The sequence below is a fragment of the Beta vulgaris genome, chromosome 5, assembly GCF_026745355.1.
Source record: "Beta vulgaris subsp. vulgaris cultivar EL10 chromosome 5, EL10.2, whole genome shotgun sequence".
Classification (NCBI taxonomy): Eukaryota; Viridiplantae; Streptophyta; class Magnoliopsida; order Caryophyllales; family Amaranthaceae; genus Beta; species Beta vulgaris.
Genome location: NC_079206.1, coordinates 13,424,357 through 13,568,535, shown reverse-complemented (window position 1 = coordinate 13,568,535; position 144,179 = coordinate 13,424,357). Strand labels below are relative to the sequence as shown.

At 35.7% G+C, this 144,179-nt stretch overlaps 4 protein-coding genes and 2 long non-coding RNA genes across 6 annotated transcripts in view; 3 read left to right on the top strand and 3 right to left on the bottom strand.

The window, feature by feature from the left end:
* Positions 1–2,320: 2,320 nt before the first annotated feature.
* Positions 2,321–4,653, top strand: LOC130591572 (uncharacterized). The gene is made up of 3 exons (XR_008969365.1): positions 2,321–2,652; positions 3,581–3,654; positions 4,338–4,653. It is a non-coding gene; the product is annotated as an uncharacterized LOC130591572 (long non-coding RNA).
* Positions 4,654–11,612: 6,959 nt separating this feature from the next.
* On the bottom strand, positions 11,613–13,721 carry LOC130591679 (uncharacterized). Its single transcript, XM_057395354.1, has 2 exons — positions 13,014–13,721; positions 11,613–12,362 (listed from the first exon to the last, which is right to left on the bottom strand). Exon 2 carries the CDS (start codon positions 12,312–12,314, stop codon positions 11,814–11,816), a length of 501 nt encoding a protein of 166 aa, XP_057251337.1. The 5' UTR covers positions 12,315–12,362; positions 13,014–13,721; the 3' UTR covers positions 11,613–11,813.
* Positions 13,722–38,367: 24,646 nt separating this feature from the next.
* LOC125497889 (glutathione S-transferase T3-like) lies at positions 38,368–39,603 on the bottom strand. Its single transcript, XM_048645599.1, has one exon. It carries the CDS (start codon positions 39,601–39,603, stop codon positions 38,368–38,370), a length of 1,236 nt encoding a protein of 411 aa, XP_048501556.1.
* Positions 39,604–40,521: 918 nt separating this feature from the next.
* LOC104892877 (FCS-Like Zinc finger 1) lies at positions 40,522–41,931 on the top strand. The gene is made up of 2 exons (XM_010678897.4): positions 40,522–41,012; positions 41,236–41,931. The coding sequence occupies exons 1-2, from the start codon at positions 40,615–40,617 to the stop codon at positions 41,432–41,434; spliced, it is 597 nt and encodes a 198-aa protein (XP_010677199.2). The 5' UTR covers positions 40,522–40,614; the 3' UTR covers positions 41,435–41,931.
* Positions 41,932–49,049: 7,118 nt separating this feature from the next.
* LOC104892878 (hypothetical protein) lies at positions 49,050–112,650 on the top strand. Its single transcript, XM_019249516.3, is given in 65 exon segments — positions 49,050–49,419; positions 51,991–52,094; positions 53,756–53,890; positions 53,977–54,030; positions 55,626–55,720; positions 55,794–55,911; positions 56,066–56,167; positions 56,250–56,438; positions 56,527–56,687; positions 57,245–57,415; positions 59,071–59,157; positions 59,258–59,573; positions 59,660–59,764; positions 59,856–59,948; positions 60,346–60,360; positions 60,362–60,414; positions 62,458–62,578; positions 62,653–62,859; positions 63,090–63,290; positions 63,527–63,636; positions 65,252–65,354; positions 71,059–71,157; positions 72,254–72,418; positions 72,502–72,576; positions 72,662–73,087; positions 73,165–73,509; positions 73,602–73,733; positions 74,548–74,661; positions 74,731–74,915; positions 75,032–75,140; positions 75,766–75,909; positions 76,041–76,331; positions 76,811–77,416; positions 77,503–77,688; positions 79,679–79,782; positions 82,203–82,492; positions 82,600–82,684; positions 82,764–83,093; positions 83,386–83,739; positions 83,819–84,305; positions 86,271–86,434; positions 90,040–90,202; positions 90,631–90,897; positions 92,487–92,687; positions 93,368–93,410; positions 96,160–96,278; positions 96,556–97,068; positions 99,273–100,061; positions 100,164–100,231; positions 100,347–100,692; positions 100,770–100,868; positions 100,942–101,097; positions 102,140–102,318; positions 102,540–103,046; positions 104,611–104,785; positions 104,867–105,003; positions 105,275–105,401; positions 106,914–107,135; positions 107,223–107,582; positions 109,149–109,307; positions 109,393–109,677; positions 109,755–109,967; positions 110,050–110,102; positions 111,015–111,123; positions 112,061–112,650. Coding segments are annotated over 65 exon segments (12,966 nt in total). The 5' UTR covers positions 49,050–49,322; the 3' UTR covers positions 112,409–112,650.
* A 30,215-nt stretch (positions 112,651–142,865) lies between these two features.
* LOC130591571 (uncharacterized) overlaps positions 142,866–144,179 on the bottom strand; it is a 1,545-nt gene continuing 231 nt past the window's right edge. The window contains exons 1-2 of the long non-coding RNA XR_008969364.1: positions 143,479–144,179; positions 142,866–143,346 (exon numbers count right to left, since the gene is read on the bottom strand). The exon at positions 143,479–144,179 is cut by the window's right edge and continues 231 nt beyond it. This is a non-coding gene — a long non-coding RNA (uncharacterized LOC130591571). The remainder of the gene's footprint in view (positions 143,347–143,478) is intronic.

The window sequence follows — 144,179 nt, the reverse complement described above, 5'->3', positions numbered from 1 at the left end:
AAAAAGGGTGTTGTTTGAATGCAATGGAGGTAAGGCCGTGCTTAATGGATGAAATAAAGGGAGCTCAGGAAAGGATTCACAACTGGAACGAATAAAGGTGGATGTGAAGAATGGGAAGTCACCTGGTTTTGTGATCCAAGAAGATGGAACTTTGAGGTTTCAAGGGAGATTATGTGTTCCAAATGATAAAAATTTGAAGAAAAGAATTTTGAATGAGTCTCACAATGCACCATATTCAATTCATCCTGGAGGAAATAAGTTGTACAAGGATTTAAGGCAGGTGTACTGGTGGAGCAATATGAAACAGGAAGTAGCAGACTTTGTGGCTAAATGCTTAACATGCCAGAGGATTAAAATAGAACACCAGAGGCCAGCTGGTTTGTTGCAGCCTTTGGATGTGCCAGAGTGGAAATGGGATTCCATATCGATGGATTTCATCTTGGGTTTGCCTATGTCAACCAAGGGAATGAATTCCATTTGGGTTATTGTGGATCGGTTGACAAAGTCGGCACATTTCCTAGCAGTGAAGAGTAACTGGAGTTTGGATCGATTGGCTGAATTATAATGAACACGATAGTAGTTACATGGAGTGCCTAGCTCGATTGTTTCTGATCGTGATTCAAGATTTCAGCAAAATTCTGGAAAGAGTTACAGAAAGCTCTAGGAACAAGGCTTAACTTTAGTACTGCTTTTCATCCGACAACAGACGGACAGACAGAAAGGACAAATCAGATTGTGGAAGATATGCTTAGAGCTTGTGTTTTGGATTTTCAAGGAACTTGGGAGAAATTCTTACCTATGGTGGAGTTTTCGTACAATAACAGTTATCAAGCCACTATTGGGATGGCTCCCTATGAAGCACTTTATGGAAGGAAATGTCGCACGCCTCTGTGCTGGAGCGATATTGATGAAGCACGTGTCATAGGTCCAGAATTGATTCAGGAAACCACAGATAAGATCCGATTGATACAATCAAGAATGAAAGCAGCTCAGAGTAGACAAAAGAGTTATGCAGATCACGGAGAAGACCATTGGAGTTTATGGTAGGAGATCACGTATTCTTGAAATATCACCCACGAAAAGGAATCATGAGATTTGGCCAATCAGGGAAGCTGAGTCCAAGGTATATTGGACCATATGAGATCTTAGAACGGGTTAATGAGGTAGCATATCGGTTAGCATTACCGACTGACCTGGACAAGGTCCATAATGTATTCCATGTGTCGATGTTGCGCAAATACATCCCAGATCCGAGCCACATTATTAGACACGAGCCTTTACAGCTACGAAATGACTTGACCTATGAGGAGAACCAATTGAAATACTTGACCGAAGAGAAAAGCAACTGAGAAGTAAGGTGATCCAAATGGTGAAAGTTCTATGGGGCTAACCACTTGACTTCTGAAGCTACTTGGAAGTAGAAGAACAAATGAGAGCAAAATATCCCACCTTTTCTCTTAGGGTGATATGATCTTTATGTAATGAATGCTTAATTGAAATTTATATGATACTACATGATCTGAATGTTTGACGAAATGATTTATGACATTGCTTATTTCGCATATATCATATGGATTGAATTTTTTTATGAATGAAATATGTTATCAATGATATAGGTTCTAACTGAGCTCAAGTTTCGAGGACGAAACTTTTTCTAAGAGGGAAGGATGTAATATCCCCAAGTTCTAATTTTATTTAATTTGATAACTAATCTTAGTTAATAAACTAAAAGCGAACCAATCTTAGTAAATAAAAATTAGTAAGTCAATTTCTAAGATATATGTTTAGTAATTTTGGATAATGAGGTTCATAAATTAAAATTCTAAAGTCTCTAGTCAACCTTGTAAGTAATTTGGAAATTGAATGTAATACATAAGGTGAGTAATAAAATTAGCAAAGAAACTCCAACTCATAAATGAGCCCAACCAAACATCAGTAAATAAGAAATAAAAGAAAAAGAGGAAAATCATCTTCCTCCTTTGTCAATGGCGTGTAAGACTACAACTCTCAAGCCATGGAATTCCTCTTCTTCCCTTGTTTTACAAAACCAGCAAACATTTTATAATTATACTTTTTCCCTCACAAACTCATTAAACCCACTGAAATTCACTCAAAAACAATGGTTAAGCTTCTTGTTTTTCTTGAAAAACCATGGATGTTCATGGTTTGGTGAATTTTTAATTTCTGAAATTCATCTTGTGAGATAGCAATTCCTCTATAAATAGGGAGATTGAGTTTGAAATTTTCCACACAAAATCAACAACAATTCATAAAAATTAAATCAACTAAAAGAAAGTAAAAACAGAATTTCAACTCCTCTGTTCTTTTATTTTCGACCACCACCACAACCGCCACACAGCCACCACCTCCCCACTTTCCGACCACCTTTGGCGAACCCACACCCAGCCGACCAACCGCCGACCGTCGCCCTCCTCTCTCGCTGCACCTTCGTCTCCTTCGACCCCCCCTGCACACTCGTCTCTCTCTCTCTCCTCCGCGACACCGCCGCACCACCGCGCACCCCCCTTACCTTTCTGCCCGTCACTATTACCCCGCCTGTCGCCGTCGCCGCCGCGAACTGACGCCACCAGCAGGCCTCCGTCGGTGACCCACATTCTTTCTCTCGCTCCTGCGTGTGTGTGTCTGGTGCAGGTAATACTAAATTCCCCTTTTTGTGTTAACTTTATAGTTTAGTTTACAATTCCTAATTGAGTTAAACAATAAACATATCTGTACTTCTAAAAAGTTTAGCCAAGTGATAACAATAAGATTAGTACAAGCTTATAACAAATTAAGAAAATTTCTCACCAATAATAGCTCACCTAAGTTTAGCAAATGTTATTATAGTAGTATAAAATCTATGTTATCAAGTTTTAGATTATTTAAGTTATAGCCTATACCCTTGAATTAGTCCAAAAGTTATAATAATATATTACATGTAATTTTAATAAGTAGCTCACTTATATGAATGCAATTATTAATTTATAAAACCATGACATGATAATATGACTAATTGAAGGATAATCTAGAGGTGATCATGGGCCGGGCCGGGTTCGGGCCGGGCCGCGGCCAAAAAAATTTGCCCATTGGCCGGGCCGGGCCTAAATTCGGGCCGAATTTTTGTGTCCAAAGCCCACTAGTTCGGGCCGGGCTTAGCGGGCTTTTGCGGGCCAAAACGGTCCGGGCCAAAAAATAGACTAAAAAGTCGTTTTTAGCTTGCCCAAAGCCCGCCCAAAAACAAAAAAAAAATGACCGGGCCGGGCCCGGCCCGCGGGCCGAAAAATTCTGCACAAAACCCGGCCCAAAAACGGACCGGGCCGGGCCGGGCCAGCGGGCCGGACCAAAATGATCACCTCTAGGATAATCCTTTTAATTCGATTTTTAAGTAATATCTATAGAATTAAGTATAAAGGTTTGGATAAACTATTATAACTTCAGTTTATTACGTAATCACTAAATAAGTAGACTTTATAACTTATATAAACCATATTATAAACTAAGAATCATACTTAAGGAGCACTTATGTTAATATTTTCCATTAATTTCTAACTTATAAAATACTCGTTTTGAAACTTAAAAGAACTCGTTCCTCGGAGCTCAGTAAGGACGATATCAAGGACATAAGAAGAGGATTATTATTATTCTGCAATCAAGGTAACATCTACTGCTAGTACCCGCAATTCCCTTTAAATGTTTTTATGAACATGAGAACAATGTGATTTAGTGAAAGTTTATCAAAATGTTTATTCTTGAGTTGCGGGATGATTACTATGATTTATTTGTAAGTACATTCTATGAGTTTTATGAACTGGATGGATTAGCATGGCCTATGATTTATGAAAAGTTAATATGAGATGAAATGACTTTGCTACCTTAATCATTGAGGTAGAGCTGAGATAAATGACTGATGTTTATCACCTATGAATATTAAAAGTAACGAAACATGATAACGTAAAGTGAAAGAACTGGTTTGCTGAGCTGATTGGCGGTCGTATACGCACCGAGCTGTTTACTGGGGCACTGGCCCGTTACTGTTTATTAGGGCACTGGCCCGTTATTGGTGTAGGGTAATGCCCGGGACACAGGTCCTTGCACAGTGGTGCATACACATGGCTGGGAGACGTCCCAGAGCTGACTGATTTTGCAGCAACCAGAGTAAGAAAAATGGATAAAAGGATTAATGGCTTATAAAGGTAAAGCTGAATGAATGGTATTTCGACAAATGTTTGAGTTATTCTTTCCCCCTGTTTGCAAATAAAATGAGTTGAAATGAATTTACGTTGCTGGAGTAGCTTGTTACTGGGCCTCGGCTCTTAACGTTTGTATTTATGTTTTAGGTACTGCTGGGGACGATGGTACTGCGTAGTGGCAAGGATTACCACCTTATTAAATCATCTAGTAATAGTGCTACTAACTTGTAAGGTTAACTTAACTAGAATGTAAGACCATATTCTTTAATATAAATTATCATTGTCATGTCATGTAACGTTAACGTTGTTTACTTTATTATATCATAACATGTTTAAGTTATCACTATTATCTCATAATGTTTAAATATGTTATATGATTGTAGCCTTGCACCTTCCTAACCGAAGGTGCGGCAGTAATGCCTCGACTAAATAGGTATTCCGCTGCTAATTAGATTATCTTAAATAGTGAATTAGTAGTCGGGGCGTTACACCTTATTCCCTGTTGCTACCTGAAATTACCATCATTTCGATGATATATTGTATCATACCTTATTCTCCGTTCCATCTGACGTAACGAGTATCATACGGGGTTTCCCACTTTACTTTTTTGCCTAAATACCTTATTCCCCGTTGCTACTTGAAATAATCCTTACTCATTAGTTTCTTCCTAAAAACAATTTTAGAATATATTAAGCCACCACAATTTTAATATTAAGAATAATTTAGAAAATGATAATTTTGTATAGTAAACAAATATAAATACACAATACTTGTGTAATGTCTGTGTGTCATATAAGTTCTCCATATGATTTCCATTTCAATATTATCTTTTACATCAAAGAAAAAAGAAGCTGTCAAAACATAGTGCATAGGCAAATTAACAACTTTTCTAATTCGATAACTTCTAATCTTTCAACAACAGTTTTACAGTCTTATAGACCAACTAAAATTGAATACTTATAAATCCCTCTTTTGATATATAAGCTTGATATATAATTAACTCATTTTGTTGATTCACCTTCTCAATTAGTGTCTCGAAGCTCATTAAAGAAAGCTATATTTATAATTTAAGCACATGGGCCATGTTGCACTCTCTCTGCTAATCCTTTATTTTAGAATTTTAATATAAAATGGGCCAAATTCAAAGTGTACATTTCTTTAAAAATGATATTAATATCAAGCATAAGTTCATAAGTGGATGTATTTATATTTTTTGTTTCATTTGAATGTAAGAGCGTGGAAAAATTTTGAGTGATCCTAAGGTTATATATATATATATATATATATATATATATATAATATATATATATATAAAATAAATTGGAGAGAAAACAATCATAAAATTAATGTCTGAATGTACTCTTGGCCAAGGAAATTTCAATAATTAGAGGGTTGGCAACCCGTTGGATCACCTAATCATCTAAATTTTTTCGAACTTATATCGTCATAGTTTTGTCAAAATAAGTTGAAGTGAACCGACCCTTATATGTTGGTTTTCACTTTTTTACCTAATTTAATTTCTTGTTTCATATATTTTCTCTTGTCTTACTTCTCTCACTTTAAGGGACTGTTCTCCCTAGCTTATTTTCAGTTCAGTTCAATTCCTAAATTGTTATCATTACTATTAGTTATAATTTAATTCAGTTCAGTTCAATTCAGTTCAGTTGTTTTATGGTAAAGAGAACATGCCCTATCTCAGTTTTTTTTTTAAAAAATAAATTAGTATGTATTGGTCGTGGATATGATTTGTTATGATGATTCATATTAGCCCACCTTAGACCACTTTGGGACTAAAGATTGAGCTATTATTGTTTTTGTTATATGTAACCTCTGATCATAGTCATGGTGTGACTATTATTATTGCATTTGCATTTCCTCCTGAACGGGCTAGCATCTCATTATATTCATTACCAATAGTGAATAAGAAAAAAGAAAATTAATTAGCTGGCTAACATATTATCAGGATATCATATACTACTTGCTTCACATTTGCAATTTTTTCATTCAACCCATCACCCATGAGTTGTTTTATAATTCTTTCATAAAGTATGATATATAATAGGATGATTATGTCATATAGGAACACCGCGAAAAAGGTAAAAGAGTAAACAGAGGAAGGAATGAAGAAAGAAAAAAAAAACACCACACTCAAACTCAAACCCCCTGCATAAACCATTTTTTCTTTTTTCTCTCGCTCTCCTCCAAAACCTTCGATCTCCCCATTAAAAAGAATACTTGAATACCATCTCTTCTTCCTGTCTCTATCTCATTTCTAGAGAAGTGAAAAAATTGTTAGTCACATCAAATTATTCTCATTGGCAAAATTTAATTGTTAGGGTTTTTCGTTTCTCTCTCATCTAATGGCGGTTTTGGGGTTGGAGTTTTTCTCTTTCTTCTCTGTTGGTTGGTTCCCAGTTGCTACTGCCGTTTTGTTGTGCAGGTTGTATATATTGTTGTTTTGTAGGAGTTTTTCTCTCTCTCTTTTTTTTCTTACTCCAATTGATCGAATTGATACTCATTTTTGGATGAATTACAGCAAAAATGAGCTGACTCACTCGCTCTCAACTTACTGATTGCTCATGTCCATGGCCGACTCATTTATTTTGCTTTTGGTTCGATCTTCTCCGACCTTTGATTATTCACCTTTTTTTTATCATAATTTTCTCTATTTGAGGATTCTCAATTTGGTGAGATGTTTTGAAATTGTGGGTATGTAATATTTAATGGGTTTAACATAATGTTTGTGAATACTTATGGTTATAGAGTTGGTATTAGTCCTTTCTTTGCCTAAATTATAGCAATTATAAAACAATCAATTTCCTAATTAGTGGATATAAAACCGGTAACTATTGGATAAAAAAACTTCTCATAAATGATCTAGAAAAATTGTTGAACATCCTTCAGCACAGGCATGTATCTCAAAGAAAAAAAAAAGAGAGAAAAAGAGTAAAACATCTTTGCATGCTTTGTATATACTTGCACGGATTTATAATACAATCATTCAATTGTGTGTAACTAAATTTCCTTAAAGAATTTTAAAAAAAATCAATGAAATCATTTTAATAGGATTGACACGTGGCTTTGAATTGTGTATATATTCTTGCACGGATTTATAATACGGTCATTCAATTGTGTGTAACTAAATTTTCTTAAACAATTTCAGTATCAAATCTAAAATCATCCTGCAAATATTTTTCAACTTCAAAAAGAGTAGCTGAATGGAATATTTGACAGGAAAGGAAAAACCTTGGAAGATTTGCTTAAGTGGAGATTTCCTTCCAGTGAGGAATCTTACTTTTACAGCCCAAAATCACGGATATATCTTCAACTTAAGGAAATTGGAGGTTTCCTAAAGCATTCAATGACTGATTTTCAAAATTTGGGAAACTAATAATAAAGGAATCAAACATAATCATTTTAATGGAATGTGACACGTGGCATCTATTTCATTGCTCTATGAATGTGGGGTGAATTGTGAGAGCAGAATTTCTATGAGGCTGCCACGTAAGCTAATTTTTTCTTGTTTTAATATTATATATGATGATGATTAGTAGCAGGGAAAAGTGGGTCAATTATACTTTTTTTTCTCATTTCTTAAAGTTTGTGCAAAAAGGTAAATATTGCACCTAAATAAAACCAGAGGTAGTATATGCCAAAATCGATCCTTCAATTCTCTCAGTTAGGAAATTAATCAACTCACATCTGACAAAAAATGACAGGGTGAAAAGGGAGTAATGTAGGACAAAGGACTAATTTATTTATAATTAACAAACCGCAAAAAATGAAGGGTAAAGAATTAATCTGAGTCGGTGTGGGGTGTGTGATCAGAAGATCAGCAACGCCCATAGAATCCCATTGATGAGGATGATTGATTAATCTAAGTTCTTCTTCTTTCTCCAAAGAATTCATTTTCTGTCACACTCACAGACAATTCACACAACAGACACTCCCATCAACGGGTTACGTGGCAAGCAGAGGGATATATTCGGTGCACCGCTGGTGCAAAGGGTTATGGTACACGTGTTGTGGTGATGAATCAGGAGTTTATATTCATTGCGGGCAGTCGGGCAGAGGTCAGTGAGGTCTGGCTACTTGCCCGCGATTCTAGGGTAGAGCTGGGGGTAAGGAAACAAAAACTTTGGAACTCGTGCCCCCTTAACTCCCACTCTCTCCCTCCGCTTTCGACAAATCCGCTGCCTTTTTATTTTTGGGCCCGTTCTTTTTCTATTTTTGGGGTGTGTGAGTGGCTCCGGGACATAATAGGAGTACTTGTTACGTTTCACAGTTTAAGACACATGTTGAGGACTTGAGTCTTGAGGTTGTGGAGACTGGAGACGTCAAGTAGTGATTTTGCTTCTCAAAGGTTTGGAGATCAACTAGGAGTATTATAAGACATTAAACTTCCTTTATTCTTCTTGAGCGAGTCAGCGAACCCTCTTGATCTTACTCCATCCGCTTTTATTTATTTGCTATATTTTGATTTATACAAAAATTTAGGAGATGTCATTTTTATTTTTTTTAGTGTACTTATTGACAACTTTAGCATTAGATAGGATGGAAAAAGGGAAAAAAAATAGTACTTTTTGGTGGAAAAAGAGGAGAAACAAATATAATACTATTACTTTTTGGTGGGTCAAGTCTCCTAATAAGAAAATGTAGCAAATAAATAAAAGCAGAGGGAGTATTGTTAAAAAAAATTGAGACACAAGTTTTTTTTTATTATTATGGACACTTAAATTGTTAAATATTCTCAAGGTATACGATTTGTTTTGTTCATCTTATTTTTACTATTTATAAAAAAATAGTTTATATAAGTTCTAACATATATTAATAAGGTCTAATAAATTTAGTTTTTTAAAATTAAGAAGAAATAAGATTTAACACTCTTAATAAGTTCATATATATTCACATAAGGACTAATAATAAATTCACTTTAGTTCATAAGTTGAACAAAAAACACCCATAATGACAAAAAATTTAAGCCAATAACAAAGATTTAGACCTTGTTTTTTTGGATTTATTTTTAGTTAATTTCAATTTTTTTTGATAAGTTTCTCTCAGTTAAATTTGGTTCAATTAAATCAGTTTTTTAAAGTTCAAAAAAATAGGAGTTTAGTAATTTACGTTTGAGATAACTTGTGCAAAAAAATATTTTTCTTTTAAATCCTTTGGTATACATGTCAAAAAACTTGCATTGGAATTAGGAGCATAAAGAGGGATATAGATTCTAGCCACCATATATATAATATATTAGCTTGAGGAGCTAAAAATTCATTGTCAATTGGTATTATAAAGGATTTTCCTTTGAGTGTGTAGCCTCTATGTCATCCAAACTTTCTTCCTGTTTTGTTGGTAACTCATAGCTTAGAGGCGACGTTGAGCATGTGGATTATATTACAAATTTAAGTATTATATTACAAATTTTCACCATTGGTGTTATATTCCTAAATCTATATGTATACTTTTTATTGTATATTGTTAATGTGTGAGTCGATTGTTATTTGAAAACTTTGCATATTTCATTCTTTATATTATAACTTATAAGTACTAATTAGTGGTCCAATTTATCTTCCTTGCTTAGAGTATTAACAAAAAAATTGATCTGCCTCTAGACTAGACTCAATTTTCATTATTATTTAAACTTTGACATATTTGTTATTTGTGACTTGAAATCTTGTGAAAATAGCATACGACTGACTTTTAATGCACATATCACTCAATCTATAAATGGTTTTGATGTGATTCAAATTAGAGTTGATAGCTTGTTCAAAGAATTTTTCAATAACTGGTCATATGCCCAATTCTGTTGAGAAACGAGAAAGTTATGGTTGTTTTACGAGTCACTGTCGAACTAAAATTTTCCCCGATCGGGCACCCTAAGCGAACTACGACCGGGCTTACAACTCCCAATCGGACCAGAGACATCAGCCAGTTTGAATTTGATGACCGCCCAATCTAGCGGATGTCACCCGACCTGATCGAGGGACTGGGATTTTGACGCGGGAGGCGCGGTTTCTTATATGGTATTGTGCGGAGTATATTATAGGGTTTGTTAGGGTTTCTTATATTATAAAATGAACCCTTTGGTAGTCATTATTTGACACAAAACTTTTAGCCTCTAGTATTTCAGAACTCCTTGTATTATTCTCTCTGTTTTTCTCCATCATAATGAAGAAGCTCGAATCCCCCCACCTGTGGACACTACAAGGAAATAGGTTTTGGGCAACAAAATATTTGTCGCCCAATGGGACAATTTCGTTGCACAAAGGTTTGGGCAACGAGATTTTGCGCGCCAATTTCGTCGTCTAAGGCTCGACGCCCTTTCCATTTTAGGCGTCGAATATCATGTTCGTTGCACAAACTATAGTTTGGGAGTCGAAATGCTTTCGTTGCTCATAATGCTATTTTGTGCTACGAGTTTTTTATATCGTTGCCTAAACTTGACACAATTTTGGCAACGACAACTTAACTTTTGTTGCCCATATTATGGAACTTTGTGCAACAATCACTATTTGTCGTCGCCCATTGTGTGTTATAATCTTATCATAATGCTATCTTGGGCAACAACAATTTTGTTGCCCAAAGTAATTTGGGCAACGAAATGTTTTACATAATTTTAAATCTCACGCTTTATCCAAATAATAATGTGTAATACTTAATTAGTTGCCCAAAATTTCATATATAAGTATATAAACTTATAAAAATAAAAGTATGATATAATAAAAGAAGTATTTATGGAATAGCAAATTGTAAACACCCGGTGGGAGTAAAAATAATCTTCAAATTCAACATCCGACGTAACTTGAATATCTTACAAAATTCAAAGTAAATCTAAAAAAAACTAATTAACACTACCCATTATTTACAAAGAAATTCACATAATTCAAGCCTTGTCATACTTCATATAGCTTTCCTTTGCTAATTTGGGAAGATAGTCACGACCCATTGTTCATGATAAAAGCGAAAACGTTAAAATTAGACACCCATGTGATAAAAAAATGGAAGGGGGGGGGGGAATGACCTTTTTACTCTTCCGTCCTAAAAAAAAAAAATATGTCCAGATGCACCCATCACTACATCACTAAAAGTGAAGATTTCCTTTCTTATCTAATGGACAGTTGTGGAGTCTGTAAATAGACAAGCCACAACTTACATAATCAATCCTAAAAAATTTACAAATATTTCAATGTTCTATTATGCATCATAAGTTCAGAATAGTAGCACAAGGTTCAATATCTAGAATTTTCAGACATTACTTATTCATTCTCAAGACCCCAAGTTGTTGCACTAAGACATAATAGTGGAAAAGTGTTAATTTTATAACTAACACACTAGATAATTCTTGTACTAACTCACTCAAGAGCTAGTTGGTTCAGCCAATGATCTTCACTTATGTGAATCTTATCTGGAGTTTACGGAGCTAGTAGTGGGGCTAGATTTGAGTTTTTTTAATTGCATGACATACTTTCCATCTTTCTACCTCCCGAGTTCATTTTCCATAGTGTCTAAAAGAATCCTCACCCAGAAGAAACATCATCTTTCCAGTTGAGCAAATGCAATACAAAAAAGTAATTTACTCTTACCCTTGATTGCTCGAACACCATCCTTTTTAAGTTGATTGTTCTAACTGTCCTCTCCAAGTCCAACTCTATTTGACGAGGTTGCTTCATCTTTGCCTTCAAGATTCATCTCTAAGTTCTCTTCTTTAAGCATGCTGGGAACTGAATCTGCTGATAATTTATTTTCCAAACAGACACCATCTCTAAGGTCATTAGGGTGTACATCTGTAGAAAGACCAGTACTATCATCCTTGACTATCATCTCATTTAACATCCCATTATGTAAGATGTCTTGGTGCTTAGTAGCAGTGGAAAAAGGTCGTTCCTTCTGATCTCCATCCTCTTCGTTGTTGGAGTTAATTGAAAGATGCTCTAAAGCTTCTTCAAGACCAAAGCCATTTGAGGGACTGACTTCACCAGAAACACTGCCCCCATCAGAGCTGCTACTGTATATGCTATCTGGAAGAGATAACCATCCTTTATCTTCCGCAGACAAAATGTTCGCACCCATTAAAGTTTCATCCTTTTCTCCATCAGGTTCTTCTTCCAATATATCTCCATCCATGTCATCATACTCAGAGTAGCTGTTAATGAGGTCCTAAAAGCTCAAGAGCTAAGAGAAATTTACCCAGAAAAGATGAGACTCATTATCATTTTTTCACATTTAGGTTCAACGCCAAATATCTTTCCTTCCCCAATGGCATTTATGTTATGAATCACATTTCATAGATATCTAAAGGTATCAACAACGCAATAATGAAACCCCTATAATGCTGTAATGTTGGTTGGAACAGATAATGCAACAACCCAAACTCCCAGATTAATGTTCTCCTTACAGTTTGCTGTTTAAGCACATAATATCCTGCATTTTCTCATGTTGTCATGCTGTTGCTTATTATACCGAGGGAGTAGAATCATTTTGTCTTTTGAATTATATGTTGTTTCATACTTCTGAAATGAGTAACAAACTCACATAGTGTTAATAACCTACATGAATGATTATCACCAAAGAACTAAATCGAAACACACGGTTCGCTGAAATTCAATTACTTCCACCATTAATCGGCCAAAACTCACATCTAAATCCATCATTATTGCGTAAACAATCAAAATAGGCAAGAATTCGGCATTTTTCTCAGTGAAGATATTGCTAACAACATATTTGACACTTTAATCTACAATAATTCAACCAAATCATCCACAAAATGATATAATCATCCACAAAATTAAAAATTTACCAGAAAAAAATGGAGTAGAAAATTACCTATACCAAGATCTGGATGTATAATTGTTATCTTCAACTTTGGGTTTTCCTTGTTCTACATCTTCGTCGACCACAGACAACACTGAAAACCAATAAACGAGAGGAGAGAGAGCACCGGTGGTTCTGCTTCGCCGCAAAGAAACGAGAGGGAAATGGATATTCGCCGGACAACAGAGAAATCGGAGCGAGAATGAAGTCGACGGACAGCAGCAGATTTGCCGGCGACAGGAAGTGCCGGAAAAGTCGTCGGACATCAGCACATTCGCAGGAGACGCGCGAGTGTTACGGCGGACCGGAGAGGGTGTCAGTAGAGGAGGAGATGAGCAGTTGAATTTTTTAATTTTTTGACAAGTGAGCAGTTGGAGTCTTGAAGGAGTGAAATACGTGATTTCGTGGGAAAATATTAGAGTGGGTTTCTTTTCAGCTATTTTTGTTGGGTTTGTGCAACGAGACATAATTTGAATTGGGCCACTTATTATACAAGGGCAATGAAATATATAATTTCGTCGCCTAATCAAGATAACAAGCAACCCAAAACTTATTTCGTCGCCCAAATATGAATTTGGGCAACAACAACGATTTTTGTCGCCCATAATCTACATTATGGGCTACAAAATCAGCTTGTCGCCCTTGTTTTCAACAATGGGCCACGACATTCTTTTTTGTCGCCTTTAAATTTCAATTCCGTCGCCCAAAACCTATTTTCTTGTAGTGGGACGTTGGTCTATTTAGATCAAACCACGTAAATCCTTGTGTTCTCTTGTTTATCTTCTTTATTGCTTTTCTCGTTCTTATTATTTCATTGATTTCTTCCGCATTAATCAAACACTACAACATCGTTTCCTGACAATATTGTTTGGAGAATACTTTGAAAGGAAATCTGTACTAATATATTAAAAGTGATCCTAAGAAAGTTTGGGTGCCATGTGACACTTTCTTCTAATGCTCTAATGAAGATGCTTTATTTCCAAGTCAAATCCTCAATTAAAAAATAATAATGTTGTGTAACTACAAGGTATCAAACACGTGACCTTCGAAATAAAAAGTAAAAGGTTAAACATGAATCTGACATAACACAATTGTTTAGTTTTTCAAATAAAATATCATAAGTTCATATGACTATATTTCATTAAAAGATTTACGCAAGCAGTTAGATACCTAACCTTTTCTTAATAATAACAAGAGACTATTGTAGCATGTATACATAAACTCTTACTCTAATTCCTTGTAGAAAGTTCAACTATTGCTTTCATCCCCGAATTTTTAAGGGTTTTTTCTTCAAAATATCATGTAATTAATTATCATGTCATTACGTTAAATTTTTCTCATTAGACAAAAAAATACGAAAAGTATCATTCACTAGTTATCATTATTAAGAAAGTAGTTTTTTAGTTGCAACATATTTAATTTTGCATTTTTTCTACATTATTAAATTGACCTGAATTTTTTATAAACATAATTCAATACTTCCTTTATATCTTATACATGTAGCATGTTAGCTTTTTATTCATGTTGATGCACTACTTTGAGAATTAAAAATATATATAATTATTAACTTTCATGCCTGTATTTACCGTATATCAATCGTATTTATACAAATTTTTTTCTCCCTCCTTTACTTCTTCTTCCTCTATAACTACCACCACCTAGCCACCATTATCACCACCCCCATCCAGCTCCCCCAACCAAACCTCCAACCTCCTCATCGCCTCCCTCACCCCTTTCCTCTCCCTTTATCCATCCACCCCTCCCTTTGGTCGCCGCCCACCCTCCTAGCCCCGACCCCCCTTCCGCATCCCCCCACAACGCGTAGTCCAAACCCTCGCAATCCCTCGGCACGCGCTTCCACCTACATACCCCTTTTTCTTCTTCGTCTTTCTCCCTTCCTCCTCCCCTACTTTAAAATTTCAAAAAAAAAAAAAAATATTATTGTTGATGGAACTGAACGATTCTTTAGGTTATACCATGGTAGGATTGATAAAAATTCGGTTCCTCCATGATGAAACCGGAAAAATGGTCTATATATCATGGTGGAGATGAAAATTTGTTCTATTTCTGCTAAAAAAATTTAAAATTTTTAAGATCTTGAAACTACAAAATACAAAATACGTATAAAAATAATATGATTGGTGTTTAGTAAATACGGTATGCCTCGTTAATAATTAGTAAAACTTAGAAAAATAAATGACAATTTGAAAATATATGTTTTCCAATAACATATTACCCCCTCCAATTTGAGAACTTAAAGTGATTTTAATTAGACTCGAAGTAGGGGTGGCAATTAAACAATATGACTCGGTCCAAACTCGACCACAGCTCGACTCGAGTGAACTCGAATCGAACTCGAGATGTTGGTGAGTTGAGTTGAGCAACTCGATACTCGATTTGAAAACTCGTCAGAAACTCGAATATCCAATTATCAATAGCAAAATATCTAAATTTAACATTCTTCTACCTTATTGTTACTTTTAACATGAGACACTTGCAAGCTACTAGAAATTTACTTGGTCAAATCTCAACTCGGTCAAAGCTCGAATAAAACTCATTCAAAACTCGACATGAGTTAGCTCGACTCAACTCAAACTCGACTTAACTCCATGTGTCTGAAACTCAAACAATATTTTGCATTGATGCACAACCAAGTAATAATAAGTACGCTTACCTTATTCATCTCCTATCTATACTAATTATATAAGTATTAAATAGCGTTTTTAAACAAGTTCACACGTGACGTAATACTCTCCCTTTAGTTATTTCATTCCATGTGGAAAGATGTTGTCATTGAATTTGGTGTTATCCTTTAACTTAACAAAAATTTAGCTTTTTCCCCTTGCTCTAATATTGTTCGTTCTGCTGTACAAAACTATAATACTACGTATTTTTGGAGTTAATTATTTATAATTAAAAAAATATAAAAAATATAATTAAAATATATTTTAGTATTATTTACAGAATAATAATAGGATAATAATTATATGGTTCGGTTTAGTTAATTTCGGAATCTTAAAAGATTAAACCGAGTTTAGTTAGACCTAAATATGCCACACTATAAATAGAGAGAAATAGAATAAAAAAATCAGAAAAATATACAAACCCTAAGTTTCTCTCTCCTCCCTAAACCATTTTCTCTCTTTCTCAATCTCTCTCTCTCTCAGCCGTCTCTCTTTCGAACTCTCTCTCCACTCTCTCCTTCTCCCTCATCGCCTCATCGAAATCTCGTTGCCCTCGACGAGCGAGGTTGTGTGCTGCTTGTGCAAGAAGGTTGGGCATGAGTGCTCGAGTCTGTGCGAGCGAGGGTGCAGGTTGTGCGAGACGAGCGACGGATGGTGCGAGTGTGTGTGCAAAGTGACGGATTGTGCGAGGTTGGTTGTGTGAGTGTGTGCGTCGGGATGTGCGAACGTGGGTGATACGATCGAGGTTTTTGTGTGAGCAAAGCGGTTCGAGTCGGGCGAGTGCTATGCGAACGAACGTCGAGTCGTCGCTGCTGGGTGCTGTGCGAGCACGCGACGAGTCGGCGAGGGTGTGTGCGACGCGGTTTTGGCGAACGAACAAGTTGTTCGAAGGGTGTGCGAAGAGGGCTGCGCGAGGCTTACTGTTGTTGTTGTTTTGGCGTGCGCGAGGGTCGGTTGTGCGAAGTCGTGGTCGCGCGAATACACGAAGGTGGTTACACCGTTACCGGAAGTCAGTCGCCGGAGTTCGGTTGCCGGCGCGATTTAGCGGTATTAAAACCTAATATGTATATGATATTATATTAGTTTAATATTATATTCTGTTTTTATAATTATGTTAAGTTGTAAAATTAAATTGTAATTCGAGTTAAATAGTAACTAATTAAGCTGTATAATTAGTTTAAACTATTAATTTGATTTATGTTGTGAATCTGGTTTTAGGATTGTAATTAAGTAAAGGTGGGAAGAAAAGAAATTAGGTTGTTGTTATTAGTTGGAAGTATAATCTCGTTATGCGAACTTGATTTTGGACATAAGACTGGATTAGACATAAAACCTGATTGGACATAAGACTTGGTTGGACATAAGACTTGGTTGGACATAAGATTAGGTTATAAGTATGACTTGATTGGATTTGGTAAAGGTAGTGGACTATTACACGAACTAAAACCAGTTTGCTCACTAACATTGACTCCTAAAAGACGCTAAACTCATTAGAATAGAAAAGAAAAGGAAGTTCATAAGCAATGAGTCTAGTTATCGTTATATTTCGAATTACTAAGTCGTTAGAGTTTGTTACGTATTAGTTGATAATATTATCAAGGACGTAGCACTAAAGTATTTACTTAATCGTTTAGGTCCCAATTTCATAAGCGGCACGTTCGGTTAATACAGCGAAAATTCTCCATTACAAGGTATGTAAGCGTACGAGTTTAGTTGCAAGTACTAGTATCATAATTAGGTTGCGATTTATTCTATTGGAACCTAGAATCATGATAGAGAACATTTTGTTTGCTGAGATTGTTTGGTGGCATGTTTATGATTGGAAGTCGATATGTTACATTGGAATGCGTAATTCTATCGTATTATGAACATGAGAATTGTATTTATATTAATCTGATCCATAGTATAACAAGAGTGTTACAAGAGAAAAGATTTGAATATTGTAACTAAGAAAACATGTGAAATGATTCTATGTTGTTATGAAAGGAATGGACAATATTAAAAAGTGAATTATGGCAATAATTTGTAGTGTGGGACTTATCCTACACTCCTACGCAGGCCTATTGTGACGACAGTAGTGTCCTTATAATTTTGATAACTCAAGTAGGCGGAAGGTTCCGTACGATCTTGGGGGTATGCATACTAAGGTGATGGGTGTGAGACGGAACGAAACCGTATTTGCATTTCATCTAATAGACCAAGTTGTCTATTAATGATTAAGTAGCCCGTATGATTATAGTAAGATGACTGTGCCCGTTCGATGCCAACTAAATAAAGAGTAAATGATGTAACGTATTGTAGTATCATGCTTAGGATTGTTCATTATTGCGTTGTTTAGGTTTATATGCATTCAATGGTTCATTATGTACTCAGTATAGCTGATTGTGTGTTATTATGTGTTTGTTGACCTGTGATGAACTGTTGATGCTACAATGGGGAGCAGACTAGGTGTACTGGTACTGCTGCATGATACCGAGCATACGGGGGATAGTCTTTAGTATTTGAATTTAAAGCATTTTAATTAGGTACTATAAGATTACTATGATTTACGTATTGGTTTGTGGTTTGAATAAAAGGGGTCGTTGATGATTCCCGAGTTGTAGTAACATTTTTATTTCCGCTGCATTTCAGTTTTCGATACAATGATTTGAGTTAACGTTCTTTCTTATTATGCGTTGCGTTTCATCGCGGCGGTAACACTCCCAAAGTTGTGTTGCGTTGATATCTCAATCAGTTTAAGAAAATGGGTCAACCCGAACCCAACCAAGATCGACCCATTACCAGCCCTACCTTTTTGGCTGACTTATTGTTCTCCAAGCTAAGGGAACTTTGATATTTTAAAAAATCGTGAATTGATACCTCGCCAAATATGAAATCCTTGATGTCCATCTGCATTTGACCATACTATTTTACTAATATCAGTAACAAAAAAATCATTACGAAACCTTTTACATGATTACTCTTACTATATAGTTTTGAAATAATAACTTTATTTTAAAAAACAAATCCTATCTAAAAATTAAACATATTAAATGGTAAAGATTACGCATTGGTTACGAGTCAAATTATATAAACTAAGATGAGAAAAATATATATGTCATGTGTATATATATCTACCCAACTTAGATATGTCACAACTCACTATCTTTATTAGAAAAAAGAAAATAAGATAAGATCTGGCGTCGCACAATACACAAGCCTCATGCGCGACACGCATTAACGTTGCACAACGCACAACAACGATGCATCATGCGCACAGCTAGGCACTAACACGTCTTGTTGCGCGTTTCCAAATTTTGATGATTCAAGCAACAGGTTGCACCAGAAGGGTAGAGGCGTACGAAGCGCATTCGCAGATCTGGACGAGTTTTACTTTTTCTCCAATCTTAAAAGGATCTATTATATCTTCATTAAATATTATCTTTTAACATACGAAAATCAATTATTTAAGAGGATAAAATCTGATTTTCATACAATGCTTTATCTTAGAATATATTTACTATAATAATAATAACAATAATAATAATAATAATTATTATTATTATTATTAGTATTATTATTATTATTATTACTACTACTATTATTATTATTATTATTATTATTATTATTATCATCAAGAAAAAATATAAATTATAACTAATTGGACTTATCAAAAAATTATCAAATACATTTAATAATCAGAAATGTTAATTGGGCCTTTAGAACTATGTTTGGAATCTTTTAAAATAATTAAATAGACTTTGGATTTTTAAAACGATTTTGGGACTAACTCTTCCGTTTACTCCCATTTGGATCATACATTTAAAATGATATATATATATATATATATATATATAATTATATATATATATATATATATATAATAATTATATATATATATATATATATATATATATATATATATATATATATCATCGGTTACTTAAAAAGGGGAGCAACAATGTGTCTACAGTTATAAACATGACAGGTATAACATCGTTGTGCATCCTCGCCAATTGCGCATAGATAGAGATTTTTAATAGACTGACTCGTAGTAAGTAATGTGCCATGCGATATTACTAGTTATGTTTAACAACAATAAATGTAAAGAAGGTGAAACAGATAAGTTGACTGGAATATCATAAAAGATGAAATCTATAATTTAGTTGATTAGCTTAACTATTAGGCAAAACTAGTTTGTTAAGTTTATGAATTATTTTGGCAAAATTAGTTATGAAAATATAAAAATATTCAAAATTTCAGTTACCTGGTTTAAAACGTTAAAATTTTATTTTACCAATTTTAGTCATTTTAACTCTTTCCCCTACTACTGCTGAGGTGTCAAGATTTCTTGAAAATAATATATAAATCATATTTGTATATCTGGGTTCTAGAGTGCAAGTGAGTTTTTTGTAACTTTAGCCTTAATTTTTCGACCAACTCAAATTGAGTTTATCTAGTTAAGCTGAAGTTTGTCATCGATTTTGTGATCGATATTTCTTTAGTGTCTTTCTTCATTCGCGGGTCAATTAGTGAGAATTTGGAGGAGATGGAAGAGTAGGAAAGGGAGGGAGACGGGGAATTGATAACTTTGCTTGGTTAATTTTTTTTTTCATTTCACATGTGTGGAGGGTTTGTTACACCGTAATTTTGTGCAATTGAAATTTTATCTTAAATACTTTTCAAAAACTACTAATTATTTTAACACCATATTATTTAAAAAAATAACTAAAATACTTTCCTCAATATAGCCATAGTCTAAAATTATGTTCAACACCTTACAAGAAGTTGTAATGCGCCTAAATTTTATGATAAAACTAACGAGGCTAATGGGAGCTTGGCTAGGCGTCCAACCGTTTGAGTCTCTTAGGGGACTCAAACGGGGGCAATTTGGTCATTTTATGTGTTGAAAATTTCACGCGCGTGTGGCAAGCTTTTGCTTGGTACCAATGCTAGGTTATAATGGTACCGTTGTCCGAAAATATTGATACCAAAGTAAGCTTTGCTTGGTACCGGTCCTGATAACAATTTGATACCAATGCCAGGTTATAATGGTACCATTGTATTTTATTTTTTTTAGGTGTTTGAGTCTCTTTTGGACTCAAACAGTTGGTTACCAAGGCTTTCTCGGCCAATGGAGCATAGATGTATACTTGAACATTTTAATCAAAACACATATGTATAGACATAAGTAGGTATAGACACTAATAAAACAAAACACTTATCAAGTAATAGTACAATCGAATCATCCTATACACTTTGCATTAAATAGTAAGGACATACTGCAAGGCTCGGATCACAAATAAATAGCATTCAAAGAAAATGGGGTTATTTCAACTAACATCATAGGCAGCTATTGAGATATTAGTCCAATTAGTTAACCTATTTTAAATTAAAACAGCGAATTTTCATTTTTCTAATGCCAACCACTCTAAGTCTTTAACCTCTATTTTAATTTTATATTTTACCCTCTTACTTTTTACATATGTTAATACAAAACTTTAAATAAATATATCTATAATTTTATATATGTAAAAATTATAAAAGTATGTATTCAAAAAACACATATTAAGACGAATTTAATAATATTTAACATGAGTATATTTTTATTTATGTGTAAATTAAAAATTATGATCAAAATAAATTTGTTACTAATATAAAATCTCTTAGCGTAACTTGTAAAAGGAGAAAAAGGGGAAGTATAGTGAAATTATGAATGAAAAGCTTTGTTACCTCACTTTTGTAATACTACTGTTGACCGGAGTAAAAAGAGATTTTAGAAGTATAATTTTGGTTTAGTTTTGGGTTCTTTGCTGAAAGGGTGAAAAAGTACGGCCCACGTTATGATGAAGGGAAAGGTGGGGCCCATTAGAGATCAATGAGAGGGGGGTTTTCGAGAGATGGGTCCCACGCAAGTGGGAGAGTGGAGGAAAAACGACAAAAGAATCTGGCAAAAAGTGAGGGGATATGACGTAACATGTTTGTACTATGGAGTAAAAAGAAGTGAGAAAAAGTAGAAAATTAAAATACTTAACGGAGTTTGAGGGGAAATCATTTTTTGTCCAGTTTATTTATAAACAAGAACCTGGGTCATAAGGATGAGGAGCTAGCTCATGTGGTAGAGCACTCCCCTCTGATCCTTGAGGTCAGGGGTTCGATCCTTACCCCCAGCATTATGTTGGGGTATTTCCTTAGCATGCTTTACCAGCCAATGTGTTGGTAGTGCTACAAGGCTAGTAGCCTTGGTAGGGGTTAGTCCTTGGGCTAACTTAATTTCCCAATAAAAAAAAAAGAACCTGGGTCATTGTGCGACTTACACGTACTGGATGCCTTCTCACTTAATTTTCGAGGCACGTCCAACTATGTGATGTGGCGATACGCGCTTTTTCTTTTCTTTTTTTTAACCTTGACCGTATGGAAGTATGTATTATTTTAACTTATTTTTTGTCCTTATTAAAAAAATAAATATAATTCAACAAAAATAAAGTATAATAGATTCATAAATTACATAAATTTCAATAAGTTTACATAAGAACTAATAAATTTAAATAAAGATAAATATGTTTAGATAAGCTTAGTTAAGTTCAGACAAAGTAAAATAAGTTCAAATAAACAAAAAATACGTTCAAAAGAACAGGGTCATGTTACTAATAAGTAGTAAGTTAAATATTATTACGACGCATATGATATAACACAAATTTTTAGAATAATCGGTTTGATTTTAACACAAATTCAAGATTGGATTTTTCCAACAAGCCCATTCCATTTCACTCTAACCCAATACTATCCTAGTCATCCCTTCTCTTCTCCATCATTTTTTCTTGATTGTCGAACTACAACAGATAATTTCAAAAAAGTAACTCGGTAGATTTACCGAACGGATTAAACTAGTTACTAAATGGATTAAATTAGTCACTAAATGGATTAAATTAGTCACTAAATGGATTAAAGAATGTCATTATAGTATAGATTAAACTGGTCATAAAATAGATTAACCTGGTCCATAAATAAATCAAACTAGTCACTATATTAAAAAAGATGGTATGTTCTCTGCAACCCTCCGATAATTCTCTCTTTTCCTAAATATTTTTCAATTATAAAACTTAGAGAATCATTAAAACATTATCGTCCGTGTGATAACGTATCGGCTTATTCCGAATTTTACAGCGGAAAATAATATAAATAACTTTAGAATTGAAATTTAATTAACAACAAAGTCAACTTCAAAAGTCAACCAACAACGTCAACGTTAACTTAAACCAACCCAACTATATAGTATATAAAACTAATGTACGATAATTAAATTTAAACTACACAAGCTCTCCAATCTCGAACCCAGTGATGCATCGTTTTCAAACATGTAGATGACAATGCACTATTGATCTAGAGAGTATGTTCACCAATGTTGGATCATCATAGGATCAATAACGCATAGCCATGATCAACATACACAAACAAAAGCACATAGTCATCAAAGCTAAGTACTACGTAATAAATAAACAAATAAACCTAACATGATACTACTTCATAATAATATAAATAAATAATAAAATAATAACTTGCAGATAACTCTTAGTGAACTCAAATTCACAACCAATAATTTAATTATTCTAAATGGAATAGACAATGGAACGAGTTGTCAGACTAAAAAACCAATTTCCCTTTAGAAGACGAAATATGGGAGCGACTTCATATTCCCATGACCTATGATATCGAGGAACCTTTAAAATAAAAAGGGGAACGGTGATCAAATCCGATTCCAAGAAAGTCAAGGGCTACCACCATGTACTCCAACTCTCTACTAGTCCAACACTTCAAACGTGCACAAGTCTAAAGTTATTGTTATCCACGTTTCACTTTATGTTTATTATTTGTTATGGCACACAAGCAATACAAATAATACAATATTCAAACAATACACTTCTATTTTTATCTTAGGATTAGATAAGTGATCACATAATTTAAAAACCCAAGATTAATTCCTTCTTCAATCCAATATTTCTTTTTTGTTGAACCTAGCCAACAACCAAATTACCTTTCAAAGGTATAAAAGATAACAACTTACTAAATAAGGTCATCGGTCCTCATAGAGTATTGAAATAATAATAAAAAAGTAATAACATGATTCAATCATGATCCATAACAATATATATATATATATATATTCCTCCACGTGAATTAATAAAATAAAGTTCTCAACTATATGCTTGCATCAATTTTCCATACAAACATAATATAATCTTATAAATAACATCTTTCACACAACGGCACAAAACATGCAAATCTTAACATAATATGAATCACATATGAACTCAAAATAGTTCCTATACATGATAGTACATGATTTTCATCCTTAAAATGATGATACTAAGCACATCAACATATGGGTGTGTATGTACCTTGCACTAGTGAAAAAACCTTATATGACATAGGACGATTGGCGGATAAGTTCGATAAGGAAGCGCGACAAAAAGCCTGAAATGATTTGCACTAATCGGGCCGACGGAGTCCGATTGCCTATTGTGATACCTTTTCGGAAGCGGAACGGGCCAACGAGTCAAACTCACCCCTATGCTGTGACGTATAGGCTTTTTAAGCCATCCGAGTTCGTTTAAGGCCGGAAATAGGCATTTTAATTATTTTCGAATTTTATTATTTCCTTAATTACGTATTAGGGTTTTGTTTTACGTATTTAAACATTATTAGGTCAATGTTTGGAGGCAGTTTTTTGACTTTTAATAATATCACATAGTTCATACTCTTTCTGGTGGATTCCGGAGTTTAACAGATTTATCGCTTGTAAATCTATCTGTTCTTGATTGAGATTAGCGTTCGCTTTTCTCCATACTTTCCGACTGCGTCATTATATGTCACCGAGTAACAGACGCGGTTTTTGTAAAAACACATCCGAAAATCAACCAAAAAATGGGAGGGAAAATTGCTAGAACTATATGATGCATGCGGTCCTCTTATGGACCGCGTCAGATAAAATAATCCGCTGCGGCTTTTTAAAAATCTGAAGCGGTTGGTGGACCGCGTCAAAAAATTTGTTATATTTTGCTCACCCAAACGAAGAACCCAAAAAATATGCGCCTCTTTTTAATAGCTCAAGCCCAAAACGCGCGCCTTCTTTCCTCTCATAAATCTGAACTCTCTCTCCTCTCTTTCCTCATAAATTTGAAACCCTAATCTCCCTCATTCCTCTCTCTCTCTCCTCTCTACTCCTCCCTCACACACACGGCTAAAACCCTAATCTATCTCCTTTCCTCTCTCTCCTCTCTCCTAAACCCCCTCCTCTTGCCTCTGTCATCCGCCAACCCCCGATGAATCACGCAACATCAAGGCGAGCACAAACATCTCTCACTTTGATACCTTGGAAAGCGGTGAAAATCGAGGCCCACCCAACCACCATGAAGTAGCATCGAATAAAACAACACGAACACGACGCAAGTAAAGCGGTTTTTGAAGCTACGAGAAGACAGACCCCTCATTCGCACCCAACCTCCATGTACCAAAAAAATCCAGTTCCAAACCCTAATTCGCAAAAAATAAAAAACAATTCGCAATTTTTTTTATTTTCGTGAGTAATTTTGTTAGTATTTTCGTTTTAATTTCTTATTTATTTTCATATTGGTTTCCTTTTCCCGTAATTTAGTTTATTCGTTATTTTTATTTTCGTTTTGTTGTTATTTTTTATATATAATTTACGGTATTTGACCCCTTTTGGATTAGTTTGTTCTTATAATTTCGTTATGTATTTATTCGTCTTTTGTTGGTAACACGAACATCTCTCTCTTTGATCTCTTCGTCTTTGTATTTATTCTTGTTTTGTTGATATTTTTTCAATTATAATTTCGTTATGTGATTGTTGAATGTTGGTGGATTTGAATGGGGCTGGAATGTTGAATGTTGTTGGATTTTATTTTTGTTTTTCAAACCTTGAATTCGTTGAATTGAATTGCTGGACGCCTGGACCCCGATTGTCTGCAGTCTAGACAATAGGCTGGCGTTTTTTTAAAATGTAAAAGAACCTTTACTGATGCGGTTCTATTACAAAACCGATCAGTTTTTTCGCCAAGTTTGTGCGATTTTGTGATGCAACCGCACCAGATAATGCCTAATTGATGCGGTTTGCAACCGCATCAGTTATTTTTTTAATAATTGTTGCTATGTTACCCGATGCAGACCAAAATCACATCAGTAAGCCCGATTTTGACCGCATCAGATGAACTTTTTTCACTTGTATTGTGTAGATGAATTGGGTGGCCACTTTCACAACCTTAAAAGTCGCCTACAATGAATTTCCCGTCTAATAATTAACAATCAACATAACCAAAAATCAACATTCAAATAATGTCCAGCAACTTTAAAATATTTTAAACTTCCTTTAAAAATATTTAAAAGTCTTTTCCATCATTAAAACTTCAATTACTAACACTTCCTATCATAGTTTTACTATACTAGTTATTAAAATCTTTAAAAATCCATCAATAATATCCTTTTAAAATTTCAGCAACATATAAACTCCCTTTTAACATGCTTAAGCATACTTAAACTTATATGGATAATTAATTCCATAGTTTATAACATACTTCCTCCGTGTTTTTATTCTTGCTACATAGAGAAAGTGGGGGTTTTTAAGAAAGGTAGAGAGAGAAAGTAGGGGACCACCACTTTTTGAATAAAAAACCATTTGTTAAGGAAAAAGTATGAGTATTTTAAAAGAGAAGGTGGGGACCACCAACTTTTTAATAGTATTTTAAGATTTTTATGGTGAAAAGGAATCCATTTATGGTATGTAGCATCTATTATGACATTTTCATTTAAGGGAAATGTAGCATCTATAAAAAAACGGAGGAAGTACTACTATAATTTTTCAATCTTTAACACCCTAAAAATTCATCCATTGATAAAAATCCAATCTAAACATAATAAATAAATCTGAATTTTATTACTTCAATACATAAATTATATAATCTTAGATTCATAATCAAACCATCAAATTAAAGCTTTTAAACATAATCAAACTAAAAACAAATCTTAAAAATACAATCTTTAAATAAAACTTGAGGAGGAAAAAAGATAAGAAAACCAAAACACTGAAGAAAGACTAAAGGGGAGCTTATCAAGGGTGACGTGGCCATAGGCTGGAGCACGGTGGTTGGATGAGGAGGTAAGGTTACTTGTTGAAGAAGAAATTGTTGCTTGGGAAAGAAGCAAGGAAAATTGTGAGAGAGAAAGGAAGATGACAGAGGCGCCGGTTTCTTTGAGTCAGGAGAGAGAAAATATTATGCGTGAAAAAATATGGGTTTAATGAATTTATATATGTGTTTTTCTTGTAGACTTAGGAAAATATAATTGAGGTTAAATAGAGTTTAATGATAAGTAAAATTGATGTTTGGATGTCCCTACACATCTAGAAGTCCTTTTCCTAATCTAAATAGTGTTTGGGTTCCTCATTCCCATTTAGACTCCTTTTTCAAATCTAAAAAGTATTTCAAATGTTTTTCAAAGCATGCCTAAACATAATATTTTAACTTCTTTAAATCCTTAAATTAATTTTTTTGACTTCAAATAGTCAATATTTTAAAGAAATAAATTATCTTAATACAAAATTATATATAAATACAAATACATATATATATATATATATATATAATATATATATATATATAATAATAATATATATATATATATATATATATATATATATATATAGTGTTGGGATCCGGTGAGAATAGGTCCCTATGTGAAAACACTTTTTATGTGAGAATGAATCTCATCCGTGGGTTATATATATTATATTGCCAAGAGAATCAAGAAAACGACATTGAGCAACTAAGCCTGCAAAATTATGAGAAAATATCATAGTGACCATGTATTATATCATAATAACCCATCTATCACATGTTTAAAGAAATTAGTCAAGAAAAAATATTATTTACTATTTTCATATCATGGTGACCCTCTGCTATATCATAGTGACCCTCTATCATAGTAACCAACACAACCCTCTGCTATATATCATAGTGACCCTATGCTGTATCATAGTAACCAACACAACCCTCTGCTATATATCATAATGACCCTCTGTTGTATCATAGTAACCAACACAATTTCTAGAAAAAATAGTGTGGAATCCGCCAATAATCGAACTAAAACTTTGAAGAACTAAAACTCCATGATCGACGATACAGAGGAGAGAGAAAGAGAAGATAGAGAGAGAAAAAAAGTAGCGTGTAAGGGGTGGGGAAGAAGGGGGGTAAGGGTTAAACTAAATTACGAAAATGCCATTACTCATAAGTGTATTTAGGATGGTTAGATTAGATTAGATTAGATCTAAAGGTCCAGATTTGTTCTCACATAAAAAAGTGTTCTCACATAAAGGAGGTGTTCTCACAAGAGCCCTCCTATATATACACACACACACACACTAAAATATATTTAAAAAATTCATAAATTTACAAAGGATTACATTCTCCTCTTAATATTGGGCTTGGACCATACCTAATTTTAAGTTAAAATTAGGCGGTCTCTTACAAAACCAACTGCAATATGAAATAAAGAAAGTGTTTTTTTGGGTCCCCTTTCAGGAACCCGTGGTAAGATGAATTACCTCTGGACTACCATCGCACAGGGCCACTCACCTAGAGGCCAACAAGCCTCATCTAGTCATCTCCCCCCTCCCCCCAAAAAATATTGAAAATTTGTTTCCACAAAGATTTGTTGGTCTCTTATGTGGGAGATAGGAAGCCATACCATTGCCCAAGAGTCCTTGGTAAATAGATAATAAAGTATATGCTCTCCATCCACTGATCTAGAAAACAATATGTTTTACTTTTGGGATTGTATTTATAATATTTTCACTGTAAGATCCTACCAATATATATATCAAAATGTTCCTTATTCCATCATTTCCTATCTATAATCTTTATAAAAGAGAAAATAAAGTCAAAGTAGGAAGAGCAAATAGGAACAAATGAATAATAATGTAGAGTGATCTTAATGTATGCTTTCAACATACTTTTTCCGTTGTTATATAAGTAAAACACTTCTTTCAAAAAGTTCTCATTACATATAAGTGAGAAGTTTTTTTTTTTGTTTTACAAATATGTAATTCAAAATATTAAAGCTCAAATTAGTTTGTTAGAGATAAAAGTCAGCCACGATGTTTATCAGTTATCACTAGTGGAAAAAATCTTATATGTCACTTTGTACCAGATGTGGTTTTGGTAAAACCGCATCAAAAAATGAACAAAAAAATGGGAGGAAAATTTGGCAAACAAAATCTGATGCGGTCCTTAAAAAACCGCATCAGAAAATTAAATCTGACACTGATAGAATAAATGCTATTTGTTGCGGTTAAAAAGTGCCCTATTGCTGCGGTTTTGGGCGCGCATCAATTAAGGGGGCAGCAATAGGTATTAATTATATTGTTGCGGTTTGAAACCGCAGCAATATCTCAACATATTGCTGCGGTTTCTAGCACAAAACCGAAGCAATATTATCATTTTATATCAGAAAAAATCCAGTATATTGCTGCGGTTTCTAGCCAAACCGCAGCAATATGACCTGGTACAAAAAAAAAAAATTTTTTTTTTTGCATTTGCCAATTAAAGTTGAAATATTAAAACCAAACAGTTAACATATTCACTATCCATTAAATTTGCAGATAAACTGAAGATAAAATGTTTATTAATATATAAAGATGAAAAATCTAATTACATTAATATTACAAAAGAATAAAATGTAAAATAGAAAAGCAAAATTAAAAAAACAATTACCAGTAAATGACTAATAAGAACAAATAATACTAAAAAATAAAAAACTGAAAATAAAAAAGAGATCTAACTACAAACCACACTTAAGAAACGAAAAAAACAATGAAAATAAAAACGAAAAAAAACAGAAAATTCTAAAACAAAAAAACGACGTTGACGGAAGACTAAAGTGAACAAATCATGAAACTAAAGTGAAACTATAAACCAAACTTAAAGAAAAGAAAAAACAATGGAAAAAAAACGAAAAAAAAAGAGAATTCTAAAACAAAAAAACGACGTTGACAGAAGACTAAAGTGAACGATGACGACCGCGAGAGGACCGACGACCACGAACGACGACAGACGGCTAACGGTTGGTGAATCACGACGTTGGTGAGAGGGTTTAAAGGAGACGGCGTCGGTGAGAAGTGAAGACGACGACGACGTTGTGAGAGCTTGGGAGGCGAACGACGACGACGACGTTGTGAGAGCTTGGGAGGCGAACGACGATGACGTCGGTGGAATGTGGACGACGACGACGTCGATGGGAGGTGGACGACGACGACGTTGGTGTCGAACGAAGAGGGAAGATGTGAGAGGATGAGAGGTGAGGTTTGAAAAAATGGCTGAGAGTATTATAGTGTTTGTTAGCAGCGTGAGAGTATTATATATGTGAGGTTTCCACGCCTAATATTACTGCTAAGTATATAGCAGCCTAATATTGCTGCAGTTTCCACGTGGGACCGCAGCAATATATTTTAATTTTTTTTTTAATATATTGCTGCGGTCCTGCGTGGAAACCGCAGCAATATTAGCTGTTCAAGGTCCCACTTTATTTTAAAAAGTATTCGTTAGACAATATTGCTGTGGTTTTGGTCGGGAACCGCATCAATATTGTCAATTTCTATTTTTTCTTTTCTTTTTGCGTGTTATATTTCTGCGTATAGGTAAAACCGCAACAATATCACCGCAGCAAATAACATTTATTCTACTAGTGTGATGCGGTTCATTGCACCGCATCCGAAAATCGTTCCAGCAACCCATGAAAATGTGCGGCCCAAATGAAGCATTCATTAAACATAAAGCACGACCCAAATTCGCCTCATTTCATTTCGTCCTAAAAGCGCGGCCCATTTTCTTCTTTCTCTCCTCTAATCATTTCATCACTTCTCAAACCCTAACTCCCTCCTCAAACGCAGCCCCCATTCTCCTCCCTCTCTCTCTTCGTCCCAGACACTCCCTCAAACCCCTCATAGACCAAATTCTCACTCACCTCTTTCCCTCCTCTAGCTCTACTCTTCCCTCACAAAACCAATGAATCGCGAAGAAATTAGAATGAATAAAGAGCGAAGACCGGATGAATCACAATTAAAAAGATCGAAAACGAAGGGTGAAAAATGAAGAACAAGTCAGAGAGCGAATATTAAAGATCGAAAATGAAGAACAATAACGAGCGAAATGAAGAATCGATAATACACAAGATTTGGTTTTTTTTTCGTTTATTTTGGATTTTGTTTTTAGATCTGGTTTTTGGTTTAGGTTTTTATTTTGTTTTTCGTTAATCCATTTTCGTTTCGGTTTTTTTAGGCTTCATTTTCGTTTGATTTTTTTGTTCGATTCTTAATTTTCGTTTTATCTGGGTAGTGTTTTTTAGTTCTTCGTTTTATAACTTTCGTTTTTTTCGTATCTTAATTATTATTCTAATTTTAATTTTTAGATCTAATTTTCGATTTTGTTTCAATTATTTCGTATAATTACTAGATAATTGCAATTATTTCGTTTCATATATTGCAATTTTCGTATAATTAGTATATTGCAATTTTCGTATAGTGAGTTTTTAGATCTAATTTTTATATAGCTGCTGCGACCCCACTTGATGCGGACCAAAACCGCATCTGAAAGCCTAGTTTTGACCGCATCAGGTGGGGTTTTTTCCACTAGTGTATATTGTGGATGGAGACCCGAGATATCTCATTTTTTGTTTCTTCAACAAAATACTTTATTAACAATGAAGTAGTAATTTATACTTCCCATTCTCTCTCTAATCTTTCATCCTCTGCCTTATCTCTACAAAAAAAAATCCCAGTAACCCTAAAACTCGCTGGAGATTCGGTGCCGCGCAGGTTTCCGGCGGGTCTCCAACGAGTTTCATTGTTTTCCTTCGCCTTTTTGTCTTTTTTTCGTCGATTTCCTCACTTTTTCTGTTGGATTTTTTCGTCGATTTTCTTCGCTTTCGTCGTCTCGCCACCGAGCTAGGTTTTCCTGTCGTAGCTGCTCCCTCCGGCCTCCTCTCCGCCACCCTCTTTTCGTGGACGTATCTTCCCTTCACACCTCCTTGCTCCAGTCGTGTCTCCACTATCTTCCCCTTCCCCTCCCCCATGTTTCGTGGTTAGTGTATCCCCCTCCCCCTAGTTGTTAGTTTTTTGGGTCTCCTCCTCCCCCCCTTAGTGTTGTGTAGGTAGTTTCTCACGGTGGTGGTGCCTTTATCCCCCTTCACCTGTTTCTCTGGCTCTTAGAAGTGCGTCCCCTTTACCCACGTTAAGTTTAGTTAACTGCTTTCGTTGTCGAGGTTTTTGGTTGGATTAGTATGGTGTTGTTGATTATTATGGTGGTGGTAATTGTTATATCCATCTGTCTATGTAGTTGGTTAGGGTTTGCGTGTCAAGCTATTTCATGTTTGGGGTTTGTTTTATCTGATTTTAATAATCCGACGGTTCTTCGAGATCTAACCTTGGTTATATTTCAATCTCGCTTGGTAATTATTTCATTTATCATTGCCTTGACAAAACGAAATCTGAAGGCGGCTCCCCAATTTATCAATTGGGTTTATAGCGCGTCAACTTATTTGAGCTTCTCCTCAAAGGAGAAGCCTGCAATACCCTTCCAAAAGGGTATTAAGTCACACAAGAATGTGACTCTTTCAAAAAACTTGACCATCGAATTCCAGGTGACAGAAGGTCACTGGCATTGGTCTTGTTGCGAGTTCATAATCTCGTTGGTACCTAGTTACCCCGCTCGTGAAATCAGCCCTTTCTTCCTACTCCTTTTATCAGGATTCTGGCGATCGTCATATACTAGAAGAAGCCTCATCCACCAGAACGAGCAGCTTTATTTTAGTTTATGTTATTTATGTGTTTGCAGTTGTTGTGTAAGAGCGAGTTCAACTCAGTTTAGTTTTTATGTCAATTTGGTTGTTTTTAACATTATGATGTACTTTCGATTTTCATTAATGCACATTTTCTTCGATGGCAAAAAAAAAATTATACTTCAAATGTATTTCAAATAATAATGTTTTACATTTACTATACACATACTTCCAGATATTAAAATTATACGTTTTCTTTAAAATATTGAAGCGTTTTTACATACTACAGGAGAAACTTACATCTTCTCTATTGGCTTCTCACACTTTCAACTTTTTCATGTACTTTTATTACCTTCAATGCCTCTCCTCAATTATTTACAGAGGTCTTCAAAATCCTAATTCAACTAGATAATTAGGAAATTAAAACTCATATCAATATCTTAGCGTAACATTTCTCTAATACAATTAGCTACTAGTACATACCATGGAAAACCTTTCTCTATACATAGATACCAATATACCACAAAATAATTTCCTAATGAAACTAGAATATTTACTACATTATTCAAAAATCGTAAAAACTTGTTGCATTCAAACTTGGCTCCATACTACATCAAAATTCCACCAAGAATATAAAAACAGGCTGGAGAGATTCAAAAACCAAACAAGAAGGCAAGAGATTTCGCTTTTTTTGGCGCTCTACTATTGAGAACAGGGACATGGTCTTAACCTTTCATTAGTCCGTCATAAACCTACATTGTTAGTGCCCAAACCAACTACTAAACTAATTCGTCGGGGATTGTCCGTGTTGACAAAAGAGTCTATATATGATTTGACAAAAGTTCGACACTGTATAATAGGTACAATGATGGGTCGTGCATGCATATCATATTCAAAATGTTAAGTCGGACATGAACATAACAAATCCAAACAACTCTAAACTTAAAATTGCTTCATTTATGATCCAATCTTTTGTGAAATAAGCATAAAACTCGACACGACAAGACTCTTTCTTAACCCAATAATCTCTATTACATAAGGGAAGAGGGGAACAATGGTGTCCTCTTTTGAACTGACTATTTTGCCCCTCTTCCCTTTCTAAATTACAAAAGGGATCTCAATACCAAAATTGGAGTCAAACAAAGCCACCGGAAATTAATTTTCAACAATCACTCAACAATCACTCATATGAGGAAATTTTACAAATCACTCATAGAATTGAGAAAATCAAATCACTCATATGAGGAAATTTTACAAATCACTCATAGAATTGAGAAAATCACGTTGTAAAAATCACGCAAATTAAATCACTCAAATGATCAGGAAACTTCACAAAAACCAAAAATTAACTTACAAACTAAAACTAATATACTAGAACGTCAATACATACAAAAACATTCACAAAATTCACTTACAAATCATTGTTTTCAATAACCATTCATAATTATATACTCACAAAATTAACTATAAACACAAATCTAAGAAAAACATGAGATTTTGACTGTGATATCACACATTCGTCCATCGGGGATTTGCGAACTTTCAAACAAGGTACATAATTCTTTTAATCTTCAAAGTTATTTCACAGTAGTCGACTGTTATGTAGTTGAAAAAATGGAGATAATAGCAATTAGTTGAAAAGGGCTTTTATATAATTAGACTTAAATTTGATTCAGTTTCATATAAATTTTTGCCCAAAACTTTTGCAAAAATATCCATGTTCAGAAATAAATTTTGAAAAACAAAACAATATCAAACCTTTTTGCGAACAACTTTTGCAAAAATCCATTTTCAGAAAAAGAAATTTACATTAATTTGCGAAAACCATTTCATGCGAAATCATATTGTGTATGAAAAATTTTAAAATTTCATTTCACCTATAATTGAAACTCAAGTGTTAAAATTTAGAAAAGGAGAAAAATTAAAAATGACCATTTCATGCTAAATCAGATTGTGTATGAAAAAAACTTAAAATTTCATTTCAAATATAATTGAAACTCAAAGTGTGAACATTTAGAAAAGGAGAAAAATTAAAATGAAAAATTTTAAATATCAATTTGTGAAATCAGAATTTAGAAGTTAAACAAGGAAAAAAAAAACTGAAATTGTATTATACTTTTCGGCTATAATTTTGGGATCATAGAGAATTTACTGAAATCCATATCAAAAACTATTATAAATTACAAAAATGAATAAAACCAAAAAAAGAACATGACGATATTTAGTAAAGAACATCATAATGATTATAAAAGAACATGCGCATATAAGACTTGAGAAACAAAAAACTATTCAATATCAGAAAAATGAATAACAACATAAAAAGAACATGGAAGAATCTTATTCACAAAATGGAGGTGAACTTAGATAGTAACTTGCATTTTCAGTTTGTTTACTACTTAATATTAGGCCTAAAAATATCATCGCACGCATCGGATGCACAAAAGGCTAGTAATAACTTGCCCCTTCCCCTCCTTCAATACCCTCCCAAAAAGCTACAATATCCTTGCTTCAGATCAAATCCAGAAGCTTTTTAAAAAAAGGTAGAGAGCCATGATAAAATGCAAGTAATTTTTTCTAAAGAAAATATCCAACAATTAAGGTTTTGTTCTTTTGGACTAAATAAATGGAAATTCATTTCATTTTAGTTCATATCAGATCAGTTTAGTTCTGTTCAAATCAGTTTAGTTCTGTCCAAACTATAACTTATTGATTTTTTATTTTTATTTTTATTATTATCATTATTAATATTATTACTACTATTATTAATATATTCTTCTTCTTATCATTACTACTATCATTAATATATTCTTCTTCTTATTATTATTAATATTATTATTATTATCATTAATATTATTAATATATTATCATTATCGATGATGAGAAAAATATTACTCTACTTGTAATTATTTATATACTCAATTCAGTTCGGTCTAGACCAATTTAGTTCAGTTTAGACCAATTTAGTTCAGTTCAGACTTATACATTCCAGTTCAAACTTATTTATTTCAGTTCAGTTCAGACTTATTCGTCCAAAAGAACATAGTTTAAATCTGCTTCTCATATTAACAATTTTCATTTATTTGATATTCGTACTATTTCTCCCCATAGTATATAATCAATACAAGGTCGGTAATATTATAATACCATCATAATTTTTTAAAAAATATCCAACAATATGTGTAGTAGTGATAGTTTCATCCTTACAAATAAAATGTCTCGCGTGAAATCCACGAGCTTCTAAAGAGAATGGTGATAATCAAAGTAGTTGTCGTTATCTCCGTCCCTTCAAGTGACGTTGAGAAGAGCGTTAAGAGTCATGAGTAGGGCCCACAGTGGTTCCCAGAATCAAAAATAAAATTAAAAAAACTAAGAGTATATCCAATGGTTAGACTCTTCAAAGGGTTTATCAAATACTATATTAATTTCTCTCTCCTCCACATCACTCATACCCAATCTACTCAAAAACCTCTATTTTCTTACTCCCAATGGTTAGACCAATTTTTGTGGTCATCAAATTCTCTCTCCTACTATTTACCATACCCCATTATATTTTCTCTCTCCTTACAATTTGATTCATCTCAATTCTTCACCATATTTATCATTTTGGAGTAATTATAATATTTATAATTTTTTTATTTGTATCATAACTAATTATTTATGTTAATCAAAATTATTTAAAAATCTTCTTCAAATTATATGAATGAAAAATTAAGTACAAGAAAATTATTTCATTTAATCAAACATTAATACATAGATGTTTTACTAGACATTACCGACTTTTCTTAAATAAAGATTGATACACCATATTTAAAAAATATAAATAACACAACACCTTAACTAGTTTGCTCGTTGTTTAGCCCGAATTTAAGCCAAATATTTTCTACGAGATCCAATTTGAGTCGTCTATGCATAGCTTGATCACGGACGCGATCCCTATTGTTCATGAATGTCTGCAAATTTCCGATGCGATTATCACTATTATGATATATAAAAGGTTCATCGGCGTTTTGTCGTCGGCTTGAGGATGGGCGAAAATCTTGGTCATAATCATGTGGATCAAAACGAAGGAGTACGAATCTCGTTCATCTTCAGTTATCATGTTATGTATTATAATGCAAGCAAACATTATTTTTCCTAGCATATATTTATCACGAGCTAATGCTGGTTGACGAATTATTGCAAAACGAGCTTGTAATACTCCAAATGCACGCTCCACATCCTTTCGTTTGCTCTCTTGCTTTTGGGCAAAAAGGCTTTCCTTCTCATTCAATGGAAGAGATATTGTGGGAATAAACGCGGCCCATTGAGGATATATACCATCTGTTAGGTAATAACCCATGTCGTACTGGTGGCCGTTGATAACATAGTTTACTGGAGGTGCACGACCTTCAAATACATCGTTAAATATTGGAGATCTATCAAGAACATTTATATCATTGCACCTACCTGGTGTTCCAAAGAAAGCATGCCAGATCCACAAATCATATGACGCAATAGCTTCGAGAACTAAAGTTGGCTTACCAGCTCTTCCCGAATAGAGTCCTTTAAATTGTAGTGGACAATTTTTCCATCGCCAATGCATGCAATCAATAGAACCCATCATTCCCGGAAATCCTCTTTCCTCACCTGCATATAACAATCTCGTTAAATCTGTTTCATTAGGTCTTCTTAAGTATTCGTCACCAAATCGGCAACCACACCTCAACAAAATGTTGTAGTGAATCTCTAGCAAGAGAGCCACTTATTTTAAGATAATCGTCCACTGAATCTGCTGATGTGGCATATGCTAACAACCTTATAGCCGCAGTGCACTTTAGCAATGCTGATGCACCAAGTCTCCCTGTGGCATCTGGCCTTTGTTGGAAGAACGTGTTCTTATTAATCAGCACGTCTACTATACGAAGGAAAACATGTTTTTGCATGCGAAATCGGCGGCGAAATAATCGTGGGGGTAGAGGGCATTGTCGGCAAAGTAGTCGTTCCATAAGCGAGTGTGTGCATCCACACGATTTCGATCAACTTGTTGCCTAGGTGCCCTAGGAACTTGAGTTACCATTGCATATACTTCAGTTGGATTAGCCAAAATGAAGGGCTCCATCATTTGGTCCATCATACGATTTGCACGTCTACGTCTTCCAAAACGCTGCATGTAGTCATTGTTTTGTTCTTCTGCTATATGATCTGGTGGAATAAAATTGACATCATCGGAACTAGAAGAATTTGAAGATGAAATGAAACTATTATAACTTGATTCAGATGACATTATAGAGAATTTATTTGATGCTACAAGAATAGATATTGTGTGGAAAGCTGAGTATATTGAAGTATAAAGCATTGTGAAGTAAATATATAGAAAAGGTGAGGAGCAATAATACACTGAATATACAAATTGAATTGTCTTTTCATTTCAGAGCAATAACACTAAATATAGCAATTGAATTGTCACTTCATTTCAGAGCAATAATGCATTGAAGAAAGCAAGTAAAAAGTTATTTCACTACAGTATTTATCAGAGCAATAATGCACTGAAGAAAGCAATTGAATGGTCATTTCACCACAGAGCAATAATGCACTGAAGAAAGCAATTGAATGGTCATTTCACCACAGTATTTATCAGAGCAATAATACACTGAAAAAAACAATTGAATGGTCATTTCACCACAGTATTTATCAGAGCAATAATACACTGAAGAAAACAAAAAAAACTTCTTATTTGAAATTAACTTTTACTAAATACGTTAATAGAGTTTACATATATTAGAACAACAATTAAAAACACCACTACTAAATTCATAATTCAACAACTAAATAACACACACCTACGAATTTAAAATTACATTAATAAATGAGATCACATCTCATGGAAATAAAACTTTCACTAAATGACTCTTTAAATTTTCCTCTTCTTCAGTTAAGTAGTCCTTTGATGCAAGCACTTTGAATAATTCCAAATTGATCTTCCTTTGTTTCATAGAAACTTTCCTATTTTCCAACAACACCCTCTCATTTTGAGCTTCCCTTTCGAATTTCAACCTCTCAATTTGTGATTCTCTTTCATACTTCAGCCTAGTTAGTTCCATTTCAGTTTCTAAATTTTTTGATAAATTTATTTTCTCAATATTATCCACCCATTGTTGGAATGCTTCTGATGGCATGTTCACAACTTTTCCCTTTCCCTTATTTTTTGTGGACCCATCGCTTGGTGTTTGGACAGAACACCCTATATCACCACTAGTTGGTGTATTTGGGTCAGTTGAAGTGGAGTAATTTCCTGTTTCATTAATCCTCCACCTCTTTGAACCACTTTCTTGAGTTGTTGCCTTCTTCTTGCACTTGTTAACAATATCCCCATAAGGCTTCCATACATCACAACTCTTAAGAATTTCCCAACAATGTCGGTCATTAAAATCCCTATGGTGAGGCTTGTTGTCACTCTTGTAAATAGCATAAGCTGTCTTCATAACATCATCATCGCATTCACCACTTTTTCTCCTTGACTCTGCTTGAGCAAATGCACCAACAAATTTCGATACACTAGCATTTATTCGTTTCCAACGACTTCTTAGAGGATCTAATTCCCTTTCTTTTAATAGATCAGTTTCTCTCATCCCTTCAGCTCTTTCTGCCCACATTTTGTTTCTGTATACTCTAACCTGCTCATACATATTTGTAATTCTACCCCAAAAGGTCTCTCCATTTTGTTTAGTATTTTGAAACTTGTCAGTACTCACCTGAAGCCAAGACTTTACTAGAACTTCTTCTTCAGCTTCAGACCAATATTTTCTTTGTCCCTTTTCAACTTGTGACTCTCCACCTTCAGCATTATTTTCATCATTTTCTTCTTCTTCATTAGCGTCGTCACCTTCAACAGATGGAGCACGGGTATGATATGAACTATTGAAGTTCGGAAGTGAACGTCCACCTTGTGATGTTTGAAAATGTTGGGACGTAGGAAAAATTGTTTCATCTACAGAAATATGATTTGGGATAACAAAATTTTGTTGTGAAGGAGGCAATTGGGAGAAAGAACTAGGATTAGAGAAACTTATATTTTGTGACGGATATAGTTGGGAATACTGAGTAGCAGAACTCATATTTTGCATTCCGTAATTTGGATATTGTGGAAAGTTTTGTGAACTGGGTTCAACATAATTATTGAGATCAATTTGAGAATTACAAAAAGATTGCAAATTTGGATTAATTTGGGGTTGTGGAGTGTTTTTGGATTTTTGTTGGTTTTTTTTCCTCCCATTTTTTGGATTCATATCTTAAATAAGTGTTTAATGAAAAAGAGGTGTATGAAAAATATATGGAAATACCTCAATATTAGGCTCTATTTATAGAGAATAGAAAAATAGAGCTGTTGGTAAAGTTTTTTTTTTTTTTAATTTTTTAATTATTAAATATGACCGTTATTGTAAAAAGGGTCAAAAAAAGCATGAACAAATTGGCTCACAATCTCAACCATTCATCACAATCAATTATCAACCTTTAGATCTAAATACACAATCCCCATGAACCATTTATACTTTGCCACTTGTCACACCCAATTGATGCTTTTCAGATTTTTTCCTTTGGTAAACCGTTCATATTTGTGAACTGGGCAACGCCCTCTCTCCTCCCTTTTTTTCTCTCTCTTAATTGTTTATTGTTTTTTTAGCATTCTCTCTCCTCATAAACTGTCAGAGGACCAACCATTGGATATACTCTAACCAAGCTTCCCAAAATCGACACCCATCAGTCTAAAATTACCTAAACACCCCTAATCATATCTCAAACCACCTAAAATTAGTAAAGTTTATACCACATAAAAGGGTTAAATCAGTAAAATCACACCCCACATTAAACAGCCAATGGATTCAGTAACACGGGATTCCATACACCCGCTCGTGGTTTATACTTTCTCTCTCTTCCTCCTTTTTTATTTTTATTTTTATTTTTATTTTTATTTTATTCTAATCAATTTTTTCTTCTCTTTCCACCAAACCCCTCTTTATAACCTCCCCATTTCTTCTCCCTCTTTTCTTACCCCCATCACCCACTCTTTCTCTCTCTATTTTTCTCTCTCTAGAAACTCCTAAAAGAAAACAAGAAACTCCATTAAAATGGAATCTCAAGTTTCATCCATGAGAAGGCCTTGTTTCAGAGCAGAAGATGATGGTTTAGCTTCAATTGCTGGATTTTCTGGAAATAATAACAACAACAACAATAATAATAATAACAGTATAAATCATGGGTACCCTTTAAATCATCAAAATCAAGCTTTTTTATGCTACAATGGTGGTGGAGGTGCTGGTATTATGATGAGAAGAAGAAATAGTTTAAGAAATATTCATTCTCTCTCTCCTACTTCTTCTCCTTCTTCCTCTGTTTTTTCTCCTAGATCTGCTCGTCTTCTAGATTCTTCTACTAGATTCGATGAACTTCACTCCCCTCATTTCTTAGAATCTTGCTCCCTCTGCAAAAAACCCCTTGGTGGTAACCGCGATATTTTCATGTACAGGTCAGTTTTTTTTTTTAAGATCTACTTTGTTATTTCTATTTTGAATTTGGCTTAATTTGAATTAAAGTTCGCCTAGTTGGTTGGACACCCTCCTTTTATTCTTGTGGCGAGTATTCTATACTCGCCACAAAGGATGTGTAGCTGACGATAATTACTAAATACCTATTAGTTTAGGAATTTATGAATAGTACTTTGTATTGAATATATCTTTTGTGATGTGCAGAGGTGATACACCATTTTGTAGCGAAGAGTGCAGACAAGAGCAGATAGATATTGATGAAACAAAAGAGAAGAAGAGGAATTTGAAGGTTTTAAGAAGCAAAAAAGATTCAACAAAATCAGGATCATCTACATCTTCAACTTCTTCACCTAGTAAAAACCAAAACTACCCTTTTCGAACAGGAACTGTTGCTGCTGCGTAGTATTAATGGGGAAAAAATATGGAGATATTATTGAAGAACAGAGGAAGAAAAGAAGAGATCATATTGTTATATAAAAAGTAAAGAAATGAGAGGTTTTTTTTTCTTGTTTTTCCAGAAAAAATGGAAAAAAATAAAAAAAAGGGAAAAAAAGAGGAGAGAGAGAGAGAGGAAGACAGAGCTCATGAGAGTGTTGTGCAAGATGAAGAAAAAGATGATATATTGAAATGATATGTTGTGCATATGGGTTGAAGATGGTGATTTTTGGGGTTTTTTTAGATGGAAAATTACTCTATGAATGGCTCTTTTTTTACTTACCCAGAAAAAAAGGGGTTTAGAGAAGTAGTAAATTTTTTGCCTCTTGTAATTTTTCTCTAGTTTTTGATATTATAATATGAATATCAGGATGTGATATTTGTTATAAAGATGATGTTTACCACTTTACAAAGGAATGGAGTAATGAGAATCATACTATGGAAAAAGTAATTTTTTTTATGTAATTCTGGGTTTAGTAGTATTATTACTCCATTAATGGAAAGAAGAACAATAGATGTGGAAGAAATTGAAGAAAATTTCTAATTTTTTGTTTTTTATTTTGGACTGTGAAAAATGGTAAAGTATTTGTTATGTCAATGGAAAATTAGATCTCTTTCAATTCCTAACAAAGAAAAGATTGAGGTTGTGAAATTGTACGGAGTAGTACTGTGGATTCTGGAAAATACTCTACGCAATTTTTAACTGTAGTGAATGAGTAGAATTTTTTGAGTTTGGAGTTATTTTTTCTTTCTGATATGATTATTAAACTTTCTTTCATTTCTTGTCAAAAAAAATAAGATTATTAAACTAATATTTAAATTACTTTTTTTTTTGAGGGAAAATATTTAAATTAATTAAGATATCATTAATTCATTATTTAATAAAATAGTGGTCCAGAGGTTGACTAAAATATTTTCTTTCTTCGTTTACCCTTACAAAAAATATTTTCTTTTCTTCGTTTTCCCCTTATTTCTTCGTTTCTTTGTGCAATTTTCACAATAGAAAAGAATAAGTACTCTACTACCGAAGTAAATTGGATTAAAAGATGATTTTTGTTATATTGTAACCGATTTTTAAGAATATTGCAAAAAAGTTATTGAATAATGAATAGTAATTTTCTCGTAAAAAAAAAATGAATAGTAATTTTACTTTTATTTCTATTTTGTCAAGAGATATACTTCATGAAGGAGAGAAATGGCCCCTAAAAGGTTGTTATTATTGGTATGTAGTATTGTAATGCTTTAACTAGTTTTTAATCGAGACGGTGCTCCAAATTATTTCTAATATTTTCAAGCTAAATATTTTAAGAAAATATGTCACAAGACCAATATAACAAAATTTTAGTTGACTTTGTTTTTCATTATACATAAATCACAAATCTTAGTCAAAGTAAAAAACTTGTATAGTGTAGAAATGCATTTGTTGCATTAAAAAAAATGGAGGAAGTTAAGTAGGAAGAAAAAAAAAATTATAAATATAGTATTGGTTAGTCACTTTTAGGACGTAATAAATTGGTTGTGAACATTGAATTTAAGTATTGTTATGTTAAAGCATTCCATAAGTTATTGGTTATTTTCCAAAACAACCATATTAGTATAGCACAAATATTAATTTTATATTATAAGTAAAAATCTTATAAGAAAATTTTATAGTGCAAGAATTCACCGATTTTAGGTAAGCCTCATTTACGGACTACAACGAGCACATAGATAATGCTAATATCATTCACACATCAATACAACCTATTCTAGGTACATATCACTAGTCCCTAATGCATAATTTTTGAAATACCTCTCATACATAAACTCAAACTAGAGCCAAAAAGTATTTTCACAGCTTGCTCTACTCCGTTCTTTGCCAGAAAATCTGTTATTTAATTAGATTTTTGTAATTTAAACAATCTTCAGATTATTCTCTGAGTGTTTAGCACGTCGAATTGAATCCTACTCAAACCTCACCTTTTAAGGCTCGCCAATCGTCGCATTACACCATTCAACTACGTTCATAGAGCTAGCCCCAATAGTGATATTACCTTTTATTACCCAATTATGCTTTTTCACATCGCATAAACGAACATTAATGACTAAAAGGTAAAACTAATATAAGGGGATGGATCGACAACTTGTTGCGAGATCATATGCTTGTCATACCTATGTGTGAGACACATTAGTAATCATACACCAGTCGACCTTACAGGTGAAAGTGCGGATGTCATGAATGGTCCATGTTTTTGAGATACCAAAGATGTTTGGATCCTTTAGATATCAGACCAGTAACTTTGAATCAGTCATGATGTAATTAAATGTACTAAAATCTTTGTTCTACGGCCCATGCTAAGGCGGAGAAGTATGTTTAAACTTTCGTAGCCAGAGCGAACATTGCATAGAGGGACTGACCTTGCACATAATTGGGCCCTTCACTTATTGACCTCGCTACCCAAGCAATACTCCCATTCTAGGATCAAGAGTACCAAAAATCGTCAATTTGAATGTTCACCTCTAGAGCGCCCCATAAATGTTGGCGTCAATTAGCTGCTTTGTATCCTTGTGAAAAAAGAGATGGGTAAGTGTCAACCTTCGTCATCTGCATATTCTGCACAAAGGTGCGAAGCTTCTCCATTGCCATGAGAGTAGCTTGTTGGATGACTGAAATAGTGGTTGGAATGTAGTTGAAAATTCAATCATTTCGTTTTCCGCATACACCTGGTTGCCTAAAGAATACCAATGTAGGCAGTCGTGTTCTCTTCGATCCATCACCCTTTCGAAATGAACCCACCAGCGCAATCATCCATTTACGCACTGGAATATGGTCATCAGAAGTGGAGATAATAGTGAATTGGCCAGTGAAACCAAACACAGGAGGCCAAAACACAAAATCAGAATAAATGTTAAGAGTCCTTCGTTGACTAATGGCACAATGGGTAAATCGTAGAGCCTTCGATACCCCAGTGGGCTAAGTTGACATTTACAACAATGCTGTTATGCCATATTTTCCAGAGGAAGATCAGATTCCACCACGATATACAAACTCGAGTAGAAGACAAACAAGTTCCAAGATTGGTTCCCCCTACTCCATACATGTTCGAACATTATAATGGATTATCATAACGGGCTTGTAATTTTAACAATCAATGAGTCAAAAAATCTATTTGACAAATTTTAATATAGTCAAATATATCTCCATATGCTAAGTAATACTCACATTTAACTTTTACATAGTCTTTAGTTTATTGCAGAACAACATGTTTTATAAATTAAGGCCTTATTCTTTTAGACTTATTTTTAGTTCAACTTAATTTAATAATAATAATGACAATAATACTAATAATAATAATTATTATTATATTGTTATTATTTTTAGTTATTAGTATTATTAATTATTAATATAATTAATTGTAATATTTAATTATTATTAATTATATTACATTATTAATTAGAATAATAAAAATTATTAACTGTATTATCATTATTAATATTAATTATTAAATAATTAATTATAATAATTACTATTATAATTATCATTATTACAATGATAATAGTTGTAATAATTATTATACTAATTATTATAATAGTTATTATTAATTTATGTTTTATTAATATTAATAATAATTATTATTACTAATTATTTATTATTATTATAATATTATTATTAAATAATAATTATTACTATATAATTATTAATATAAATATTATTATTATGATTTTTAATTATCATTGTTATTATTAGTATTATTATTATTTTATTTTATTTTAATCCAGTTCAATTAATTTCAGTTTATCTCAATAGAATTGGTAAATCGGTAGAAGAACACTAGAAGTTAAATATCAGAGGGAACAAGTGAGAGTGAAGTGGACTCAACAATAAGTTACTATAATAACCTCACTAAACTCATGGAGTGACACAAAATTTTCGTATGTTACTTAGCTAAAAAGTAAATTAACATTTTCATCTCACGAGTAAAGTAACTGCTAACAGTGAAAAAGAAAAAAATGTATTATAGCAAGCAGAAACTGTGAGGTTGAAGATTTAGCTACTTTTGACCGCAAGTTTGATATCAAAGACGACCTCCTTATTTGGGTATTTTCAATGTGGTAGTTTTATGTCAAATTTATTTATAGTTGGTAGCATTCAAATTTTGCTATTGGTTCAAAATATTGGCACTTTTTCTCGGTCCATCTTATTCCTCAGTCGACTAGAAAATGCCATTATTTTGCCTTCAACATATTTGGACCACTTTTGTGGCGTGTTTTCATTTTCCATTAGTTAGCTATCAATGTCTTGAAAGTGATTTAGAAGAAAAATAATTTGATTTTTGGAAAACTTATTAAGGGGTTTCAAATTGCATTGACTTATTGACTGCAAACAAATAAAAGTGAATAATCAATGTACTCTATTGGTCAATGAAAAAGGGGGGGAGATCAAAGTGATCGATCAATGAAAATGAGAAGCTTGTTTTATGGAATTATTAATTTTACATTTATGAGGTAATTATATTAAATATGAAATTATTATTTGAAGTTGAAAATGATTTTTGGGCAAAAAAAACGGCCCAAGAAAAACTTAAATATGGAAAATGAGGCCAAATTTTGATCATGCCAAAAAAGACAAACTGACCCGACCTTAAAGAGCGGGGGCTTGATGCGTGAATTTTGTCAAGCCTAATTTGACCCATGATCACCTCTAAGCAAAATTGATCTAACAAAGTATTTGACACTCATGTTTCCACTTTGCACGAATAACGTGCATATAAGACTAGATATGTACACGTTGAAACAAATCCAACAAAATCTTTATTATTGCATTATGATTTGTGGTACATATCATTCGTTATGTTTGTTATAATCACCGCTTTAAGGAATCATGTATGCGTGCATATATATATATATATATATATATATATATATATATATATATATATATATATATATATTTGAAGGGAAAAGTTAAGCTAACATTAATTTAACGACAAAATATCATGATTACATGGGGTGCTATTTTTGAGGAGTGTGGTTTTCAAATTTGTTCAAAAATAAATGGAACTAACTTAGCAAATTGATGAGTTACAAAGTTTCTATCAAGAACAAACAAGGTAAATAATAGTGACAAAATATTGGTTAAAAATATTAGAAAATTTCATTTGAGAAAAATGAAAAGTTCAAAAGGCGAGAGCGGGATAATACGTACTAACATCACCTGAAAATATACGCAGTTAATTCCACAGACCACAGGAGTAATTATTTGAAGTACCATTGATGCGTGTTTTGTTGTCCTAGAATCATAAGTGTCAGTAATCAAAATTTCCACTTTCTTTCACAGAAAATCTCTCAAAACCCTTTGTCACTTTATAAAAAGGCCCAAAAGTAATTGAAACTCATTAAAGCCTTCATACAAGTGCTCTATTAGCTTTACTAGAGTATAATTAAAGTACTAGTTGTCATGAAAGTTCCAAGAATAGAGATTCGAGGAGAACCCTTTTAGTTGCCCACTACTAGACAAGTGTGAAGCACAATCCCACGAGAGATGTTTTATTGAATCAATTTTTTTAGAGATTTGGAGGACTATATACAAATTCATAATAAAACAACTGAGAAAAAATAATGCAAAAATAAATGAGTGAAATTTGGCCTTTAAGGATTTGTGGACGATAATGCAAACACATAATAAAACAAATTCAAAAATATATTCCAACAAAAAATGATTGAATTTCAGGCACACAATTAGAAAAGAAACTACCATGTTCTTTTTTGACTTTAATATTAGCACTACACACAACTTTAACAATCATCATTTAGAATTTTCTATAAATATAAGGTAAAAAAATTGATATTTTGAAAAATTATATAAGTACATTAAGTAAAATTGACATTTTTAATTATACTTCTTCCGTTATTTTTGTGTTGTAATAATTGATTTTTCATACTATGCACAACTTTAATCATTAATATCTTTAGCTTATTATTAGTAAAAATTATACAAATTTGATATTTTGAAAGTATATATCGAGATGAATATAACAAGACCTCATATGACTATGTTTTTTTTTTTATGTAAAATTACAATAGATGTAATATTTAATAGTGTAAAAGTCCTATTATTGCAATAGAAAAAGAACGAAGGAAGTATTAGTTAAAAATAAATATTAAGCTTGACAGTGCACAGGAGAGTATCAACAAATTCTAGTGTATTACTGTGTGCATTATTGTTGTTCTTGAATAGATGAGTACTTGAAATAAAAGGTGAAATGAAATGCAAAAGAAAAAGGAGGTTGGCTTTTCCTTTTGGAGAATCATAGATTGGTTATTTTTAATACAATGATGTATTGATGTGTGGGGTTTGAGCTGGAACAAGCTCAGCTGTGGCCTGTGGGGTATATAACCTTAATAATTATTAATAATGTTTGTCTGAAACATGAGGCATGTTAATTATATTTGTGGCTATGTGGTCAGGTCTATATCATGAGGAATACTCCCGTCAATGATCAAGACAATCCTTTGTAAATCAGTGAACAAAACTACAAAGGGACAACATCCTAGCTTGGAAGGTTTTCTTGATGAATGCCCATCAATATTCAATGCTGTTGTCTGTTGAAAAAAGAAATTTTATATAGTATATTCAATGCTGTTGTATTACCGGTACTATAAGTCAATAGAAGGACCATTGAAAAGGGAGGGGGAGGGGGAGGGGGAGGGGGGTTGTTATGGTTAATGTTATATTGACAAATTCTAATGAATAAGTCAATAAGAGTAACGTTGTGGATCGTCAATTTTAATTTGTTGCAGTGTCAAATGACGATGAGGAAACAATGGTTTCAAAGCTAGTGCATTACTCATAAACTCACTCATATTCTAAATATAGATTCCTAATAGTCTTATTTTTCAATTTATTTGACTTAGTAGTCTTTGTTAGACTTTATAAAAACTTATCTAAGCTTATTAGAACTTTTTTTGTGAGTGTCGAATTATAATTTTTTTTTCTGAAACAGAACTTATTAGAACTTACGAGACCTTATTAGATCTTATCTGCACTTTTTTTTGTAAGAGAACCAGAGAGATGAAGAGAGGAGAATGGGGAATTCATTGAGATTCTCAATTGCTTTGTTTTGTTTGGGTGTTAAAAAAAAGTTTCTATTTGGTCCTTATCTATGAACAGCCCACTAAGGCCAATAATGGCTAAAAGTATCAGTTATACAATATGGATAATAATGGATATGCATAAGAACATGTGACATAGAAGCTCAGCAATGATCTGAGGGCCCAATTGTCAGGCTACTACTTGTCTACAAATAGGCTCTTCACTTTGTTGCAATGAACCCAAAGTTTTTCTACGAGGCCCATCAACCCACATCCAAAAAGACATTGATGTTGGATATACATTAACAGATCAGACACGAATCTCAGGCCCAGCCCAACCCAACTCAACTCAAGCCATCACATTACTCCATCCATCTGATAGAAGTATCTCACAAGTCAGACGCACGTGCCATTCTTAAAAACCTCAGCAAAATATCAGCGCCTTCAGATACACTCCACGTGTGAGTCACGTGATAATATATATATATTCTTGCCGACTGCCGTGCAGGCGAAAACTCTTCTCGTCTCTACGACTGTGTCTTCTATTCCACACACTCCTTGAGAGTCTGAAACCGATGGAAAGGCAGATCACCTTTTTCTCTGTAGAAACTGCCAGACTTCTTCTGCAATCCTAGAATATTCTCTCTCTCTCCTATTTTCTCTCTCCTGGCGCTTCTAGTTTTGATCATTTACGCACAGTAGATGTTCGAATTTTTGCGGCAACGAAATTTTTTGGTTTTATTGTTTGATTTTATTGCAGTTTGATCGACGAAGATTGAAGGAAGATGTTGGAGGATCAGGTAGCGTATTTACTGCAAAGGTATTTGGGGAATTATGTCAGAGGTCTCAACAAAGAAGCTCTCAAAATCAGCGTTTGGAATGGTTTGATCATTTCTACTTCTTATCAATTTTTACTTCTTTCGTTGTTGTTCAATTTGCGTTTTATTCGATTTCAATGTTCGTAGTAAACTTAATTTGAGGTTTTAGCAGTTAAATGCTAATGGTTTCGGAAGGTAATAAATAATAATGGACTGAGGATTGAATTTTTACTTTGTATTTGAATGGAAATTGAGGCGCTAGATTGTGTTAGGTTGAGCATTGTATAAGCGATGGCGTGGTGTAAAAGACGTTCGGAATTGTTCGCTTGCGTTGTCGATGTAGTCGGTCTAGAACAAGGCGTATTCAGGTTTATTGAACTGTGGTGGTGATAATTGATAAAACAGTAAAAAGCAATCACTATATGCAAAATGTAGTTAGATAAGCTGCCACCATGTCAATAAACGATAATGTAGTAGGAGTGCTGATCAATGAATCATTTCTTTGAAGTTTAAGCTCATCAATGTACCTTTCAACAAATTTTCTCATTAACGTTTCATCAATTTATATTGTTATATTTTTCAACATAGTAGTATATGATTGAGTCGGTAATTTTACAATATTTGTGAAAAGGTGGATCAGTCCATGCTCTACCACTATAGCCTTTGAAAATGTAGCTTACATAAACAAGGTGCTTTTATCAATGATTTATCTCGATGATGTTATTACAAGAGATAAAACCTGGATGCATGAATTAAGAAATATTTTTGCTTAATTTTCCGCGGCTTCTTTTATTTAATGTTCTTCGTCCATGGAATTTGCAAGATGCCTCACTTTGGTGTTTAATCCTCATATAAATGTGATTAAATACGTATAGAATTAGAACTCAGAGGTTCTTTTACGTAGAGGTCCAAAACTTTCAATTATTCAGGGGAGGTCGGAGGGGGTTGTGACTTTGATTGGGTCTAAATGACCTTTAACCGTTTGAGCAAGTTAAAGCTTTGTAATCAATAGGACCCATTTGTTGAGCGATTTCTTCTTCAAAATTATTTAGCTTACTACAGATTTAAAGTTTTAGAACAACACCAAACACTGCAGAAGCTGAAGCCGCCATTGTTGATGCTCCAGTATCACCTTATTTTACTAACAGTGAATCCTTGAGCTCTTAACTCAACAACTATCCCCTTTCCTAATGATCTACAAGTTTATCATCTTTAAGACAAAATTCAGATGAACTATTGCAGAAATTTTGGCAGCTGAAAAAATAATTTGAAGAATAGTAGAGAGAATTGAGATAATGGTGAGCGGTGAAAGAGAAGAAGACATTGAAGACTAGGAGTTTCTTTAAGTAACTGTGTGTGAGAAGAATAATAATTTCACGCCAAATAAACTAAAATAGAAGAATCTCTTTTTGTTAATTAAGAGACTATTTGATAGAAAAGAAATGAGAAAAGAGAGATAATAATGGTGGGGCTATGGGAGAAGAACAAAATTTTTGGATTTTGAGCTTGGTTCAGAGTTACAATGGCAGTCACCAACACAATCAGGGTAGTGGGGGCCAATAGGTCCCCTGGAATAAGCCTTCTCCTTGAAGTAGTAAAAACACGGTATTTCTTCTTTTCAGGAATTTTGTCGAGCACCTATTAAGCTGACATTAACATGTAAAATATATTCAATTGCGTGTTTACGTCAGAAATGTTTCAAATATTAACTGCTCCTTCTCCAGGCCAATTTTATGGCATCTATTGTGGGGGGAAAAGGTTAGAAATCAAGAGTACTTTGGTCTCTTAACATGAGATATCGATCTCTCATATGCTTTTGGTTAGTGTTCAAGAGTTGAAACCTAAGGCAGGGATGGCTAGTGCATGGCCAAAGGGATGCTAGGTATTATACATAGAAGCAATCACAGAACTAGTTGATGCATCAAGGCCAACTCTAAACAGTTTTAACTCATACACTGCATTTATTTGAAGAAAATTCTACTTGGAATTGAAAGTGGACTTGGTAGCCTTTTAGCACTCGGTCATATGTGCAAGTTGGCCAAGTGTTGAAGGAGGTATGCCCGTTTGAAGTTACATTGTCCTGCCACGGATTGAGGCTCATGCATCAAATTTCCGGAAGTTCTCCAGCAGCAGGTGGCTGGGCTCGGCAACAACGTGCAATTGTGCTCAATTCACCTTAATGCTATCTTAGACTTTTTATATTTTATTTTATTTAAATCTCCATTCTGTGGTCTATCTGATATATTTTGGGTTGTGTAGCTTAGTGGTGTTGTCACTCTTTGTATGCCTAAGGAAGGGATAGGTTGTAATCAGATAGGGATGGTTGAGTTTGACCCTGAAGGGTATTATATTAGTTCCGTGCTCTCTTCACTCGTAAGATGTGATCTATAAAATTGAATAATCTTAATTTATCTAGATTCACTGATCTAAACTTAATTGGACTTATATATTCTAAAGTAAGTTTGAAAATAAAATATCAACCCTTGCTTCATCTATATTATTGAGGTTATATTTTAGATTGTGATGGCTTTGTGCTACATATCAGAAGCTCAATGATGGTTTCTTGCTTGTTGGATGCATAAATGGAAAATGTTGTCAGGTCATTTGGTTTCTGAATTGGTGTACTATTGAACAGGTGATGTGGAGCTAACTAACATGCAACTAAAGCCTGAGGCACTTAATGCACTAAAGTTACCCATCAAAGTTAAGGCAGGGTTCCTTGGATCTGTCAAACTCAAGGTTGGTGATGTTTATATTGAGGGGAAATGTATCAAATGTGCTTATGGTGTTACTGATAAGTGTGCCTTTCAGTATTTTCCTCCCTAATATGGTTTCTTCCAGTATTTTCTTGATTGGTTGGATGAGCTCCTCTCACTGGAGAATGCCGAGAGTCTTCCTTGTCTATATCAATGTATAAGGACTAATATTTTAGGCCTCACCCAATTTAGTAGGAATTGTGGGAATATCTTTTCCATGTGCTCTATAAGCATCAGTTATTAGGATATATATCATGAATGTGAAATGGATTTCTTCTGTGTAATACTAATTGTTAGGGCCTCATTGATAAGTGCTACAAGATCATGTAGATTACAACTCATGGTTACGGACCCGACTCCATTATATTCGATCTGTAGAAGGCAAAACACTTTTTTGTTCCCCAATCTTATCTTTGAAAAATAAAAGAATCAGGGCCATCTGTGACCTCTACTTAGGGTAATATGCTTCTAGAGATCAAGTGTTAAAGGTTCTTCTTTTTCCCTTAAAAAAAAAAGGTTCTTCTTTTGTTGTATCTTGAGAGAACTTGGAGTATCGGGGACCTCGTTAGTCAGAAAAATTGTAATTTGCTTCCGACTTGTGACTTGCTTTTTCTGGTGGTTTTCTGCTCCGTATAACCGAGTCTGGAATGTTGTATGTGTTAAGTTCTTATCTTCACATTACTTTCTATTTTCCTGTTACATGTGCGTCTTTTTCTCTTGGATACATTTGGAGCTTAATCAAAGCTGAAGTTTTTGTGTGGTCAGTAAACTATGAAACTAAGATATCCTGCTGGTGAGTAGGTTTATTAGAATCCCTCTACATATTTGTTTCCATATTGGTATGACTATTAGCCTTTTTGTGTGTTGTTTTTAGTCTAGACAGAACAATAGGCAGTTCATATCCTTATCTGAATCAAGTGCTATTACAACATGTTGGACTGAGGGAAAACCTGCATAATTTGCTGCTTGCTTCCATGTACTCTATTTAATTTTGCTAAGGATCTTCTCATCCTTGGTCATTCCATGCCCACTTTTTTTCTTTTATTTTTTCATCCAGCCTTAGATTGACAGAAGCTTTGGATTGGTATTAGTGAAGGAATGTTAAGGTCATTTTGGATATGTGGGAATTTTCAAGAAAATGAGAGCTTTACTTGGAATTGGGTATTTATATTGGCGTCTCGAGTGATTTATCTTGGTAAACTGCAGGGAAATTGACATCCTCTTTATTGTAGTTACTATATGTTAAATAGATGTTAGTATGTTACTCAGACTCGTGTTCTCGTGTTGGACACGGCCACGGGTACATGTTGAAGTATCAAGAATCTAACATGAGTATTCGAGGTAAAATGAAGAGTGAAAATTACATAGGTTAACCATGCTGTCTATGGAAGGTTCCTGGTCTTCAGATTTTCAATTCTTGCATTGTTTTTTAGTAATAGAAGCTTTTCCATCATTATTTTGCCTGTCCTCATCTTCGGCTATGATATACGTAACATAGATCCTTTTTTTTTTATTGTTTATATTTATTTGAAATTATTGCTGCTTCCATTATGTGGTCTAATAGCTATCACGTGGAATCTTTGAGTGAGGATGTTGGTTTCACTTTTGTCTCTTAAATGTCTGTATGATGGATCCTACTTTCAGGTTCCTTGGAGTAGACTTGGCCAAGATCCAGTCATAGTTCACCTTGACAGAATCTTTTTGTTAGCTGAACCTGCCACACGTGTTGATGGAGGCAGTGAAGATACGTTACAGGAGGCCAAAAGAAATCGAATACATGTATGATATCGCGGTTCCTTATGGAGGCATTTTGTTCTTGAATGCTCAGCTTGGATATTTATCGTTTCTTGTAATTGTTGCAACAGGAGATGGAAACGAAGTTGTTGGAAAGAGCAGAACGTTTTAAGGCTGAAGAAGTGGTATGTCATGACCTAGTTTACTCTTTACATTATTGAGCTCATAAATACAAATATGAAGCAAAGAGTGAACCACAGACCTTGAACTAAGAGATACACAAAATTATCCTTGCTTTTTTCTGTTTCTGGTTAGAGGTGTGGTCATATCAATATATTCTAATATGCCCTCTTATGCTTTCTTTTCTGGTTGATTGGAGGAATAGGTTCAGATCTGTATTTTTTCTTTTCTTTTGCTCATCTTTTAGCTCATGAGCCTCATAAGTTGGCCATATAATAGATATGTAGGGGGCTTTGGGTTCAAAAGTGTTAAGATAACAAGAACACTGTCGATATGAATTGAGAATCCACGACTTTCCTTTTCTTTTTCTCCAGTTTCTTGGTACACTCAAATTATGCATGTAAAACCAAGGCCCTGTTCATTTCACCTAAATCATACTGAAGTGAAATTAATTTTACCGATTCACGGTGCGTTCTCTTCACCTCAACTTATGTAAACTAGTCTTATTAGAGCTGATCAGCCCAAATTACCTTATACTTACCCCTGATTGGACTTGATCGTCCTTAAAACTTCTATCTCAAGGCGAATTGAACGCACCTTAAAACTTAATATCTGCTGGTGGAAACTGATTTATACTGATTGAAACAATTTGTGATAATTTAATCTGAAGTATGCAGATCAAAACTGACTTTTGCTGATTCTCTTGTGTTTTTTCTTATGTAGTTTAGTGATTAGAACTGATTTGTAATGGTTCAAACTACTTTTTTGCTAAGTTAAAGTGAAGATTGCCTAAAAAGGGGGGGGGGATGTATGGTATCAATCTATAGGGGACAGGGTGGGTGGGTGGGTGGACGAGATTCAGGGACGTTAGGGTAGGGGGGAGATGAGAAAGCTTCGGTTATGAAGTTCCATACCCAAGTTATCTTAACCAAACAGCTTTTGTAATTCAATTGTATCACATTTGTTCCATTCTATTCCATTTCTAAAACTTGAACCAAATATCCTCTTACTAGTCAATTTTTTCTATCCTTTTGCTTTACTGGAGTTGGTTTAGGCCTCGGGTAAGCAAGAACATCATTTTTGGCTTCTAACATTATTAACTGCATTACGTGATATCATTGTTACTGCATATCTCAAGAAACCTGTGTATTTCATTACTTGAATTTGTTTTTTCAGGTGAATATCCATGTTAGCGATAAGTTAATTTATGTAAACAACTTTGTACTGTTCTATTTCTGCAATTGTAAATTTAATTCTGTTTTGCTGAAAGTTGCACTTGCATAGTTGCCTCTTACACTCATCTCAATGCACTACTCTGTCTTAGCTAGGATCCTTGTCATTGGGGTGATGGTATTGGAAGGTATATTAGGTAAGGTGTGGGTTTGGTTCTTTTGTACTATATAGGTACATTTTTTTTTAATTTGATTGTTGCTTTGTGGGTTTTCTGTGTAATTGTTGGGTCTTTTTGTTGTTGTGATTTTCTCTCTATTTGGGTGTTTGTAAAGATATATCTATTCTAATGTCTATATCATTTTTACCAGATCTTTTGGCTATAGTATGTGGTTAGTTTTGTTTTATTAGTTCCTTTTCCTGTTTCCAGAATCAATCTTGGTTAGGGTCACTGATTAGCACTATAATTGGAAATCTGAAGCTTTCAATTTCAAATATACACATCAGATATGAAGATGGTGAAAGGTATCTGCAACAACTTACAATACCTGAATATTGTTTCCGACCATACAGATCTTATTATGATGTTTTTCTTCAGCCATGTTAGCCACCCGTTTGCAGCTGGTGTGACCTTGGATAAACTTTCAGCTTTCACTGTTGATGACAACGGGGATGAAACTTTTGTTACTGGGGGTGCATTAGACAATATCCAGAAGGTTCGTCTATCTTCAGTATCAAAATTTTAAAGCAATTTGGATGAGCTAGGAACTTATGACCTCATGCTTTCATCAGAGTCATGTTTTGTGACGATTCTTTGATTACTCATGCTTCAAGGTTTTAACAGTGCCTTCAATTTTGAATAATGTGTAGTCTGTGGAACTGGAGCGTTTAGCTTTCTATTTCGATTCTGATATTTCTCCATGGCGTCTTGACAAACAATGGGAAGATTTGCTTCCTTCTGAATGGTCTCAGGTGCTTACCACAGTACTTTCTTGGATATGTGCTATTTCCTGTGCGGAGTTCTGTTAATTATTGACACAATGATGAGTATCAGGTTTTCAAGTTTGGCACAAAAGATGGTGAAATGGCTAGGAGTCATGTAGATAAACATAGTTACATTCTGGAACCAGTATCTGGAAATGCGAAGTACTTAAAACTGCGGACAGATGATACTCATGTCGTAAATCAACCTTTGCAAAAGGCAGTTGTAAACTTGGATGATGTGACAATTTCTTTATCGAAGGTACACCTTTATGACTTTGAAGTGCTTGTGTTGTGGGATGCTATGAATAGTTCCAACTTCCAAGGACCTCACTGATCCCATATTGCAGAATGGCTACAGAGATATGCTGAAGTTAGCAGACAATTTCGCTGCTTTTAATGAACGTCTGAAGTATGCCCACTATCGCCCAAATGTCCCAGTGAATATCAATCCTGGGTCCTGGTGGAAATATGCATTCAATGTTGTGTCAGATCGAATGAAGAGGGCTAGGTACTGGACATCAATTTTCTTACCTTCTTTTGCTTGTGGGCAGGCTTCTCTGTGCTGTGGTATCAACATTGCTTTAGGCAATTTATTACTGCTCTTTGCTGTGCAAGCTTCACTTGTATTGGAATGTTGTTCCTCTTAGACATGAACTTGATCTGAGAAGTCATATTAAGTTGCTGCTATGGTGATCTGCAAGTGTTCAACTATATTGCTATTCAGTGTGTGTGTAATTTAAAATTTTGATTAGTACTTCCTCCATTCCATATTAGTTGCATCATATGAAAGTGGCCACTAATTAAGGAAGGAGGTCATATGAAGAGGGGAGAGATAGAGATAAATAATAGAGGGACCCATGTGATGGTAGAGAGAACCGATAATCAAATAAAGTAATGATGCAATTATTATGGTACTTCCGAAAATGGGAAATGATGCAATCAACATGGAGCAGAAGAAGTATCTTTTAATCACCCTGAGAGGCAGGGGAGTAAATGTATCCATATATATTGAATTGTTTGAAATTGGCTGTTACGTGCTATGTGACATTTGATACTATGTTGCAGTGGAAAACTATCTTGGGATGAGGTCCTGAAATTTGCGAGGCTAAGGAAGAAATATATTTCTTTGTATGCTTCACTGCTAAAATCAAATCCAAGTCAGGCGGTGATTGATGGCAATGAAGAAATCGGAAAATTAGACCGTGAACTTGATATTGATCTCATTGTGCAGTGGAGGTAAGAGATTCTGATCTAAACTTATTATCTAACATGCTTCCATTGCTGATTTTTGATAAAGGCTAACACACAGTATATGGTTTCTTCATGGTGGTGTTTTGTATGTATGCATGCTTGTGTGTGCTTTAAAGGGCAGTGTTCAAAACCTTCTACTTGATTCGAGCTATGCAATACCTTTTAGATATGGAATCTGAACTCTTGGACGTGAGAAAGCCTTGGAAACTTTGCTGGGTTTTTTTCCCCTTTCCAAGTACACGACTTCATGGTGCATCACCAAATTTTCAATAGTCTCATCTGCAATCAACTTCCCTTAGCCTTTTTCTCAAGCAATAAGAACATCTTTGGCATATTAATTTACACCCAACATATCCTGAACAAGCCTAAAGAGAATTCCCTAAGAGAAAGGGCCCAAGAGTAGAAGAGAGGATGATGGTCTTTGTTTCAAAAGACGTGAGGCGGCGTCCCATAAGAGTGACGCATCTGTGGTATAAAAAACCTTATACATCAATTTTGGAGCATATTTTGCACTTGAAATAACAATTTTATAAATGGTTTTTTTTACCATATACCCCTGACAATTTTTTTTTTGGCATCATATACCCTTTCAACTTTCCAAATTCACCACATACCCCACTTTGGGAAAAATACATCCACTTACCCTTAATGACTAACGACGTTAAACTTCGTTAGTCATTAACCTCTAATCTCCCCTCTAACCCTAATTAACTAACCTAAATCTTCCCCTAACCCTAACTAACCTAAATCTACCCCTAACCTTAAGAGACGAGATGGCCTTCGAATGTCTAGTCAAAAGCTCGATCCGATAAGAAATGAGATAGATATGACCTCTTGAAAATGAGCTGACATGCTCGCGCGCAATTTAGGTGTGACCGACACACAAGTGATCGAAAATATATTTAACTTGAGATTATACTGGAAGACACCCTAAACTAGTATCATCAATTTTTCCTATAGATAATCAAATCAGAAAAGAAATTAGAGGTAGAAAAGAGAGTGATGTTTCAAGTTTAGATTCAAAATAAATACATAATTAAACTGGAGGTACCTCTAGCCCAAATCCTATTGTTCTACTTCTTCCATTTCCTAAAGATCTTCCTTTTTGTTTTAGTCTGTTTCCAAAAGATCTTCCTTTTTGTTGTAGTTCATTTCCAAAAGATCTTCCTACTTTGACCTTATTCCTTATTGGTAAAGGTTTGTTCCCTTTCCGCACTACCTTACTCCACTTTGTTGACCCATATCATTCTACACTCACAACCACATTCTCGCTCCTACTAAATAAACAAAAGGACCCACTATCACACTCTCTCTCCTCATGCCTTGGAATGTATTGCTACAGTAAATAGGAAGATCTTTAGAATACTGAGGGAGTATTATTGGTTGGTCCCCCCCAATGCCCCAAAGGTAAACTCTTATATTTGCTTACACTGCTACAGTAAGGTGTGTATTGTATCAACTTTGGTTGCATTTTGACTTGGTTCAAACACTAACGGCTACTCGAGCTGCTGTTGAACAAGCCCTGTATATGGTTCAGTAGCTGGACTTCGTTATCCTCTGCTACTTCCAGTTTAAAATCTTTTTGTGTTTTTATTGCTTGATTTTTATTTTGTGATCAAATTCGACCTGCTGTGGTTTAGGATGGTTGCTCATAAGTTCGTTGAGCAGTCCATAGAATCCGACTTGAGGAAACAACGAGAAAAGAAGTCGTGGTGGTCATTTGGGTGGTAAGTACTTGTTCTTTCTTTTCTCGTTTGTTAAAGCTAGGCTCACCTCGTCTAATCGGCCGCAGAGTGCTTAAAGTTGCAATTAACTATGTTGTCTCAGGGGTAGTGAGTCATTTCAAGCTGAGACCGAAACATTACAGTTCACTGATGAAGATTGGGAACGTGTGAATAAAATCATAAGGTACAAGGAAGGTGATGCAGGACAACTTCGTGATGCCAGAAAGGATGTGATACATACTGCATTTGAACTCTACATGAGACGCAATGCGACAAAGTTGATTGATATCGATGAATGTGTCGCTGAATTGTCTTGCGAGAGCCTAAAGTGTTCCGGTAGTCTGTATGCAGAGTCAAAGATTTTAAATTTGAAGTTGGGATCATATCATCTGACATCACCATGCGGAATTTTAGCTGAGGTCTATTCTGAAGCTTCTGCTTTATGTGACTTGTTTTTCTCATTCGTAATACTGATGAGCAGGATAATGTAATTTCTTGGAAGCAGAGTGCCACTGCCCATGATTCTTTAGCCGGTACCTTTGTTTACAAGCCTTTTGATGTGGAGGTTGACTGGAGTTTCATTGCCAAAGCTTCTCCGTGTTATGCGACTGTGAGAATGCTTTCCCACATATACATATAAAATCAACTTTGCGACTCTGCATGCCGTGCACTGTTAGTAACATAGTTAATTGTGATTACAGTATCTCAAAGATTCCATCGATCAGATTGTGAAGTTCTTTGAGAGCACCACTGTCAGTCAGACATTAGCTGTAGAGACTGCAGCTGCTGTTCAGGTATCTCTATAGTTTTTATTACTACTACTGGGGAAAACTCAGTTGAAATTTGTGTATCTATTTAGCTGTAAAAATATATACTATCACTTCTCTTCTATAATTATTTCTCCTTTCTTTTCTATGTTGTGCATGTTCTAGCAACTAAGTTTTTCCTGAAGTAATCAGAATCCTTGAAATAGATTTTTCTTATCTGGATAAGGCTCTTTGGGAATTTATAAGGCTCTTTGTGAATTTATTCTGAAGTAATCAGGATTTTTGAAATAGATTTTCTTATCTGGATAAGGCTCTTTGTGAATTTATTCTATGTACTGGAAATTTTGGAAGTCCATAATTGCTTTTGTGACCACTAGTTATTATCCATGGTTAAACTGTGCTAATTTTATTCTGTTGATCCCAGATGACTATTGATGAAAATGAAACGGACTGCACAAGAGCAAATGTCTAGGGCTCTGAGAGACCAGAGCAGGTATGCTTTGACTAAATTTGATTTGTTTCTAAGACAATGTGTACAAGGCACAAAAGTGGACAATGCATCTTCCTTATATTTTACGAGCAGCACCATTTGCCACAGGCCAAGCTATAAAAATCACAAGTTTCTTGCTCACCTCCTCCCTTTAGCTACTACTAAAGAAGTCCAAACCAAAGCTTTCAAAATTTACCCATGAACATACTCCTTTAAGCACCTTATGATGTTACCTCTTCCAAAACTAAACCAGTGAGCTCATCTGCATGTGATCCAAAAAAGAAGCAGAACATGTCTGGGGACCAGTTTATTCCTTTTCAACCATAAAGTCTACACTATAGAATGGCAGCCACCTCACAACTAGGAAAATCAGACTCTGCTACCTTGTAACACTTAATAAAAACATTAAGAGGATGAAACACTTGTTGGCCTTCCCACCTGCAAACTATCAAGAGTGCTAGTCTTTTTACATAATTGTTGGCCACACTGATGGTCTGGCCTTCGTAGAAAATTCCAGCTTATAACTGAAGTTGAAGTTAGCTTACATAGTAGCGTTTGGAGTAAGGAAAAAATCACGGACGCGGTGTCGATCACGGTAACGTTTGCGGTGTCGTGGAAGCGGCTTGTCACGGAACGCGGCCTACACGGCATACATTTTTTCAAAAAATTCACATTAATATGCTCTAACCTTATATGCGGTTGTTTTAGTTTATGAAGCATTATTACAACATAAGATAATCAAATTTATCAGTCTATCATGTTTCATCAGCTATATAATTAATTCATACAATATTTTTGGTCAATGTTTGAAAAGAACGAATGCGATGAGGATAAACACGTTATGACACGCGTTACGGAATGGACAACACGGCGAGAAGTATGTGATTTTTATTTTGGCGTTCTATAAGGCAAATCCAAAACCCGTTACAGAACGTCCGAGTTTTAATTCCATTTGAAGAATCTTTGAATTGTTTATAGAAGGTCAATGAAGATCAGGTAGAGAATCTCGAAATATTCATTATGCTCAGATTCTAGTATAAGAGAAAGCTTAGAACCAAGAAGCTCCAATGGGTTGATCTCCTGTGGATTCCTTCTAACTTGCAGATTTGAATATGAATCGTGCCTTGGAAATCATATGCTGCTATATACAGCATGATGGAATGTATATGTGATAGATTTTGGTAATAGAAATAGAGAATGGATGTTCTCTTGCTAAGAACTTTCCCTGAGACTTGACATTCGCAGATTAGCCCCATTTCCCACTTGGAAATTGACCAAGGGACCAGAAAAAAAGATTTTTCTGAGATGAACTTCTATGGACTCACATCGGATGCACTAATACCAGCCAATACATCCCAGTGATTGGTGTTATAATCAAACTTACACTTGAGCTTAATAAAATTATTATCGGGACTATATTTTTCAGAACCACCCAACCTTCCTTCCTGGAGTGGTAGTGATTCCCTAGCAACTATATGATCCCTTTCTCCATATCAGCCTCTATAGGCAAAGTAAATATGGGGCTATGTTACTTGGACTCTTCGTATTACTTCAAGTACCCTTGTTGGATCCATGACACTCGGACATAGATACCGACACTTAGACACTTCATTTTGGGCCAAAATCATTGAAAAGTATTCACAAAAAGTCGAGTAGGATACTTGGACACGTACCTGTGCCGGACATGGGTACCCGAGAATGTGTAACATAGATATGTACGACGCTCTAGCTTTCTAGCAACTATGACAACACCTCAAAAAGGGAGAGGTAATGAAGAATGATGCTACAAATACACAATTTAATAGGAGTCATCCAGCCCAAAGAGAGAAAGGTCCCCTTTAAGGGATTAATCCACCCAATCTCTTAAAGAACTTCGTAATCACCAGATTCCTAGAAGAAACTTCCTAAGATTACTCCCTAGCAGAACCCCAAAGTTCTGTACAGGTAGACCCTAAAGTACATGCACAACTTGCTAAAGAAGCAAGAGTATGTACTTGATTTTATTTTCTGAAACCGTTGAGTGGTGACTAATATATCTGCTGTTAGGTTTCTGCTCGACCTGGATATTGCTGCTCCCAAGATTACTATTCCTACTGAGTTTTGTCCAGATGGTGTTCATCCAACAAAACTCTTGCTTGACTTGGGGAATCTGATAATACGTACTAAGGTGGGTTCTTTTTCTTTTAGAATAAACATCGTAAGTCTTCAGTGGCTTATAAGTTATATGTAATGCAAACACAGGATGACCGTGGATCAGATTCACCTGAAATCACGAACTTGTACCTTCAATTTGATATGGTGCTCAGTGATGTATCTGCTTTCCTGGTGGATGGTGAATACGGCTGGGCGGAGACCTCTTTGGGTGGACATCCTGGTTCTTCCAAGATGTCTGGTGCAGTTATGTTGCCTGTTATGGACAAATGTGGTGTGGTTCTTAGGCTTCAACAGGTAAGCTGTTCAAGTTTTCCAGGTTTAGATTTCCCTATAAGTAGGGAATGTGCAAATATGCACTAAATTCACCTACCATATATTACTAGACCTTCTCGTAGATTTTTTTTATTGTTCTACAGCAGCTGTGCTTGTTTTCTTTTTGATAAATTTATGGTTAGCAAGTTCTGTCCTGTAAAGACTCATGCCTACCGGCTACCAGTACCGTACTAATACCTGGCTATATTCAGATGAGGCTAGAGAATCCATCATATCCATCTATGAGAGTGGCAGTTCGGGTGCCATCATTGGGATTCCACTTCTCCCCAGCTCGCTACCATCGCTTGATGCAAGTAGCAAAGATATTTGTGGAGAATAACAAGAATGCTGAACCTTTGTGCCCTTGGAAGCAAGCTGATTTTGAGGGCTGGCTGTTTCTTTTGACCTGGAAGGTTGCTACTTCTTGGTTTTCCGGCTTTAGTTTCTATTGTTGCTCCAAATTTTCTGCTTTTGGCTCTTAAACTATCCCATTACAGAATAAAAAGGAGATTTTGTACAATGCTTCTTTTTTTTCTTTCATGTGTTGAATTTGAATCTCAGCAAAGAAAAGTGATCAGTTATTTGTTTGTTTTTGTTCTGCACATTTAATGTTATGTTAATCTGTACTTGTGTCTTGTTATTTCTGTAGGGAGTTGGAAACAGGGAGGCTGTTTGGCAGCGAAGATACTTCTGTTTAGTTGGGCCATTTCTCTACATGCTAGAGAACCCAGACTCCAAAACCTACAAACAGTATCTAAGGTTGGGGGGTCTTATGATTTTTCAATTTGCTCTTGGTTGGTGATGTTTCCTCTTTTAATATGTGCTGCTTTGTGCTTAAAATGATGGCTAAAATTTTGATTCACTTTCGGAGTATATGTGATTCCTAGTTCCTACTATGCACTATTTTGTTTATTAGTTCCTACTCCTTCCGTTTCTTTTCATCTACATACTTCCTTTTCTAGTCCGTTTCTTTTCAATCTACGCACTGTTGCCTTTTCTATTCTTGGTAACATGTCCCATCTACTTTCTTCTCTTTTTCCACCCATGTCTTCCACTTTTAAATATTTTAACCGACTTTTTAATTTTTCTCTCTCACTTTTCAGTTTCTCTCCACCTTTTCAGTTTCTCTCTTATACTTTTGTATCTCCTCCTTGGTTCTCTTCCAAAGTGAAGTGAGTAAACTAATAAGAACTGGAAGGAGTACTTAGGACTAGGTCTAAAAACTTTATGTTTCCAGAGTTAGCTGTACTCGAAAAGATTTTCAAGTGGTTTTGAAGAGGAGGTTGAGATGAAATGGCATTAGAGGGATGTTGAAGCTAATTTTAACTATCTGGCGGTGTACATGGAAGTAATTGGGACATTACGTATGGCAGTCATCTCATGCTTGTTGTTTTATATTTTGTTACGGTCTTTGGCATACCCAGACTTAAGTACTACAGCATTGGTGGGATGGCATTAGATGAAATGGCATTAGAGGGATTTTGAAGCTAATTTTAATTATCTGGCTTTGTAAATGGAAGTAATTGGGACATTACGTATGGCAGTCATCTCATGCTAGGTGTTTGATATTTTTTAAGGTCTTTGGCATACTCAGACTTAAGTACTATGCCATGAGTTTCTCTCTTCTTGGAGGTCCACTTTTTGTCAACTTATTTTGGTTTTCCCAAGGGAAAGGGGGGGGGGGGTTAAAATCCAAAGTCTAGCAGCTAGCTTATATCTTATTCTGGAGCAAGGACCAGAGAGCAGCAATCTATGTAAGATTACAAGGCCTAAACTATTTGTCGTAGAAAAGGCTTTAATCACCCGTATAATAATATGATATAAGCAGTGTTTCTTAGTGATTTGAATTGTCATGTGATACCTGATTGCCTGATTTCATTTTGAGGAATGGGAATTTTCTATTAGTAATCTCCAGAATTGGAGTTAGAATATTGTTTTATTCTTGGGATTGGGCATTCGGTTGTTTTTATTAATATTTTTATTCTTTTCATTTTGGATGTCCAGTATGGTGCACACTTTCTTGTAATGTTCAAGGATGCCTTTTGTAATTTGTGCTGTGCTTCTTCTTTCAGTAAGAGAATGTTATAAAAGGATAGATCTGCAGTCTACACTGAAATATTGCTGCTGTTTGATTGTATCATACTCTCTCCTTTGCTAACTATGAGGCCTGTCCTTCTTGTTCCCCCATATTATCTGTCACTTTACATAAGAATATCACGTGTCGTATTATATTACAAATAGAATCTTGCTAGTCAGTTTTTATAGTAGTGATCTTTGACTAACAAGTCCTGAGTACGTGTGCATAACCTTGGAAGACACTTATAAATGAAGGGATTTATTAAAACTGTGTGGCTGATTTACATTTCTTGTTCAGTTTGAGAGGGAAGCAGCTGTATAAGGTGCCTGCGAAGATGGTTGGTGACGAAGAACACATACTTGCTATATGTGATTCTACACGTATCCAAGCCCTGGGCAAGGTCTTCTTCCTGTGTCATTTCCTTGAACAAATGTTTGCACTTTCAGAAGTTTTCTATAGGCCCTGTTCTTACTTATTTTCAGTTAATAATAATAATAATTGTTATAACGGATGTGAGGAAGAACAAATTATGAATGCAAAAAAACCAATAAAACAGAGAACAGATTTACGTGGTTCACCAATTTGGCTACATCCACGGCAGAGAGAGGGAGAATATTTTATTATGAGAGTAGAACAGATTACAGAGAGAACAGAGTGTTTTTCGTAGTGTAAAACCTAGGTAAAAATAACCTATTTATACAAAACAGTCAAAAACGCGTAAAACGCGTTATGTTAAAACAGCCCGTCCCGCGCCCGCGGGGTATCGCCCGCGCCCGCAGCCTGAGACGATGCATTCTGACGGACCTCCTGTCCGCCCGCGGGATCCACCCTGCGCCGCGGGTTATCGAGTTGCTCCTCAACAGCGAATTCCCGCGCCCGCGGGATCGAGCCTGCGCCCGCGGGTTTTCGAGCTTGGCTTGAATTCAAGGCATCTTTTAAAATCTCCACCTTGACTTGAATTCTCTCAAATAACCAGAAAACCAGATGCGCTTGTCACAACGCCCAGAATCTCCCAAACACCATTTGTCCCAAAGACAACCAGACCAGATTAGTCCCTAAGGACTCCAGAATTCCCCAAGAGGGCAATAACAATCACGAATATTAAGTAAGTCCAACAATGTTGGAACTTACTCTGCGGAACCGGCTTGGTGAACATATCAGCAGGATTATCAGCAGTTCCTACCTTCTTCACCTTAATCCTTGTCTCACTCCTCAGAAAATGATATCTGACATCAAATGTGTTAGTCCTCTCATGATGGACTTGATCCTTTGCAGACATATTGCACTTAAGCTGTCACAGAACACAGTTGCTTGATCATGATGTAGACCCAAATCACTGATTAACCCCTTTAACCAGATCCCCTCCTTAGCTGCTTCTGTCAAGGCCATATACTCTGCCTCAGTAGTAGACAAAGTTACAGTACGTGTAAAGTTGCTTTCCAACTACCACAGAACCACCAAGAGTAAACACATATCCAGTCATAGACCTTCTACCATCTACATCTCCAGCATAATCAGAATCAGAATATCCTGCAACTAAGCAAGCCATATCACCTCCATAAATGAGACCAATATCTGACGTACCTCTAAGGTACCGAAAATCCTCTTGACTGCCTGCCAATGCTCCTTACCAGGATCACCCATGAACCTACTAACCACACTGACTGCATGTGCAAGATCCGGCCTAGTGCAAACCATAGCATACATCAGACTCCCTACTGCACTAGCATACGGAACCCGACTCATGTACTCCTTCTCCTCAGCCGACTTAGGTGCAAAAGCCACAGACAAATGACTATTCGAAGCACTTGGAGTATCTATAGGTTTTGCTGTTGACATGCCAAACCTTGACAATATCTTCTCAATATAACCCTTCTGTGACAAGAAAAGTTTCTTCTGAGTCCTCTCCTATAAATCTCCATCCCCAAAATCTTCCTTGCTGCACCCAAATCCTTCATTTCAAATTCAGCACTGAGAAGTTCCTTCAATTTCTGAACATCTGACTTGTTCCTGGCAGCTATCAACATATCATCCACTATAGCACTAAGTAGATGAAAGACCCATCTGTCAGCTTGTTATGATACACACAACAATCATATGAGCTCCTGTTGTAGCCTAGCTTCATCATATAGCTATCAAACTTCTTGTACCATTGCCTTGGAGACTGCTTTAGCCCATATAAGGACTTCTTCAACTTGCAAACACTTTTTCTTTTCCTGGAACCTGAAACCCATCTGGTTGAGCCATATATATCTCCTCCTCCAACTCTCCATGTAAGAAAGCTGTTTTTACATCTAGCTGCTCAAGCTCAAAAATGTGTAATTGACTATGCTAGTAGCACCCTGATGGAAGTATGTCTGACTACAGGCGAAAAAATCTCATTATAGTCTACACCTCCCTTTGTGTGAACCCTCTTGCAACCAGTCGAGCCTTATACTTGACCCCTTCTTCAGATGTCATCCCCTCCTTTTTCTTGAAAACCCATTTACAAGTAACAATTTTTCTCCCTGAAGGCTTAGACACAAGCTCCCAAGTCTCGTTCTTATGAAGTGACTCCATCTCTTCCCCCATTGCAGCAAGCCAATGGGTAGACTCCGTACATGTAACTGTCCCTATAGGTTGATGGCTCATAGACATCCACCTCTTCAGCAACCTGCAGTGCATAAGCTACCATATCTTAAACCCATATCTATTGGAGGTTTACCAAAATTTGTCCTTATAGAACGTCCCGTGCCAGGCTAGGCGCCTCCTCACTAGGCGTCGAAGATAATGGTTCTTCAGAACCAATGTGTTGATGATCATCACTCTCATCATGAGTGTCTTGCTGCTCCACCTGTTTATCAACACTACTACCATCTGATACTTCAATGGACATCACAGTAGGATTAAACATAGAATTTTCATCAAAGACTACATTTCTACTAAGTATAACCCTTTTTTCAGACGGAGACCAGATTCTATAACCCTTAACTCCATCTCCATAACCCACAAACACTCCCCTTTTAGCCCTTGGTTCTAGTTTTCCTTCATTCACATGATAGTAGACATTACAACCAAAAACTCGCAAATCTGAGTAATCTGCAGGCTTACCTGACCACATCTCATATGGTGTTTTGAGATTGATCCCAGAATGAGGTCCACGATTTATCAAATAACATGCTGTATTGACAGCTTCTCCCCAGAACTTCTAGTCATACCAGCATTAGAGAGCATGCACCGAGCTCTCTCCAGAAGTGTCTGATTCATCCTTTCTGCTACACCATTCTGCTGTGGTGTATCTCTGACAGTGTGATGCCTAGCAATCCCTTCAATTTTACAGAACTCATTGAACTCAGACAAACAAAATTCCAGACCATTATCAGTTCGTAGCCTTTTGATCTTCTTCCCAGTTTGATTTTCCACTAATGCCTTCCACTGCTTAAAATTTTGAAAGCTTCACCTTTTGACTTCATGATAATCAACCAAGTCATTCTTGAATAATCATCTATGAAAGAAACAAAATACCCGTGACCTCTTAAAGACTCCACGCGTGAAGGACCCCAACAATCAGAGTGGATATAATCCAGAGTACCTTTTGTTCTATGAATGCTCTTAGGAAACTTGCTACGATGTAATTTCCAAAAACACAATGCTCACAAAACTCCAGGTTTGTGACCTTATGGCCACACAGAAGATCTGCCTTGGAGAGGATTTGCATTCCTCTCTCACTCATATGACCAAGTCTCATGTGCCATAGCTTGGTCATATCCCTTTCTGAACCTCAGACGATGCAATAGAAGCTGAACCTGAGATAGTAGAACCCTGCAGAACATACAAAGTACCACGCTTGACCCCCTTCAAAACCTCCTTTGAACCCTTGCAGACATGCACAATTCCACCACTCCCTCTGAAACTGAAACCCTTACTGTCTAGTAGACTAAGTGAAATCAGATTGTTGGTCATCTGTGGAACATGCTAACATTTTTCAAAGTATAGAAATATCATCATGAGTCGGATCTTGATAGAGCCTATTCCAACTATCTTACAGACTGCACTGTTAGCCATCGAAATATTTCCCCCATCTACCTGCTCATAAGTAGTAAACCACTCCCTATGAGGACTCATATGATATGACGCTCCAGAATCAAGAACCCACACATCACTATATGTTTTCTCATTTGCCACTAGAGCAAGGTCATCCTCAGAATTCGAATTTTCTGCTGCAACAGCAGCAGAACCAGACCCAGATTTGTTCTCCTGATGCTTCTTTTTAGGACATTCCTTCTTCCAATGCCCCTTTTCCTTACAGTAGTTACAGATATCATTAGTTGGTTAGGACCCCCTTTAGAATTTCCAGATTTCTTAAATTTTTTTACCATGTCCTTTACCACCACTACTACTGGCCACTAACCCAGAAGACTGATTTCTGTACTACTACCAGATGCCTTATGGCGCAATTCCCTAGTATGCAAAGATGATCTAACTTCTTCTAGGGACACAGAATCTTTACCAACAATGAAAGATTGCACAAAATTTTCATACGATATAGGTAAAGAAACAAGCAGAATTAAAGCGGCATCCTCATCCTCCACCTTCACATCAATATTACGCAATTCTAATAAAATTGTATTTAATTGATCAAGATGATCTCTAAGAGGCATACCTTCCTGCATTCGCAGACTGAACAGACGTTGCTTCAAAAGCAACTTGTTGGTTAGAGATTTTGTCATATACAAACTCTCTAATTTCAACCACAGACCAGATGCGGTTTCCTCCTCCGCGACTTCAGTGATTATGTCATCTCCAGACACAACATAATCGTTGAATGAGCTTCTCCTCCAGAACGGCCATCTCAGCGGTGACTGAATCCGTTGCTTTCTTTGCCAACGGTGCCCACAACCCCTGTTGTTCAGTAACGCCCGCATCTTGATCTGCCACAGACTAAAACTATTCCTCCCAGTAAATTTATCATTTTGACATTCACCCAGACATCTTTCTCACACAGATCGATCACCAAAGCTCTTGATACCAGTTTGTTATACAACGGTGTGAGGAAGAACAAATTATGAATGCAAAAACAATAAAACAGACAACAGATTACGTGGTTCACCAATTTGGCTACTCCACGGCAGAGAGAGGGAGAATATTTTATTATGAGAGTAGAACAGATTACAGAGAGAACAGAGTGTTTTTCGTAGTGTAAAACCTAGGTAAAAATAACCTATTTATACAAAATAGTCAAAAACGCGTAAAACGCGTTATGTTAAAACAGCCCGTCCCGCGCCCGCGGGGTATCGCCCGCGCCCGCAGCCTGAGACGATGCATTCTGACGGACCTCCTGTCCGCCCGCGGGACCACCCTGCGCCCGCGGGTTATCGAGCTGCTCCTCAACAGCGAATTCCCGCGCCCGCGGGATCGAGCCTGCGCCCGCGGGTTTCCGAGCTTGGCTTGAATTCAAGGCATCTTTTACAATAATAATAATAATAATAATATTATTATTATTATTATTATTATTATTATTATTATCACTCTTCTTATTAATTATGTATCTATTATTATTTATTATTATTATTTATCATTTATTATTATACTTATTATTATTGTTTATTTATTATCATTATTATTTATTATTATTATTTTTATTTATTACTATTATTATTTATTTATTAATTATTATAATTATGTTTATTATTATTATGTATTTATTATTATAATTCATAACTTATTTATTATTAAAATTGTTATTATTATTGTTTATTTGTTATTATTATTATTTATTTTATTTATTTATTATTTATTGTTGTTATTATTATTATTATATGCATTCATTATTACTATTATTATTATTATTTATTTATTACTATAATAATAATGATAATAATAATAATAATAATAATAATAATAATAATAATAATAATAATAATAATTATTATTATTAATATTATTATCAGTTAATTTTGTTCAGTTTAGTTAATTTCCGTTAGGTGCAGTTAATTTCAGTTCAGTTCAGTTAATTTCAGCCAAAATAAGTTCAAAAGAATAGGGCCATAGTCAAATCAAATTTTTAGAGGCTCAGATCAATGTGATTTTGGTTCTTTAATTCCTTCTCATTTCTGTTTGTTCAGGTTGTTGAACAAGCAAATGCGTTGATTTTGCGCTTTGATTCTGATGATTCTGAACGTGTTTGGCATACTAGCTTGCGAAGTGCTGTATATCGTGCATCAGTATGTGGAAGTTGTTTTCTTGATATTCTGTCTTTTATTTCTTTTCCGCTTTTCGAATTTGAGGCGCAGATAAATTTATTCTCCAGCAGCATGATTTTCCATCTTAGTTAGTGGTTGTGATACTCTACTAGTGCAGGAGTAAGTGAGTATTTGGAGCCAGGGTGAACTAGAAGGTTGGTTGTGTTCTCAAATATACGGTGGAGCTTGCTGGAGCAGGTAGACCGTAGATGGGGGAATTTTCAGCTCTTAAGGTGGGGGTGAGGGCTTGGACGGGGTTTTTGTCATATTTATTGGTACTAGGTGCCAGAAGAAATGGATGGGTGAGGAGACAGAAAGGGGAAGTCTGTGGGGGAGTGGGTAATTTGAAAATGATTTAGTTTGCTATATAAGGGTAATTTTGTTATTTTGGCATAAAGTTGTGGTAATTTTGTTATTTTGGCATAAAGTTGTGATATATGGCTTGGTTGCAAGAATTGTGATTTTTTGAAAAGGAAAGTGCTGCAAGTATTTTACGACGGAAGCCGGAAGGAGTATATTTTTTTTAATCATTGTGGAAGTTGGCACATAACCAAACATGAATATAATTTGTTGGTCGCTTGCTATATCTATAGCTACATCTTTCGAGATCAAATGGCTATCATACTTGATAAGTCCATATTTAATTTGTAGTATCATTATTGGAGCTTTCTAGTTGCTTTGAGCTAATGACATCTATCTGTTGAATTTGTGACTTTTATGATTATTATTCTGAATTTCTGACCAATGATTTCATGCCTGAAATTAAAAGAATATAGAAATACTAAATAAGATGAGGACTTAGGGTGCACTTCCTCATTATGTTTTTTGAAGAAGAGATGGTGCTATCACTTTGAGGCCCTTGCTGGAGAAAAAAATCAATATATCTCGTAAGCTCATTTGTTTGAGCTTTTTGAAGATATTTTTGGTTACAAGATAAGCTGTATAACTCATAAAACGCAAATCTTCAAGGACTTTAGATATAAGTCCAGCAGCAATTCTATCCCCTCCCCTCCAATTGTGGTTATTATCTCTTTTTATTGACTGCCCACTGTTTTTTTTGCTTTATGTTACGAATTAGATTTCAGCTCAAATTAGTACTTTGTCTGAATCTTCATCGGATGCTGAAAACTCGGAATCTGAGGCTGTTGAGCACGATGGTGCTGTCAATGTTATAAACATGGAGAAAATATTTGTTACTGGTGTTTTGGATGAGTTAAAAATCTGCTTCAACTATAACCAGGAGGTAAAACTAGATTCGTTTCCGTGTGTTGCCACCTAGATATTTTGCTGCCCAATCTTAATTGTATCTGTGTTTGCTTGACTTAGTATGACCAGAGTTTTATGAAGATGCTGCTATCTGAAGAGAAGCATTTGTTCGACTTTCGAGCTGTTGGTGGTCTGGTATGTTTTTTAATTCTTATGCAACTGTCTTCTTTATATATATGTATTGCTCTTGTCAGCATGGTCGTTTCATTGATTTGAACAGGTGGAGATTGCGATTCAGGAAAATGATATGTTCATAGGAACACTTTTGAAATCCTTGGAGATAGAAGATTTAGTATGTGGTGGAACATCTAAACGCTGTTATCTGGCTAGGTCATTCATCCGAGGCCCTGATGTTAGCATGATTTCTGAAGAAAGCAGGCAGAGTAGTAATGGTGATTTCTCTGCTGAAGGTGATGACAAATTTTATGAGGCTCCAGAGACTTTTCCAGAGAGTGACTTTACTATCCCTGAAGTATCAGCTTTCAAACCTCCCAGCTTTATTAGGGTCCCTGGCCTTCTGCCCGATAGCTCCTTCCATTCTACAGCAGAGAAACCCGGGGAGACAGATGAGTTGGGAAGTTTTGTTAAAGCACAAATAGTTATCTATGATCAGAAATCTCCTGTTTATAGTAAAACAGATAATATGGTGAGCTCTCTTCACTTTTCGGGTTTGAAGTCTGATTGGTTCCTGATGTTTAATCGGTTTTCCTGTGGTTATTGCAGGTTGTGGTGACCCTTGCCACCTTATCGTTTTTCTGTCGTAGGCCTACACTAGCTGCAGTTATGGACTTTATGAGTGGTATTAATGTTGAGGATGCAAGTTGCGAATCTTTCAGTGATAGCTCACCAGTGGCGACTCAACAGCTTGAAATCCCTATTGAAGTTGTTGATCTACAAAATGCAACTGTTGTTGCAGAGTCTGTTGCCAAAGGTCTTTTAGGAAAGGGAAAATCCAGAATCATTTTGTACTTAGTCTTGAATATGGCACGTGCCCAAATAGTTCTTGTGAAGGAAGATGAGACTAAGCTTGCTACTTTGTCACAAGATAATTTCCTCACTGATATTAAGGTTGACTTGTGCTCACCTTACCTTTAAATGACTCTATGTGAGTTCCTTCTATTCTTTTGAAATGATAGCTAATCTGACTTCCTTCTGCTTAGGTGTTCCCTTCTTCATTCAGTGTCAAAGCTGCCATTGGTAATCTAAGAATAAGTGATGACAGTCTTTCTCCGGAGCACTTCTATTTTTGGGCCTGTAACATGAGAAACCCAGGGGGAAGTTCATTCGTAGAGGTAATCCTCCTTTACAAAAAGCTTTTTCTTGCCCCCCCTTCAAAAATTAATTCTGTACTTATAAATTTTTGTCATTTTACTTAATGAAAAATTCTGAAATCATGCATTTCAAGATGATAGGTTTTCATGGTTGATTGATGGTGGGAGTTTGTATCACCTTTCTTCTGTTCATTTTCAAGGCTGTATTGTAGTTGTTCTGCATTAATCTCATCTTAATTTCTATCCTTTTCTTAATGATGCTATGGCTAAAACCTGCTAGCATGGACGCGTTTGCTGGTAGGGTGTCATTCGTTGTTGTCATGGATTTGATGTCAATAACTCTGTAAATTGATTTTGATGTGGAGATAAATGAAGAGTTGTTATGGTTTCTGTATTTGTATTGCGTTTTTGCAGTAGTTCTTCTTTTTAACATTGAGTTTGGGATCTTATTTCTCGGAAAAGGAAGTCTCGACGTCTCAAGTCTCAACTACGTGCATAGGATTGATCTATTGAGCTATATGCTAACAAATCCTGGCTATATACTGGCGTAAATGATGTTGCATGTTGTGTATTTCTTTTCAGTGTATGGCTAGTTAGATGGAATTATGTTGTGGGATCTGAAACGCTGAACATTTTTTCAGTTGAAATTGCCATAATAGATTAGATTGTGCATTCTTATTCATTGAACTCTGGATCTCTTGTCTCAGTCACGATTATGAGTGGTTTCATCAACTTAGATGCAGTTAGTACCATTTTTTGTGCTTACTTCAGATTTATTGCTTAATTTCTATTCCCATTGTTTTTTCATTGTTTTACAGTGTGTCTGTGTCTGCAGATGTCTTTCTCATCGTATAACCCTGATGACGATGATTATGAGGGATATGACTATAGCCTCTTTGGACAGCTTTCTGAAGTGAGGATTGTGTTCTTGAACCGCTTTGTCCAGGAGGTAATCAACTTTACGGTTAGTCAGCTACCTAGCTTTGTATTTTGTTCTCACATTTGTAATGGTGTGTAGGTAGTTAGTTACTTTGTGGGTCTTGCTCCAAGCACTTCAGATGGTGTTGTCAAATTGAGAGATCAGGTCACTGATTCTGAGAAGTGGTTTACTACTAGTGAAATTGATGGCTCACCTGCTATGAAGCTGGATTTATCGCTAACAAGGCCAATAATTATAATGCCTCGGAGAACAGACAGTCTCGAGTATGCTCTTGTCCTTTTTTTTTTCTTGTCCTGATCGACATAGACTAATTTTGATTACTTTTTTCTTGTGTCTTGAACACTGGTTAATATTGAAATTTATATATATGATGCTGCAGCTTCCTGCAGCTTGATGTTGTGCATATAACTGTCCAGAATACCTTCCAGTGGTTTAATGGCAGCAAACATGAAATGCATGCTGTTCACATGGAAACATTGACTCTTAAGGTAAGCTGTCCTCTCCTGACCATATGAATTGTAGTTGTTAATTTATTATTCAATTTTTTGAAGGTTTTCCTAATTAAAAAGAAATTGTTTCTACTGCTTGGTCCTGTACTGCTGTTTATCTTCTTAAAGCACAGAATCTTCTGCTTATAAAGATATATCTAATCATTCTTTCTTCCCTTGTTTATCCGATTGAATGGACTTGAATTATGGAAGATTTAATAAAGTGTTCATGCTACATGGAGCATAATTCGGAGTCAGTTGAGGCAGTTTCCATGGCAATGGTTATGATAATTTTTTTTATGTCCGGCATTCAGTTGTAACTTGAAAGTCTCAGATTATGTATATTTTAACATAGGCTAAATCAAATGTCTCACTAGTCTTTCTTTACTTGTTTTCTGTGAAATAGTAGGTCAATAAGTTGTTTTCTGGCTTAAGGGTCTAACTAAAATAGCCTGTTTTGCCAGTATAGGGGTAAGGCTAAAGAGTCCCTTGGTGTTACTATCAGTGAGGTTGTGTGTACCTGTCCCATTTTAGCTTTTTCTAAAAAGGAACCTTGTTAGAGGCATTGGGGGTAATGGTACGGTTCGTTATCGCTAAGGCATTAAACTCAATTTGCCTTGTGTAGGTTGAAGACATCAACTTGAATGTTGGAACTGGAAAAGAATTGGGGGACAGCATAATCCAGGATGTCAATGGATTGTCCATTGTTCTACGGCGATCACTACGAGATTTGTTACATCAAATTCCAAGCGTAGAAGCAACAATAGAGGTTATTTCTATCTTTGTCCATATATGCACTTCTCTATTACAGAAGTGCGTATTCGGTGTTTAGATCTTATTTTATCGTAACAAGTTCCAGAGAAGGGATGTTCTTACTACTTTGCTTATTTGTTCTTGCAGATGAATGTACTGAAAGCTTCTTTATCCAACAAAGAATATCAGATTATTACGGAATGTGCACAATCTAATTTGTCAGAGACTCCAATGATTGTGCCTCCACTGCAATGGAATAAAAAGACGCCCTCCGTTGACATGGTTGAGTCTGCTACCACTTTGGATTTAGGACCTACTGAAGCCAAATCTCATACTGGCGAGGTCTGGATCAGCATGAAAGTCATTGTTGTTGTTGATTTAGTGGAATTGAGCTTACATTCAGGTGCAGCAAGAGATGCTCCACTTGGAACTGTGCAGGTATACAGAAGTACATTGTTACGCTTCTTGCAATGAGCTCATTGTTCCCATCCACCCCAGAACTGCTGATAGTGACAGTGATAACTAATACAGATTAGAGTATTATTAGATCATATTGTTTTATAAATAAAGATGGTGGTTTTACAGATGCTAGAAGTAGTTGCTGGGGTGCCTAAAATGGATTCAAGTAAAATCTGTTGTGTCATGCTAATTCTACTATAATCTAGGGTTGACATGTTCACTTTATTGGCTACATAATGTGGTTCCCAAGGTCGCCAAAAAGGATAAATATGTTTTGCGCCCTGTCTTCTTGTATATTGATTTAGCCGATTTAATTGCTTGTCATTTGATTAAAGACAACTATATTGTTGCTTCTCACTTGTTATTGCTTTCTCTGACTTAGTTGGAACTCTTTTGACTTAATCTGTTATTTTAATTATTTATGGTCTGGGATCACTAGAAAGTCTTTTCTGTGGCAGATCAACAACGCATGGGTCCTTTACACATCTACGACAGCTGGAGAAAATGTTCTATCTGTTACGCTCCAGAGTTTCAATGTCTTAGATGATCGTGAGGGTACACGGGAACAGTTTAGACTGGCAATTGGGCAGCCAAAGAGCATTGAGTGCAGTTCTTTAGGTTTTGAGAATGAATTCGGGCAGATAGATGCTACAATGCTCATTGTTGATGCGAAGTTCAATGACGAGTCGTCATTTATTTGTTTGTGTTTACAAAGGCCTCAATTGCTTGTTGCACTTGATTTTCTACTAGCAGTTATTGAATTTTTTGTACCAACAGTTCGTGGCATTCTTTCAAATGAAGAGGATGACATGCCCATGAGTTTAGTTGATGCAATCATTTTGGATGAGTCTACCTACAGCCAACCTTCTGTTGAATGTTCAATCTCTCCTCAACGACCTCTAATTATTGATGATGTAAAATTTGATCATTATGTCTATGATGGCAATGGTGGGACATTATTTCTAAAAGATAGGCAAGGTTCTGTTCTTTCATCTTCCAACACGGAAGCTATAATCTATATTGGAGACGGAAAAAGATTGCAATTCAAAAATGTTGTCATTAAGGTGCTCGACTTCATTTATCTCTTTGCTTTTCATTACCTCTGCAAGTAAGAAAGAAAGACTTGTCTGATTACTGCATACTGTTGCAGGATGGGCGGTATTTGGACTCTTGTGTAGTATTTGGAGCCAATAGTAGTTATTCAGTTTCCGAGGCTGATCATGTTGTTTTGGAGTATGAAGATGAACCTTCACAAGATCTTTCTGGAGATTGTCAAGTTACAGAGCACCAAACTAGTGAAACTGCCAAGCTTTCAGAATTCATAATTGAGTTGCAGGTTATGTTTAGTTTGCTCCCCCCCCCCCTTCTCCATATCGATGTGAGATTGGTAAATTCCATTGCAAGTTTGTGTGAAAAAGGGGGGGAATTACAAATCACTTCCTACACAAATCTGAATAATCTGTCTTTAAGAGATTTATTCTTTTGTTTTTTTCGGGGTGGGGGAGGGAAGAGGAGAAGGAAGGGTTTGTTTCAAAGTTTTTTTTGTTTGTTTTGAACTTTTTGGTGTTGTGGATTTTAAAAGAATCTGGACCTTTTTTTGCTGGAGAAAGTCAACTCGAGAATGCACATAGATTGTAGAATGACCTCGAAAAAAGGTTAGGTATCATAAGTGAATTGATGCTAATTAGCGAACACTATGCTGCTTAATTTTTTTCATTCCAGTAGACTCACTCCCCTCAAATCAATATTATTCTTTATTACCAATTATCATTGACATGTTTTAGTTGTGTATTCGAAGCATTTCTCTTTTTGTTCAGGAATTTTTGAAATAACCTTTTCCATTGTTTTCCATTGATAAGGGGTAAAGTTATGTATATTTGGACCTCCCGAGACCCTGCTTGCGTGAGAATTGAGATATGTATTAGGTAGCTTTTTTTGTGATTGTACTTTTCATGAGTGAGTGAGTGACACCAAGGATCTTATATCTAAGGTCTTTGAAGATTTGGGTTTTCCGAGTTATAATTCTTATCTGGACTACCAGCACTTCATAAACTCTTCACAGAATGCATTTTTCACACGGGGAGTCAAACAACCTTTTGTAAGCTCATGGATGAATAGGCCAGTGGTGTGTACAATTAGACTTTCATGCAGTAGTATAACTGGAAAGGAAGAGTCAGTTCTCATAATGCAACTCAGTTGTTTATATAAGAACTGGGGAGTTATGAGTAGTTAAGTACAGGTTATATGCAAATGGCTTGTTCACGAGTGCCTTCCTATTGTACTGCTAAATAATAGGATCAGCTGCTTGTGTAGATGGACCTATTGAACATTCGTCTTTTTGTTTCTGTACATGCATTATCCTAATGATCAGAAGATGTTCACTTCTTCATGACGTAGGGATTTACATGGTTTTGAGATGACTATAGAATATTTATGCTGAGCACGGTGATCATTGGAAATTCAAGGATTCGAGAGCCATTCTGTTTATCTTTTAGCCTCTTTTGTTAAACAATAAGACGTCCATAATTATATTAATGACTATCAACATGTTATAAGCATTTTCCAGAAGTTTTGTTCTTCTATTATGTCGAAAGGCTTTATCTGGACATTCTAGATAATATACTTCGGACTATGAAGATTTGGATCCTTCATAATTCGATTCACTGATAAAATTCTAGGATAACTCAAGCTATACCTTTAAAAGCGGTACTCCCTTTGTCTCAATCGAAATGTCCTTTTTGGGAGTGGTTCACACCTAAAGTGGACATCTGATCGGGACGGTGGGAGCAGATGAACTTTGGTGAGTGCTGCTTAAAAAAGGCTGATGGTTCTGCCCTCGTCAATTTTTGCAGACTTTATAAAGAGTGGGGAGAGGGCTATATATTCTGGACTATTATAGATCTTGTCCCTTAACATAATTATTTTTTTATGTTTTGAGCCAACTTTTAATGGAAAACCCTTATCTGAAAAAGAACGATAATGGAAAAAGAAAAAAGTAGCAATTGCCATGTTTGGCCACTAATCTTGCAGATTTCAACTCAAATTTTATTGTTTGCTACTCCCTCCATTTCTTTAATTGCTACATTGTGTATTGCACAAGAGCTTAAGCAATGTCACTTTCAAGCTTTTTAAAGGGTACTTTTTGATCCATTCAATATAAAATAATGGGAAAAGGTGAAAGAAGAGTACTTTTTGGTGGAAAAAGAGAAAAGCAAGTATAATAGTATTACGTTTTGGTGGGTGAAGTACCCAAATAAGGAAAGTTTAAACAATATAGCAAACTAAATATGCTTTTAAATAATCTTCTGATGGGATTTTACTTTCAGGCAATCAGTCCCGAGCTTACTTTCTATAGCTCATCAAAAGATGTGGGGAACTCGGCTAATCTGTCCAACAAACTGCTGTATGCTGAGCTGGATGCATTCTCCAGGTTGGATATTTGTATTGAATAAGTCACTAGAGTCAACAGTCCTTGCTTATGATATTCGAAGAAAAAAATCTGGAATTATATGAACCAGTTGTAAAATTGCATTGCATGATTTGGATCTGGTTCTTGATCTGCAAGAAGGTTGAAAAATTCAATTAAATAGCCATTTCTATACTTTGTACCGGATATTCCTGTAATATCGTTCTTAACTGTGTGTTATCTACAATACTTCCTGTTAATCTAAGCTTTCATTTCCAAATGAAGGCCCAAGATTTTGTAAAGCTTTTCTGTTGAACAGTGCTTTAAAGCTTTATACATAGTTACATTGAGGTTTTTTATTACTTTAATTTCTATGTTTGACCTTACAGATAACTTGTTCTGACTTGTCTTTGTTAATATCCCGATAAAATTGAAAGTGTTAGTTTTTCTTTTGGCCGTTTTTAATTTTTCTTCTCATCACTAAAACTCTTGCTCATGTCTGCCTAAGGAATAGATAGTGGGTAAAAGTATATTTACGTTCTCATAGGGGAAAGGAGATTTATGTGTTGATTTTAATAACCATAAGCCTTGGTCTTTAATTCCTCTTTCTGTCAAGATTGTTGGGAGGTCATAAATTATTTTACTCTTTCGATACTTCTATTGGGGAAGTTACTGATTGTAAAGTTGTTAGCATTCTCATGATTTATTATATGATACCTACTTCATCCTTTAGAATTGGCTTAGCTGGGTCCAACCATCTTTGGGCTCAGAGTGCTTTTGTTGAGGGAAATGTAGATTTAGGATGCCTCATTTTGCTAATGAGGATTTTTATTGGTTGCTGAAACTTTATTTCATAGGGAACAATGGTCCTGGTTGAATCTTCCCCTCTAGTAGCATCAGGAAATTTCAGCTAGCCTATACAAAGTCTAGAATGGGACGGGTGCACAGTAAATTATTGTAAGACCAGGGTAGCTTTTTGCCCTAAAAGGGCCACTTATATAGGAGACCCTTTTAAGGTAAAAGTTACTTCTTTACTCTAGAAATGACCTTTTTTGACTTATAAGTAACCCCTTTGTTACTTTAAAAGTGACCCTTTTGGGTTAAAAGTGAAATGGTCTTACATTAAATATTTTGTGCACCCAATGCACGAAAGATATGCTTGCCAGCCTGTCGTGACTCATGAGGGTCAACATGGCACCTTGGCTCCAACTCCTCTTGCTATGGAGGATTTCGACAAAGCAGAAGTGAATGCCAGCTTATTTTTTTATCACGTGTGAGCAAGGAATCGAGGAGTTAGGCTTGGAACGTCAATGAAATGTAGAGAGGATGAGTCCTCTAAGGATTATCAGTGAGACAAAATAGTGTCATCATTAAGCTTGCATCATTAGAGGAGATAAAGTTTTGTTTTACCATGAAGTATTAGCTTTGGTGGCGGATATTTTAGTGTGGACAGGGTAATCTTTGTGCTGTTTTCCTGTGAAGAATGTCTTTGCTGCTTGACTTGACCCCTCAGTATCCAGTTTCCCCAGTAGCAAAATTCCTCTGGAATCAAAGGTTCCTCTTAAGGTGAGGGGTTTTGCGTGGATGTTCGCTTTGGGAGAAAACCGTTGAACTTGTGTTTGTAAACAGCTTATCCCAGAGTGTTGTTTCCATTTCAGGACGCAGAATGAGATGATAGCATGCTCTGTAAGCGGAGGACAGTATCTGAGGAAATGCACTTCAGGTTTCCTGGATAATAAAATAAATCTTCCATATAGTTTCCAACTTAATCACATGCACACTGTCCTTGTAGGACTGGTAGTACCTCGCACTTATTTTTTGGTTCAGAAATAAACTGCTACTGAAGTAGCAGATTTAGGTAGTAGCAGATCTAGGTAAATATCTAAGATTATATAAAAAAAATCAGAAATCTTTGATGTGTCCGGTTGGGATCTGAACATAGAGCAGCCCATGAAAAGCCAACTCCTAGACCTCTTGTCTTCTCACCAACGGACCGAATATAATGTTAATTTACTATTGCACATATATTTCTCTGGAACCTTATGTAAGTCATGCAGTATAAGATTTATGGCAAAGATTTCAAAAAGAATTATTTGAACACAAAACCGCTACTTGATGTAGTGATTTCAATACCAAATTGCTACCAAGGTGGCGGTTTTCTTCTAAAAAAATGCTACTTCAAGTACTGGTTACCCGGCGGAGTCTGCCTCTGAAAGAATACAAAAGAATTTTTCCTTAGCCTACCAAAAGCCGTGAATGATATGTAAAATATGCTAGTGTCCATTATGTTTATAACTAATTTTATATTGTTAAAGGGTTTCTTTGATATAGATATCTAGATGTGAATTTTGAATGCCTTTTTGTTGTTGAAATGTTCCTCATATTACAGAAAAGGGAGTCTTAAAGCTCTGACGTTATTTAATGCAGTATAAAAATGGTTTCAGGATTGTGTTAAAGGGTGAAACTTTGGAAATGACTGCAAATATACTTGGATTGACAATGGAGAGCAGTGGAGTCAGAATTTTGGAGCCGTTTGATACATCTATCAAGTTTTCAAAAGTTGCTGGAGAGACAAACATACACCTCTCAGCTTCTGATATATTTATGAATTTTTCATTCAGTATCTTGCGACTTTTTTTGGCTGTTCAAGAAGATATCTTGTCCTTCTTAAGAATCACATCAAGGAAGATGACAGTCAGTTGTTCCGAGTTTGACAAAGTAGCAGTAGTGGAATGTTAGTTTATATACTATTGGACATTACTTTTTGCTGGTGTGGCACATTATTTTAGCTGCTCTAGCATTTTTTTGACCGCTTCTTTCTGCATTGTTTTGATTCTTCAGACCCCAAGAACGACCACATTTTTGCCTTTTGGAGACCTCGTGCACCCCCTGGATTTGTTGTTCTTGGTGACTATTTGACTCCAATGTTAGTATGCTCTCATAATAATTTTTCAGCAACAATTGTTACTTTGATAACATATTTAACTCTCAATTTTGTGTGACAGAGACAAGCCACCTACCAAGGCAGTTCTTGCAGTAAATAAGAATCTTGTAAAACTTAAGAGACCCGAGTCCTTCAAATTGATATGGCCACGTATTAAATCTAATGATGTCTCTGACCCAGAAGGCATAAACAGACTGCCATATATCATCCAAGAAGGCAATGTAAGCTGTTCAATTTGGTATCCCGTGGCGCCAAAGGGTTATACTGCAATGGGTTGTGTGGTTTCTTCTGGAACAGCACCACCGCCGCTGTCGTCTTCGTTTTGCATCTTGGCTTCTTTGGTTTCTTCTTGTCCATTGAGGGATTGTGTCGTGATTGGAGCAAGCAATGAGTATGTAGATAGATTAACATCTTTCTGAGGCTGTTTGACTGTGACATGATAAGTGTGATAATTGAACTAAAGTCTCGTCACGTTCATATTTTAGAATTTTGCTATGATTTCTAAAAGTTACTAAGAAGGGCTTGGGATCTGAGGTGCAAATTGAAATTCGCTTCTAGTTTGTTTGCGAATAGATTTCTTGTAACATAGATTAATAATGTGATTTTGTTACTTGAAAAGTTGAAACAATCTGTTTTATCCAATAATTTTGCACTTCTGATTTAGTTTATGATTTTTTATGCAGAAACTTGCTGGCCTTGCCCTTCTGGCGTGTGGATAATTGTTTTGGCACATTCTTGCCAACAGAATCTAATTCAATGAAGCTAGTTGGTGGAGCATATGACTTGCGACATTTTTTCTTCGGCCTATCAGAATTCACAGAAGATAATTCAAGAAGTGATCCGCGTCATGTTTCGGTACGTCATGGACCCCTCCCTGCAGAGTCAGCAATTGCAAATTCTGCCCGGCGATTTGAGGATGTGGACACCTTCCATCTGGTTTGGAGGAATCAAGGTTCAAATTCAGGAAAGGAATTATCTATATGGCGTCCATTGTCTCCATCTGGGATGGTATACTTTGGTGATATTGCTGTAAAAGGGTATATTATTCGTTTATATATTTAGATTTTTATATTTGTCACGTTAGTAAGTAGACTGATAGCAACGAATCGGGCTTAGGTATGAACGTCCAATTACCTGTGTTGTTGCCGAAGACATTGGTGATGAACTTTTCCGAGAACCTTTAAGCTTCCAAAAGGTTGCGACAATTAGGAAGCAGGGGAGAGCAGAGCCTGTCTCATTTTGGTTGCCTCAAGCTCCGCCTGGATATGTTTCTTTGGGCTGTATTGCATGTAAAGGCTCGCCAAAGGATCATGATTTTAGCTCATTGCGATGCATACGGAGTGACATGGTTACTGGAGATCAATTTTCTGAAGAAAGCTTGTGGGATACTAATGATGCTGGGCCTAGAACGGAATCATTTAGCATATGGACAGTTGGTGGTGAGTTAGGAACTTTTCAGGTCCGGAGTGGATATAAAAAGCCGCCCAAAAGACTTGCAGTGCGGCTTGCACATACAAATGTAACAGATGGCAAGGAAGATACAGTCATTGATGCTGAAATTACAACATTTTCTGCTGCATGCTTTGATGACTTTGGTGGCTTAGTAAGTGTGTCTTGATTCTAATCGTTATACTTACCTAATAAACTATATACCCGCTCCCCTCAAAAATAAAAAAGGAAAAACTATATACCTGCACAAATGAATTATCTAAACCATAAAGGTTAAAATTGATACTGAGGATAAGGGACACACTGGTGATATCATGAGCTATATTTTATAGATCTTATACCAAGTTAACCGGAAAATTGATTCATATTTCCTCCGTTCTGAATTACTTGCAACAAATAGAATTTTACACTATTCACACTTCCTTTTGACCATGTAATATGATTGATATGTGAGATTAAACATAGTCATGTAGGATCTTGTTAATTTTTGTCTCTTTTTATACTTTTTAAATATCAACTTTTTATGATTTCTACTTAAAGATAATAGAAGATATCAATTGTTAAAGTTGTGCATTGGGAGATGTGAAAAACCCTAGTGTTGCAAGTAGATTGGAATGGAGGTAGTATGAGATGGGTAATTTTTTACTGACAATGGACTGAAAGAAGTTGCCATTATTATAATAGGGCATGAAAAAGCCTAGGACGGTACGAGTTTGACCATATTACATACTCGTGTCCATTTGAAATTCTGGAAAGATGGAGGAGTCTAAATGAGACCTTCTAGTTGATATTATCCTGGAGATATTGATTTTCTTCTTTCAATTAGAAAATATTATTTTTTATTTGATTAGCAGTAAAAAGGGTCCAAAGCATATGATTATGTTACTTTGGCTCTTCATTTTGCCTCAAGTAACCATGCTAGATCCTCAGCTCTCCAACATGGGTATAGTTTACTTGGATACTGCATGAATATGTTACATAAAGTTGCCGAGTCCGTCACTTGAACATGTAACACAGTTTGACATGAGTTCATAGGTTTTCCTTTATCACACTTCTAAAGAAAACCCAATTTTTTTGAATTTTATCGGTACTTATATGTCAATCCACATTACCAGTGTGATTTTGATGAAGTTAATCGTATCCTATGGAAAAATGGTTAACATGCTTATACTTTTTAAATTGAAGGGATTATCTTTCCACCCTCCTTTGTAGTCCGTAAAGGGAAGTATCCTCCACTCTTAACGTGTCCCAAATTTTGGCAAAAATACAGAGCTATCCCTTTTGAGTCTCATGACTACTAGAGTCCTAGTGAATTCCATCATATCTTGAGATTCATGGAGCTCTTTGTACCTAATATACAATGGGATGAATTAAGAAAATATCTATTATCAGATAGAGAAATGTGCACCTTTCTTTTGCATAGGCTTGTGCCTTTAGCTCTTGCTTAATCAGACTAGAAGCGGCTCATTTTACACATTCTTTAAGGTTTGTTTCAGAATCGAAGTCCTTATAACTTCTAAAACTTTTTGCAAAGAATATATCTATTATCAGATATAGAAATATGCACCTTTCTTTTGCTCAGGCTTGTGCCTTTAGCTCTTGCCTTAATCAGACTGGAACCGGCTCATTTTGCACATTCTCTAAGGGTTGCTTCAGAATCGAAGTCCTTATAACTTCTAAAACTTTTTGCAAAATTATTCGTTTTCCTGAATTTCCTTTGTGCTCATTTGATGCTGTCAGTAGGATTTCTGAGGGTTCATTGCTGATTTTGCAATTTTCATAGCAGTAATTTTCAAGAATGACTTCTATTGTTTCAAGTTTTCTATATTTTTCCAATTAGTGACATCTTTTATATGTGGGGTAAAGTGATGAGTGAGCATTCAAAATTATAGGACTATCACAAGTTGTCTGGTTGCCGTGTCTTAGGACAAGTATACACAAGCTTTCTGTTACTGATTGGGGAAATTATCTGAACGCAAGTTAGACAATAATGTTGAATGTTTCTGCTGTTTCCTATTCCTGGAAAATATCTCACTATAGCTCTTTTGTCAAAATATGGTTGAATTCTTATCCTTGCATTACATTTGATGTTTTTTTTCTGTAATATTCAAATTTGCAGATGGTCCCATTATTTAATGTATCGTTGAGCGGTATAGGGTTCAGTTTACATGGAAGGCCTGACTACTTAAGTTCCAATGTCAATTTCTCACTTTCGACGAGGTCATACAATGACAGGCATGAGTCTTGGGAGCCAGTGATAGAGGCAGCAGATGGATTTTTGAGGTAAATTATTCCTTTAGTGGTGTTTTTCTACTCTTATAGACTTATAGCTGCTCTATTGATGACATGGTTGACATCTACCCAGTAAATTATAATGGCAAAATCATATTGTTGTGGATTGACATCTTGTATTGCATTTAAATGTTTCGATCAGAAATTGTCTGAGTATGTAATCTGGTTTTGTTAGAGACACCTTCCACTCCTTGGCCTTACCATTGACCAAAATATTCGCAAACGTAAGTCTGACTCCTCCAACCCGCACATTTTATAGTTTATACCATTCTTCTTCCATAGCATCTGTACTATGGAACAAGAGCAAGACCTCAAGACGATACTTGCAGTTGCCCTTAAGGATACGCAAGAGTCACAATGACTCACGCTGTAGCCAGTAAGATGACAAAGACAAGCAAGTCTAGATCTTAAGAGAACTGTAGATCGAAGAGTCCTGGAAGAGTTTTTTCCATGCCACCTTGCTGTGTGCTTTTTCACTTGCCCACGAGCTGCTTCTTCAAGGGAATGCGAAATAATTGTTTTATGCACCGCCTTTTCCATTAGTACTATATAAATATATATTGAGGCCATTCTAGACCCTAGATCTCAGACTAATAAGTTGTCTGAACTCAGAACTCTAAGATATAGAATTCTTGTATGAGGAAGTCAATACAGTTAGGCTTAGATAGGATAGTCTGGAGTGCATTGCATTATCCATTTATCATCTCATACATCATTGAGAAGTCATAGTGCATCGTTGTGATGTTTCTCCTGGTTCTCTGTTGTCCACTTAAATCTTCATGATTTTATTTCTTGTTTGTCTACCTTCGGTTGTATTCTTGAGTTTGATTGCAGAATTGGAGTGCCTTGGATCCCAATAAGAGTAATCCCTTTAAAGAGTAACATTGTTGAATTGTTCGCAAATTTTTGTCACTTGAGTGGGATCCTAGTCACCATCGCCTTTTACATTAACAAGGAATTCTGTTCTCTAGTCATTTCGCTGATATTGACCAACAGCCATGAAATTTCTCCGCCTATCTTTAACTGTTTATAAGAAGAAACTCTGAGTTACTGTTTACTTCCTTTGCCAATATAACATCCTCTTCCTACCGCATGTTTCTTGGTGCCCTGTCCAAGCTGTTGGACATATTACAATATTACATCTTTTGCAATGGAAGCCCTCACTCAATGAAGGCTCCTTGCATTCTATTTATTTTGGGTGAGTGATGCTACATATTCCTTGAGTACAATGCTGTGAGACCTTAATGTGTATGGCTAGATTCCAGCCTATACTGAAGTAGTTTGAGACAGGCCTGGACTGGATCCCCATAACATACTAATTTGGAAGCTCCTTCATTGACTTGGTAGTTTGAATAAGACTAGAATAATTTTTGAACATTTTAAACATGGAGAGTAAATACATGGTCACATGAATAAGTGTAGGAAGTGTTTGGGATTTTTAATTTGTGAGTCCATACTTATAATTTGGTTGACATAGGAAAGTAATATGACTTATATAAGGAGTTCTAGGTTTGAATGATCTAGTAATAATTTTTGTTCCCATTAGTCTAGGTTTTGGTAGATGGTATATAGGGGTCTATAGGCTCCTTGTTGTGAGTATATGAAATGTGAAATACCGATTTATGGGTACTCTAGGTTGAGCTAAACCAAGGTGAGGAAAATTAAATCTCAAGATGTAGATGTCGATGTCGTGGAGGATGCTAAGGGGGACACCATGAGAGTGTGTTTGAGGCATAGTGTGGCTAGAATCACCCTTGTATTTGAGGTGTGGTCATGGTGGTTATTACTAAATAGTGAATGTGCTCATAGGATATGATTCATGGTTGGAATTCCAACGGGTTATTTTTCATGACAAGTTGTTTTATCATGTTAATAATTACTAATATATGGCAAGGGAGATTTATTCTTCACGTAATCATGCTCAATATTGTTTGCACTTGCCTATATTTTATTATCAACTTGTGCGATCACACAAATCCCTAATTTTCTAAGGTCTTCTCACGAATGATTTACTTGATCATCTAATGTTTAAACACACATATTAGTGCTTTATATCTCGTGTCGGAAACAAGAAAGCCCATTTAGATGAGACATCCCTGTCTATTATGGTTTTGGTGCCGTGAAACAATTTTTGGGAATCAGTTATGTGATTATTATATCTTCCGTAACGAAAAATGATGCTCTCAATCCATACCTTAAATCCTTTGAAAATCCATACCTCAAACCCTAAGGCGGATATAGGTTTGAGGTAAACCCCGCACTTGGAATCTTAGGGAAGGTCTTTATCCCCTTAAAAAAGCTCCATTCTTCTCTATTTCTTGATCTTTCCAACCACGACTATAAATCTACCATTGACACCACCAATACCACCTATACTGCCACATTCATCTTGATGCTAGAACTATAGATCCTTAGCCATTACGAGTTCAGAATTCGTGGTCCGCCGGCTATCATGGCTTCTTTTGTGGGATGTGTGGTTTAAAGTCTTCCATAGTAAGTACCTTGGCATTCCTTTAGGGGATAATGGTAAGATTCATCTTTTTAACCATCCAGTAATTCATAGGGAAGGCATGTCTGATGTCTCTTTCAAAGGAAAAGATTGACTCTCATTCAATTATGCTTTTCTAGCATTCCTTTTTGTTACAATTCTCTTTGGTGTTGGGTGAAGTGGCCTGGAAGGTTGAGGGACTTCTATTGGACTACCTCTGGTTCGAACATGTGAAATTATCTTCTTTGGTTGCCGAAAAAAGGCACCTCAAAATATCTTTCATCAGTTTGTCAAGAGATTACTGAAATTGATCTGTTATCAGCTTTCCTTTCTCTTTCCATCCCCTGCTCCACCCCCCTTTCCCCTCACTCATGGGTAAAATATTTTCTCCTGCTTGGCTGCCTCCCTGTTTATTCTACAATTTTCTATTTTATGTGTGAAGCTTCCTGATTACATGGCTAAAACTCTTTAATGTCTTAAAATTTTGGATTCCTTGGTGCTGTAGGGTGTTAGAGGCTGTAGTTCTGCCTTTTCTCTTGTGCGATTGAACCACTTGCTGTGGACTACTCTAGACCGTCCTTACTGTTGACTTACAAGAGGAAAACGGAAAAAAGGGAAATGCTGAGCAGGAGAATACTGAGAATTGTACTGAAAATATCTAAATAGTCTTTAGAAGTGGTTAAGTCTGTCTTTACTAGTAATTCTGTTAGAAGGTAGTGGGGGTGTGGTGATGCTAATAGAATGGGCGCTTTAGTGAGACTGTGAGAAAGAAAGGCAGTGAGGAAAGTAGAAAGAGTAAGGAACCTTGGGAGAGCTTTCAACCAGTCGAATGTTGAGAATTTTTTTAAATTGGTTATTCTGGTCAGTTGTAATACAATCTTATCTCCCTTACTCCTAAATTGCTTGTTTTGAGTCTTAATTGATCTGAATTCATAGCACCACTTTGTGTGTGGTTTTTGTAAAATTACACACTGAATATTTGTGTTCTATTGGTTGACTAGTTTACAAGTTTTTTATGTCAGTGAATGCTATTATGTAATGGTTGTTTGCCTTTCTTGCATTGTCTCAGCATGATCTACTGTCTCATGGTAATGGTTGCAATATGCAGGTATCAGTATGATGTAAATTCCCATGGTGCTGCTTCACAGTTACGTCTCACTTCAACGAAAGACCTAAATGTGAATATTTCTAGTTCTAATGTTAATATGATTCTCCAAGCTTATGCAAGCTGGAATAGCCTCAGTGAAGTCCAGGATTCTTACATTAGAAAAGTAAGTTCTTTTGTCTAAGCACGTTTTTGTGGTCTTTTGGTTGAACATAAGAAGTGTGAGTTCCTAGGAACATTCAATACTGAGGAAGTTGTAATTCTTGTGAGGTATAGAATGTTGTTTGGTTGAGTTAAAGGAAGTAGAAAGATTTCATGGGAAGTTCCAGTTACTTGGGAGAAGGGGGGGGGGGGAGAGTAAGTTACTTCCTCCATATTGCGGGAAGTAGAACTTTCCAAGAATTGTTCCTTCTTGCGTTATTGTTCACCCGACAATCACTCAATTATTTAATTCCCATGGATTTCTAAATCCCAATCATTTAAACAAGTACTATGAATTTAGGTCAGAATTGCGGCTTATCTGTAATAATGCAGACCTTTTCCTGATCAGCTTTGTTGTGCTGTAACTCTGTGGTGATGGAACCAATTTTGCAGGAAATTGTTTCAACTTATAAGAGTACCTCGGTTGATAGCGTGCATCACAAAAGGAATTATTATATTATTCCACGAAACAAACTTGGTCAGGACATATTTATTCGGACTACTGAAATCAAGGAGCTTTCAAGTGTAATGATGATGCCATCAGGGGATGTGAAGCCTCTCAAAGTGCCCGTATCAAAAAATATGCTCGACTCTCACTTAAGAGGGAGTATTGGCCAAAAGATTCCAACAATGGTAACATTGATAATTGCAGAAGCACAGGTATGATCTTTCTTTCGTCTTTATGAGATGTTTTAAAAGTTTCAGTTTAAATATCATATTCTGATTTTTTTTGAAGTTGTCCTAGTTGGTCCATCGGTTTGGCTCGCTTCACATGTCTATATGGTTCATATTATTGTATTAATTTATGTATTGTTGCTTTGATTTTTTACTCATGAGTCATGGCTGTTGCAGTACCTCTGTGAGCTTTATGCTACTAGGCTTATAAAGTATGACATGTTGTTTATACTTAATTTTTGGTGCGTGAATCTCTGTTCATTTAGCTTGTTGCTACTTTCTTGCTGGATATTGTTCTGGGCATAAATTAAGTTATCAATAACCACCATTGTGGATTCTTTTTTGGCAGGACATTGATCCATTTGATATAACTATTAACCGGTTGGGAATAGTTAAGAAGTTGAAAGGAACTATATTCGATTCTCAAGTAGTAAAAATGCCCCCTGTGTGAAGGGAGGTGGAATTGTTAATATACATTTCTTCCGAATGACAGTCACATACACATGCCATTTTACATCTAGGAAGTTTTTTATTATATATATATATATATATATATATTATATATATATAGAAGTGAGTTCATATGAGAATGCATACTAATATGAGAAATGAGAATGAATTTTACATGCTATAACTCTTATGAATAACTGATGTAACTCTAATGAAAAAGTGATGTAACTCCAAAAACAAAATATTTGAAAAAGAAATTCAAAAAAAAACCAATTTTTTTTTGAATTCAAATTTTTTTTGAGGGATATAACTCTAATGAATAAGTGTTGTAACTCTAAACCAATCGTGTGGTTGAGATTCATTCTCATTTCTCATGTAAGGAGCATTCTCATGTGATCCTGCCTCTATATATATATATATAAATTATATATTATATATATATATATATATATATATAGCTCTGTCCTCAGTCTGTTTTTTTTACAAGGATGTTTCCAAATTTGTTATTCTGTTTCTTGAGCAGTGTTTAATTGTTAGTCTTGTTAATCTGTAGGAAGATTATGGACATTTGCATTTTCTCTGTAATTATTCAAAATGATCAATGTTTTAGTCACTGGAGATCACTTAAGAAGCACTAATGGTATACTTCCTCTGTTTTTTTTTTAATTGGACCATTTGCTATTTTTGCACTATTCATCAACCAACATTTTAGAGCTACCTCGCAACGTTTTAGTGGGGTCTTGTTAGATTCGTCTCAATTCGAGAATTCCGAATATCAAATTCTTATACACAATCAGAAATATTAGCGTACAAAGGAGCATCTTGACAAACGTGATAAAGCAAATGGTGCTTTAAAAAAAACCTTTTGAAGTATATGCATCATAGTCAGTAGAGAAGTGATATTGCCTTTTGACAAATTATATCCTTCCTGAGTATAATTGATTAAGTGATCTGGAAAGTGGAATTCTAATTCCTCTATTGCAATTAAGTAAATTGTAATTGCAACTTTGCAAGTACTATACATGATTTTTTTTTTTTGTAGCTGTTATGTTTATTTGCTTTTGTTTGTAGTATCTGAGAAGGGTTTAACTCATGCATTTATTTATCACATGCTTCAAATGCAGTTCAAAAAAGTGGATGGTCTATCTTCTCGTCAGTATTCTGTAGCAATACGTCTTAGTCCTGAACCTATGCTGTCAGATGGTATGGTACTGAATCAGCAGCAAAGTGTACGTACAAGTGGGCGTCGCTCTGAATCATGCAGTTCTTCTGAGCTTGAATGTGTAAAATGGAGTGAAGTTTTCTTCTTTAAAGTCAAATCTCCGGTATGTTAATCCTTAATCTGACATTCACTACTTAAGTTGTCTTTATGTTTGCATCTCTCTTTCACTCCCACCGTGCCCTCACCCTCTCTGGGTTTCTCTCAGATACTAATCTCATCTATCTATATATCTATCGATCTGTGACTGTCCTTTCTCCGTGTTTATAGTACCTAAGTTCAGGCATATAAATGTGTACTTAGTAGTTAGTAGTGCACTCTTTAGGGATCAATTTGGCAGACATGTTGAAAAAAAAAAGTATATGGCCATATTTATTAGAAAGTTGGTCCACATTATGTTGCTCTTGAAATGATTTTACTAGTTTATGATTATAAGGCAGCATAACTCTCTAATAATACGGGTATTTTGGGTAAAGATATGGGAATCCTACACCTCTAGTAATATGGGTAATATCGAATGATATGGTATTATTTATTAGATAGTTGATCAGAGATGGCAGCTATGATATTTGCAGGTATTAAATATGAGTTTGCATGATAAAAATAATTGTACGATGTGAATCTTCCATCAAACATTTGTTGCTTGAACTGAACTTCTGCTGATGTTGTAACAAGCTGCAAATTACGTAACTTGGCAGTTGCTGACTCTGTTAGCATTCTTAAAGTCACCATTACCAAACAACTTTCTTTCTGATATTTCGCGTATGTTGTCTATTATCTGAGCAGGACAGCTACCAATTGGAGCTTATTATGACCGACATTGGAAAAGGTATAATGTTTTTTGTTCAGAAGTATCTGTCCTCCCAACCCCCTGGCTATATGATCATAACCACGTATCACTTTTGATGCAGAGATGTGTTTGTCATTTGCCAATTACCTCTCTGTTCCAATTGGACGAACGAACAAATGGAAACTCAAACCTTAGGAAAGTGTTGACGACCTTATTAGAAAATCCAATACATTCTCATAATAATGTAGTATCATGCAACTTGATTCTACAGATTATAGAAGGATCAACTCTGTATTACTTGGGGGATAAGAATTATTAGTGTGTTTGGTTGGGCGTTAAACCTTTTCTTGGAAAAGTGGTTTTACCATTTTACTTTATTTGGTTTTTAAAGGGTGGAAAACAGTTTTCCAATTGGTGAAAATAGTTTTTCCAATGGTGGAAAACATTTTCCTTTCCACAGGAAGGGAAAACACAATTTCCTCCCTTATCATTTTCCATTGAAAGTGTTTTCCGTCCAATCAAACAAAGCCTTTATGGGCAATTAATCTTTCTATAGAATAATCCCATATACAACACAAAATTCAAATTTTTATATATTACTTTATTATATACTCCCCCCGATCTTTACTAGTTTACCCGTTTTGACTTTTGACACTATTCACACACATGACTTTGACTATCTCTTGTAATTTGTATTTAAGGAAAAATATAGTCATATGAGATCTTGTTGAATTCGTCTCAATGTGTATTATCCAAATATCAAGTTTTTGTAACTTTTTGCTTATAAAAAATTAGAGATATTAAGGTTCAAATTAGTATCTCGGCAAATGTGCCCCAAAGAAAGGGGTAAAGCAATAAAGTCCAGGGGAAGTAATTAAGAAGAAAAAAAATAGGTGGACAATCCTAAAAATCTTGCCGACGAAATGCAAGGACTTCAGGGTGATTAAGCATAAGATCAAAGGGGAAAATGGTGCCTAGCTGTAGCCTCAGCCTCAGCCTAATACCATCAACAGTTCCAACTTCCAAGTAATCTTGGTGAATAGACTTCAAAGGAGCACGATTGGCAGTACAAATCAAAACTGTCCAATCTCTCAAACAAGGCGACCTAAAGCCAAGACCTGTACTACTCAGCTAAACTAAAACAATAGGCATAACCTCCCGGAATCCAATAATTACCTAAATTAAAACGAAACTAATTAATTAAATTAAATTAAAGTAGCTTTTTGATTAATTATAAGAAATATCTACGAAATCTACAACTAGACTAGATAGAGGAAATATGAAAGCCTATCCATGAGCTGAGGAGGTGAATTCTGCCAGTCAGTGGCAAGATTTCTGCGCCAAAAGTCTCTTGCATGATTGAGGCCAGGTGATAAAAAGATAGACAGAGATGTGGCCGGCGGAAAGAGGTGATGGCGTGATGGTGGTGATCTGGTCGGAGATGCCAGAGTGGCTGATTTCCATTGAGGAGACAGCAAGTATGAAGGGGGATCTCAGATGAATTGTTGAGGCAGCAGAGTTCGAGGGAAAGGTGGCTGAAGTACTGCACTTGGTTGCGTACTGGTCCCCTAAGGATGGTCAGGGAGCAGGAGAGGGAAGTACTGACTGTTAACAGCTGTATAGAAAGCTTGCCCTATAGCAATATTATAGTAGTGGAAAAATGCTAACTGAGCTAACGGCTTCACCTTAAACCGGGGTTCATGGCAAGCTTTCCCTGTAAATGTTAGGATACTCAGCCCTTGGAGCAAGAGAGCAGGGGACAAATACTGGGCCCTATAATTCCTAGCCTCTTTGTGAGTATTAGGGGCTAAATGTTGCCGACGATGCTTCACAAGCAGCAGACTTATAAGCATCGACAAAGTTTTGCAGAAGAGAGAAATTCTGAAGAAATTTAGGCTTAAAGTATAGATAAGTTTGCTAAAAAATTGACTCGCGATGAAGGTTTTTTCTTAGGCCTGGGATCAGATTACGGTTTTTCTTGAAACTTCGCGGAGCTCAGATCTTGCTACATGGACATGCGGCAGCTAGTTATTTTTTCTATCAAGAGACTAGGTGTTATATCCTTTCTGAGGGTCAGTAGCTATGTGATTAGTATTGTGACTCTCCTTAATACCATGTAATGGTTTTCCCTGAAGTTGCTGCAGAAAAAGCTAGTAGAGACACTCTAACTAGATGTAAGAAAATTCCAAATTAAAGAATGCTCTCTGAGTTCAAATTTCTCTTTTGTCCTAAATTCTTGATCAACTGGAATGTATTTGGAGGGGGGGGGGGGTGAATTATTAGCTCAGAGGACATGAAATATTGAACACGAAATTCGGTAATGGCTGATAAATCTAACATCTAAGGAAGTCATATTTTCTCTCAAAATTTGGAGAATTTATTATAAGGACCAAGTGATGTAGGTTTATGAGGTACAAGAAAGTCGTGAAACTCTCCAAACTTTTTGGGGTGGGGGGTCTTATTTTTCTCTGCTCATTTCTCATATATTAGAGTGCTTGCTGAGAAGGCAGAAAACTATCAGGTATCTGGCAGTTGTATGACGTTATGATATTCAGGCTTCAACTGGTTTAGAACTTCTTTTCTAAAAAAACTGTCTATCCTCCATAGGCGTTGAGGTCTTTCATACATCTGAGAAAAGAAGTATAGGAAAGCTGGAAAAACATGTGTATGACAATATACAATAGAATTCACTTGATCTCATAAACTTATTCAATGTGCATATATTTATTGCTGAAGTATTATGTTGTTTCTCTCGTTTTGTCAATCTATTATCCATGTGTTCTGGCAGGTGATCTAGTTGGAATTTTCTCTGCCCCATTGAAGCAGATAGCAGCTTTAAAAAGTGAATATTCTCATGATGATGGCAATAAATGGAAATGGATTAATCTTCTTCCTCCAGACCCAAAGGTGCTTTTCATTTTTATTGATCACTTTCCTCTTAGCCTAAATTACCTGATCCTTTAGTCTACGATTTTTGATTCATCCATATTTGTTTCCCATCGCACCCCCTCCAGACACTAATATATCACACACACACTATATTATACTATGTTATGAGCCTCACACCAAGTCAATGTGTTCTTTTCTATTACTACAATCTCATGTGAGAGGAGATGCATACCGTCAAAAAGTCCCTCAAGTTACTGGAGCTAGTGCAAACTGAACCATGATTATTTTTTTGCAGATGTCGTCTGAGGGAGAGAGTTCAAAGGTATTACAAGGAAGATTAAGGCTTGCGGCTCTTTTGTCATCAAAACAGGAAGTTGAGAACAGGGATCAGTCGTCTTTTGGTGCTAAAAAACCCGGGTTCATCCAGATTAGTCCTAACAGGGAAGGGCCATGGACTTCAGTGAGGTTAAATTATGCTGCTCCTGCAGCTTGTTGGAGATTAGGCAATGATGTCGTTGCAAGCGAAGTTACTGTACAGGATGGCAATAGATATGTAAATATTAGATCCCTAGTCTCTGTACGTAATGATACTGATTTCACCCTTGATCTGTGTCTGAGGGCCAAGGCCCCATCTGAGTCCAAGAAGCCAGTGCATGAACCATGGACATCCAATAAGTCTAATCTGAAAGATGAAAGGGTTGAAACAGTGGATTTTTTTGAAGTAGAGAAGTATGTACCAGATGTTGGTTGGATTTGTTGCTCTGGAAAGCCTAGCAGTAATCAATCTGCTGGTGGAGTGCCTGATAAGGTGAGTTGCATTGCTTTAGTTGTTATCTGATTTGGTTGACTCAGGTGTGTATTTTCTTTTTTATGTAACTTCCTTTTGTTGATGTTATATGTTGAGTGCCTCTGTCTAAATTCCCAAATATAGTTAGGTTGTCGTGATTTGTTTATAAATCAGCTTTCTATTATATGCTAACTTTCAGCATAATCTGGTTCCTTGGTGTCTGTCGTAAATGAATGGTTACTTTGTGATGAATAACTAACCGATTACAACCTAGCCACTCTTACGAGAGGAATGGCACTCTCCCAATTAAACTAACTGAATACTTTTCACAAATATTGAACATGACTTCCCTCTCCCTAATCTCCTATATATAAAGAAATATTTCCTCACTAACTCCCTCTTATTCTTCAAGCTACTATTGAAACTAACTAATTAATAGATACCAAAAGTGCCCCTCTCTAGGCTAGTCTATTTTATACTTCCAGTTTGTTCTGTCACTTCTTTGGTAGTAGTAAATGTGTAAGCTAAAGATGAGCTAGAATTGGCTCTTTCAGTGCTAACTTTACAATTTTCTCGGCCAAGTAATAAGAGAGTATATTAGCAAAATTGCAAAACACAAAGGGTGGTATCACTCTTTTACAAAAGGATAGCTAAGGAAGTGAAAAAAAGAGTAAACTGTTCAACCTTGCATGGGTACTAAGCATAAAGGGAAGCTCATGAACAGCTTATGATCTTATCTACAAAATGAGTAATGGCAAATGAAGCTCCTTCAAGTGCTTGGCTCCAACTATACAAATGCATCACTAATCCACTTATTGATTCACCTTCTTTTTTATGCTGCAGAAATATCTTGACATAACCTAGTTGAATCCAAAAGTACCCAATTTAAGTTTGCAAATTTCATATAGCATCCAAGGTAGATATGTAGAGCTACTTATAATTTTCAAGCTGCAAACTTCTGCCAAGCAGTACAATCTTTGGTTGGCTGTGAATGACCTGACCATATCTATATGTCTGATCTCATATTGAGAAATCATTTGAAATTGATGTCTTAGGTTTCAATTTGTGAAGTATTCTTGTCTTGCTAAATTACAATTTAGAGACATGTTCCCTTAAATTTCATATGCATATTTTTAGATTGCTCCTTTGATGAGGTTACCCAATGAATTTAAGGCCCTTATACACATTCTGTGTTCATAATAATCTCTACTATTTTGACTTGAATGATCAATTTAGTAGAAGTAGGCATGGGTGCTGGCCAGGTCCTGGCCAAGTTGGGGGTTTGTGACACAGCCAGAGGACCAGTGCACCTAGGTAACCAAATTAGCCAGTCCAAGATGGGAAATATGGAATTTGTCAGTTATTCCCTTTTGATTTTAAAGATCTGGATTATAATCAGATCAACTTGGCTGGGCTCGGATGGGCCTGCTCAAACTAGGTTGAGAGTTTGAGTCACTCACTAAGCGGATCAAGTCAGACAAGAATATTCCCTGGTCATGACCAGGTCCAACCTAAGTGACCCCAATCCCAGTTGGTTCAAGGATTGAGTTGCCAAAGTTCCTCAAGGTACGGCAATAATTGTAATGAATTTTTTCATTTTTTTTATAAGCAGCTACAGGCCACTGCCCACTGTTCATGATAATGCTTGGCCGTCTCCAAGTATCTCTTTTTCTTCATAAATTTGTGTATCAGTCAATGCCAATTTCAAGTGTTAATGTATGATGATAAAAATTATGAAGAAAAACTTAACGGTGGAGTTGCATTTCCATGAATATTCGGATAAAGCTTATCTTACAAAACTAGATAATCACAGTACCACCACTTTTGCCTATCAACTGGGTTGTAAGAATTTTCTTTCATGATCTAATACTCTTATCGTTGGTAATTTTGATTATGTAATTACCAACCTGTTTCGTTTGTCTTTGCTTATGCAACCCTTGTTTGAAAACTCTATAAATCTGTAAGAATTCTAACAATTTGATTAACTTTGAAGATGATCACCATGGAAAGTTCTCCTACAGAAATATATGATTGACTAGATAAGATGTTGATTGACTGTATACTGTATCACTATTAAATGGAGAGGGGGTGAAGGGGGTAGCGATGTCAATTCCTTGTAGCAGAGATTTTGAATTTCTTTGGCTGTGGCCCTGTGTTATCCTAAGATGTTCAATTTTAATTCATGCTTCATCACTTCTATCCTCGCAAACCTAAGTGCTACTAAGATATTTGATATGCAGAATATTTCTGAAGTAGAACCACCATCTGGCTGGGAATGGGCTGATGATTGGCACCTTGATGAAGGATCAGTGCATACTACTGGTGGGTGGGTTTATGCCCCAGATCAGGAAAGTCTAAAGTGGCCAGAGTCTTATGATGCTGAAAATTACGTGAATTATGTGAGGCAACGCAGATGGGTAAGAAACAGGAAACAGATAGCAAGTGATACACAGCGACATGTATCCGTTGGGCTGCTTAAACCTGGTGACTCTGCTCCCCTTCCTCTTGTGTGCTTAACGCAATCTGGACCTTATGTTCTGCTGCTACGACCTTTAAATTTCGGAACTCCAGATGAATATGCTTGGAGTAAAGTTGTTGAAAAGCCTGTTGAGTTACAGGGTTCTCGCAAACTTCAAGAAGAACCCGAGGTTTGCATATCTGATCTTGAGGAGTCTGAGAAATTGTTGTATTGTGAACAGATTAGTGGAACCTCTTCCAATGGCTCCCATGGAACCTGGTTCTGTTTGAGTGTGCTGGCTAAAGAGATTGCAAAAGATATCCGTTCAGATCCCATCCAGGATTGGAGTCTTGTGATTAAGTCCCCATTAAATATTGCCAATTATCTTCCCTTGAGAGTTGAGTATTCAGTTCTTGAAATGCAATCAAGTGGCCACTTTGTTGCACGTGCTAGAGGCATTTTTTCTCCTGGGAAAGCTGTAAATGTCTATGCTGCTGATGTTACAAAACCTTTATTCTTGTCTCTGCTTCCACAAAAAGGGTGGCTGCCAATGCATGTAAGAATCCAAAAATTATTCAATTATCCTTTTGCTCTTAGTTCTGACTCTGGCAGTATGTTTGTCAGAATCAATTTTCTCAGTCGTCTCTGTTTTCTGCAGGAAGCTGTTCCCATATCTAATGGAGTGCCATCCACTACTCTGGATTTAAGAAGTTCAACATCCGGAAGGTCTTCCATGCACATCATTACCTGCTTTACTTCTATAATTATATTTTTGCTTGATTTAACGTCCCTTTTATGCCCCTTCTCTAGTGTTGAAAGCTCAATAACTTCATTGGCGCAGGACTGTGCAAGTGGTTCTAGAGCAGCATCAGGGCAAAGAACAATCAGCAGTACCAAAAGCTGTCAGAATATACGCACCATATTGGTTTGCTGTTGCCAGGTGTCCTCCTGTTACATTTAGGCTAGTTGATAGAACTGACAAAAAGTCAGGAAAGGTTTCCTCACCATTGAAGTCAAGAAATAACAAACCAGAAATAAGTGGGCAAATAACGGAAGATGAATTCCAGGAAGGTTGCACAATTGCTTCATCTTTGAACTTCAAATTAGTGGGAATACAAGCATCTATTTCCCATCATGGGGAAGATTCTTTTGGACCCGTTAAAGATCTTTCTCCACTTGGTGACATGGTACATTGGATTCATAACTGAATATGTCAGCTCCTAATTGATTTTTTTTTTTACAATTGCCTTCATCTGATTTTTAGGATGGATCACTGGATTTGCCAGCTTATGATACTGCTGGTAACTGTATTAGACTGTTCGTCACCACCAAACCATGCCCTTATCAGTCTATTCCCACAAAGGTATTCCTAGAAACTTAGCCTTTGTGAAAGTTTTGTGGACAGCCAGAATTCAGAGCTGTTTCTTTGTTTTCAGGTGATCTCCATTAGACCATATATGACTTTCACAAACAGAACAGGTGAGGATATATTTGTTAAGCTAAGCAGCGATGATGAGCAAAAGGTCTTAAGGGCATCGGATTCGAGAGTGTGCTTTCTCTATCGAGAAACTAGTGATTATGATAAACTCCAGGTATGTCCAATTATATCAAAGAGATCAATGTTAGTTTGTTGTATATTTGATCTTTACTTTTTCTTGCTTTTCATTACTATCTCTTCTATATTTAAATGTCAACTATGTGTCTATGTCACATGTCCCTTTCTTGCATTTACTGAGACAAAACTTGATGGGACTGAGGATTATTTTTGGATTACAACACTTAGTTAAAAAAGACTCATGATTGGAGCAATAGGAGAATGATATCATGAATAAGAGAAAGTAAAAAAAATATTTATCAATATATAGAGAAAATAAGATAAACAGATGAGCATATCAAATATGTTAGTAGAAGAAAATATAATTAGCCAATAAGCTACGTGCTAACTTAAACAATAAAATGATTCATACTTTGTAATTTTACTTTGTTTTACAAAAAGTACATATAAGGCAAAGGAGTTGTAACCTTATTAGTCTCTAGCAAGTGGAATTTAGGCATCTTACCCCGAAAGGATATGTGCATTCCATTTCCCATTCATTGGGATGTTCCCTTCATATATTTTTGAGTGATGCAATTTCATTAATATGGGCCCTGTTTGTGTCCTGCAACAATATTTACTGAAGTGAATGGTTATTTGAGCTGTCTAAGGCTTCAAACAACTGATGTAAAGAAAAAAAATTTAAGTAGTATCTTAGTACTGAAACTTAAACTATTCTTAGTCAGTAAAATTCATATTAATAGTTGATTTGATGAGTCCTTAAAAGTGTTAAAAAAATTTCTAGACATTTAAAGGCAATATTGCTGAATTTTTAGTCAGTAATTGATTTTCTTTTAAATATGTTTGTTTAGAGAAAGTGATAATTAAATTTCACTGATCTTAAAATTTTAATGTGTTTTCACTGGCTGGTACAAACAAAACAGTATGCATATGTTGACAATTCACATTGATCTTTTTAGAAGCATGGTTCAAAATTTGAATGTTGAACTTTGTTTTTTAATGGTGGCTTGTGCTTAAAATCTTTTGAGCCATTTGTATGAGAACCATGTTAATCTTTGGAAAATGCTCAAATGTTGTAGATTCGCTTAGGGGATACCAAATGGTCCTTTCCTATTGGGATCCTTAAGGAAGACACCCTCTCCCTGGTTTTGAGAAAGGAAAGTGGTGAACGGGTATTTGTAAGGATGGAAGTACGGGGTTACGAGGAAGGATCGCGTTTCATTGTTGTTTTTCGTTTAGGCTCAAGAAGTCTCATCAGGTATTAGTTTTGAACCTTTCCATAATTTGCATGACAAATATCATTCACTTAATATATTTGAGCCTGCATGTACATGCATTGCATAAGTGTTTGCATTTTGCATAGGCACCCTTGAATTTGGCTTTAGCATGTCTATTAATGTTTACGGTTGTTGAATTGGGCAATTTTATTGTCGTAGGAACTTCATTGCCTTAATTGTGTAGTTTTTTCATTTCATACAGACTTGAAAATAGAACGAGCAAGACAATCAGCATTTGTCAGAGTGGATTTGATGATGACCATTCAATTCATTTGACGCCTTTGTCTACAACGAACTTTTCTTGGGATGATCCATACGGCCACAAAACTTTAAATGTTAGTGTGTATACTGACAATAGTGTGAACATTTCAACAATCAGCTTGGAAACTGCTGTCATTTGTTCAGTAGAAGGGACAGGGATGCAGTTTCAACTGGTGCACACCGGTAATATCACAGTCGCTCGATTCACAGAGGAGCAGCCATCCAGTTTGAGCGCACATGGAGATTCCCAGGTGATGCATGAAAGTGGGGAGAGTCTTCAGGTGCAAAGAAAAGTGCGAAATATTGCTCCATTATTTGAATTTACTGTCGAGCTTGGTGTGCTTGGTCTTAGTGTTATAGACCATAGACCTAGAGAGCTTTCCTATTTATACTTGGAGAGGGTATATATAGCATATGCAACTGGCTGTGATGGTGGCACTACAAACAGGTATGGCTATTTCAATGCATTTATCTATACCCTCGCTTTCTTCATATTATCTGTGATTAGGACTAGAGCTAATAAATATGGTTCTAGAAATACTGGCTTTCATTTACTCTCTCTTTTTTTTTTTTGGTAAGAAATATAAACCTCGCACGGGTATACCCGGCTAGCTACAGAAGCATAGCCCCTTTGGACTTTGGAGTGGGTTGGAGGGAAGGGTAAGGCGAACTCTACCCCAAAGTGCCTAAAATGAGGCTGGATCTACAACCTCATGGTTGTGAGATACAAACCACTAGGGCTTCATATGTTTTTTTTTTTTTTGGGGGGGGGGGTCTGGGGTTTGGGTTGGGTAACGATTGTAAGAGGTTTAGAAAAGCACATTAACTTTAAGCGAATTGGCACCCAATATTTGAAATATGATAATAACTACAAATATTAATTCTAAATCCTTGTAATGTAGGCGAACTTTAGAATCTCGAGGGCTTACTTTACGTTTGAGCAAAACTGAGTACAAGGAGTGCAATTTTAGTAATAGGAAGGAGTCAGGTAAGGATTTATTATTGAATAGTAAGGAGTTGCCCATAAGCAAGTAATTTAAATATCTGGGGTTGATACCTTCAAAGAAGCATCTTAGATTCGATAATGAATAGTATACGATGAGGGATAGAGGGGAAGGAGCTACAGATATTTTGTGCGGCTGTAGCTTAAGGTTTAAAGAAAAATTTGCATGTGGCTAATTAAACGAAAGTTATTATATGGTCTGAGTGTTTGGCATTAGGAAGGATCATATTAATATTAGAAGGTGGGATAGCAGATATGCATGAATGTGTCGGTAAACTATAATGAATATATTTGAAAGAAGGTGAAAGTTGCAAATATTAAGGATAAGAGAGAACCGGGTACAATAGTTTAGACATGTGAGATGTCAATTAGATGATGCGCCAATAAAGATAGTGGGGAATGGGAATTATTGAGATTTTAAGAGAAATCGAGGGAGGCCCAAGATGACTTGGACAGGGGTCTTGAGAATGATATAGATTAGGTTTTCAGGAAGATGTAGGACTTGAAAAAAGAGAATGGAAGCGGAAGATCTATGTAGGGGAATTATTGAGATTTTAAGAGAAATCGAGGGAGGCCCAAGATGACTTGGACGGGGTCTTGAGAATGATATAGATTAGATTTTCAGGAAGATATAGGACTTGAAAAAAGAGAATAGAAGCGGAAGATCTATGTAGATGACCACAAGAAATAAATCTTGATTCTTGACTTATGCAACCAACTGTCCTTTTGGGATTAAAGCTTTGGCGTTGTTGTTGAAAACAAGAATGCAGGTCAATCCAAAAGAAGCCATTCGTTTTCTGTTTCCATATTATCTAGAGTTGATTGACGTTTTAATGTATCTGCTTAGTACTAGATAGAGGAAAAAGGTGATAGTGCATGCTTTTTTCAGTGTATGTCGATCCGCGTAGAGTGTTTGATTATGCATCATTCCAGCCTCAATAAAAGTAATTATCTGAGACTGCGAGGAGAATTTCTCTTTAGCTAAGTGATTAATCTTCTTCTTATACAGGTTCAAGCTCATCTTGGGTCATTTGCAGCTTGACAATCAGCTTCCCTTGACAGCGATGCCTGTATTACTAGCACCTGAGCAAACCGAGATGCAGCAACCGGTATTCAAAATGAAACTTACAATTCGAAATGAGAACACTGATGGCATCCAAGTGTATCCAGATGTGTATATACAAGTAATATTAATATTTTTTGTTCATTTCTCACTTTTCAATAAATTTGTCTAAATGAGTGTCTGACAACTTTTATGACTACAGGTAACTGAGAAGTGGTGGAGGCTAAACATTCATGAACCAATTATTTGGGCAACCATGGATTTTTACAACAACTTGCAGCTTGCTCGTCTTCCGCAAAACCCAAATGTCACACAAGTTGATCCAGAGATACGTATAGAGTAAGAATTTATTTTTCGGCATCATTTCATATGCCTGGTTCTAGACCTATACATGAAAAAAAAATTGGGCTTGGTAAAATTTCGGAGTCATCTTTGAAGTATTCATTCTATTTTGCTGTGGTGAACTGGTAGTTGCTTGGCTGCTGTCTTCTTAGTTGTTTATTTATTTACTAACCAAATTAAATCCATTAGCATGTTTCTAGGGGATTTGAAGTTCTTGCGATTTCTATTTTCAGATACAAGGTGCTGACATCTTTTTAATATTCTGCAGCCTTATAGATGTTTCAGAAGTTAGACTGAAAGTTGCATTGGAGACAGCACCAGCTCAAAGACCCCATGGCGTATTGGGTGTTTGGAGTCCCTTATTGTCAGCCATTGGCAGTGCATTTAAAATTCAAGTGAGCTTGCTAGTGATTCAAAGAAGTCCATGATGGAACCTTTTTCTCTCACCTCTTACTGATAATGAGTGTCGTATAAATACGTTAAAAAAGGGTATTATATATCATGCACTAGAGGAGTGCTAGAACAGAAATAATCATATGGTCAGGCTGTCATGTACAACATTTATTAACTAATTCAAGAAAGGATGCCTATCTCTCACGAAGCAACACTTATCTCCAAAAACCATGCAGCTACCTGAAATAAAGTCTCCAATAACCATGCGGTTGCCTGAAATAAATGTTCAACTCCTTGACGACTAGCATCTGCGCTCTAACATTCACTATTTTGTCCCTGTCCATGTAATTCAACAGTATCACAAAGGAAACTAGCTTACACATCAGGAATTCATTGTTGAATACTCTTGTTTTCTGAATCACAAGCACATCCTTGCTTTACCAGCTTACCAGACACTTGAATATTACCTAAGAAAGCCAAGGATAAGTGCCAAAAAATGACCCTATGACAAAATAGGATCTGATCAACCGACTCTATTTTAACTTATCACAAGCTGCCCAACTTACAAGAATTTTTTTTTGTAAGCGCATCCTCTGCAGAAATATAACCCGATGCAGAGATACCCCAGCAAACATCATACTCTAGGTAGAGATTTGATTCCTAAATAGCCTTAGAAGGAAATCAATATGTACTTTTATTCGAGGAAGTGGTAAAACTCCGGAACATAATATCTTTTTCCATTTTAAAATTGAAATCTGTATTAAAAATGATTATTATTATTTTTGACAATAATACACATTTAAACAAATCTAACAAGAGTAAATGTTTTTTCTTGTATACTTCCTCCATTCTTTTTTAATTGCAGCATTTTGTCCATTAATAGCTCTGGTTATGTATTTGTATAAATTATGCAAATGAGATATTAATAAACTACACATTGAGACGAGTCAAATAAGATCTCATATGACTAAGTATATCCTTGTCAATAGATTGGCATACACAGTCAAAGTGAATAGTAGAAAAGTCAAAATGTAGCAATTAAAAAAGAGCAGAGGAAGTATTCATTAATATCTATGGATCAATATCATGATAGTTGATGAACTTGGAACTGGAAAAGCCAAATTATTGTGAAGGTCGGAGAATATGAGATCATGATAACTTTCCTGAACAAAATACCATTAGCTATTAATATCGTAAGATTTAACATGGTTTCTCGTGGACTTGAACATCATTTTTGTGGCTAGTTTGGCTACAAATGACTACGGTTATTTACTTGTTATCTAGTTTGTATATTGTGTATATTTGTTAAACAAGGTTGCTCATATTGCATTAAAATGTTGAAGTATGGAAGGCGTATATAACTCTTTTAAGCCAAACCCGAAGGCTCTAGATGACTAGATCTTGAACAAGCATTGTTCAAGTTGACCTCAGAAGAACCTGAACCTGAAATTATCTAACCAGAACCAACCGACAGTTCTATATGACCATAACCATGTAACATGTATCTTTTGCAGATTCATTTACGGAAAGTTATGCGCAAAGACAGATTCATGCGAAAGAGCGCTGTGGTTCCGGCCATTACAAATCGGATCTGGAGGGACTTGATACACAATCCTCTGCATTTAATACTCTCAGTTGATGTACTAGGCATGACAAGATCTACATTAGCTTCTCTTGGCAAAGGTTTTGCGGAGCTTTCTACAGATGGACAGTTTCTTCGATTACGTTCAAAGCAGGTTTTACCATTTCTATCCTTTAATATGCAAGTTTCGAGTCTTCAACTCCAATTTAGACATATTGAACGTAATTGAAAACTGCATCAGGTATGGTCTAGAAGAATCACTAGTGTAGGTGATGGAATTAAACAAGGAACTGAAGCTCTTGCACAAGGTGTTGCATTTGGTGTGTCAGGAGTAGTCAGAAAACCTGTTGAGAGTGCTCGGCAGAATGGTGTTCTTGGACTTGCGCATGGGATTGGGCGAGCCTTTGTGGGATTTATAGTCCAACCGATGAGTGGAGCATTGGATTTTCTTTCGTTGACTGTTGATGGAATTGGTGCAAGTTGTGCCAGATGCTTTGATGTTTTAAACAACAGGACCTCACTCTATAGAGTCAGAAATCCTCGAGCTATACACTCGGATAGTATTCTTCGAGAATACGATGAAAGAGAAGCTCTCGGACAGGTAAATGTTTTCCTAGATTTGCTTCTCGCATGAGCATCTTACTTTATGTTTGTTCGAATGGTGAGGCTAAGAGCTGACATTTGTGGTGCCAAAATTTCCTATGGATTACCAATCATTGATGGTTTTAAAACCGCTAAGCCCAAGCCAAACTTTAGCTTGTGACCTAATAACTTAATCATTGATGAAGATGTTTGAACTTTGATGATTTTGACATTTTTACAAGTGAACCTTACATCTCATAATCATTACTTCAAGTCTCTAATATCATTTGATTTCAACTTTCTTCAGAAATTTCGACCTATGTACCCTAGTTTTGAAATTGAATTTTATGGATTAGATGTTGCTTGATGTTCCCCCTTCAGCAAGATGCAAATAAAAGAGAGACTAGTAGGTTATTCGATTATATCTGAAAACAGATGCCTGTTGTTTTGTCCTTTCTACTCAACTCATGACTCATGTCAGCGAGGTTACAAACATCTTTATCTCCCTATATACTGGCAATGGCAGGATCCAAGCTGTTTCTTATTGCCGCTGCCACTGAAACAAAACTTGCTACATCTATGTGATTCATATAGCCCATGTCTAGAATATGACAGATTCTCCTCATCTTTGATCACTTTTTTTTTGTAGCAGCCAGCTATTTTTCATTCTTTCTCTGCACTTTGATTTTGGGATTCTCATCTTGACCAACTAGCACTGGAAGCTTTAACTCCGGAGGGTGCTCCAGTTAGTTCCACTTCTGGAATGAAGCTTTGCGCATCAGAAATTACTTTTTTAAATGCTGAATTTCCTCATCTTCAATCAAAAAATTGCTGCCTTCACCTACCCATTAATTTTCCCTATACTACCTTCACTTTTCATCCACCTTGCTGCTCTCATTTGAAAATAGTTCATTGTGAAAATCTTAGAATGAACTATGACTGGGTTTCTCATTAGATATACTTTTCTTAGTCTGTAAATTTTCCCCTGGTCTTCCTATTATCTTTTTTCTTTTCTTAGTGCCACAAGTTAGGCATTATAACTGTCATCACCACACAAGACACAAATAATAGGAAGCTTTAGAGGGCTTGCATTATTAGAGAAGTTTTAATTGTTGATCTATCAAAATAACAATTCAGGCCCCAAGGGAGGTCCTTCACCTTAAAGGATACTAGCTTTATATGCACGCTATGCGTGCGAAATCGTTGTCAAAATTAAATTAATTAGCACCATGATTACATCTAGTATTAGTTTGAGGCTTTGAGCAAGAACGTGGATACTTGCTAGACTAATAGCAGAAGAGGGAGAAGATCAGGCTAGTTTCCTATAGTGTTGTTGTTGCAGTTATTGTTTTCCATATAATAAGGATTTTTTTTTAAATAATAGCTAATGGTATTTTGTTCAGGAAAGTTATCATGATCTCATACTGCTTTCTGATTAGACAAAAGGACTTCTGTTAGTATGTTCTCAAATGGAGTCTTATCATGTCTGCAGATTTTTATATTGAAACTATAACGATGGTTCCCATTTACTTGAATAACAAGATTCGTCTTAAATTCAGAGTGCTTTTTTTCTGTTTCGATCCAGATGATTCTTTGGCTTGCAGAAGCAAGTCGTAACTTGGGATGCACGAAAATCTTCAAAGAACCCTCCAAATTCGCTTGGTCTGATTACTATGAAGATCATTTTGTGTTGCCTCATCAAAGGATTATATTGGTTACAAACAAAAGGGTGATGCTACTTCAGGTACATAAGAGAGAAGTGACTCTTCTAGATCAAATGTAGCACTATAAGATCTTTATAAATTTGTTTGTGTGTTTTCTGGATTTAGCTCAAATCTTCAGAAGATATGGACTCAAAACCTAGCAAGATTATATGGGATGTGCCTTGGGAAGAGCTACTGGCACTTGAGTTGGCAAAAGTTGGAAGACTTCGACCTTCACATCTGATTCTTCATCTGAAAACTTTCAAGAGATCTGAGTCATTTGCTCGGGTCATAAAGTGCAAGCCTGAGGAAGAATCTGAAGGTAGAGAACCACTGGCAGTTAACATCTGCTCAACAGTGCGGAAGATGTGGAAAGCCTGTCAGTCTGATATGCGAAGCTTATCATTAAAGGTCAAAAGAAAGTATTTTATCCCATAGTTTGTTCATTCCGGGTCACATTGTGTCATAATGAAGTTACCCATCAGCAGGTACCTTCAAGTCAGAGACGTGTGCACTTCTCTTGGAGTGAAGCTGACAGGAGAGATCTGCAAAACCAAACCAAAGCTATTCTTATGTCAAGGGAAGCATCATCTTCTAGTTCTGTATCCCCTGAAAGGAGATTTTTGGAGCACAATGTAAACTTCCTTAAGATTTGGAGTAGTGAACAAGAATCTAAGGGCCGATGCACATTGCGCAGAAAGGTGAGGAATTTGGTAAAGTTACATGTCGCAGGCTTTTACTTCAATAAAGAAACTGCTTTCTAATTAAAAGAATATTGTTCAGGCTGTTGAGGATGATGCTGTATGTAGCGTCTGGAGACCAGCTTGTCCTTCTGGGTAAATTAGGAACTCTCTCTCTCTTTTGCTTTATTCCTTGCCTTCCCATCATCAGTATGCTAGCTTGATTTATGTGCCTGCATATCTTGACTTTGCTGTTACATTAACGTGGCTTTGATATCAATAAAGATGTTGCTTCTCTCAGCATGAACTGTAACAGATCTGAAGTCCGGCATTGATCTCAACGGCTGAACCTCCTTAATAGACTAAGCCATGGTTTTTTTATGACAGTTTTTGAATCTGATTTTTCAATTGACACTTTAACTTTACGAGTGCATGTATTTGTTGAGTGCCTGCAGCCTCCCTGTCTCCTCTCTTCCCCCTTCCCCCTTCCCCCTTCCCCCTCCCCCCTCCCCTGACCGATCCCCATCCAGCCAATGCCTTTGTGGGGAAGGAGAGGGGAGAAGGAAATTTGTAAAAGAAAAATTGAGAAAACCTTTACAATGGGAAGAAGGGAGGGGAATGATGAAAGGGAAAAAGAAATAGTTGGGGACAATTAAGAAGTTATAGTAAGTGTTGCTTGCTTAATGGTATGTAATGTGGTTTATTGGACTTCCTAGTGCAACTTCTAGTAATGAACTAATAATTATTTTTTTTCATATCCTATCCATAAATATAACATTGCAGTTACTCATATCCTCTTTGTTTCAAGCCTTTGACTAGAACCTAATTGTATGATTATATTGTTCATTGAATTATTGTTGCTGAAGCTGCTGTATTTTGATATTTTCTCTTGAGCTTCTGTGTAGAGGCAGGAGCTCAGTTTAGTGGTATATGTTGGATCTAAACCCTATTACATTGTCTTGCAATCTGATTAGCCTTGCTTGTAATGTTCTAGAAAGTCCTGCTTGGATTTTTTCATGCATCTCTTAAATGTTGTAGAAAAACTCATCAAATGCTTTTATTCTTCAGGTATGTGTCTATTGGTGACATAGCTCATATTGGTGGTCATCCACCAAGTGTCGCGGCAGTCTATCTTTACGATGACCAGATTTTTGCACTCCCAATGGGTTTTGACCTGGTAAAGATTGTGCATATTCAACTGCAACTCCCAACTTTTTATTTAAAAAAAGAAACTTTTTGTGCAAATTTTGGGTTGTACCCTTATAAGGTGTATATTTTACAGCCCGTTGAGATAGCACTTTGGCTAACATATACTATTATCTACTTTTATGTATACTAGTTTTTGGCCTGAACTTCAGCTAGCCTTGAGTCACACTAAAGGAAGTAATTATATAAGGAAATAATTTTGAATATTTCATAGAATCTTCATAATCAGTTCCAAATCTTAACAAAAATTAGTTTATGAAACATAATTTAAGAAGATTATCCAAGATCTCCTATTAGAAGAAGATAGATTTTTGTTGGAAGAATATTGTATTTCCCAAAATATCTCACAAATGATTTAGGCGGGATTTTTTTTTAATGAAATAGTATGTGTCTTTTTTGGTTTTTGTTTGAGTATAATAAAAATAGATATATACTGTATTCCATAACACCTAGAAACCAGCTTTCTTCAACCATTGATTTCGACATCACTAGTTCTATCGACTGTGAAACCATGGAAATTTCTTCTTGATCCTATGTTGAAGATTAGTACACTAACTTTATGGCTTATGTGCAACTCCTCTAGGCCTTAATATTTCAACTGTCAGATCGTACACCCAAGAGCATGTTGTGCAATATGCTCCTGAATAGTGATCTTTTATTGTACTACTGTATTCTTTTATCATGAAGTGTATTTTCTTGTGGATGATAATGAGACATGTGCTTCATCCTCTCTTACTCTGAAAAGGATATAATCTTTTACTTTGAAGTTTGAATCATATGTGCTTTTGGGAGCATGATGCACATCATACTCATGGGTGTGTAGTATCTAAATTGTGTTATCTTTAGTAAAGTTAGCACCTAGATGGCCTGTTAATGATAATATCGTCTCTCTTTTGGGGTTGATGTAGGTATGGAGGAATTGTGCAGATGATTATGTGACACCAGCATCCATATGGCTTCCACGGGCTCCGGAGGGATTTGTAGCCCTAGGGTGTGTGGCTGTGTCAGGGTTCAGTGAGCCTGAAGCCAATGTTGTCCATTGTGTGGCAGAAACATTAGTTGAAGAGACAGCATTTGAAGGAGAAAAGATATGGTCTGCGCCAGATTCGTATCCATGGGCATGCCATTTCTATCAGGTGCAGAGTGCTGCTCTTCATTTTGTAGCTTTAAGACAGCCTAGGGAAGATTCTGGATGGATGCCAAAGAAGGTGCGCGAGGGTTTGGTTTCTTCACCACTCTCATCTGAGACTCACTAAATTTCTGAAGCACTATTGGAATTGTTTTTCTGCTAATAGTTTTCCGGTGTTGCCCTTTACTTGTGGTTCTGAATTCTGATTTTTTGATGTGCATATATTTACTTTGCCAGAGATGCCTTAGAAAATTTTGTCATTGTTTTAGGTTGTGACAAAATTTTGTACTGTAAAATAATTGAGAAATTCATGTTCAAAAGGAAATAGACAATCAAATACCATTATCTAAAAGCTTTTATTAGGTGTTACTAGGACGAGGTACTTCGATTCAGTTAAGTCATCTTGTGAGTGGGGAAAGGGTCTGGCACTTATTAGATAATACATGCATGTGTTATGTGTAGTGAAGTATACCAAGTGTACGTCATGCCAAATCAAATGATATAGACCGAGTGATGCTACCGGTAATTTGTATTATTGCAACATCACCTATTGGCACGTTATTTAAAAAAGTCATGTGAAGAGGAGAGATAGAGGTAGATAAAAAGTAGGACTTATGTTTTATGAGAGAAAGAGAGTTTATTTAAGGAAAAATTGTTAGAAACTACTTATTAAAAACACTTTTTTAAAAAAAAACTATCTTATATCATGTTTATTTTACAAAACTACCTTATAAGTGGAAAAACCTTAAAAAGCACTACCAAATTCAGAATTTACTAACCATGGTTAAGTATTTCGATCCTTCAATTGTCACTCTACTATAAGATTACTAAAATACCCCTTAAACTACCCAACCCCTCTTCGTTAATTTCCCTCACATCGGCATTTTAACTATTGAATACCCCCTTAAATCGTTTGTGTAATTTCTTCTCCCAACCTTTTGCTTCACCAATTAATTCTTCATTATGAGTAACAAAAGCAGATAGAAATTGGGTTTTGGGTCATGAATTGATGTCGTTGATGATGATGAAGAATATGGTTTGATGATGGTGCAAAGCTTGCTCTACTATACACTTATACTGCTGGTTTGTTTTTGGGATTAACTTTTGAGGAAGAGATAGAGCATCAAGTGATCAAGAAAGTGATGATATCATAATTGTAACGTACTGAATTTCGGGGGTATTTTAGTAATCTTATAGTAGAGTGACAATTGAAGGAAATACTTAACCATGGTTAGTAAATTCTGAATTTGGTAGTGTTTTTTAAGGTTTTTCCACTTATAAGGTAGTTTTGTAAAATAAACATGATATTAGGTAGTTATTTTAAAAAAAGTGTCTTTAATAGGTAGTTTCTAACAATTTTTCCTTTATTTAATGAAAGAAGTTATTACCAATTAAAAAAGAATTGTAGTTAAGGTAAAGTATTTAAATAATGTAAACATTACAATTATAAAAGAACAGATAAAGCAATAATCAAACTAAAAACAAACAAAAGAAAAGTACTCACTTTTCATGCAACCCACTACCCACAAAACTTTTGAAATGCAACACCCAAATATTTTCGACATAATTTTGACCAATATACAATAACTAATATCCAAATATGAGACTGTCTTATTATGAACAATAAAGGCTTAACTTTTGTTTTTTCCATTGCTATTGCAAATAATTTATGCTTTTGTGTCGAAGTGTTTCTTAATTCCTTGCGTATTGTCCACATAGCACTGGATGTAAGAAAAATTAGTTTTTTTAGTTATCGTCAAAGAAACCCACTAATAATAGTTGTGGTTAATTTTATTAGATAAATCCCTACCTAAATTTGCGGTTAATGTGTGGAAGTGGTACTCTTGTTGGTTGTCAACACTATATAACCTTTAATACCAATAGCGGTATACTCAAATTCAAAATGTATCATTAATTATCTCTTAACTTTTAATTTCTCTCTTTTTCAAATTTGATTTTACTTTTTGAAATTCAACTTTTTGTTAGATTGCAAAGAAAAGCTTGAATGCTGGACAATTCAGTGATTTATTGAATGAATCACTGACAAAATCTCTTAATTATTCCATCCGCAATCTTCCAAGAATCAAATGAATCTTCTCCACTCTCCATTTTTACACCATTATTGAAGGTAACAACTGCATATGATGAATCAGTTAATATGGTGGATGCAACGAGGATGAAATTAATAATGATGAGCTTGGTCGGCTGTGAAAGAAGTCGAGTATGCCATTGAGAAATCTTTTTAGAAATCCTATCAAGTAGCGAAGTAAAGTGTCGAACTTTAGGACCTTGAATATCCACTTGAATGCACAGATACATGGCGAGAGAATTATGACAATCCATCCTTAAATTGGCCTTTAAAAAGTTGTTATTGATCCTCGGGATTATTAGAGCTAAACTTGATAAAAGATTTTTTGTAGATTGAGCATTTTTTCTAAGACATTAGAGAAACACTGAACGATATCCTTTATATTAGTACAAGCATTCTCAGTAGCCCAGAAGAAATGCTTGCACGGTTTTTTTGAGCAAATTCTCATGACAAGGGAATTCATTGGCGAAAATGGGATATTATTCAATCACTTAGGGGTTTGGGCGGCCTTGGAATCTGTAGCCTCGAACATTTTAATGAAGCTCTTTTGATGAAACAAGTTTGGCGAATGCAATCGCATCCACAGCTGTAACACCCCGATAATTATCTCTTTTTTCAAAAATACTTCAAATATAAAACTAGAGAATCATCAAAGCATTATTGTCCGTGTGATAACGTATCGCCTTATACAGAACTTTGCAGCGAAAAACGTACAACTAACTTTAGAATTGAGATTTAATAGATACAAACTCAACTTTAAAACCAACCAACAACGTTAACGATTAACATTAATTTCAAACCAAACTTAATTATAAACGTATCAACTAAAGTACGATAAATTAATCAACATGCTACACAAGTTCTCCATTCCCGAACTCCATATGCATCATCTTCACACATGTAGATGACAATGCACTGGAGAATTTGCTCACCAAGAATCGATCATCACAAGATCAATAAAGCAAAGCTGTGATCAACACATACAAATAAAGCACATAATCAGCAAAACTGAGTACTACATAATAAACAAATAAAAATTCCTAACATGATACTAATAAATAGTAAGCAGGAATAAATAACAAAATAATAATCGGTATATAACTTTTACTGAACTAAACTTTAACAACATTTTTATTACTTTAATGGAATTTCACTGGATCGAGCTGTCTAACTAAAAACAACCTTCACTCTGGAAGAAGAAATACGGGCGCAACTCTGTATTCCCATGACCTACGATATTGAGGAACCTTTTAAATAAAAATAGGAACGATGATCGATCCGAACCCAGAAAAAGCCATGGCCTGCTCACCATGTACCCTAACTCTTGATTGTCCAACTTCAGACGTGCATCAGTCTAAAATTTATTATTATTCAAGTTTCACTTTACATGATTTACCATTTATTACTTGTTATGTCACAGAAGCTACACATATAATATATAATCAGACATTCACAACCTTATTTTTATCTTAGGATTAAATAAGTGATCGTACAACTTACAACCCAAGATTAATTCATTTTTTTAAATTAATCCAATCTTTCTTATTTGTTGAACCTAGCCAACAACCAACTTACCTTTCAAAGGTATAAAAATATCAACTTATCAAATTAGGCCTCGGTCCTCATAGAGTAGTAAAATAATAATACAAGGAAACAACATGATTCAATGACGATCCATACCAATAAATATATTAATTCCCCCATGTGAATTAATAAAATAAAGTTCCCAACCAACATGCTTGCATCAGTCTTCCACACAAACATGATATAAATCCATAATTAAATCTCATACTTAACATGTTCGCGCACAGGCATAAAACATGCAAAATCCAATATAATAGCAATCATATATGAACTCACAAAGTTTATATACATGATACTACATAACTTTCCTTCCTAAAATCGATCATGATACTACATCAAACAATATATAGGTATGTAAGTTCCTTGTATAGAAAAACTGATAGGCTACTTTAACAACTTTAGAAGTCGCCTAGAGAACTCTCCGCCTAAAACAACCAATAAAAATTTATAATCAATACTCAAATAAATTCCAGCAACTTTAAAATACTTTAAACCTCCTTTGAAAATATTTAAAACTTGTTTCCATCATTAAAACTTCAACTACTAATACCTCCTAGCATAATACTACTATACTAGTCATTAAAATCCATAAAACTTCATTAATAACATTCTTTGTGAAATTCCAGCAACATGTAATTTATTAAAACTCCCTTTAAACATACTTAAACTCATAAGTATAATCAATTTCATAGTTTATCACATACTACTATGATTTTTCAATTTTTAACACCCTAAAAATCCATGGTTTGATGATTAAAAATCCAATTTAAACATAGTAATTAAATCTGAATTTTTATTTCATCAATACATAAATTATATAATCATAGATTCATAATTAAATCATTAAATTAAAGCTTATAAACATAATTAACACTAAAACGAATCATAAAAACATAAAAGGCGTCGACTGGGACGTGGCAGCTGCAGGCGGTACTCGCGGTGGTCAACGGTGGTTCAAAGTGAAGGAGGGAGGTTTCTTGTTGAGGACGAAATCATTTCTTGAAAGAGAAGAAAGGAAAAAAGAGAAAAACGTGAGAGAAAGAGGAGAATAAGGGGTGCCAATTGTGAGAGGGAGGAGAGAGAAAATTTGTGTGTGGGTAAAATTTGGGTTTAATGTATTTATATATTTCCTCCGTTGTTTTTACTTGCAACACTTTCTTAAAAGGGAAATAATAAATTACTTGCAACACTTTCTACTTTTGCTTTTCCTTTCTCTCTATCTCTCTCCAATCGCATGGACCCCTCTCCTTTTTCCTCTCTACCTTTCTCCTACCCAAATTTCGTATTGGAGTTGATGAAAAAAAGTGTTGCAAGTAAAAAAAAAACGGAGGAAGTACTCCCTCCGTCCCATTTTATTTGCTACATTTACTTTTTCACAAAGACCAAGAAAACATGCGGGGCCCACTGTGCAGAGGACAAATTAAGTGAAATATTTGCTGCTTAATTAGATGGTGAGAAAGGTGATTAAAAGAAAAATAAAGGGGACTTGGCCCACATTTGTTTAAAGTGGCGCCATACTTTATTGAGAGTTGGAATTCATTTCCCTCCAAAATTTCACAAGGAAGAATTCATTAACTGAATTTCAGTTACAATTATACAACCAAAGGGAAATTAAATTTTTCCTCCAAAATTTTATAGAAAACTATACTAACAGGGGTTGAAATTTTCCCCAAAATTCGAAATTAAGGGGGAATTGAAATTTCCCCCAAAAACTTGAAAAAAAAATTCTAAATTTCAGGGGACTATATATACACAACCACTTTTGCACTTGCATTAAATTTTAGCACCACAACCTTCAACCAAACCAAGTCTCCGAAGCTCTCACAGACACCAACCAGCAGCCAGCCACCACCATCAAAGACACCAACAGCAGCCATTTCCTTTTTTTTGGGGGGGGGGGGTTGGGGTAGATTAACTCTCAGAAAATTCATCATTGAGTTTTTTAGAAGCCATTTCTAAATTTAAAGCTTCACTTGAGGAAAGTGTTGAAACTTTCTCAGCTTGAACATGTCTGTCATCCATAGCTTAGCTATGGCCCCCCTAGACAATTCTACTGATAACACTTCAACACCATCCCCATCAGCTATTAATTCACCACAAATTCACCCACCTTTTGATCTCAATGATCCACTGCCAGAACCAGAACCAGAACCACAACCACAACCACAATCACAACTAGAGGCCTTTGATCTTAACAGACCACCAGTAGCTTCAACTCAAGAAGAAGAAGAAGATTTCTTCACAGAAATAGAACAAGGAAATGGTGATGAGGAGTTTGTTGCTGAGTGGTTAGATGATGACTCAGATGTCCAAGTCACAGAATATGATTGGACAGATAGTGAAACAGATGAAGAGCATGAAAAGGAACAAGAAATCATGGCTAAAACATGAAGGTAGAACACAAAAGATAAGGAACAAAAAATCATGGCTATAACATGAAGGCAGAAGCAAAACATGATAAAAAGGAGCAAGAAATCATGGGTAAAACAAGAAGCCAGAATATTGATAAGTCATTTTTATATATAGTTTTTAAGTGCATTTAGGTTGCATTTTAGAGCATTTAGTTTCATATTTAGGTTCATTATTGCATTATATTCTTAAGTTATGTTTTTCTACTCCTATTCGGTATGTTTTCTTGTTTTGATGAATTTCAGGTAATGAGAACGTATTTGGAGTATAGTTAGCTAAACTTGAGGATTAGGAGCACTTGGAAAGAAGCTACAATGCATAAGGATCGTCATAGATATTTTATAGTACGAATTTGAGCGAAAACGAAGCGGAAAATCATTAGAAGAAATGTGAAAAAAAGAGTCACGTCTACTCTTCTGATCATAACTTTTGATGTGATTCTTAAAATCGACTAATTCCATCAGATTTGGAAACTAGACTTAAAGAGCTTTCCAACGATAGGTGGCACGCCCCGAGGAGACTTCTAGTCAAGGAGTTATGCCTTTCGGAAGATTGCACTGTTTCTGCTGGAATCTGCCACGCGTACGCGCGGATCACTAATCCGCCTTTTAATGATTTATTTAAGACTTTCCTTATCTTGTAAAATACTTTCCTAGTCATATTAGGTTAAAAGATATTATTTAGATTAGTTTTGGTTCTTTTTCTCTCCCCCCCCCCCTTTCACGTTATTTTTCATTCTTTTTAGGTTTTAGTTTTCTCTCCTCTTTTCCTTCCCTCTCTTTAGTTTAAATCCTAGTTTTTCATGTTCTTCTTTAATTCATTAGTTTTCTTATTTCATTCTCTCTCTTTCATTGATTTCTTTTAATTATGTTTTCCTTTCTCTTTCTAGATGTAGTTTTTATTCTTTATTTCATGATAGAGTAGTTTTTATTTCTAGGGTTTGGGAATCCATGTTTATTTACTATGATTTGATTGATTTATTGATGGTTTGATTAGTTAATTATTTCTCTAATTGATTAGTGTTTTATTGTTAATCTTGCAATCTAATCAATTGTCTGATTAAATATTGCTTATATCGAGTCATAGATCGAGAGATAGTACTCTTTAGAGGCTTATCTACAACTAGCAAATCTGATTATGTTGAGCGACCGTACTAGCATATGTTGATTTGAGAGCCTTAATGCTTGACCAAGGATTAACCTGTGCTCTAGATATCTGATTGATTGAACTATTGATGATATTTTGATAATATATCATAGTTATAAACATGGTGAACCATTACCCTAGATCCTTTTTAGTTTGATTTTAGTAATTTGATTAGTTTAGAATTTTAGTATTCATATTCTTGATCTTGTTTAGTTTCTCCATATCTTAGAAGCTAGATTAAAACGACCATCTCTCTGTGGATTCGACCCTACTTACCCTACTACATTGTTAGAAGGTTTTCCAGGAATTATTTTTGACGGGTGTACGACAACCTATCAAATATCATAAAAAGGAACAAGAAGTCATGGCTAAAACATGAAGGCAGAATATCATAAAAAGGACCAACAAATCATGGGTAAAACATGAAGGCAGAAGACAAAAGAAAAGGAACAAGAAATCAAGGCTATAACAAGAAGGCAGAACATGATAAAACATAACATTTTTTTATAAACAAATCAAGGCAAAAATCAAGACAAAAATAACATTTTTATAAACATATTTATAAACATGCACAAATCAAGACAAAGCAAGGCACGAAACAACATAAAAAACAAATCTCAACACCGAAACGTATTTATAAACAAATGAAGGCAAAAATAACATATTTATAAACAAATCAAGGCAAAAATAATATTTATACACATGTAGAGATAAAAACAACATATTAATAAACAAATCAAGGAAAAATAAACATATTTATAAACAAATCAAGGTAAATTAAACATATTGTTAAACAAATCAAGGTAAAATAAACATTCATAAACAAATCAAGGCAAAAGAAACATTTATAAACAAATCAAGGCAAAAATAACATTTTTATAAACAAATCAAGACAAAAATAAACATTATTTTAAACAATTCGAGGCAAAACAACATATATATAAACAAATCGAGGCAAAATAACATATTTATAAACAAATCGAGGCAAAACAACATATGTATAAACAAATCGAGGCAAAATAAACATATTTATAAACAAATCTCAACACCCTAAACATATTTATAAATAAATCGAGGCAAAACAACATATATATAAACAAATCAAGGCAAAATAAACAAATTTATAAACAAATGGAGGCAAAAACAACATATGTATAAACAAATCGAGGCAAAAACAAGAAAAAACACAAACCCTATACATGCAATCTAATCAAACGCAATCCTACAGGCAAAGCATGTTAAAAAAACTTTCTAAAATGAAAAAACAGAGATTTAAGTTAAGGAGTGGACCGATCTCCCGCAAAATCAGAAAGGGGACGTTCGAAAACCATTTCTAGATGGTTTTTATACCACCAAAGGTAAGATCGTCATGATTTAAACCCTTCCGAAGGTGGATCTTCCAAAATTTCAGGTTTTTTGCTCTGAACTACACCACCAAAATCAAGATCTGGTGGTTTTGTTGAAGGCGCGCCACAAACCCAACAGAAAGAACCAAAATCCAAGGGTTTTTTTGAAACCCTAAATTTTTTTGCCTCAGCATCGAACTCGTCAAGCAAATCAAAGAGTCGTTTCTTTGATTTCGGAGTTAAATCATCCATGAAAAACCGAAAAAATGCAAGAAACAGGGGACTCAATTTTTAAAAATCACTCAAAAACCAAAAAAATGGTTTTAGAATGATCGCAAGAAGGAGTAGATAATTAAACTACGGTTTTTTTGGACAAATTTGCACTGTAAAACCCTAGATCTGAGGGTTTGAAGAAGAAGAAGAGAGAGGAAAGTGAGAGTCAGAAGGAGAAAGACAGTCAGAATGAGAGAGAGGAAAGTGACGGAAGAAAATGGGATTCGGGTTTGGAGGGAGGGATTATAAAAGTAGTTGGGGGATTAAATGAGGGAGGGTGGGGGATTAAATGGGTTGGGTGGGTATTAGTTGGGCTAATATATTTGGGATGAAGTTTTTTAGGGTTTGTTTTATTATCATTTGTAGAAAGTTTGGCAAATGTAGCAAATAAATTGTGACACACCTAAATGGCAAAATGTAGCAAATAAAATGGGATGGAGGGAGTATGTGTTTTCCTTTTGGACTTAGGAAAAGGCAATTGAGCATTAAGTAGAGTTTAGTGATGAATATGATTGATAATTGAATTCCTAACATCACTAGAATTCCTTTTCCTAATCTAATTAGTATTTGAATTCCTCACGCCCATTTAAACTCCTTTTCAAATATATAAATATACATACATACATACATATATATATACATACATACATACATACATACATACATATATACATACATACATACATATAATATATAATATATAATTAATATAATATATATATATATATATATATATATATACATAACATGTATATAAATACACACACACAACACACACATACAGACATATATATATATATATATATATATATATATATATATATATATATATATATACATATATATAGGAGGGCTTTTGTGAGAACACCTCCTGTATGTGAGAACACTTTTTTATATGAGAACAAATCTGGACCTTTAGATGTAATCTAATCTAACTATTCTAAATACACTTATGAGTAATGGCATTTTTGTAATTAGGTTTACCCTTACTCCCCTTCTTCCCCACAAACTTTCACGTCTATGGCGTCATTTTTTTTATCTCTCTAGGTTTTGTCCAGCTTTCTCTCTCCTCTATGGCGTCATTCATGGATTAATTTTACAAAGTTTTAGTTCGATTTTTTTGCGGATTCCACACTATTCTTTCCATAATTCAAGAGGTTTTATTCGAAATTTTTAATTTGATATTCTTGACTTGCAGATTATTGTTCGATTTTTTTTTTTTGATTTCAATGCAGATTTTTGTTCGACTTTTTAGTTCGATTTTGTTCGTTTTCAATGGTGTCATTCATCTTAAGTGCAAATTGTTGTTTGAATTTTGTTTTCTTACTATATGATTTATCTTTTTTACCAATTCAAATGAATGAACGAAAGTAGAAAACCTTCCTACTTCATCAACCAGAAAAACAAAAAAATATTATAGTGGTATTGATTGAAATTTTGGTATTCCACATTATATCGTTTCGATTATAGTCACGTTATCACCATACATGATCAACGCATGCAAAATGTATACATTAGTGGAAAAATAAGGAAGGGTTGCGCTAAATAAGGCCCTTAGGGCTGCGCTTTTTGACAGCAGCCCTTTCAATATCAGCCCTTCACTTTTTAAGTAGGGCTGCGCTTTTCAAACGCAGCCCTTCACAACGAAGGGTTGTGCTTTTACCTAAAAAGCGCAGCCCTTCTAAGCTTGAAGGGCTGCACTTTTTAGATAAAAGCGCAGCTCTTCCTACCAAAAAAATTTTTTTTTTTTTGATATTTTTTTACTCATATATTAATCTCACATTTTCTAAATTTTAACATTTGCATTAAACCTTAAAGTAAACCATCCAAATCCAAAAGGGGAATAGGGAATATGGTCAGGAAAACTAAAACTAAAACAGAAAATCAAAAAATGTTATCACATAATTGCAGAACGAAAATGGAAAAAAAGGAACAAAAACTAAAACTAAAATACAGAAGAACGAAAATGAAAAAAAAGGAACAAAAAGTAAAATACAAAAGAGAAAAAAATTATAGATCTGAAAATACAAGAACATTAATCAAAACAAAGATTAAGAAATTATAGTTCTGAAAAACGAAAAATCTATAACTTGTGGTTAATCAGAAATTGGGAAACACCACTTTCCGATGTTCTTGTGCTTGCGATTGTGAATCCTGCCCCTTCCTCCTCTTCTTGTTCATCATCGTCGTCCTAATATGATTCCCGCCAAAATATAATCTTCCTCGCTGAAACAACAACATACGACATAACGCTTGCGAACAGGGAATTTCAGACTTACCGTTCTTGGGCACAAAAAGTCGGAATCCAAAACCGAAAAGTCGTATAGATAGAGGGCTATGAGGGCTACACGGGGGTTGATTTCGCTTTGGATTATGACGAGATTTAAGTATGTCGTCTTCGATTCAAGTATGCCGTAATTTTTGTTTTTTTTCTGGGTTTTCGTTTGGTTGATATTTTTGCGCTTTTGTTTGTCTGGGAGGGTGAGAGAGAAGAGGGAGGCGTGAGAGAAAGAGAGAGATAGGCGTGAGAGAGAGAGGGCTGCGTAATTCTTTTTTTTTTTTAAAAAGCCCATAAAAGGGCTACGCTTTTTAAAAAAGCGCAGCCCTTCTTTAACAGTAGGGCTGCACTTTTTAAACAAGCGCATCCCTTCTATGTGAAGGGCTGCGCTTTTCTATTAAAATGCATCCCTACTTTAACGAAGGGCTTCGTTTTATTTAAAAGCACAGCGAGCCCTACTGTATAGAAGGGCTGCGTAATGAAGAAAGCGCAGCCCTTCCAGCGCAGCCCTTCCTTTTTTTCCCCTAGTGATATCATGTTCTAAATTAATGTATATCATGTTCTAAAATACCGAGCAACATGTTCTAAATTAATGTATATCATGTTCTAAAATACTGAGTAATATGTTCTAAAACTGTAACACCCCCAAAATCCATACACGTCTAATGCTACGTCGCATCGACTTTGGGAGTGTTACCGCCGCGATGGAACGCAAGGCATAATTAGAAATACGGTAACTCAAATTCATTGTCTCAAAACCAAATTGCAGCGGAATAGAAAATGTAAATACAACTCGAGAATCATAGTTGACCCCTCTTTATTCAAACTCAAACCATGTAACAATATTCTATAAAATTCAGTAATACTTAAACCAAAAGTTTAACTTCAAACTACAGACTAGCCCCCTTATGCTTGATAACATGCAGCAGCACCAGCTCACCTAGTCTGTCCCCATTGAAGTGTCAATGGTTCATCACAGGACAACAAACACTAATAACACACAGAGTCAGCTATGCTGAGTACGTAATAAACCATTGAAACTATATGAACATAAATGATGCACACCTTACAGACTACTATATGAAATTACAATATCTCACATTCTTTAATCTTTCATTATTTGGCATCGAACGGGCACCGTCATCTTACTAGAATCATACGGGCTACTGAATCCTTAATAGACAACTTGGTCTATTAGATGAAATGCAAATACGGTTTTGCTCCGTCTCACACCCATCACCTTAGTATGCATACCCCCAAGATCGAACGGAACCTTCCGCCTACTTGAGTTATCAAAATATAAGGACACTACTGTCGTCACAGTAGGCCTGCGTAGGAGTGTAGGACAAGTCCCACACTCCCCCCATTGTTCTATACTTGTAGGGAATCCAACTACAAGTATCGCCATAATCTTCTTTTAATACCAACCATTCTTTTATAACTTTAAGGAGTCATTTACATGCTCTCTTAATTACCAAACTCAATCTTATCTCTGGTAACACTCTTGTTACCCTATAGATCAGATTAATAATGCTGATGTTACACTACGATAGAACTTCGCATTTCATTGCAACATTTTTCAATGCATCATATTGATTTCACGTTATAAACGTCTAACCAAACAATCACAATCAAAGGTTCCCTATCATGGTACTAGGTTCCAATAACATGAACTGCAACCTAATCATGATACTAAGCTTTGAAAGTAAACTGGTACGCGTACGTACCTTGTAGCGGAGAATTTTCGCTGACTTAATAGAACGAGCCGCTTATGAAATTGGACCTAAATCGTTAAAACAAAGCTTTAGTGTTACGTCCTTGATAACACTATCAACTACTACGTACTAAGACCATAACGATCTAACGATTCGAAATAAACAATAGTTAAAACCTTATTCCAGAACTTTCGTTATAATTCTAATCTAGTGAATTTAAAGTCTTTTAGAAGTCAGCGTTAGTGAGTAACTAAGTTAGTTAGTAACATTAGTCCACTATTTTACCAATCCGAAAAGGTCATAAGTCCAACCTGTCTTATGTCCAGAAGTTAAGTCATATGTCCAAAAGTAAGTCATATGTCCAAAAGTAAGTCATATGTCCCAAAGGTAAGTTCCATGTCCAAAAGGTAAGTCATAAGTCCCAAAGTCAGGTTCCGTGAAACAATCACCCATGAAACGATAATAATTGTAACTAATAATAAAACACACGTCTCCTACTTTTATTATTCCAATTACAAACCTAACCAGAATGTAACTTAAAACAGAATAATAACTTAACTAGTTAAACAATCTAATAATTTACAAACACTCCAAATTACTAATTATTAATTACCAACCTTACTTAATTACGAAAACAATAAATATAAGTAATAAAACTGATTTAATATTTTAGTACATAATAGGGTATACCGCTAAATTTGCCGGCGAAAGAACTCTGGCGACCGAAGTACCCCACCACACGTGCGCACAGCAGCCTCGCCAGGCTTCGCTCGTCGCCCACGGACACCCACACCAGCCTCGCTGGTTCCACCCCTCGACTTTTCCGCACCACTCGAACACCGCCCAACACTCGCACAACCTCAGATCTGTCGCGCCGCTACACTCGCGCGACCCCGACTCTTCGAGCACCCTCACCGCAGCCTTGCGCACAACCCTCGAACACCGCGACCCTCGTCGCAGCACTCGAACCCCGAACAGCGCAACCCTCGCACACCTTTCGCACCAAAACCCTCGAACACTGCTTTCGCGCTAATTAAAATATCGCACAAAGCCCTCGTCTGAACTCGCCCAACCACCGGCGACGAGAGGGAGGAGGCGAGAGGAAAGTCAGTGAGAGTTTGAGAGAGAATCCGAGAGAGAGATCTGAGAGGGGGAGAAAAATTCGAGAGAGAAGAAAAGAAAGGAGAGATCGGCTAGGAGAGAGGAGGGAGAAGAAGTCGGCTGAGGAGAGGGAGAAAGGGTTTAGGGTTTTCTGAAATTCCCTCTCCTTTTCTTTTTATACTCCCTTCAAAAGGTAGTAACCCTAGGTCAAGTGAAGATTAGGTTACCTTTTAAAACTCCGAAAATTCCTAACAATTTCTATTAATTTGTAAATAATTAAAAATACCTTTTTATTAATTCTTTATATTTTCTTAATTATACGAAATTACTATAAAAATACGGAGTATTACAGGCTTCCCCCTTAAAAGAAGTTTCGTCCCGAAACTTTGAGGTAGCCCGTCTTAACGACGATCTTTTGCACTTCTAAGTCCCAAATTTCACAAGCGTTTTCTAACGTTCACACAATAGATAAGCAGTTTTCACACATAACTAGCATATAACTAACATAACATAACTAACATAATTAACATACTTTAGGGTGAAAGCGCGAAATTCTATCGCATTCTTCCCCCTTAAAAGAAAAGTTACGTCCCCGTAACTCACGTACCTCTTGGAAAAGCTCAGGGTACTTCAGACGCATTGCATCTTCGGCTTCCCATGTGGCTTCCTCGGTAGTTTGATTTCTCCACAACACTTTGACAATTCTGACGTCCTTATTCCTCGTATTCCGCACTTTGCGGTCTAGGATCTGGACAGGTTTCTCCTCATAGGACAAAGTTTCGTCTATCTCTACGTTTTCAGGTTCAAGGACATGTGACGCATCAGGTACGTATCTCCGGAGTTGGGATACGTGAAACACGTTATGGACCCTTTCTAAGTCGTTGGGTAAATCCAGGCGATAAGCAACTTTCCCTACCCTCGCCAGTATCTCATAGGGTCCTATGAACTTAGGGCTTAGCTTCCCCTTTTTCCCGAATCGCATCACTCCTTTCATTGGGGACACCTTAAGCAACACTTTTTCCCCAACTTCGAAATTTTCTCCCTTCGCTTCTGGTCCGCATAGGATTTTTGCCTGTCCTGTGCAGCTTAATCTTTTCTTGAATGACTCGCACTTGATCCATCGTCTCTTGAATCATTCAGGTCCTAACACTACAGTCTCACTGATGTCGTTCCAACACAAAGGGCTACGACACTTTCTCCCGTACAAGCTTCAAATGGTGCCATCTTAATACTAGCATGGTAGCTGTTGTTGTATGAGAATTCTATGAGGTCCAAATGGTCTTCCCATGACCCTTGGTATTCTAAAGCACATGCTCGCAACATGTCCTCTAAGGTCTGAATAGTTCGTTCCGTTTGACCATCGGTAGCTGGGTGAAAGGCTGTACTCATTAATAGCTCACTACCAAATGCTTCCTGGACCTTTTTCCAGAAATTCGACAGGAATCGAGAGTCTCGATCTGATACTATACTTGTGGGTACTCCATGCAATCGAATGACATTTTTCACATAAGCCTTGGCTAAGGCTTCCATACTCCACGTATCTTCATAGGTATGAACCTTGCTGTCTTGGTTAGTCTATCCACTATCACCCAAATGGTATTATTGCCTCCCCGACTCCTAGGTAAGGCGACAACGAAGTCCATGGATATCGAGTCCCATTTCCATGTCGGAATGTCTAAGGGTTGAATCTTTCCCTGAGGTCTCTTGTGTTCACTTTTGACTTTCTGGCATGTTAAGCATTTGGAAACAAACTCAGCTACTGCTCTCTTCATACCAGGCCACCAAAACATCTTCTTGAGGTCCTTATACAACTTATCTCCCCCTGGGTGGACAGAATACGTCGTGTTATGACCCTCGCTCATTATCTTTTGTTTCAGCTCTTCACACTTTTGTGGCACGCACCACCTACCCTTATATCGTATGTTCCATCCTCATGGATCGCAAACCCCTCTGCTTTGCCCTCCTTAAGCTTTGCCTTGACTCGCTCAAGTTTCACATCCCCAGGTTGACTCCCTTATCTCTCTAGGAAGTTAGGTTCGATGGTTAGGGCACTCAGCAATCTTTCTACCTCCCCTTCATGAACAACTTCTATCTGAAGTCTAGAGAATTCCTCACAAAGTTTGTCGGCAACGACTAATGTATTCAGGCTATGGCTAGACTTGCGACTTAACGCATCAGCAACAACGTTGGCTTTACCCTCATGGTATTGGATGTCTAAGTCATAGTCCTTGATGAGCTCTAACCATCTGCGCTGCCTCATGTTGAGGTCTTTCTGGGTGAAGATATATTTAAGGCTTTTGTGATCGGTGAAGATACGGCAGGTTACCCCAAAGGTAGTGTCTCCAGATTTTGAGTGCAAATACTATGGCGGCCAATTCTAGGTCATGTGTTGGGTAATTGACTTCATATGGCTTCAACTGTCGGGACGCATAAGCTATAACTTTCCCTTTTGCATCAGAACACAACCCAACCCATTTTTGGATGCATCACTATACACATCATATCCTTCGTTCCCTTAGGCAAGGTTAGGACAGGGGCTGAGGTTAACCTCTCTTTGAGCGTTTGGAAGGCCTTCTCACTGTCCTCATTCCAGGTAAACCTACAATCCTTCTTCATCAGGTTTGTCATAGGTTTTGCTATTTTGGAGAAGTCTTTCACAAATCTCCTATAGTAACCGGCTAAACCCAAGAAACTTCTTATATCCGTGACATTCTTTGGGGTAGGCCATTCACTCACGGCTTTGATTTTCGCAGGATCTACTGATACACCCTCCTTAGAGATAAAATGACCCAAAAATGACACTCTTTCCAACCAAAATTCACATTTCGAAAACTTTGCATATAGTTGGTTGTCCCTAAGTGTCTGCAAAATGACCTCAAATGATCCTCATGTTCCTCCTTGTTCTTAGAATAGATCAGGATATCGTCTATGAATACCACGACGAATTTGTCTAGGTAGGGTCGGAAAATTCTATTCATAAGGTCCATGAAAACTGCAGGTGCATTGGTTAACCCAAAAGGCATAACCGTAAACTCATAGTGGCCATATCTGGTTCGAAAGGCAGTCTTAGGTATATCATGATCAACAATCCTCAACTGATGGTAACCAGACCTTAAGTCGATTTTGGAGAACATCCCCGCACCCTGAAGTTGGTCGAACAAATCATCAATCCTAGGTAATGGATACTTGTTTTTCACAGTGACATTGTTCAACTCCCGGTAGTCTATACATAACCTCAAGCTACCATCCTTCTTTTTCACAAATAAGACGGGTGCTCCCCATGGCGACATGCTAGGTCTAATATACCCTTTGTCTAGTAGTTCCTCTAACTGGTTCTTTAACTCATTCATTTCTGCCGGAGCCATCCGATATGGGGCTTTCGAAATGGGTCCAGTCCCAGGTACTAGGTCAACGGTGAACTCTACATCTCTCCTTGGAGGCATACCAGGTATTTCCTCAGGAAAGACATCCTGGAATTCTCGGACTATGGGCACATCTTCAGGCCTTAACGGATCATCCTCACTCTTCTCACTGAACACATAAATAGGGGCCAACCCTTGTCTACGTAGTTCTTAAGTTGTAACGCATTGATAACTTTAATTCCTGGTTCTCGAGGTATTCTCCTATATGACACTCTTTTCCCCGAAGGGTCTTTAGTTCCACTTTCTGCGCATCGCAATCTATCTTAGCCATGTACTTCCCAAGCCAATCCATCCCCAGAATGATATCTAGGTTCGATAAGTTAAACTCTATCAGATCAGAGGGAAAGTATCCCTCACCTATCTTTAATGGCACTTTTAGGAATCTTTTAGAACAGTTAACAGTCTCCCCAGATGGAATGACTATAGGCATAGAAATCGACTCAGACTCGACCAATGTTAAATTTCTAACAGTTGCATGGGCAATAAATGACAAGGATGCTCCAGAATCAAATAAAACTTTAACAGGAGTGGAGTTGATAGAAAATGTACCCGTGACAACGTCTCTACGAGCCTCTTCTTCTCTAGCCGTCATCATGTACAGCTTCCCTTTGCCCTTATCTTGGGAACTAGTTGCATTGTTCACATTAGAGACTTGGTTGCTGGTGTTGGTCGCGGGCTTGGAATAGTTAGAATTCCCATTGTAATTACCTCCCCCGTTACCATTCCCGTTCCATTTCCGTTTCGGGGCTTGTCCCCATAGTTCCCCTTCCTTTGGCCATTGGGGTTTAGCTTGTTTTCGAATAGCATTCATAGGCTCTATGCCCATCTTCCCACATTCCCGGCATTCAACCTTGTTACCCTCACATCCTTACCAGGATGGTTGTTAGGGCACTTTCTACACCGATATACACGCTCAGGTCTGCGGTTATTGGTGTTGTTTGTTGCGGTTTTTGTTGTTGTTGGGATTAGGGTTATTATTGGGTCCCTTACCAAAATTTCTCTGAGGGTTTTGATTGTCTGGTTCCCGTTGTGCTTTTTCTCAAACTTTGGCCCTCAGGGTTTGGGTTATCCTTACGTTTCTCGCCAAGCTTACCCCCTTCCTCCCTTTCCTGATAGCATAAAGGTGGGCAGCTTTGCCAAACACATGGTCCAGAGAGGTGAATGTATCTCCCCCAGTCTACCCTGCAGGTCAAGGGTAAGTCCCAATTCAAAACGTGAGGCTTTAGCCTCCTCAGTAGGGGCAATCTCGGGGCAAACCTCATTAGTTCAATAAATTTTCGGTAATATCCTCACGACATGGTCCCTTGCTCCAGCATCATAAACTCTGGGCTTTTTGTTTCTTAAGATAGGAGGGTAGTACTTGTCTCTTAGGGCCTTTTTAAAAGTTCTCCCACCCGAAACCCGGTTGGCTAGAAGGTTGTCCTTAGCCTGGGTCCACCAGAAATGGGCATCCCCCTGCAGATAGTAACTAGCTAAGGGCACGTTTTCTCGTCAGGACAGGATAGGGTGAAGAAAAGTTATCAAATTCCCCAACCCAGTTCTCCAACTCTTCAGGTCCCCCTTTTCCATTTAGTAAGGTGGGTTCCTACGGGCCACTTTTTCAGATAGGTCCCCATCCCGGTGTGACCTTGGGCTAAGTTGGCGTAATCTGTACTAGGTCACGTATCGATTGCTCGATTTAAGAGAGGTTCAGGGGCGCCTCCCGATCGAACCATTCTGCGCTGAAATTAACATAGTAGCTATTTCAGTGACTTACACATAATCTTTGTTTTAACTTATTCAACGAATACACATTTAACATATAAACATATATTGCGAACACCTTTAAGTCTGTACTGACTTGCATTACAATCATCCAAAATAAGATGCCACAATTAACAATAAAAGATAACACTATGCACTATTATTGAAAATGGGAATGTAATGTTTGTAAAGAAATACCATATATATATATATATAAATCAAATAATGTTACTCCCTAATCGGCATGCAAGCCTTATTATCACTAACATAACAAATGAACAAAAACGACAAAATAAAACAAAAATCCTAATCCTACATATATGTCAAAAGAACTATGGGCTAAGGCGGTGAGCTTCATCCTCTGATCCAGAATCCTCCATCCCCCATCAAGGTCAATTTCTTCTGCATCAGGCTCGCCGTCCTCAAAGAATATATCCTCTAGTATGGGTCCTTGGTCTTCCTCGGGGTCTTCTTCCTCGATGGGATCCTCCTCCTCAATGGGATCCTCCTCCTGAACAGGATTCTCATCCTCAACAGGGTCTTCATTCTCAGCAGGGTCCTCTCCTCAACTGGTATTCCTCTAGGGGGTGGCTCTCATCATCATCCTCCCCATGTAACCCTGGTACAACCTGGACCCCACCCAACACTATAATGAAGGTCCTATTGTTCCTTTCATCATCGAGACGTAAGTGACTGTCCTAAGTTTGAAAGTCATCGGCTAATAACTCATCCTCAAATGGCTGGTATCTTGGCCTCTTTGCCACAGGTGCTGATGGGGTTCAGGTATGACCCCTGGGTTCTCAGAATTCCCATCTATGGCCCTATTGCTCGAACTTTCCCCTTCAGATGAAGTAGAAGGGTTTTGACCCCTGGTTCACGAACCCTCCACTCATTCTCGCAGTATTTAAGGTCAGTGAGGAAGTGCTTTTCGGAAGGAAGGTTCTGGTATCCGTAGGTATGCTTATTCCTATTGAAATACCCTCTGTAGTCCACATATCCCCATACCTACGATGAACAAATCTATATGGCTCTATGTCTGGAACATAACGAAGCATGAAGTGTATCCTAGAGCCCTCAGATCGTAACCACTGCTCCCCTTGCATAATTCTGTAATCCATAGCAGACTTCATTTTAAAGAACCACATATCCCAGTCTCCCCTACTTGTTTCATCAAATAGTCCTTACAACCTATGTCGTGAACCATCTGCAAAGTAAAAACAAAATAGAATAGTCTAAGTTTTTGTAAAGAGGTAAATGCTCATTTCGATCAATAAAATAGTTTTTATACTTAAATAAGTTTTGAGTCTAATGTCAATTTAGACCTATCCTTGTACACTTCTTAAGCTAGTCACATTTGAAGATTTCAAGAATCTTTCACCATTTCAATTACACAGAGAGCACATACAAGTTCGAGATACAACAAAATTGCAATGATAACTTCCTATGACTTAATGCACATGACATGATCTATATGCTCCTAGCCCATACTACCCGTTTTGAAATGTTTCGAAAACGTCTTTGAAAATAGGAGCTTCTGGCTCTAATCCAGTTTTGTAACACCCCCAAAATCCATACACGTCTAATGCTACGTCGCATCGACTTTGGGAGTGTTACCGCCGCGATGGAACGCAAGGCATAATTAGAAATACGGTAACTCAAATTCATTGTCTCAAAACCAAATTGCAGCGGAATAGAAAATGTAAATACAACTCGGGAATCATAGTGACCCCTCTTTATTCAAACTCAAACCATGTAACAATGTTCTATAAAATTCAGTAATATAAACCAAAAGTTAACTTCAAACTACAGTCTAGCCCCCTTATGCTTGATACATGCAGCAGCACCAGCTCACCTAGTCTGCTCCCCATTGAATGTCAATGTTCATCACAGGACAACAAACACATAATAACACACAGAGTCAGCTATGCTGAGTACGTAATAACCATTGAAACTATATGAACATAAATGATGCATACTTACAACTATATATGAATACGTTATCTCACATCCTTTAATCTTTCATTATTTGGCATCGAACGGGCACCGTCATCTTACTAGAATCATACGGGCTACTGAATCCTTAATAGACAACTTGGTCTATTAGATGAAATGCAAATACGGTTTTGTTCCGTCTCACACCCATCACCTTAGTATGCATACCCCCAAGATCGAACGGAACCTTCCGCCTACTTGAGTTATCAAAATATAAGGACACTACTGTCGTCACAGTAGGCCTGCGTAGGAGTGTAGGACAAGTCCACACTCCCCCCATTGTTCTATACTTGTAGGGATCCAACTACAAGTATCGCCATAATCTTCTTTTATTACCAACATTCTTTTATAACTTTAAGGAGTCATTTACATCTCTCTTAATTACCAAACTCAATCTTATCTCTGTAACACTCTTGTTACTCTATAGATCAGATTAATAATGCTGATGTTACACTACGATAGAACTTCGCATTTCAATGCAACATTTTCAATGCATCATATTGATTTCACGTTATAAACGTCTAACCAAACAATCACAATCAAAGTTCCCTATCATGGTACTAGGTTCCAATAACATGAACTGCAACTAATCATGATACTAAGCTTTGAAAGTAAACTGGTACGCGTACGTACCTTGTAGCGGAGAATTTTCGCTGACTTAATAGAACGAGCCGCTTATGAAATTGGGACCTAAATCGTTAAAACAAAGCTTTAGTGTTACGTCCTTGATAACACTATCAACTACTACGTAATAAGACCATAACGATCTAACGATTCGAAATAAACAATAGTTAAAACCTTATTCCAGAACTTTCGTTATAATTCTAATCTAGTGAATTTAACGTCTTTTAGAAGTCAGCGTTAGTGAGTAACTAAGTTAGTTAGTAACATTAGTCCACTATTTTACCAATCCAAAAGGTCATAAGTCCAACCTGTCTTATGTCCAGAAGTTAAGTCATATGTCCAAAAGTAAGTCATATGTCCAAAAGTAAGTCATATGTCCAAAAGGTAAGTTCCATGTCCAAAAGGTAAGTCATAAGTCCCAAAGTCAGGTTCCGTGAAACAAGTCACCCATGAAACGATAATAATTGTAACTAATAATAAAACACACGTCTCCTACTTTTATCTTATTCCAATTACAAACCTAACCAGAATGTAACTTAAAACAGAATAATAACTTAACTAGTTAAACAATCTAATAATTTACTAAACACTCCAAATTACTAATTATTAATTACCAACCTTACTTAATTACGAAAACAATAAATATAAGTAATAAAACTGATTTAATATTTTAGGTACATAATAGGGTATACCGCTAAATTTGCCGGCGAAAGAACTCTGGCGACCGAAGTACCCCACCACACGTGCGCACAGCAGCCTCGCCAGGCTTCGCTCGTCGCCCACGGACACCCACACCAGCCTCGCTGGTTCGCACAACACCCTCGACTTTTCCGCACCACTCGAACACCGCCCAACACTCGCACAACCTCAGATCTGTCGCGCCGCTACACTCGCGCGACCCCGACTCTTCGCGCACCCTCACCGCAGCCTTGCGCACAACCCTCGAACACCGCGACCCTCGTCGCAGCACTCGAACCCCGAACAGCGCACCCCTCGCACACCTTTCGCACCAAAACCCTCGAACACTGCTTTCGCGCTAATTAAAATATCGCACAAAGCCCTCGTCTGAACTCGCCCAACCACCGGCGACGAGAGGGAGGAGGCGAGAGGAAAGTCAGTGAGAGTTTGAGAGAGAATCCGAGAGAGAGATCTGAGAGGGGGAGAAAAATTCGAGAGAGAGAGAAGAAAGAAAGGGAGATCGGCTAAGGAGAGAGAGAGGGAGAAGAAGGTCGGCTGAGGAGAGGGAGAAGAAAGGGTTTAGGGTTTTCTGAAATTCCCTCTCCTTTTCTTTTTATACTCCCTTCAAAAGATAGTAACCCTAGGTCAAGTGAAGATTAGGTTACCCTTTTAAAACTCCGAAAATGCCTAACAATTTCCTATTAATTTGTAAATAAGTTAAAATACCTTTTTATTAATTCTTTATATTTTCTTAATTAATACGAAATTACTACTAAAAGACGGAGTATTACAAAAACGGATACATCATGTTCTAAAATGACGTAGATCATGTTCTAAAACGATGTACAACATGTTCTAAAACGATGTACATCATGTTCTGAACTACCTTTATTCTCACATATGATATATGTTCTCACTCGAAATATTTCAAAACATAATTAAAATGAATTGAAACATGTTTGAAGTAATTCAGAACATGTTTGAAAAGTTTTTGAACACAATAATTAAAATAATTTGGAACATGTTTGAAATAATAAATAACATGTTTGAATAAATTTAGAACACACTTGCAATATTTCAGAACATCATTGAAATAATTCAGAACATGCTTGAATAAATTTAGAACATAAGTTTGATATTTCAGATCATGTATATATGTATATGTATTGATTATACTCTCATGTTCTAAAAAAAATATGTTTATGTTCTAAATTTTAAAGTGTTTTCATATAAGTATGTGTTCTCACAAAAGGGGGTATTCTCACTGGATCCCAACCCTATATATATATATATATATATATATATATATATATATATATATATATATATATATATATATATATATATATATACACACACTAAAATATATTTATAAAATCCATAAATTTACGGGGGATTACAACAACGTAACTCCTTATCTCGCAGGTTTTAAAGACGGTTTCGCATCGCTCCCGCTTTCGGGCTCCACATCGCGATAATATTTCCTGGGGTGAATGATGGTTATGGCAAGCTGGAAGGAAACTCCGGCAGCTATGTGTCTGGAAGGATGGAAATGGTCATGACATACTCGCAGCTCTGGATAAGTGGGTCAATAGTCAATCTCCAATAATGTGTGATGGTGTCTTCCTTCAAGAGGCCTCCAAACTAAAGGTTCAGGATTTGCTCTTGCCCCATCATCATGGTTGGGATATCCACAAGATTCACAGATACTTTATTCCATCAAGTGCTCGTCAGATTCTAAGTTTGGAACTCCTGAGCAACTCAACCATTCAAGATATATAGTTTTATATTGGCATTTAACAAGATCCGGTGAGTTTTCTACCAAATCAGCGTACACGTTGCTTTAGAAACAACAACAAAACGATATATGCAGCATGACAACCCAAACTCAATTGCAGACTTGCAGTTCTATCACATCATCTAGAGGTTGAACATCATGCCTAAATGGAAGCTATTTATGTGAAAACTTTATCAAAATAGTTAAGTAATGAAAGAGAATATGTTCCGTTGTAGGATTGGCCCCTCTGATAATTGCCCTATATGTTTAGAAGAAACAGAGAGTTGCCATCATATATCTTTCCGTCTGTCCTCTTGCTTTAGAAGCATGGGGTACTAAAAATCAGGCATATAGTGATCCAGTAAGCCCCCGCCTTCAGTTTGCGGGATGGCTCATGCATCATGTCCTATACTTTATCCATAACGAAGGTTGTAATGGCCTTCTCTTAATCTATTTCTTTAACACGCTTTGGGCTACATGGAAAACAAGAAACGCTCAGGTCTTTCGATGCATTCGAGCAACAATAGAAGTCCTCCAACAACAAATTCAGCTCGGCAACCAACAACTTTTGACTTTCTCCCAATCAGTTTCATTGACTACCCCCTTTGCATTGCGGGATAGGCCGTGTAATCCCTCATAATTTTAAAGGATTTTATAAATATATTTTAGTATTTATATTTAAACATAATCTAGTTTTAAAATGATTTGACTATTTAAAAAGGTTGACTATTTTTAAAGTCAAATGAAATTATTTTGAGGATTTAAGATAGTTAAAAATATTTTAATTAAGCATGCTTTGATAAAAGTTTTAAATACTAATTTATATTGGAAAAGACGTCTAATGGACTTGAGGAACCCAAAATCCTAAATGGATAAGGAAAAGGAGTCATATTGATGATAAAAGTTCTAATTTATTTATCCTATTCAGCATCAATAATTTTAATTGAGCCCAATCTTCTTTTTCTAAGCCCAAAAGGAAAGCCTTATTATAAATATCCTAATACCCAATTATTTTACCCCACACAAAGAATATTTTCTCTCTCCTCTTCACCAAAACACATGGCCAACATTCTTTTCTCTCTCCCTTCTCACGTTTTTTCGGTTTCTTCTTCTTCCAAGTTTTCTTCAACAGGAAACGTCACAAAACCTTTGAACTCTCGACTCATGCGTCCCTGCTGCGTGGCAATTTCCGGCGCCTTGCATCCTCTTTCTTGGTTCTTTGTTTCCTTGTTTAATTTCTTTTCTTCTTCCTCAAGATTCCATTAAAGACTATGTTTTTATGCTTTCTTTTATTGTTAATCATGAGTATTGGTTTTAATTTACAGTTTTAATAAATAATCTTGATTGATATATTTTATATATTATAAGAATAAAAATTCAGATTTGTTTATTATGGTTAGATTGAAGTTTTAATCATTAAAGCATGGATTTTTAGGGTTTTAATTACTAGAAAACCATAGTAGCATGTTATATACTATGAGATTGATTCAAAGTATGATTTTAATCATGTCTACATATGTTTAAAGAGGGTTTTATGTTTTATAAAGTTGCTGTAATTTCAGAAAGAATTTTATTAATGGAGTTTAATTTTAAGAGTTTTAATTACTAGTATTGGTAGTACTATGCTAGGAATTAAAAGCAATGGAAGTTTTGATAGTAAAATCAACTTTTTAATATATTTGAAGGGGATTTTATATATTTTAGAGTTGCTGTATTTTTATTTAAGAGTATTGATTTTAGTTTATATTGATTTCTAGGCGGAGAATATTATGTATGAGACTTTTAAGGAGTTAAAAGTGGTCTGCCGACTAGTTTACACAAGGTATGTATATACATGTGTGCTATGTGATTAGTATCCTGATTTAAGGAGAAAGAATTTTAGTATCATGTATAGGAACTTATTAAGTTCATATGTGATTATGGTATTATTGATTGTTACATGTTTTATGCCTGTGTGCAAGCATGTGATTTTTGAGATTTATTATGAGTAAAGATTTTCATGTTTGTATGAAATAATTGATGCAAATAATCTTGGGTTGTAAGTTGTAATCACTTATTAATCCTAAGATAAAAGAAGTTCAATTGTGACTATTTGATTATTATTTTTGTGTTGCTTGTATGTGTGTCATAACAAGTAATAATTGGTAATTAACGTAAAGTGTAACGAGAATAGTTATAGACTTTAGACTGGTGCACGTCTAGTGTTGGACATTAAGGGTTGGAGTAGATGGTGGTAGCCCATGGCTTTTCTAGGAGATGGATTGATCACAATCCCTCTTTTATTTTCAAAAGTTCCTCGATATCGCAAGTCATTCCGGAATACGGAGTCGCGCCCGTATTTCGTCTTCTTAGTGAAGGCATTAGTAGATAAGACAACTCAGTTCCAATAACTATTCCATAAAGGTATTAAAAAGATGTTTAGAGTTTAGTTCAGTTAAAGTAATCTGCAGATTGTTATATGATTATATTATTATTTATCCCTGCATGTTATTTATTAGTATCATGTAAGGAATGCTTATGTTTTAGTATGTAGTACTCAGCTTTGTTTGTGTGTGTGATCATGGCTTTGCCTTATTGATCCTGTGATGACCCATTTTGGTGAGCAGATTCAGTAAAGTATTGACATTACAGGTTCGCAGATGTGCATCATTGGGAATCTGAAATGGAGAGGATATGTAACTAGTTTATTTTATTTTTCTGCATTATTAGGAATATACATTATTAAGTTGGTTTGAATAAGACTCATTTAGATTGTTGATTTTTAAATACTTGTTTATTTTTTTATAATAATAGGTTAAGATTAGTTATATGTTTTCCGTTGCAAAATTATGAATAAGCCGATACGTTATCACACGGGCGATAATACTTGGATAATTCTCTAAGTTTTATATTATAAAGGTATTTCTGAAAAGAGAAAATTATCGGGGTGTTACAGGCCGCATCCGAGCTTTATGTTAGCTCATTTTGGTAGGCTTCGGCAAGAAAGTCCGGCAGCCACATTCCGCGTTCACGGAACCTGGGACAAATGGTCAAAACAAGGGGGAGCAACATGGGTTGTCACTGTAATCCCCCATAATTTTAAAGGATTATATATATATATATATATATATATATATATATATATATATATATATATATATATATATATATATATATATATATATAAGTATTTATTAATTTATATTTAAACACAAACGAGTTTTAAAATGATTTGACTATTTAAAAGGTTGACTATTTTTAAAAGTCAAATGAAATTATTTTCATGATGTAATAAAGTTGAAAATATTTATATTGAAAAAGAAGTCTAATGGAATTGAAAATCCTAAAAGGATAAAAAGGAAAAGAGTCCTAGTGATGATTAACGTCCCGAATTAATTATCTCGTTCATCATCAATTTTCATTAAAATTTATCTCTTTTCCTAAGCCCAAAAAGGGGAGCCTTATAAATACCTTATTACTCACCTATTTTATCCCACACAAAAGAAAAATTTTCTCTCTCCTCCTTCTCACCCACACGGCATTCTCTCTCTCTTTTCTCTTCCACGATTTTCTTCTTTTCTCTTCCAAATTCCTTTCTTCTTCTTCAAGTAACGTTTCTTCTTCAACAAGAAACGTCACAAGCCTTCCTAAAGTCGCCGAGTTGCTGTCGCCGTGCTGCTGCCGTGGTCTGTTATTGTCGGCGCCTCTTTGTTCTCTCCTTTGTTGGTTGTTTTCTTTTCTTCTTTCCTAAGATTCCATTAAAGACTATTTTTTTTTTATGTTTTATATTGTTGTTAATCATGATTATTACTTTAAATTACTGTTTTAATAAGTAATTTCGATCCATCTATAGTATATATTATAAGAAAAATTTCAGGTTTGTTATTATTATTAGATTTTAGTTTTAATCATGAAAACATGAAATTTTTAGGGTTTAAAATTGCTAGAAAATCATAGTAGCATATTAGATACTATGAGATTAACTTAGAATATGATTTTAAATATATTATATATGTTTAAAGGAGGTTTATTAATTTTTAAAGTTGCTGTAATTTCAGAAAGGGTTTATTTGTAGAGTTTTTAGAGTTTTTAATTACTAGTATGGTAGTATTATGCTAGGAATTGAAAATAATTCAAGTTTGATATTAAAATCGACTTTTAAACGTATTTAAAGGGGGTTTTAAGTACTTTAAGGCTGTTGTAATTTTTATTTAAAGTTAAAATTTCGGTTATATTGAGTTCTAGGCGAAGAATATCTCGTAGGGGATATTTGAAGAATTAAAAGTGGCCTACAGGCTAGTTTACACGAGGTACGTACATAATTACGTGCTATGTGATTAGTATCATGTTTTAAGGAGGAATAAATTTTAGTATCATGTATAGGAACTTATTTTGTTCATATATATGTGATTTCTAGTATTTGATTTACATGTTTTATGCCTGTGTGCAAGCATGTAATTTGAGATTTTTATGAATACTAGATTGTATATTTGTATGGAATAATTGATGCAAGCATGAAAAGAAAGTTTATTTATTAATTCGCATGGAGAACTAATATATGTTATAGAAATTGAATCATGTTATTCATGTATTCTTTGATGAGTATTATTTTATTATCTTATGAGGACTATAGACCTTATTTGGTAAGTTTGATAAGTTATGCCTATATAAAGGTAAGATTATTGTTGGCTAGGTTCAACAAGTAAAGAAAGTTAAGATTAAAAAGAAAGTATTCTTGGATTGTAAGTTATGATCACTTGTGAAATCCGAAGACAAAAGACGTTTAGTTGTGACTGTCTGATTATTATTTATGTGTTGCTTGTGTGTGTATGTCATAACAAGTGATAATATGTAAATAACGTAAAGTGTAACGAGAATAGTTATAGACTTTAGACTGGTGCACGTCTAGAGTTGGACATTAGGAGTTGGAGTACATGGTGAGCGAGCCATGACTTTTTACAGGAATGGATTGATCACCATTTCTTTTTCAGTTAGCAAAAGTTCCTCGATATCGTTGGTCAATCTGAAATGCGTTGTAGTGCCTAGTAGCACCCATGTTTCGTCTTCGTAGGTGAAGACATTAGTAGATAAGACAACTCAGTTCCAATAACTATTCCATTAAAGTGAGAAATGATGTTTGGAGTTTAGTTCAATAAAAGTTATCTGCAGAATGTTGTATGATTATATTATTATTTATCCCTGCATGTTATTTATGTAGTATCATGTTTAGGAATGCTTATGTTTGATATGTAGTACCTAGCTTTGCTGATTACGTGCGTTGTTTGTGTGTATGATCATGGCTTTGCCTTATTGATCCTGTGATGATCCTTTATGGTGAGCAGATTCAGTTAGCATTGACATTACAGATTCGCAGATGTGCATCATTGGGAATCTGGAGTGGAGAGTTTGTGTAACTAGCATAGTTTAATTTCTGCATTTTTAAGAACATGTTTATTTAAGTTCGTTTGAGTTGTTTAGATTGGTTGATTTAAGTTCTAAACACTTGTTATTTATTTATTGAGTTATAATAAAGTTAAAGTTTAGTTAATTGTTTTCCGCTGCAAAATTCTGAATAAGCCGATACGTTATCACACGGGCGATAATATTGAGAATCTGGAGTGGAGAGTTTGTGTAACTAGCATACATTCTCGCAGGCACGTTTGGTTGGTGTCACATCATTTAGGTCCACAGGAACATCACTCCGACAATTTATAGACGTTTGTTTTCTCCTATTGTTTTCCGATAGTCTTTTACTTTGTATGTTTTCTTATTGTAAAAAAAAAATCGACAATGGCGCTCAAAATCTCCATATTCTTACTCCTCACTTCCCTCATCATCATCCCCAATTTAACCCCACTTACTCGACTATGCACACAACAATTACTCAACAAAACTTAATAAATGTTCTCCAATTGGGTTATTTCTTATTTTGGTTATTGACTGAGTTTCACTTCTAGGTATTTGCGTATTTCCATTTCTGATTGTTGGGTTCCATCTAATTCATAAAAAATACTACAAATTAAAGTAGCGATTATATGTTTGCTAAAACACTAACACGATTAGTGGTTTTCTAGTGTGAACTGCTAATTATAATAACAATTTGCTTAAGCAAAAAGGTAAAAAAATTCTCGCGTCCAGTCCTACGTGGTGGACGGTACACAAGGAAATAAGCTGAACTTTAACGTATAACGAGAAATAAAACTTGCTTTTGCAATATCCATGAAAAATAAATCCTTTTAATTCAATTTTATAATCTAAGATGGTCTTTTGTAGATAGCTAATAGCCTAATAGCATATATTAGAAATACTGCCATGTGAAATTATGGTTAAAGTTGTCTCAGTATGTAAATAGATCATCAAAATGCAATTGAATCTAAGGTGAAGAAATCAGTAAATATTAGCATCTGGCTGCACAAGTCATAACCAGCTTATTATAATTTTGATTCATACATAATCATAAATATGAACCGTCAGAGACATGTCATAAAGATTGTGCACAAAATAATTGAAAGGAAAATCCATCCCTCCCTTCAAATGACCGAGTCTGTGACAATATTGTCATAATTGGTTTTATCAGAAAAAAATATTGAGTTTAAAATACGAATTAACTAGAAATTCCACAACACAATAGCATCTTCATTTTTCAAGGTACAAGATTTTGCCAGTAAGCCTTAGTCAGGCCTCAGCTATAGGAAATACAGAACCAATTTTGTCTCCTAGACGATAGCACTTGATATTAACTGGGTATGGACCAACCTCTATATGATTTTCCTGTTCACCTGCAAAGAAGCAGAGAGTATAAAGAGCGATTTCGAACTCCGGACTCACTCCTATGAACATGCTTGAGAGTGATTTAAGGACTTCATTCCACTCAAACTGAACTGTAAGCAACTGTGTCTTTGCATCTGGCTGCACAAGTCATAACCAGCTTCATTAAGGTGAAGAAAAAGATCATCAAATGCAATTGAATCTAAGAAATAAAATGAATAGATCACCCATACTATGCATCATAGAGCTAAAGGTTCTAACATATATAATTACCTCATCAGATTATGAACTCAGCTCATATTAGCGCCCTCGAAATATATGTTCGTAAATACTCAAACTCTTTTTTTGACAGATTCAAAGCTTAAGATATCTAGATTATAACAAAAAAAAAACTGATATATGAAAGAGAATAGATGTTTTTGACAGAAATACATTAGAGATATACATAGAATTAATAAAAAAAATTTAAAAAAAAATGAGAAAATGACATTAGATCTTGAAACCCTAACTTATGAAATGTTGGTGTGGAAGATGGCGTGGACCGCCAACACGAACGACGGCCAACACGATGGCGCCGGTGGAGAAAGAACTCGAGACGAACGACTGGCTCGAGATGAGACGAACGCCGGTGAAAAGGGGCGGAAACGAGGAGGAGATGAGGGGAGGAGATGAAGAGAAGGGAGAGAGAGAGTAGATCTGGATGCCGGTCTTTGTTCGCTTGGCGTTCGAAGGTTAACAGAAGTATGTCGACGAAGAAGAAAGAGTGGTATGCCAACGAAGCAGAACGACTGGGATGCCGATGAATCCGTTGTATCAGCTTAGAGGAGCTGGAAGCCGTTGGATCTGCACTTGATCCTACGGATGCAGATGAAGATGATCTTAAGGACGCGTTTGGTTTCTTTGATGTTAATAAAGATGGGAAGATCTCACCGGAGGAGTTACATGCAGGGTTTGTTGCGTTGGGGGATCAACGG

Coding starts and splice junctions, on each gene's coding strand:
- LOC130591679 (XM_057395354.1), bottom strand. CDS start 12,314: ATGGATGGAGATATATTGGAAGAAGAACCTGATGGAGAAAAGGATGAA.
- LOC125497889 (XM_048645599.1), bottom strand. CDS start 39,603: ATGAGTTCTGCTACTCAGTATTCCCAACTATATCCGTCACAAAATATA.
- LOC104892877 (XM_010678897.4), top strand. CDS start 40,615: ATGGAATCTCAAGTTTCATCCATGAGAAGGCCTTGTTTCAGAGCAGAA. Junction 41,013..41,235: donor CGCGATATTTTCATGTACAG/GTCAGTTTTTTT, acceptor TGTGATGTGCAG/AGGTGATACACCATTTTGTA.